This window comes from Plecotus auritus, assembly GCF_963455305.1.
Source record: "Plecotus auritus genome assembly, chromosome: 2".
Classification (NCBI taxonomy): domain Eukaryota; kingdom Metazoa; phylum Chordata; class Mammalia; order Chiroptera; family Vespertilionidae; genus Plecotus; species Plecotus auritus.
This window is the reverse complement of record NC_137771.1, coordinates 189,485,657-189,629,835: the sequence shown is the minus strand read 5'-3', so window position 1 is coordinate 189,629,835 and position 144,179 is coordinate 189,485,657. Positions and strand designations below refer to the sequence as shown.

At 39.5% G+C, this 144,179-nt stretch overlaps 2 protein-coding genes and 1 pseudogene across 3 annotated transcripts; 2 read left to right on the top strand and 1 right to left on the bottom strand.

Moving 5' to 3' along the window:
* The first annotated feature begins 31,331 nt into the window (after positions 1-31,331).
* LOC308241611 (cell division control protein 42 homolog) lies at positions 31,332-31,963 on the top strand (annotated as a pseudogene). The gene has a single exon. The product of its transcript is annotated as a cell division control protein 42 homolog (transcript).
* A 3,081-nt stretch (positions 31,964-35,044) lies between these two features.
* Positions 35,045-100,973, top strand: PIK3CA (phosphatidylinositol-4,5-bisphosphate 3-kinase catalytic subunit alpha). The gene is made up of 21 exons (XM_080658109.1): positions 35,045-35,183; positions 69,754-70,181; positions 70,716-70,925; positions 72,484-72,734; positions 74,246-74,491; positions 75,623-75,708; positions 80,428-80,533; positions 81,039-81,191; positions 81,283-81,420; positions 85,097-85,221; positions 86,189-86,270; positions 86,580-86,744; positions 86,966-87,069; positions 87,931-88,102; positions 91,119-91,225; positions 93,489-93,610; positions 94,419-94,497; positions 98,298-98,468; positions 99,277-99,394; positions 99,502-99,653; positions 100,413-100,973. Exons 2-21 carry the CDS (start codon positions 69,830-69,832, stop codon positions 100,681-100,683), a joined length of 3,210 nt encoding a protein of 1,069 aa, XP_080514235.1. The 5' UTR covers positions 35,045-35,183; positions 69,754-69,829; the 3' UTR covers positions 100,684-100,973.
* A 5,326-nt stretch (positions 100,974-106,299) lies between these two features.
* Positions 106,300-123,177, bottom strand: KCNMB3 (potassium calcium-activated channel subfamily M regulatory beta subunit 3; the record flags this gene model as incomplete). Its single annotated transcript, XM_080658110.1, has 4 exons — positions 106,300-106,496; positions 113,879-114,077; positions 119,362-119,553; positions 123,116-123,177. 4 exons carry the CDS (start codon positions 123,175-123,177, stop codon positions 106,428-106,430), a joined length of 522 nt encoding a protein of 173 aa, XP_080514236.1. The 3' UTR covers positions 106,300-106,427.
* Between the last annotated feature and the right edge of the window lie 21,002 nt (positions 123,178-144,179).

Here is a 144,179-nt window from a genome sequence, read left to right as displayed (position 1 = left end):
TGACCCTAATTAAAAATACAATTCTAGCCCTAGCCAGTTCAGTTCAGTGGATTGAGCATCGGCCAGCAGACTGAAGGGTTCCAGGTTCAATTCCAGTCAAGGGCACATGCCCAGGTTGTGTGCTCAACCCCTAATGTAGTTACTCCGAGTTCACCCTCACAAACCTGAAGTTTAAGCTAGTGTGCAGGAGGCAGCTAATCAATGATTCTTTCTCATTGATGTTTCTATCTCTCTCTTCCTCTCTGAAATCAATAAATTAAAAAAATACAATTCTAAATGTATAATATTACATTGTTTAGGAAAATAACGAGAGGCATTACAGTAATTTTTAAAGCAGGATTTCAGGTATATTTGTATCTATTGCAGGGGCACTCACTGCCATGGGACATAAAACTAAGAAAAATTTCATATTTTTAAAGAAAAATATTTAATTATGGGAAATTATGTTAGGAAGTTGAGCTGATTTGTGAGAAAATTATCCTATATAATAAAGAGCTAATATGCTAATTAGACTGAACAGCAGAACACCGTCCATATGACCATCCGGATGACGTTCCGGATGAAGCCAGGGCTGTGAGGGCCAAGCCCCTTGCACGAACTTCGTGCATCGGGCCTCTAGTTCTTTATAATCAAAGTAATAAATAAACAAACAAACAAACATACATTCAGGGGTTTGACAAGAAGCTACCTCATTCTTCAAAATACTAAATAGTGTGAGCATCCACAGGCTAAGAAATCACATGGTCCAGCTCTAAGCACTACTTTGGGGGCAGGGGAAAGGGTGAATAACAGGGAGGAAGGAAGTGGGCTCACAGCAATAATGCACCCAGTTGGGAGGGGAAAGGAGAAAATAAACTAAGTTTCCTCAATGACACAAAAGTCCAAATTTCCCATAATTCCTGGAATAAAAAAATATTAAAACATGCAAAAATGAAATGTAAAACATAAAATTAGTTTTAAAAAAGTAAAACAAGATGAATTGCTGGTTTTTCTTGTTGGTTTATGTGACAAAATATTTTAATAAAAGTACAACTTTCCTTCCAAATCTTCATGTAAGTGTAATGCTTCAGAAAATATGTATAAATCCATGTTAATCTCTTGTATTTAAGTTTACCCAGCACACTGCATGTATATCCCAGGAATAAAATTACGCCAATTTGAGGAGCATCACTCCACTTTCCCTAGAGGAGCATTATGCTAGTACATTTTGACTGATTGTATAGATTTCCAATGTCAGTGCTTTCACTTGGTGATATTTTGTTTTTATGCCATTAATTTACATCAAGGGGTATCTTAGTTTGGGTTGCTATAACAGAATATCTTAGGCTGGGTAGTATAAACAACAGAAACTTACTTCTTACAGTTCTGGAGGCTGGGAAATCCAAAATTGAGGTGCCAGCAGAGTCAGTGTCTGCTGGAGAGGGCTCTCTTCCTGGTTGGCACATGGTCATCTTCTTTCTGTGTCCTCACATGGGAGAGACAGAGAGAAAGAGCGAGAGCGAGAGCGAGTGAGCAAGAGAGAGGTCTCTTCTTATAAGGGCACAATTCACATCATGAGGACCTCACCCTCATGACCTCATCTAATTCCTTCCCAAAAGCCCCACATCCTAATATCATCACATTGGGGCGTAGGACTTCAACATATGAATTCTGGGAGAACACAGCCATTACTTTCAGAATGAAGGGTAACATAAAACACATTAATATATAACTCATACTAGAGCTCTTTTAAGCACATTGTTGAGAGCATTTTATATAATTTTATGTAATACTAGTAGCCCTGCCGAAACCGGTTTGGCTCAGTGGATAGAGCGTCAGCCTGCGGACTGAAGGGTCCCGGGTTCGATTCCGGTCAAGGGCATGTACCTTGGTTGCGGGCACATCTCTAGTGGGAGGTGTGCAGGAGGCAGCTGATCGATGTTTCTCTCTCATCAATGTTTCTAGCTCTCTATCCCTCTCTCCCTTCCTCTCTCTGTAAAATATCAATAAAATATATTTAAAAAAAAAAAAATACTAGTAGCTCTGCGCATGAATCCATGTGCCAGTAGCTCTCTGTAGGGCCTGGCCACTCTGCACCCACTGCCCAGAGGCTCTGTGCAGCCCAGAGGCCCATCTGCACCCCGGCCTGGCCAGAGGCCCATCCGCGGCTGGGCACGGAACGCTTGCCTCATTGCCAGGGCAACGACGCAAGTGTCTCTCCCTTCGCGCCCCCCCACCCTGCCCCGGGCCGCTTGTGCCCGCTGCCCAGAGGCCCTCTGCAGCTGGGGTGGAACGCTTGCCTCATCGCCATGGCGATAAAACAAGCATTCCACCAGGCTGCTCACGCTGCCCACTCTCAGCGCGTCCCTCCCCCCCCAGGACTGGGGGACTCCAGCGGGGCTGAGAGGACTGGGTGCCGCCATCTTGTGACTATGGGCGCTGCCATCTTTGTGATGGAGTGACAGTTAATTTGCATATTACCCTTTTATTAGATAGGATCACCTTTATGTAGTTTCATGAAATAAATTTCTCTCGTGTCTCAGCCTACAGAAAATAAACCTTTCTTTTCCCCCATGAAACAGCTTTGTTTTTAAAGTTAATAATATTTAATATTTTACTTTGATTATTGCAGAGCCATCCATCCCACAAGATGGTCCTCAATGATCCCCATCTCCTGATATTCACATTCTTGTGTAGTTGCATCCCACAGTGCAATAAGGTTGGTGTCTGTGACCAACAGAATACTATAGAAGTATGATATGTCATTTTCAAGACTACATCATAAAAGGCAATACGGCTTCCTTTCTTGCCTTCTTTCTTAAATCACTCAGCCTGGGAAATCCAGCTGCTATACGGACACTCAGGCAGCTCTGTGGAGAGGCATGGTGAAGAATTAATGCCTTCTGCCAACAGCCAGTGAGAAACCAAGGCTATCAGCCCCAGCCAACAGCCATGTGATGAACTATCTTGGAAGTGAATCCTGCAGCCCCAGTCAAGCCCTCAGATGACTGCAGCACCAGCTAACATCTTAACTTCTGCTTTGTGAAAGACTCTGAGCCAAAACCATCCAGCTACACTATGCCTGGATTCCTGACCTTCAGAGATAATAAACGTCTGTTATTTTAAGCAGCTATGTTTTGGTGTATTGTTATGCCATATTAGATGATTTATCAAGCTGCTTCCCTCTTTCTTTTGGCTGCTAGAAATCCTAGATTCAAATTCAAATATGAGACTCAGATCTAAAATTTATATAAGACTCTCAGCATGTATTTTTGTGTTCTAATGTTATTTCCTCATTTTAATTTTTATCTTATTTCAATTCCCCCTTCTGTTTATTGAATTTTATTACAATATATGCTATGAACCATCTCAAATAGTTTTTTTGGGAATGAGGCTAAGTATTTTTTATGACCAAATTAAGAAATATAATCCAAGGAAGCTAGCGGGATATAAGCAAATAAATAAACATGGCATGTTAGACCTAAGTTTGAAACTGTGTTCAGCATGGAAAAAACAGAATTGTCTGAGGCTTTCCTGATGGAACATAAGTTATAGGTAGGAAAAAATAAAAATGTTCCACTAAATTATGTTATTTGAAACAAAGATTATACTGCTATCTTAAGTAGTGATTCAAATTGACCAGTTCATACGGATATTTTCATTAGTCTTCTAGGAAATAAAAAAATAAGGACAATGCAATCAATTTTCCATTAAATTAATTTGCCTTAAATTTGACTCTTTATGTTGAGATTATATTCTTTTTAATCTCAGTGCATCTTCTTTTAGAAGATGAAAATGATATTGTTTCTTAATGTTTCTCATTGCACAATGTCCCCATTTACCCTAGCATTTACATGTTTTTATTTAGTTTTGTCTTATTAAATGTTCCTGGTGCATGAAACCACTAAGTGCAGGAACCACTGTTTCTAGAGAATTATTGAGAGACTAGAGGCCCAGTGCATAAAATTCATGCATGGGGGAGGAGGGTCCCTCAGCCCGGCCTGTGCCCTCTCGCAATACAGGACCGCTGGCTCCTAATTGCTCGCCTGCCTGCCTTATTGCCCCTAACCACTCTGCCTGCATGCCTGATTGCCCCTAACTGTTCACCTGCCTGCCTGATCACCCCCTAACTGCTTCTGCCTCGGCCCCCACTGCTGCGACTTCATCAGGAAGGACGTCCAGAATGACGTCCAGAAGGTTGTTCGGCTGTCCAGTCTAATTAGCATATTATGCTTTTATTATTATAGATGGTAAAGGAGGTGGCAGGGCAATGCACAAATCTCAAGGCAGGGGAATGTTTGAGAAGGAAAAACATACATGTTTTCTATATACCCTTTGTCTTCATGACACTCATTACAGAAGGGAAAGCTCAAACAACTTGTATTTCAGGGCCTTTGCTCCTCAAACTGATTGAGTTAATTGTTCCAGAGAAGTAGACAGGTTCCTTCCTTTGGCCCTTAGGCCCTAGGGGGTTAATGCAAGAGATCATCCAATCCTTTTGCTCACTTAACATCTATAGTTTGAAGAAGGTCTCCAGATAATATATGCAGTGCATTTAAAATGTATAAGACTACCAGGCACAGTTAATCAAATTCCATTAAGAGTGGTCTAAATTCATGTCAGGTTTTTATATATTATATCATCTCCTAATCGCTAGATACAAAAACATAATTGCTATGAGATGGGCATCATACATATTTTTTATGTGTTGGTGTGTTTTCTGTGCAGACACAGAGACTCTACTCAGGACTGTGTTTTTCTTATCTTCTCCAGACTGATAGTAATTGCTAATGTGCAATCAGGAGTTTAGTTATTTTCACACCTTCCTATTAAGAAGCAGAAAATTCATAAATATTTACCAGATTGTTGCATGTGACATGTAATTTCTTCTCTCCCCATAAATTACAAAATGTTTGGCCTCGTCTAATTATTTTGTCTCCATCTCCCTTATTGCAGTGGTCGGCAAACTGCGGCTCGTGAGCCACATGTGGCTCTTTGGCCCCTTGAGTGTGGCTCTTCCACAAAATACCACGGCCTGGGCGAGTCTATTTTGAAGAAGTGGCATTAGAAGAAGTTTAAAAAATTTGGCTCTGAAAAGAAATTTCAATCGTTGTACTGTTGATATTTGGCTCTGTTGACTAATGAGTTTGCCGACCACTGCCTTATTGCACTTGTCAGGGAATTTCCCGAGCAGCTTACTATTCTGCCTCAAGGACTTCAGTATTGGAAGGGAAACTAGAAAATGTGATTTCACGTCCAGTTTACAAGCTTATGTTAAGGAACAGTCTTTCATCACTTGAACCTTTTTAGTTGTGACAACTCCAAGTTAGGAAGTTACCTGGATCAGTCAGCATCATCTTGGAATGTGGATATTTTATGTAACTTACTGACTTTCAGACCTGGAGAATCGCTTTCTCTCTCTGTAGTGGGGTTTTGTGGGGGGGCGGGGGGAGAATCAGAGAGGCCACCAAAGCAGGGCCAGCCATTTCAACTGCTATTTTGTTCATTGTCTTCCCACACTTGTTTCCCACCTTCTGATGTATTGTTTATGTTTTTTAAAGGGGCCTTTGAAATAGTAGGGAATAAATAAATGTTTTAGGATAGATCAGAGTGGACAGAAAGAAGAAAATAGAAAATGAATGAATGATGTGCTTGAATCTTCTTTCACATAATACCAGCTCCTGGGGAACATCTTAACAGGGCTAGGCTCCCAATCTGACACATAATTCTTTTTATTTTCCTTATAAGGTTAAGTGGTCCCTTGCTGCTTCTCCAAATAAAGTAAAATTGCCTCACTTTTAACAGCGAAAGTCTTCTGTTTTTCAGACTACCCAGAGAATGTGTTCACTAAGTCTAATTTCCCATTTATGAGCCAGTAAGGCCAATTTTCATAAATCACACTAGAAAATCAGTATTTGCTTCATAAAAAGAGCTCCAGTTTCCACAAGTCATGTAAGTAGAGGTCACAGCTGGCAACTCGTCAGTGAAAGTGGAGATCTCCCGCATCTCCTGTGGGGTTTGAATATTTAACTTTGCCTCCAGTACTTGCCTGTACCTTCCCCTCATTTTATCTCACCCGAGCTTTAGGTTCCCTTTTGATAAACTGCATGTGGTGAACTTACATCTTTCCCAGTACTGGATATTGGGAAACACATTTCAGACTTCATAGAGCCAGCTTTGTTTTTTTAATTGTGAAAGGATGAGGGATAGGTCTGAAACTATTCTGCTACCTTTAAGCAGATGGATGGACCTAAAAGAAGAATGGCAACCACTTAACCTTCCATATTTCTTCAACAACTCTTCCAATATTATTTATTTCCCTACCTCTTCAGGAATTGTTTTCTAATGAAGGGAATACAGAAAATAAATAAAGCTCAGCAAAGTGAATAGCAAGAAAAATAACTGCATCTTACCAATAGAAAGAACAACAACAAAAATCTAAACGCAGCCGAAACCGGTTTGGCTCAGTGGATAGAGCATCGGCCTGCGGACTGAAGGGTCCCGGGTTCGATTCCGGTCAAGGGCATGTACCTTGGTTGCGGGCACATCCCCAGTGGGGTGTGCAGGAGGCAGCTGATTGATGTTTCTCTCTCATCGATGTTTCTGACTCTCTATCCCTCTCCCTTCCTCTCTGTAAAATATCAATAAAATATATATATATAAAAAATCTAAACGCAATGCTTGACTGTGTGAAAAAGGAAAGTGAGCCCAGAGTAGTCTATGTGTCTTCACTAATGTCATACCACCACTTCCTGGACAGGAACCAGAATTAAAATTCTGGTCTTCTGGCACCAGCTTAGAATTTCTTCCATGTAGAATTCACGGTGTTAGTGGCACACCTGGAGGGAGAAATGGGGGAAAGGATGAAGATGGAATATTCTAATAAAGCATTCCATTCTAATTTGGTACCTCTCAGAGGAAACTCTGAGGGGCCCTAAGCCTGGAAGGGCAGGAAGTCCTCTTTCCGGAGTCTCTTCCATCACAGCAAGTGCTGGCTTCAAAAACAACTTACTGTTACATTTGTCTTGAAAGTCTAGTAATGATGTCATGGCAGACCTTCCCAGCCAACATTTACTTCAGGGCCACAAGTTTTCTAAAAGTGAAATAATAACTAAAACAGTATTTTCCTTACACAGAATGCAGAAAGGAAAGGGGAGGGTGAAGGGAGAAAGAGGGAATGATACTAGGATAGGTATATGACAATTACAGCCAGTGAACAAATTAAATGGTATTTTATGATTCAATTCACTTAGGGTATTTTTAATTGTCTGAGAAATGAACTACGTCATTTTTAAACATTAAAAATCATCACCAAGTACACAGTAATGAACTTTGAGCAGAGGAAGTACAGGAGCCCAGAAGCCAGCACCATAGGACAGAGGGTGTTCCAAATTATATCATTTCATTGCACCACCTTAGAGTGTTTTTAATGTTTTAACTTATATTAGTTATCTTTTCTGTATGCACCATCCTTGAATTTTATATCAGTTGATTTCACTGACTTAACTTTAACACATAGACTACAATCTGGAAAATCATTACATAACACTAAATAGCACCATTATTATGATACTTTCTCACTTTTTACTCAAATTTTAGTTATGACTTACATTTTCAAATGAATTATGAAGGGCCATACTCATCAAAAATCAACAGAGTATAATGTTAATTAAAAGCAACATTACAAAGAAGATACATCAAAGGCCAACAGGTGCATGAAAAGATGCTCAACATCACTAGTGATTAGGGAAATACAAATTAAAACCACAATGACATGTCACCTCCCCCCTGGTAGAATGGCTATTCTCAAAAGAGAAGAGATAGAGGCTAATGTAGATGTGGAGAAAAGGGAACCTTTATGCACTATTGGTAGGGTTGTAAATTGGTACAGCCACTATAGAAAATAGTATGGAGAACCCTAAAAAGTTAAAAATAGAACCTATGATGCAACAATATGATCCTTCCACTTCTAGGAAGATATCTGCACTTCTTTGTCCCCAGCAGCATTATCACCAATAGCTAAGACTTAAGACAACCTAAGTGTCCACTGATGGATGAAGAGATTTAAAAGTTAAAGATAAATATACCAATATTATTCAGCCATAAAGAATAGGAAATCCTATCATTTGCGACAACATAGATAGACCTTGAAGACATTACACTAAATGAAATGTTATGTAGGAAAAGACAAATACTATATGATCTCACTTATATGTGGAATCTAAAAATAAAGCAAAGCAAACAAATAAACTAGAAAGAGATCAGACTTGTGGTTACTAGAGGCAGAGGGTAGGGGAGAGGGGGAAACAGAGAAAGTGGTCAAAAGATTAAAACTTTCAGTTATAATATAAATAAGCACTGGAGGTATAATGCACAACATGATGGCTATAGCTAACACTGCTGGACAATATATAAGAAAGTTGTTAAAAGAATAAATCCTAAGAATTCTCATCATAAGAAAAGTATTTTCCTTTTTCTTCTTTCTTTTCTTTTACTAGAGGCCTGGTGCACAGATTCATGCACTGGTGGGGTTCCTTGGCCTGGCCTGTGGGCATCAGGTGAAACCGGTTCTCTGACATCCCCCAAGGGATCCCAGATTGCGAGAGGGTGCAGGCCAGGCCAAGGGATCCCTCTGGTGCATGATTGGGGCTGGGGAGGGACTGCAGGAGGGTTCCAGGGTATGTCCAGCCCATCTCGTTCAGTCCCGATCAGCAGGATCCCAGCAGCAAGCTAACCTACCGATCAAAGCGCCTTCCCCCTGGTGGTCAGTGAGCATCATAGCAACTGGTCAAATGGTGGACTGGTCAGACACTTAGCATATTAGGCTTTTATTATATAGGATTATATCTGTATGAGAAAATGGACATTAGTTGAACCTATTGTGGTAATCATTTCACAACAAATGTAAATCAAATGATCATGCTGTATGCCTTAAGTTTATATAATTATGTATGTCAATTATTTTTCAGTAAAACTGGGATAAAAACCAACATTGCAACATCAACTTTATTACACTAGATGGCAGCAAATAATTAGAAGGGCTAAATAAAATATTTGCGTAAATAAATATTGCAGCACTAGAGTGAGTGGAGAAAGAATGCTAATACTTAAGAAATAAAACTTCCACCTGGCTGACTCCTGGACATTCTTTAAGATGTATCTTTTATTTATTTCTTCATCCAGCAAATATTAACAAATACTTAGACCAGTACAAAGTGCTATGGGAGTACTTCCTCTATACAGACATAATTCTCAGGTGCCATACAAGGACTTAATTTGCTGCTCTTATATAGGAATGAACTATGTTTCAGTCTTGGAAGACTCCATGTTTATTACATAACTTTGATACACAGTAGGTCCTCAGATTTTATATTCAGTTACTTGCTAGTTTCCAATCATAACATGCACTCGTATACCTCTATAGTTTTGCACGTGTTGTTCACTATATCTGGAATTATGTCCAATGCCCCAACACACACACACACACACACACACACACACACACACACACACACACACACGCAACCCCTTTTAAGTGCTTTGTCTTTGCCAAGGCTTCAGTGACTGTCATAAGCATATCAGACTCCTCCTATGCCTCAGCATTCTGAGAATGGCTATGATAGTGGGGGGTTCTGTGTTATATTTGTCTCCTTCTCTAGACTATAAGCAGTGTGTCATATTTTTATATAGCCACTACCTAGCACAGTTTCTCTCACAGAGCAGGCCTTCTGAAAAATGTGTTGAATGATTTAGGTGTGTTACAGAACATCAAGCTTCTCCATTAGAGGTCTGATCATAACAAATGTAGGTGTCAATATCATAATTTGGTATGGTAACATATGGATAAGACTTGTGAAAGTGGCCAATAAGCCAGAAGTTCCTCCACAATAGATTCAAGGTTCATGAGAATACATTTTTATATAATGCTAATAAGGAGAAATATGAGGTGAAGGAAGAGAAGCAGAAAAAGAAAAGAATAAGGAGAAGAGAAAGTAAAAAGAGAAGAGGAGGAAAAGGACAGAGAACACTGTGCCAGGCACTATTCTAAGCACCTTATCTCATTAAATCATTATAACAACACTAGGGTAGATGCTATTAAAATTTTCATTTTACAAAATAGGTTTTTAAAATTTGAGAAACTTACTCAAAGTCATAGACAGTAAGTGATGGGGTCTACAATGATTCCATTGACTTTTAGCTTTGTCAGAAAACTACTATCAGACTAATCAACACTCAATCTACTTATTATACAAACAATATGTAGGTTTTCTTAATGTAGCCTTATAACTTCTAGTTTACCTATCACGTAGCTTTAGGAAAAGGAAAATTCAAGTAAAACACTGTAGAATCACCACTGAGTACATCTAACTTATACTATACTAAAGGACCAGTGCATGTGGGGTACCATGGCCTGGCCTGGGGGGATCGGGCCAAAACCAGCTCTCCAACATCCCTCAAGGGGTTTCAGATTGCGAGAGGGCGGTTCTTGGGTAATGCACCTCAGAATCCAGCTCCCTCCTCTCTGGTTCTGGGTGTGTCACCCAAGAACCATAGCTGCCAAGTCACCGCAGCTCGGCAGCTCCTGCATTGAGTGTCTGCACCCTGGTGGTCATTGTGCATCATAGCTACCAGTTGGGCAGTTGAATGGTCGACAGTCACTTAGGCTTTTATATATATATATATATATATATACTAGAGGCCCAGTGCACGAAAGTTCGTGCACTTGGTGGGAAGAAGGTTCCCTCAGCCCAGCCTGTGCCCTCTTGCAGTCCGGGACCCCTCGGGGGATGTCCACCTGCCAGGTTAGGCCTGTTCCCCAGGGGATCAGGCCTAAGCTGGCAGTCAGACATCCCTCTGGCAGCTCTGGAGCCCTCGCAGCTGTCAGCCCGGCATGTGGCTGAGCAGAACTCGCCCTGTGAAGCATTGAGCATCTGCCCCATGGTGGTTAGTGCACATCATAGTGACCAGTCATTCCACCATTAGGGTCAATTTGCATATTACCCTTTTATTATATAGGATTAGAAATCTTTGCCAAAGATGGTGTGGATTCAGGAATTTGAGTGCTGATGATAGTTGATGTAATAGTGAGCAAAGAAAACCTCTAGAATACATTCATAGATCTCCTTCTCTTATGAGATATTTAATCTTTTTCTCCTACTTCATGTTCCTTGATTCCTATAGCAAACATTAGCCATTTGTTTGCCTCCTCTCCCACCACCTCACTTCGAGAATCTGTATCCCCTTCCATCTTTTTGGCTTTTTGTCAACTACCCTGAATCCAAAAGAAAAGAAAAGGAAAAGGAAACTAGAGGAATTAGAGACAATGCAGTGAGGAAAATGAACAAATAAAGATTATTAATGTCCTGTGAAATTACAGAAGGTAGGGCATCTATGAAGCAAGAACAGGATGTTATAAAAAGGGACATTCAGCTCGAGATGTTAGTTATCTATTGCTGCATGACAAACTACCCCAAAACTTAGCAACTTACAACACATATTTCCTGTATCACAGCCGCTGTGGGTCAAAAATCTGGGCGTAACTTAGCCAGATGGTTCTGGCTCGAGGTCTCTCATGAGATTTCTGTCAAGCTGTCAGCTGGGATGCAGTTTTCTGAAGACTCAACCAGGACTGAAGGATCCTCTTTAAGATGGCTCCCTACATGGCTGTTGACAGGAGACCTCTGTTTCTCGCCACATGAAACTCTTCATAACAACATTGTATGTTCTTACAACATGGCAACTGGCTTCCCCCAGAGCAAATAATCCAGAAGAAGAGAAATAAGACACCCACAGTGTCCTTTATGACCTAGTATCCAAAATTTACAGAGTATCACTTGCAGCCCATACTCAAAGAAAGGGTTATTTAGACTATAAGTTTTGATGAGAGCATCAAAGAATTTATAGACATACTTTAAACCACCACATAAGAAGAAAAATAGCTGTAGGAAATGATATATATGATCAAAGCATGACCATCAAAATAAAAATTCAATAGAAGCATTAAAAGGTAAAGTTGAGAAAAGTTAACAAGAAGAGATGGTTACTATCAGAAGAGTAGTAAGAAAAATAAAGTTGTAATCCAAAAGCTCAAATTCCCAGCTATTTGTAATTCCAGGAAAAGAAAATAGAAGGGGGGAAATAATTAAAGAAAAAGATCTCCCAGAATCAAAGGACATAAATCTCCAACTTTGTAAAAGAGCCCCTGTACTGCCTAGTGAAACATGTGGAAAAATGACCCAAACCAGAACATAATAACACTAGAAATAAAGAGGAGATCCTAGAAGCTTTCGGAGTGGAAAATTATTTCTTTAATTATAAACTTCCAAGAGCCACCCATCTGGTATTCAAATTTAATACATTTGGGTGGGGAGGGGGGAGGCTAAATTTTTTTATATCTATTAACTTCCTCAGGTGTTTTTAAAGATTAGTCAAGTTTAGAAACCTTTGGTATAAAGTGATTTGAGAGGAAAGTGAGATAAACATCTTTAAGTTTAAGGATCACCTTTCTTTAATGTCTCATTGGACATATATTTTAAATATTCTGCTATAAATAAATCCACTTTTATTTTTCGTGGGTAGCAGAGTTATTTTTATTTTATAGAATCATTGTGGAGAGAGGCGAAAAGAATTTCTGAAGCACATGTAAAATTTCTCTCAGATTTATACACAAGGAATGGTAACCTGTTCTCTAGCAGCACCAAAGAATAAAAGGAAATGACTTAAACCACAGCAAAATAGCCTTAGGGTAAAGAAGTTTCCTGACATTGAGATTTGTTCAACACTAACATGGATTTCTAGAGATGCTAGGAAATAGTCATCTTGGGAAGTTTTTAGAAAAATGTTTCATCTCTGAGTTTAGAGGACAAGCTGAAGGAAAGAAGATGGGGTTGGGAAGACTGAACATGTTTTCATTTAGTAAGTTCTTGTTGAGCTAGTGCTAGGTGCGGGGCACTGTGGTAGGTGTTGGGTATTTTAAGATAGCATTTTTAAGTTTATTTGATCATGGAATACTTTGCACATGAAAGTGTGTGAATAGATCTCCATCAAGAAGAACTGCTAAAACAGCATGGATGGAACTGGAGAGCATTATGCTAAGTGAAATAAGCCAGTCAGAGAAAGATAAATATCACATGATCTCACTCATTTGTGGAATATAATGAACAATATAAACTGATGAACAAAACCAGAACCAGAGTTACAGAAGCATCGAATAGATTGTCCAACCTATGAGGGAAGGCTGGAGGTGTGGGGGTAAGAGATCAACCAAAGGACTTGTATGCATCCATGTGAGCATAACCAATGGTCACAGACGGGGGAGAGGGGTGCGGGCGTGTGCTGGGGGTTGGGGGTGGCCAGGGAGAGGTCAATGGGGGAAAAAGGAGACTTATGTAATACATTAAACAATAAAGAACTTAAATTTTAAAAAAGAAAGAATATAGCCCTAACCAGTTTGGCTCAGTGGATAGAGCGTCGGCCTGCAGACTCAAGAGTCCCAGGTTCAATTCCAGTCAAGGGCATGTACCTTGGTTGCAGGCACATACCCAGTGAGGGGTGTGCAGGAGGCAGCTGATCGATGTTTCTCTCATCAATGTTTCTAGCTCTCTATCCCTCTCCCTTCCTTCCTGTAAAAAATCAATAAAATATATTTTTAAAAAAAGAAAGAATATAGGAACAAAAACAACAACATAAAAAGAGGAACTGCTAACATATAATGCTTATTTGCATAAAAACAAAATAGAAAAAAAGCCACATGTTAAATGCTTCAAGATAATAACAAATAATATTTATTAACAAAATGTATTAAATTGAGTAAAACAGCTCTCATCTCATTTGTTATAAAATAATAGAGGCCCAATGCACGAAATTTGTGCCAGGGGCTTGGCGTTTGCAGCTGTGGCAGCTTGCCTTAGCCTTCTCAGCCCTGGCTTCATCCAGAAGGTTGTCTGAAAGGATGTCCAGAAGGTTGTTTGGCTGTCCGGTTTAATTAGCATATTATGCTTTTATTATTATAGATTTTCTATAATCAATTAGAAAATGTAACGAAGAATCTATTCCCTAGACCAGTGGTCGGCAAACTCATTAGTCAACAGAGCCAAATATCAACAGTACAACGATTGAAATTTCTTTTGAGAGCCAAAATTTTTAAACTTCTTCTAATGCCACTTCTTCAAAATAGACTTGCCCAGGCCGTGGTATTTTGTGCAAGAGCCACACTCAAGGGGCCAAAGAGCTGCATGTGGCTCGCGAGCCACAGTTTGCTGACTACAGCCCTAGACCAATAAAAAAGATGAAATATCCTATCTAATAAAAGAGTAATATGCAAATTAACCATCACTCCACTACACTCACAAGCCACACCCACCAGACAATCAGAAGCAAGTATGCAAATTAACCCAACCAAGATGGCTGCGGCCACGAAGGAGAGAGCAGGAGGCTTGAGTTGCTCCTGGTGATGGAGGAAGCCAAGCTTTCCACACACCCTGGCCAGCCTAGGCTTCCACTCAAAGTTTCAATTATAGAAGATAAATAAATCCCATATACCAGGGCCTTCACTTGGGTCACCGGGGGATGTGGCCAGCCTTCAAACCACCACAGGCCCCTTGCCCAGGCCACCCCATGCCCCAAGGGAACCCCCACCCTGATCCGGGACACCCTTCAGGGCAAACCAGCTGACCCCCACCCGTGCACCAGGCCTCTATCCTATCTAATAAAAGAGTAATATGCAAATTGGCCATCACTCCAACACACAAGATTGCTGCCCCCATGTGGTCAAAGATGGCTGCCTCCATGTGGACACAAAATGGCCAGCAGGAGAGGGCAGTTGGGAGAGACCAGGCCTGCAAGGGAGGGCAGTTGGGGGTGATCAAGCCTGCAGAGGAGGGCAGTTAGGGGTGACCAGGCCAGCAGAGGAGGGAAGTTGGGGGCGACCGGGCCTGCAGGGAAGGGCAGTTGGGGGGACCCAGGCCTGCAGGGGAGAGCAGTTGGGGGGGACCAGGCCTGCAGGGGAGGGCAGTTAGGGGTGACCAGGCCTGCAGGGGAGAGCAGTTGGGGGTGACCAGGCCTGCAGGGGAGAGCAGTTGGGGGTGACCAGGCCTGCAGGGGAGGGCAGTTAGGGGCAAACAAGCTGGCAGGGGAGCGGTTAGGCATCAATCAGGCTGGCAAGGGAGTGGTTAGGGGTGATCAGGCTGGCAGGCAGAAGTGGTTAGGGGCAATCAGGAAGGCAGGCAGGTGAGCAGTTGGGAGCCAGCAGTCCTGGATTGTGAGAGGGATGTCCGACTGCTCATTTAGGCCCAATCCCAGTAGGATCAGGCCTAAACGGGCAGTCGGACATCCCTCGAGGGGTCCCAAATTGGAGAGGGTGCAGGTTGGGCTGAGGGACACACACCCCCATGCACGAATTTCGTGCACCGGGCCTCTAGTCTATCAATAAGATTACAGAAAACATACAAGCTCTTTATGAAGAACCTGATAGTAATTTCCTGGTCTATATCAAAGAACACTTGAATAAATTAAGAATTTCAGGAATGGAAGACTCAGTATTATAAAGATACCAGTTCCTCAAAAATTAACCTACAGATTTAATGCAATTTTAAATAAATTATATGGGTAGGTGAGTTAGGATAACCTGGATAACTGATTATATGTTCATCAAGAGGAATAAATACATTAAAATAAAGAGAAACATGTCACATTTACCATAGGAATTCAATTCCTCTCCATCCAACATCACACGTAAAAGAAGCATTGAATGCACTATTGAAAAAGATAAATAAATTCACAAGAAAACAGAGACCACAGAGAACACCAGCTGGCAAATGATACCAACAAATTCTTGGAAGATGGAAAACAGAGATAGAATAACAGAAAAGAAGAGGATGCTACAAGATGCCTACTGAAAAGAAACATGTTGGTTCACCTCAGTGAACCCCTGAGAGGCTCAACATATGGACAACTAGGTGCCCTAGTTGAGAGGACAAGAGGCAGAGATAAAAACAGAGAAATTGGTCAAAAATCTGCATACAAAATGACTGAAACAACAGGTTCTCTTCTCAATCCAGCACAGCCAAACCACTATCCTCTCTGAAGAAAATGAAATTAGAAAGTTTCTATGTTTAGCAACAGGTACAGCATGGAGTAGGAGAGATGTACATTGCAAAAGCCTACATCCTGAGTAGTAAGAAGTCAGGATCTTCCCTTTAGTCTAGGAATTTTGTGGATCAGATACATGTCTCACAAGCAGAAGGCTAGAGGGTCCTGAAAAACAACAACAACAACAAACAAGCAAGCAAGAAAACAACTTGAATGGCCCTGGAGCAATTACTAATATCTAATACTAACAAATGAATCACCCTGCAGTGATGCCAACTACTCAGCTTTTTTAGCACCTCATCCCAAAATATAAATGGGTAGTTTGAGTCATCAAACATTTGAGGAAAGTCTCTAACATACAATACTGAAACAAAGAAACAAAAGAGGAGTGGGGTGCATGAAAGGGGAAGGAACCCCAACCCAGATGCAAGAAAATGAACCAAAAAAAGCATCCAAACATTTGTTATGCCCCTTGGTGGACAAAGGGAACACATCACATATATGATATATGATAGGAGAACAGAACTTTATTTTTTAAGGTAACAATTATGATAGGAAATAGCTCTAAAAAAGTTAAAATTCAAACATAAAAATTAAAAATTCAATAGATCAGATTGATAAGTTCCAGATGGTATAGCAAAGACAAGATTAAAGAGACAGATAATAGTGCAGATAATATCATCAATAACAATAAAAATAATGGTACAGGAGGTATAATACCTCACTAACAAGATTCCCAAAAAGATAACATAAAATAATAAAAAATAATTTTTCCAAAGTAAAAGAATTTCCAGATTAAAAGAATCTACTGAGTACCCAGAAATATGAACAAAGAAAAACTACACCAGTATCGTTAAATTCTAGTATCAAAATCATGCAATTATGGTGCACTTAGAATAGTCTCTAGAAGCTTCCAGAGAGAAAAACAGTAAATTAAACAATTAACTCAGGTCATTAAAAAATAATGACAATCGAGTCAGGCAAGAATCATCACAGGTTCCAAAAACTAGTAGGTAAAAGTAATTTAAGAACAATTACATAGTCAAAAATTTTCCAGGAAAAATAGTACCTTATAATGGAGTAATTTGTCAGATACCATTTTAACCAAGTGATCAAGGTTAATATCATAAACAATGGAGCAAACTGACATCATGTAGTTCCTGATGGGATGTATTGGAAAGAACAGGCCCTGGCCAGTAGCTCAGCTGGTTAGAGTGTTGTCCTGACACACCAAGGTTGTGGATTCAATCCCTGGTCAGAGCACATACTAGTATAAGAATCAACCAATAAATGCATAAATAAATGGAATAACAAGTCTCTCTCTCTCTCTCTCTCTCTCTCTCTCTCTCTCTCTCTTTCTCTCTCTCTCTCTCTCTCTCTCTCTCTCTGTCTGTCTCTCTGTCTCTCTCTCTCTCCCTTCTTCCCCTCTCTCTAAAAATCAATAAATGATAAGAACATCCATTTACAGAGTATTCTTGCCAAAAATATATAACCTGAATCTAACTAAAGATGAGCAGACAACCCAAAATTGAGGGAACTTCTACAAAATAACTGGCCTGTTGTATTAAAAAATATAAATGTCACAAAAGACAAAGTCTGAGGAGCTCTTCGATATTGAAGAGACATAACAACTAGAAACTAAATGCAATGCATGACCCTAAATTGGGGCATTTTTTAATGTTACAAAGGACATTATTAGGGTAATTGGTGAAATTTTAATAAAGTTTGTAGATGCAAGTACTATAACAATGTTAAATTTTTAGATTTTCGTAATTGTACTGTTGTAATTTAAGTGAATTCTTTATTCTTATGAAATACTAGAGGCCTGGTGCACGAAATTCGTGCACGGGTAGGGTCCCTAGTCCTGGCTGGTGATCAGGGCTGATTGGGGCCTTCCGACTGCCGGCCAGGACCTCCCTTCCTGCCGGCTGCCAGCCGGGGCCTTCGTTCATTCCGCGCCGCCCCCTGGTGGTCAGCACACGTCATAGTGAGTGATCGAACTCCCAGTCTCCTGGTCAAACTCACGAGGGGACAATTTGCATATTAGGCTTTTATATATATAGATGCACTTTAATATTTAAAGGTAAAGGTATGTATTCTGTGAAATTTACAAATGGCTCCAAAATAATGGGGATTAGAATGTCTAATTCCAATATAGCAACATAGGATACTAGCAGCCAGTGGAGCAATGCCTCCAAAATTTATAGGGAAAATGATTTAACCCTAACCCCAGAATTCTATGCACAGTTTTCTATTGCTACAGAGCAAACTACTGTAATTTCAGTTACCCACTTATTATCTCACTAGAGGCCTGGTGCACAAAATTCGTGCATGGGAGGGGGAGGGTCTCTCAGCCTGGCCTGCACCCTCTCGCAATCCAGGATCCCTCTCACAATCCAGAACTGCTGGCTCCTAACTGCTCACCTGCCTGCCTGCCTGATGCCCCTAACCACTTGCTTGCCTGATCACCCCTAACCACTCTGCTTGCCTGCTTGATGCCCCTAATTGCTCACCTGCCTTCCTGATTGCCCTTAACCACTCTGCTTGCCTGCTTGATCACCCCAACCACTCTCCTGCCTGCCTGATTTCCCCTAAGCACTCTGCTTGCCTGCCTAATGCCCCTAACTGCCTCTGCCTGCCTGCCTGATCACCCCTAATTGCTTGCCTGCCTGCCTGATTGCCCCTAACTGCCTGCCTGATTGGCCTTAACCACTCTGCCTGCCTGCTGGATCACCCCTAACAACTCTGCCTGCCTGATCGCCCCTAACTGCCTCTACCTGCCTGCCTGATTGCCCTTAACCACTCTGCCTGCCTGTCTGATCACCCCTAACTGCCTCTGCCTTGGCCCCTGCTGCCACGGCTTCATCCAGAAGGATGTCCATAAGGTCGTTTGGTTGTCCGGTCTAATTAGCATATTATTCTTTTATTATTATAGACTAGAGGCCCGGTGCAGAAATTCGTGCACCAGTGGGGTCCCTCGTCTGGCCTGCGGGATTGGGCTGAAACTGGCTCTCTGACATCCCCCGAGGGGTCCCGTATTGCAAGAGGGCACAGGCCAGGCTGAGGGACCCCACCAGTGCACGATTGGGGCCAGGGAGGGGCATGAGAGGTTGGCCAGCTGGGGAGGGGCAGCGGGAGGGCTCCAGGGTGTGTCTGGCCTGTTTTGCTCAGTCCTGATCGGCTGGACCCCAGCAGCAAGCTAACATACAAGTTGGAGTGTCTGCCCCTTGGTGGTCAGTGCATGTCATAGCAAGCAGTGGAGTGGCCTTAGCATATCATTAGCATATTACTCTTTGATAGGTTGAATGGATGACCGGACACTTAGCATATTAGGATTTTATTATATAGGATAGTTTCTGTAGGTTAGAAGCCTGGGCACATAGCTAGGTTCCTTGCCCAGGGTCTTACAAGGCTGCAAACAAGGTATCGGATGATCCAAAGTCCTCCTCCAATCTCATGTGAGTTGTTGGCAGAAGTCAGTTCCTTGAGATTGTATGACAGAAGTCATTGTTTCTTGCTACCTGTCAGCCTGGAACTGCTCTGATTTCCTAGTGGCTTCCCCTTGACCCTTGCTTCCCCTCCCGAAACACAGCAGTTTGCTGCATCTTCAAGACCAGCAGGAGAACATCTCTCAGATGCTTTACCTTCCCCTGAAGGACTCACCTAGTTAAGCAAGACTTAACCAGGGTAATCTCTCTAACTCAAAGTCAACTGATTAGTAATTTATTCATGGGAATAATACTCCATCATATGTACTAGTACCACCCACACTCAAAAGAAGAGGACTATGCAAGTTGTGTACATCATGGAGAGGAATCTTGAGGGCCATCATAGAATTCAGCTTACCACATACAGCCAAACCTTCATTTCAAGTTCTCAACCTTGTATCATATTAGAATCTCCTGAGGGACTATTAAATCTTATTATTCAAGTTATTATTTAGTGGTTCTGAGGCAGGGCCTGAGGTGTTTTTATTTTGCTTTTTTATATTTAATCCTCACCCAAGGATATGTTTATTGATCATAGAGAGAGAGAGAGAGACATCGACCAGTTGCCTCCTGTACTCTCCCCCACCAGGGATCGAACCCACAACATAGGTATGTGCCCTGAGTGGGAATCAAACCTGCAACCTTTTGGTGTACGGGATGATGCTCAAACCAACTGAGCCACCCAGCCAGGGCTTGTTTTTGTTTTACTGGTTTTGCTTTTATGGCTCTCTCGTGTAATTCCAATGTGCAAGCAGGGAAAACCACTGGAATAGAACAAAAACGTTTTTGGATTTTAAGATCTCAGAGAAGTTACTTCCTGGCACCCCTTCTCAGGAAGTGACTAGAGAAGTACTCCTCTGAAATGAGGAAGTAATCAAGGAAGAGGAAAGCACAGGATCTAGGAAACAAAGACTCTAAAATAGCAAATGCAGAGGGTAATGGGCAATAGGAGCCCAGAATGTAACCAGACCAGACTGGAGCAGGAGGATGAAGGGCTCTGAGATAAGGTTTCAGATAATTAAAAAAAAAAAAAAAAAAAAGTAGAATTAATGGATTATATGATTATCTAATCAGACATGTTGAGGGAAGAGAACAAGTACTACACATATGACAACTGATATGCAATTGGAAAAAAGTAAGAATAGTTACATATAAAAATTAGATATGTGAAAAATGATGCAATTATTTTCTTCAAGGAAAAGTAAAGCTTTTCAAGACAGAAAAGCATGCACTACTTAGCTATGCAGTTAACAATATTAACACAGTAATAATGTAAATACTGATCTTTAACTGCAAATCATAATTATTCTGAGAATATAGGATGAGGGGAAATGTGCCTACATAAAAGAATTAAATCAAGAACTTGCAAAATAGTGCTATAATACTAAGTCTTGAAATAACAGGAGAGTTTGTGTTTGCCTCTGAAAGTAAGATACAAGGAGTGAAAAACTACCCTTTTTAATACAATATTTTTATTATATTCTAAGTCTACCCATATATTACTGTGTTAAAAGTTAAAAATGAGAGTGCTTGCTTTGGCAGCATGCATACTAAAATTAGAATGATATAGAGATTAGCATGGCTCCTGCACAAGGATGACATGCAAACTCATGAAACATTCCATATTTTTTTTTTTGTTAATCCTCACCCAAGGATATTTTTCCATTGATAAGCAGCATGGCTTATAATATGGAAAAACTTTAAATAATCTAATTGTCCATTGACTGGCATATCCTAAATTCATTGGTTTATTAAACAAACTAGAGGCCGGTGCACAGATTCATGCACATTGAAAGTAAATTAATTACAAGGTGGCCAGCGGGGCGAGACTGGGTGAGAAAGGCTAGACATGCCCTGGAGCCAACCTGCTGCCAACCTGGGGCTCAAAGAGCATCTCCAGAGTGAGCGGGGTCCCTCCAGCAGGTGGGGTCCCTCAGCCTGGCCTGTGGAGATCAGGCCAAAACCGACTCTCTGACATCCCCTGAGGGGTCCTAGAGTGCAAGAGGGCACTCTGCACAGTTGCTGTTGCTCTGCAGCTCCTGCATTGAGCGTCTGCCCCCTGGTTGTCAGTGTGCGTCATACCTAGCGGCCGGTCAGCAGGTCACTTAGGCTTTTATATATAGAGATATTTATTGAATGGTTACTATGTGCCAAGCACTGTTCTGAAAACTGGAGAAATAGCAGTTACTAATAGACAAAAATCCTTGTTTTCATGTAGCTTACATTCTTATAGAAGGAAACATACAATAAAGAAGTACTTACTATGTTAGATAGTAGTAAGAGCTATGGAGAAAAACAAAGGTGAAAAGGGAAAACAGGAGCCCTATGAGAGAGTGTGTATGTAATTTTTAAAAGGATGGTCAGAAACATCCATACTGACACTTAAAGACTTGAAAGAAGTGGGCAAGCCAAGTAAGAATAGGAGTTGGAGGTGGGGAGAAAAGTGTGCCAGACCTTTAAAATAAATAAACTAGATCAACATAGATTTCAAAAAAGTTAACATTGAGCCCAGCTGGCGTGGCTCAGTGGCTGAGCATCCACCTACGAACCAGGAGGTCATGGTTGGATTCCAGTCAGGGCACATGCCTGAGTTGCAGGCTCAGTCCCCAGTAGGGGCGTGCAGGAGGCAGCTAATCAATGATACACGCTCCTCATTGATGTTTCTATCTCTCTTTTCTTCCTTCCTCTCTGAAATCAATAAAAATATATTTTTTGAAAAGATAATGTTGAGTAAAAATGGCTATAAAGGAAAATGTAGCACATGACACTATTTTAAAAAGTAATTTTAGCCCTAGCCTGTTTGGCTCAGTGGATAGAGCATTGGCCTCAGACTGAGGAGTCCCGGGTTTGATTCCGGTCAAGGGCACATGCCCGGGGTTGTGGGTTGGATCCGTTGCAGGCCCAGTCCCCAGTAGGGGGTGTGCAGAAGGCAGGCAATCAATGATTCTCTCTCATCATTGATGTTTTTCTCTCTCTCCCTCTTCCTTCCTCTCTGAAATCAATAAAAATATATTTTTTTAAGAAGTAATTTTAGACGTAGGTAGGTAAAAGTATGAAAAATGCAGGTAAAACTAAGAATACAAACACCAAATTAAAAATAGTGGCTGGTTCTGGGAAAGAGGGAATTGGAATGGGGGCTGGGTAGAGGGTCAAATGATATTTCAGTTTTATTGCAATGTTTTATTTATTATATAAAACAATAGGTTTCATTCAAGCATAATAAACTGTTAAATATAATATGGGGGAGCATTCAAGATCTTGGTCCCTGGCATATATTGTCAGTTTGGCTCAAATAAACTCTCATAAAATTTTTCTATAGGTTTGGGTGTTTATGTCGAAGAAACTCATCCAGAACCACCCTGTGAACCTGGACCAGGACTAAGATACAAGTAAGGACCCATTATGCCCCACCAACTCCCTACTTCCTATCAGGTGAACTGGGGTGAGTTTCTCTGGGAATTTGGGGGCCCCTTACTTTTAGTAGCAGGCCATGACTTTATTTGAGCTGTTTTTAGAAAATCTTTGGGGTGCATAAGGGTTGAGATAACCCCAGGGAAAGCAAAAAAGGAGGAGAAGGAGGAGGAGGAGTAGGGGGAGGAGGAGCGGGAGAAGAAGGGGGAATGGGTTGCTGCTCTTAATTTTGGCTTTTTGAGAAGATTGCTTACTAAGAGTCTGAATAATACTTTTGCTGGTTAAATGAGAGACTGAGCTTTTTTTAGCTCTGAAAGAGAAAGGATATTTGCCTCCCCAACCCGAATAGGCAATGGGGTGACAGCAGTGGTTCAGATCCTTGAATCGACAGATGGACTCCAGGAGTCAACAGTGCAGCAGTGCAGCTGATCCCCGAGAAACCGGTGGGGGCAGCCCCAGGGAGAAGAGCACAACACCCTAAAACAGGTTCACCTTCAGAGAGGGACCTGAGAAAGGGTTCCGTTCCCTGGAAAGCGTCCCGGTTTGGTGGCGTCCAATAAGCTCTCACTGTCTCTTGCTCAAGAATTCTTAGGTAACTAAAAGTCTTTGTGGAGCTGCCTCAGAAATACATCCTTTAGGGTGTAAAGCAGCCCTAGAAGGATACTCACCGAATTGGCTCATCTGGAGATATGGACATAAGGGCTGGTTATCCCTACAAGTTTTTTCAATCTCTGCAGATCTCATAAATAATATAAATTGTGCCTCTGAGGCCAATAAGCCTCATGACAGTCAGCCTTCCATTAGTACTATGATGGCCGAATAAGGATCCTTTGATACTTCTAAATTAATCTTATGGTGCAGCCAGTATGGCTCTGAGGTTGAGCGTCGACCCATGTACCAAGAGGTTGCTGGTTCAATTCCTGGTCAGGGCACTTGACCAGATTGGGGGCTCGATCCCCAGTAGGGGGTATGCAGGAGGTAGCCTGTCAATGTTTCTCTCTCATTTATATTTTTATCTCTCTCTCCCTTGTCCCTCTTCCTTCCTCTTTCTCTAAAAATCAATAACATTTTTAAAAATTAATTTTTTGCATGCATAGTTACAAAAGCTGTCTATAAATTAGGCAGAAAGAATGGAAAGCTTATTAATTGGTCTCTCAAAGCTTTAAAAAGTGGATTAATATAAATGAATCAACCTATGGTGTACTTTAGGTGTCATCCCAATTCTTCAGGTTATTAATAATGGCTGTCCTTATTTTTACTTGACTTATCAAGGATATATACAGGTTGCAAATGCCTCCAAAACAAAATTTGGATCCAACTGTTCTGTTTGTGTATCTCTATGTATGTACGTATGATGTAAATGTTGGATAATTTTATGCCACTGGATGCTATTATTAAAATCAATTTAAAGGCAAGTGCTTTTAAGGATTGAAAAATATAAACTAACTCATGCTTTTCAAGTTTACATGATCTAAAGTTAATCCTTAGCAAATAAAATCTAGCTTAAGTTTGCTGGTTTAAGTAAAAGACATGTCTTTATTTTACCTGGGTTTTATAAAAATAACTTTTATGTCTATGAAATATGTTTCTAGAGGTTGTAAATGTCTTCACAGCTCAGCTGGTGTGGCTCAGTGGTTGAGTGTTGACTCAGGAACCAAGAGGTCACTGGTTCGATTCTTGGATGAGACACATGCCTGGGTTGCTGGCTTGATCCCAGTAGGGGGAGTGCAGGAGGCAGTCTATCAATGTTTCTCATTGATGTATCTATCTTCCTATCCTCCCTTCCTCTCTTTCTAAAAATCAATAAAAATATATTTAAAAAATAACTAAAATGTCTCATAAAATTTCTAAACTAAAGAATGCAAATTGGAGAAACCAAGATGGCAGCATAGGTAAGCACCTTAACTGCTGCCTCGCACAACAATTTCAAAACTACAACTAAAAGACAGAACGGACACCATCCAGAACCACAGGAAAGCTGGCTGAGTGAAAATTCTACAACTAGAAGGAAAGAGAAAAGCTCACAGAGAATTGGAGGTACGGCAAAGGGTCTTTGTGTGCGCAGAGAGAAAGGGCGGCTGAGAGCCTGGCTGACTTTCTCTGGCGGAAGGGGGAAGGAAGCCCCCGACCGCACTGAACCCCAGTTCTGACTGCACTGAACCCCAGTTCCGGGCGAGCCCCTGGGGACCCACACCCTTACAGGGGGAATCTGGACTCTCGGGCAGAGACTCGGGAGCCGGGAAGGCAGAGGTCAGAAGGCGCGCGCGTGCCAGTGCGCACAAAGGCTGCGGAGGTTGCCACAGGCTTTCCCTAGTGGAAGGGAGTCAGAAGCTCCTGACTGCACTGAGCCCCAGTTCTGACTGCACTGAACCCCAGTTCCAGGCGAGCCCCTGGGGACCGACACTCTTGTGGGGGGAATCTGGACTCTCAGGCGGAGACTCGGGAGCCGAGGAAGGCAGAGGTCTGAGGCGCGCGCGTGCGCGCAAGGGCAAGGCTGACAGGAAGCCAAGACTGTCTGCTCCGCCCTGAGACTCCACCCCATTCAAGCTGAGCACAGAGGCTATTGCAATGTGGCAAGTCTAATCCTATAAGGCTGTCTCCAGCACCGAACTTCTCCCAGCGTAGACACAGCTGATCCTTACAGCCAACTGGCCTGGAGGTCAATTCCTCCCAGTGATACCAACAACAATCAAGACTTAATTACAACAAGGCTGTACACACAGTCCACAAAGGGGTGCACCAAGAGTGTCCACCTCAGGTTAACTGGGGAGGCTGACCCACTGGGCCATATAGGAAACCTAGCACACAAATCTACCCTACCAACTCAGGGAAGCAGTGAAAATGCGGCGTCAAAGAAACAGATCACAAACGAAAGAAATGGAGGAAAACAAACGACTGGATATAGAATTCAAAACCACGGTTATAAGGCTTTTTAAGAATACCCTAGAAAAGGCCGATAAATATAACGAGACCCTCGAAAATATGAAAAAGGACCAACTAGAAATTAAACATACACTGACTGAAATAAAAAATATTATACAGAGACCCAAAAACAGACTAGAGGAACACAAAAATCAAGTCAAAGAATTGAAATACAAAGAAGCAAAAAACACTCAACCGAAAAAGCAAAAAGAAAAAAAAAATCCAAAAAGTTGAAGATAGTGTAAGAAGACTCTGGGACAACTTCAAGCATACCAACATCAGAATTATGGGGGTGCCAGAAGAAGAGAGAGAGCAAGATACTGAAAACCTATTTGAAGAAATAATGACAGAAAACTTCCCCCACCTGGTGAAAGAAATAGACTTACAAGTCCAGGAAGCGCACAGAACCCCAAACAAAAGGAACCCAAAGAGGACCACACCAAGACACATCATAATTAAAATGCCAAGAGCAAAAGACAAAGAGAGAATATTAAAAGCAGCAAGAGAAAAACAGTTAATTACCTACAAGGGAGCACCCATACGACTGTCAGCTGATTTCTCAACAGAAACTATGCAGGCCAGACGGGAGTGGCAAGAAATATTCAAAGTGATGAATAGCAAGAACTTACAACCAAGATTACTCTACCCAGCAAAGCTATCATTCAGAATTGAAGGGCAGATAAAGAGCTTCACAGATAAGAAAAAGCTGAAGGAGTTCATCACCACCAAACCAGTATTATATGAAATGCTAAAAGGTATTCTTAAAGAAGGGGAAGAAGAAAAAAGTAAAGATAAAAATTATGAACTACAAATACATATCTATCAACAAGTGAACCTAAAAATCAAGTGAATTAAAAACATGAGGAACAGAATATTCTGGTGAATATAATAGAATCAGGGGCATAGAAAGGGAGTGGACTGATAATTCTAAGGGGGAAAGGGGTATGGGGGGTTCAGGAAGAGACTAGACAAAAATCATACACCTATGGATGAGGACAGTGGGGGGGAGGTAAGGGCAGAAGGTGGGGTGGGAACTGGGTGGAGGGGAGCTATGGGGGGAAAAAGGAGAAACAATTGTAATAACCTGAATAAAGATTTATTAAAATAAATAAATAAATAAATAAATAAATAAATAAATAAATAAATGAATGCAAATTGCTTACTTCTCAGTTTTCACTAGAAATTGAGGTTTTAAGAGTTAAACATCTCAATATGTTTAACTCTTAAACATATTGAGGTACTTTGAGGTACTTCAGAAGGGTGTTTTAAGGGTTAAAAACCTCTCTATATGTAGAGGCCCTGGAACACCTCAAAAGATTTGAAATTGCATAGGAAACATTGTAAAATAAGTTATAAGCCCTGGCAGGTGGCTCAATTGGTTGGAGTGTCGTTCCATGCATCAAAAGATTGCAGGTTCAATCCCCAGTCAGGGCACATATTTGGGTTTGGGCTCCCATGCCCATTTGGGGTGAGACCAGGAGACACCAATTGATATTTCTCTCTCACATCGATGTCTCTCTCTCCCTAAAAATCAATGAACTTATCCTCAGGTGAGGATAAAATAAATAAGTGATAAAAATTAAATTAAACGAGTAAGTCTGGGTTATGGAAAACCCAAGATGGCCTCTTGGTTCTTCCTGGCTCCCTGGCATCATCGCAGTGCATTTAAACTGGACTTATATGAAGGAGCTTATTAGCTGACATTATTGAAAAGAGGCATCTAACACTACTACTAAGGTTTCATAGAGTCACTTCAAGAAAATGCCAAGTTGGTAACCACTTCCTTTCAGAGAGCTCCCAGGACAAAGACTTTAAAGATCATTTATGCTGCCCCCAAAGGGGACAGTGACACCATCTCTTCCCTGCCTACCTCTGTGAGGCTGTCTCAAGTAATTAGTATGGAGGGCTCAAACCTTAAACCTCCAGCACAAAAGACACACACACACACACACACACACACACACACGGGGTGTGGGAGGAGAGAGAGAGAGAGAGAGAGAGAGAGAGAGAGAGAGAGAGAGAGAGAGAGAGAGAGAGAGAGAGAGAGAGAAACAGGCATAGGAGATCCTGGGAGGGAAAGGGAAGAGAAAAAAAAGATCATTTTACTGCCACCTGGAGATTTTATTTATTGGAAAGGATGTCAAAAAGAAGACACTCTCCAACCTCATTGGAGGGACCTTGTAAGACTCATAACCTCAAATGGACATCTACCACTGTCTATGAACATCAAAGACTCCTTGAGGACAAGAAGCCTCAGATACCAGAGGTAGATAACTATCCTATGACATCAACAAGGCCTGGGTACCGATGGATTGATACTGAACTCAGAATCCATTTTGTTTGTCTTTAAAGATATTAGTTGTAATAATAACTATACATACTCTTTGGATTTTTCTATGATTACTGAACATGTATAACTATTAATATTCTTTTCATGGCTTATGTAAATGTTATACTAGATGCGAAATAGAGACAAATGAGACAGAAGGCTAAACTTGGATCATGATATTTCACAGGATAGAAATGATTCAATGTTTTTTGCAATGAAGGCCATAAGACTGGACTGCCTTTCATTTGCCTGCCTTTCCTTTTGGGAAAAAGTCAGCCTTAACTCAGATTCCATGGTTATAGTATTGCCCCATCCCCAGTAGTCAACAACAGGATATCCATACTGACCCATCCTAGCTCTTTGAGAACACACTATCAGACCAAAATGTTGGTTCACCAAAGCATCCTTCAGATTGATTTAGGATCAAAATGGGTAAATGTGGGTGAAAATAATGGGTTCTATGGAAAGCAACCTCACAGAGTGATCTGATCATAAATTCCTAATAGGGAAAGTCATAGTAGGTAGTCATAACTCAGGCCCATAAGTTCTTTAGTGAAAGGTTTTAAGCCAGCTCTGTCTCTTGTTCTTGTGCATCTAGGTTAATACACCTTTGAAATACCAGAAGTAATACCTCTCAAAGGGGATATTAACTCTCAAGAAAGCACATAATGTTGTTAATTATTCTGTAATCCAATCCCCAGCTCCAGGTACATTTCCTCCTTATTTTCAAAAGCATAAAAGAAGATGCAAAACTGTTATTCTCTGGAGCATTTGAGATCTTACTCCCTGGCATGTCATCAGTTTGGCTCAAATAAACTCTTATAAAAGTTTTTAAAATAAATAAATATAATACATATACCAACTACAACATAACGGTTAGTTAGTGGAGCAAGGGTGAGAGGGAAATTGAGGAACCTATATGGTAGTAAGGTGTCTCTCTACATTTACTTGAAGTGATGTAATATTAACACTCAGTACACTGTAAAAGTTTAGTTATGTATATTGTAAGCCATAGAACAAATATAATAAAAAAAGAGAGCTAGCTATATCCAAAGGACATAGATTAAAATGTAATATTAAGAAATATTTAAACAATTCAAAAGAAGGCAGAAGAGTAAGAATAGAAAAAAAGTAAGGGAAATCAGAAAACAAATAATAAATAATAGGCCTAAATCCAACCATATCAATAATTACATTAAATGTAAATCATCTAAACACTGCAATTAAAAGAGATGATCAGATTGGATTTTTTTTAAAGCCCTATGTGTTGCCCAGAAGTAAACCATTTTATTTTATTTTTTTTTAAATATAGTTTACTGATTTTTTTACAGAAAGAAAGGGAGAGGGCTAGAGAGCTAGAAACATTGGTGAGAGAGAAGCATCAATCAGCTGCCTCCTGCACACTCCCCACTGGGTATGTGCCCGCAACCAAGGTACATGCCCTTGACCAGAATCAAACCCGGAACCCTTGAGTCCGCAGGCCGACGCTTTATCCACTGAGCCAAACCCATTAGGGCAGAAGTAAACCATTTTAAATACAACATAAAAAGATGAATAAAAAGGTAGAAAAAGATATATCACAGAAAAACTAATCAAGAGAAAGCTGGAATGTCTATATTAATGTGAGACAAAATAGATTTCAGAACAAAGACACCATAAGGGACAAGGAGAGATAGCACATAATGATAAAAGTTCATTTCATCAAAAATATCATTCTAAATGTGTTAGCAACAGAGCTTGAAAACATATAAAGTGAAGATACACAGACGTGAAAGACGAGGCAAATCCACAATTATAATTGGAGCCTTCAATGCTCCTCTCCCAGAAACTGTAGAATTAGTAGAGAAAATCAGTAAGAATATACAAGACCTAACGATGTCATTAACCAACTTTACATAATTGACCAACAATGCACAATGAAATGTTTTTTGTTTTTTGTTTAAATAAGTGTACATAGGACATTCTGGGGCAAAACAAACCTTAACAAATTGAAAAGAACTGAAACTTTAAAAGTACGTTTTCTGACCATAACTGAATTAAAATGTGCTATACAGGAGCTCACTCTGTTACCTTTTGGTATAATTTCATTCTTTAACTTGGCAACTTCATTCAGCCAGAGTATATTGCTACATAACCAAGCTGACTTTGTTTCCAAATTACTTCAGAGATTAGTAGTGACTTAAGTGCTATTAGAGAATGTTTTGGTGCACAAAACACATTTGAGTATCAGTCATCATTTTCAATGGAAATAAATTCAAAAGGCAGGAAACTGTAAACATATCTGAAATGTGTTAGAATGGAACAATAGTTTCATCTTGGACATTTAGAAAACTTAGGCAGCAATTCTTTAATTCTGAAGCATTTCATTTTTTTTTTTTTTGCTTGATGGAAGATCTGAGAATTGCTATTTCAACTTTTCCTGTAAAACATTCTTCTTGTAGTCTTAGGACCTTGAGCAATGAGTTTTTTCATAATAGTGCAAACACCTTTGAAAGCAAGATAAAGCACGTAATAAAGCAATGGTCATCAAATAAACCAAATGCATCAACTGTGAATTGGGCAGTAAATGCTACTCCTGCACCAGTGACTAATCATATATTCAAGTAACAAGTATGGCATTTTCTGCTGACAAATGTTTTCTTTTTTAATATATATTTTTATTGATTTCAGAGCGGAAGGGAGGAGAGATAGAAACATCAATGATGAGGGACAATCATTGATCAGCTGCCTCCTACGTGCCTCCTACTGGGGATGGAGACACGACCCAACCCAGGCATACACCCAATAGGAAGTGAACTGGACCTCCCAATTCAAAGGTCCGATGTTCAACCATTGAGCCACACTGGCGGGGCTGACAAGTGATTTCTTAAAGGCAGACTATCGTGTCCTAACATATGGTGACAGGAGAAGATTTGACTCTGGGTGGTGGGCACACAGTGGAATATACAGATCTTGTAACATAGAAACCCACACCTGAAGCTTGTATGTTCATGTTAACCAATGTCACCCCAATAAATTTAATAAAAACAATATTTAACAAAAAAGGCAGGTTATCACATAAAAATCATAATATAATTAGCATCTTCTTATTAAAAATTATATTTTAGGGAGAGGCTGAGGTCATCATTGGATTTGAAATATTTAAAGTGGATATAAAACTGCTTCTGCAATGCAGACAAGTAAGTGCGTCGTTGTGGGTGATGGTGCTGTTGGTAAAACATGTCTTCTGATATCCCACACAACAAACAAATTTACATCTGAGTATGTACCGACTGTTTTTGACAACTATGCATTCACAGTTATGATTGGTGGAGAGCCATATACTCCTGGACTTTTTGATACTGCAGGGCAAGAGGATTAGGACAGATTACGACCGCTGAGTTATCCACAAACAGATGTATTTCTAGTCTGTTTTTCAGTAGTCTCTCCATCCTCATTTGAAAATGTAAAGAAAAGTGGGTGCCTGAGATAACTCACCACTGTCCAAAGACTCCTTTCTTGCTTGTTGGGACCCAAATCCATCTCAGAGATGACCCTTCTACGACTGAGAAACTTGCCAAGAACAAACAGAAACCTATCACTCCAGAGACTGCTGAAAAGCTGGCCCGTGACCTGAAGGCTGTCAAGTATGTGGAGTGTTCTGCACTCAACACAGAAAGGCCTAAAGAATGTATTTGACGACGCGATATTGGCTGCCTTGGAGCCTCCAGAACCGAAGAAGAGCCGCAGGTGTGTGCTGCTATGAACATCTCTCCAGAGCCCTTTCTGCACAGCTGGTTTCGGCATCATACTAAAAGCAATGTATACGTCAAACTAAAGATTAAAAATTAAAATTCGTTTTTGCTATAATGATAAATGCCCTGCACCTACCCATATGCACTCGTGTGAAACAAGGCGCATAGATATGGTCTCTTTCCCCCTCTCAATACTAGTTAATTTTGAGTAATTGTGTATTGTCAGAAAGGTGATCAGTACTAGTTTTTTTGTTTTTTATTTTGTTTAAAAGCAAGGCATGCTTGAGATGACTCTGTAACAGATTAATTCGGGTCGTTGAAGCTGCTCCCGGGTTCCACTCTGGAGAGTGACCTGAGACATCTAGTTTGTGTGTGTGTGTGTGTGTGTTGGGAGGGGAGGGGTGTGTATGTGGAGTCTTTTATTTAGTCATTTTTTAAAATTTCGTTAACCATTGGACAGCCCTTTAGGTGAGGAGGATGGAGTGATTCCACATTCTACTTCCTAGAGCTAGTTTAGAAAACATGTTCCCCACTCGTGCTCTTAGGCAGGAGTATAATAAATGCCTCATTTAATAACATACTCCTTTTTGAAAGTTGCCTTTTCTCTCCACCCTTGAGTAGGTTCAGTATTTGATGAAAGTGGGTGGAACCTGTCTTGCCCCTCCTCTTTTCTAGGATGCACTATATACGTGACTGACTTGCAAGGGAATTTGTTAGCCGTTTGCTGATTTTTTTTAAGTTAATCTCTAACTTCTTTCACTGATAAATGAAGAAAAGTATTGCACCTTTTGAAATATACCAAATGGATTAGGTACATAATTAAAAAAACATTTTTCCTTGTTAGTCATTGTCTTATATGCTTAGCATAGATGTGCAGCTTAATAGTGTATGATATGGTATTCCTAGAACACAGCTGTAGACCTGGTATATATGAGGGGTGCTAGAAGACAGATGTCTGTGGAGTGATTCACATCCTCTTCAAGTTATGAGGATGGAGACCTGCTTCATTAAGAAACTAGGGGTGGGGGCAATGGGGTGATATGGACACATGTAATACCTTAATAACAAAAAATAAAAATAAATTTTAAAAAAATAAAACCTTATTGCAATAAAAAAGAAACTAGGGGTGGGGAGAACATTTAACAACATGGGGACCAGTCAGGGGAATCCCCTTATTTCTGTTTTGTATGAGGAACCCTAGAGCAGCCAGTTGAGGCTAATTTAATAAAAATCACGGAGTCTTATGAAGACTCTTCATAAGTGTTAATAGGGATTTTAACAGCTTATTTTGGTTGCAGTTTCAAACATTTTAAAAAAATGTTTAGGTAATATTCTCCACCTTCCCCAAATCCTAATTCTTGTAGTTTCATTAGTGTTGAACCAATGCTTTCTCATGTCTCAATTCTTTGTATATGCATTCTTTTCAGATGTATTAACAAACAAACAAAAAAACCCTTCAAAAATTATATTTTAGAAGGAAAAATAGACCTAGAAGAATTTTTCCCCACCAAGGAGTACCTAGTAATCTCTCATGAAACTCTGCTTGGAAATACAATTTGGGAATGCTGCCTTAAGGTTTACTTTGACGAGTAATTCCATGTTATATACATGAATGCTCTGGAGTAACATAGTGTTCTGAAACTGAGGAAAACACTGGTTCGAGAAAAATATTTAGAAATATAGACCACTGGAATGTGAGATGAAAACCAGAGCTTAAGAAAACACAAGAAATACAGAAACACAGTCGAATGAAACCAGGACCACATAGAGGAATGGATCTCATTTACAACTGGGTTTGAATGTGTGGTGTCAGGGTTTAGCTCTGCTTGACAAGTTGGACTGTAACATTTCTGTGGTGGATCCCTTCCAAGTCTCCTTCTTAAAAATTCAAGGGAGAGCCAACGTTTGAGGACTTGTAGCACTGCTCCTATGCCTTTTCAATATAATAAAAGACCAGTAGGGGGAGAAACTCGGAGAAAAAATGGGCCCTAAGCAGTAGTGATCTCAAAAGGCAACAGATCCCATTGCAGGTCTCTCGAGCAAAAAGAGGCTTGTGTGGTACGCAGCACCAAAGCACCACCTGGAATCTCTGATCTATAGCAAAGATGGCTTTCCTGATGTGTCCGTGGGCACGACGCGAAAGAACCGCACTCCTTCTGAATAGTCACAATTACATCCTACAAGCTGATTCAAATTTGGAAAAAAAAAGGGGGGGGGGGGGCGGGAGGGATTGCAAATAAAGGTCTCCCCTGAGTCAAAGTCTTGCAGAGGGCTGTGGCAGTGCATTCCTTTCGGGATGGGCTACAACTTAACCTTTCGTTGGCAGAAGGCAGGATGTGCAGCAACGGTTGACGAAAGGCTTTCTTTCTAAGATCGAGAGCCACTTCTGGTTAGCCACCGACAAGCGGCGGTTAGCCACCGCGCCCCCTTCTCTCGCCCCCGAAAGAGAGGAAACCTCATTTCCTCTACGGGCATAAAGTGAATGAACTCACTGGCTCCCGGTATCCGCCTTTCTCTCTAGCCCAGCCCGCCTGATGCTCGAGGAAAGCGATGTACGGCATGCATGCTGTCCGAGGATGACACACCACCTCACCCCTACAAAAGGCGTAGCACCGAACACGCGCGCGCCAGCAAAACAACCCAACACCGCCCCAACTCCCGGCGGAAAAGCGCGGCGCAGCCCGAAGTGCCCACTTCCCCCTCCCGGCCTCAGCACTTTCACTTCCTCCCTCCTGCGCATCTGCTTCCGGGGCACGGAGGCCCCGCCCCTCCTCGGCTCCAACCCTCCTCTGCCCGAGGAGGGGGGAGGCAAGGGGGTGGGGATGAGCTCGTTGTTTGTTTACACGATGTGAGCGGAAAAGGAGACCAATAAAGTTTATTCTGGAAACAAAAGGGGGAAAAAAAACAGGGGTGACAGAGAAAGGAGACGGGGGCGGGGGCGTGCGGCGGGGGTTCGCCCGGAGAGGGAACGAGAAGGAGAAAGCGGCAGTTCCGGTGCCGCCGCCGCGGCCGCTGAGGTCTCGGGCTGCTGCCGCCGCGGCCGCTGGGGCTGGGGCCGCCGGCGAGGCAGGGCTCGGGCCCGGCCGGGCAGCTCCGGAGCGGCGGGGGAGAGGGGCCCGGAGGCGGGGGCCGCGCCGCCGGCTCTCCTCTCCCTCGGCGCCGCCGCCGCCGCCGCCCGCGGGGCTGGGACCCGATGCGGCTGGAGCCGCGGAGGCTGGAGCAGCTCCGAGCGTGAGTAGAGCGCGGACCCGCCGAGCGCGGGCGCGGTGGGGATGGGGACCGGGTGGGAGCCGGGGACTCTCGGGCGCGCCCGCCGTGCTGGGCGGGGGCTACCCCTGTTTGTCGGCCGCAGCGAGTTCGCCTGCGATCGCCGCTCCCCCTGCCTGGCCTGCCACTGGCCTCACCCAGATGCAGACACCAGGACTCCCTCTTTTCTCCCCGCAGCCGCTGCCTCGCTCCTTGTTTCCTTCCTCTCCCATTTTTGGTGATGGGGCGGCTAGGAACTGAGGAAGTGCGCCCAGGGCCGCCGCCCCGGCCATGGGAGCTCGGTCCCCCTCGCCCTTGCACGCCCACCCGGCCCGCGGGTGGCGAGGCTGCGGCGAGTACCTGGGCGGGAGGGACCCCGGCGCGGAGCCGCGAGCTGGTCCGAAGGGGCTGTCAAACCTACGGACTACGGCCTCGCCAGCCTGCGACCCTGCGTTTGCCTCGAACAGGTTTAAATCGCCCGGCTGGGGCACGAAGGAAAACCGCACCCCCACCCCGCAGTTCCCCTCCCACCCTTCCTCCCGAGGTTGTTTTTTTCCCCTTTTGACCGTGACAATCAAGCGTGTGGATCTTTTCATTCATAGACCTGAGTGAGACATTGTCTCGTGGTTGGTGTCTTTACTAAGTCTCTTCTGTGATGCTGGTTTCATAACTGCTAAGTGGTTCGGGAAGACAGGGTAGCTCCGATGACCGCGGCCCCGGTGGTTTATTTTAGGATGCTAAAGGAACAGTGGTGATGGTGGCTGGTTCCTAGACTTGGGAATCGAAAGCTACTTTCTTAGATGTCAATAACTGGAGAGCTGTTTACATAGCTCCCTGTAGGGAAAGGGAGCGCAATAAGGGGAAGCTTTTGGAAAAAAAAAGCCCGCACATGCTTTAATGAAATAGAACTGTGATTTCGTGGGGGTTTTTTTGGGCGGGGGGGGGGGTGTGAAGCTTCCTCATTTTAGCGCTGCGCCTTTGTGCACATGCAGAACATGGGCTGGTGTAATGTTTTGAATCGTAGTTTGAGAAGCCTGGGAGAACCCCTAGAAAACTTGGGTAGGTAAATTCCTGGTAACTCAAGTCGGGTGTTTTCTACGGCTGCATTTGAACCACTGCGGGCAGTATTGGTCGCATGTTTCCCTGCTTAGAAAGTAGATTCTCTGGTTATCTGCTTACATATTTGCACTGTAGCAAAATTTATGTGCTGGATTGCCTGTTAAGAAAAGACTTGGAAATACTTAGGATACCATGTTGCCAACTTAATTTGGATGAATTAAAACACAAGCAACTACAGCATAAGAATTTGTTAATATGTCAGTGTGTTCAAGTTTTAAGATTTTTTTTTTTTAACTAAACTATTGAATTCTGGTTGACAGCCTAGCTCTCTAAACATCACATGTTCTGGAAAATTTTTAATATGTTCTGCAGTGTCATTTTTATGTGAGGATGATCCAGTGATGTGTGTGTATGTGTGTTGGGTTTTTTGTTTGTTTGCTTGCTTTTTAGTTTTCTCAGTTTTTGTTTTGAGATAAAATTAAATAAAATTTCATCAATAAGTTTTTTCAGAAGTATATCATTGACTGAGTATACAGTTTGAAAGGCATTGCTATCAGTTTTGGTTGAAGAATTAAAAATGAACCACATATACATGCAGAACAGTGTTTTTATATCAGTTTTTTAAAATTGTAAGTACATTGGATATAGCATTAAAGAGATGTCGCTAAATGTAAATACTGTACTTAAACTGAAAAGTTACATGGAAGTGTATATTTTCGTGGGGCTGGGTATACATAAAGAGGAGACTGTGAAAGAGCAGTGGCTTTGCCTGGTTCTGTGTGTTGCACAGTCCTTCTGGAGGCAGCGCTTCCTTCCTGTCAGGATAAGATCCTCTCCATCCCAAATAAATATTCCCTCAAAAAAAATACCTAAATTTATAAATAAAATACTTATGTAATAATGTAGATCATAATAACTTTTTTCCTAAAACAGTTTACTTTGTGTGTGACTTTCCTTGTTAGTACCCTTTATTGAATAAAGATTTTTAAACATTCACTAGTACCATTTAAAAAAGACATTTCCTTTGTTGATCTGTTTATTTGAAGAGCTAACTTAATCCCCATTTGATCCCTTTAGCAACTAGAGTAGCCTAAAAGAATCAGTTCTTTATCTTATTTAGCATATTGAATGCCAATGTAGGGTTGCTTCTTTAAATGAAGCATCATAAATGACTTCATCTCTGGTGAAAATATTTATGATCTTAAAAATTGTGCAACTTTAGCAGCCTAAATCTTGTAATATTATGGTTTATATTTTATAAGCACAGTTATCAAGCTGTTTTCTTAAGTATTATTTATCCTGAACTATACAACAATCCCATAAGTAAGGCAGTATTACTATCTCTGGGAAATGATATTTTAATCTAAGGCCAGACAGGTGTCCATTGACAGACTCGTTGATAAAAACCAATGTTTTCTGATTTCTTTTACTATATCATACCATTTCTAACCTGCTTTTTAATAGATAAAGAAACAACGGACCCACAGAAGTTTAGTTAAGATAATCTCTTTTTTTACAATATATTTCTAATTCCCTGTATAGCTTAAACAGTGGTTTTTAATCCTAGCTGGTTATTAGAATCATCTGGTTACCTTTTGAAAAATACCAGTGTCAGAGTCTCATTCCCAGAAATTCTGATTTAATTGGTTTAAGATGGAGCCCAGACATCTGTTTTGTTTGTTTGCTTTTAAAGTTCCCCAGATAATTCTAGTAGACAAGATTGTAAAGTCCTTGCTCTCAAGGACCTGTATGATTTGGTCCTTCTCTCTCTAGGTACATTTCTCCTCCCTTCTACAGCTCCTCCTAAAGTATATGTACACTCCATACCCCATCCTTAACTAGCTGACTCCTACTCATCTTTCATTATCACCTCCTTTAACAAGTCCAGTCTGGGTTAGGTGTTCCTGCTTCCTAGCATCTTGTACTCTCACCATCATAGCATTGACTCACTGGATTATAATTGCCTATTTGTCTGTACCCTCCACCAGGATGCAAATTCCATGAAGATAGGGAGCCCTTTTATCTCACATACAGTTGTATTCTTACTGCCATGCACAGTAGCCAGTATAAAATAGGCACTTTATTAACTGAATAAACAAACATATTGACAGCTAACTTTACAATATGTAATAATTTATAAACACTTAAGTTTTTATTCTTGCCAAATACATTTAATAATTTTGGTCACTAAAAATGTACATCCCTGAACTTGTCACACATATGAATTTCATTTGGAGATGCGATGCTATAAATTACATGCAAATTATATCAAGAATGACACTCACCCTAGCTGGTTTGACAGTGGATGAATAGAGCGTCAGCCTGCGGACTGACGGGTCCCCGGTTCAATTCTGGTCTAGGGCACTCGGGCTCGATCCCCCCTAAGCGGTCCCGTGCAGGAGGCAGCCGATCAATGATTTTCTCTCATCATTGATGTTTTTATCTCTCTCTCCCTCTCCCGTCCTCTCCGAAATCAATAAAAAAATATACATATGTATATATTTTTTGGGGGGTGGATGGAAGAATGACACTCAAACACACACACGCACACACACACACACACACACACGCGCAGAAATAAAGAGCATTATTATCCACTAACTGCACTGGAAATCAGGAGACTTGAATTCAAATCCCAGTTTCACCATAAGTGTTGTGTACTTAGGCAAGTCTCATTCTCTTTGGACCTCAGTTTTCTCATCTGTAACACAAAGGAATTGTACTGATGCTTTATGTGGACTAGTGTTTTACCCTTAAAATCCTATGAGTAGTAAAAATATTGGCTTTGGAATCTGAAGCTTCTTGATTGAAAGTCTGGCTCTTACAGTTAGTGGCATGATCACTTTGGACAGATGTCCTGTCTGCTTAATGGGAGTAATTGCTACTTGATAGAGCTGTTGTTTTTTGAGTTAAATGAGATATATAGATCCAAGAGAGTTTTTATCCTGGGTCAGGTGTTTAATAAAGGTTCATTTCCATTCCCCTTCAGAGGTATTAGAGCTAATGAATGAACTTAGCTGAGAAAACATACTCGGTTTGTGTAATAAATCCTATTTTCCACTTTGCTGGCTGCTAGTGTTACAGGTGTGACTAGGGAGAGATCAAAAACCTCTCTGGCTTTTAGTTTTCATTTTACTAGAATCCCATTCCATTGTCAAACACCAAGGTGTGAGTCAACCTGCATGGAAAATAATTATGCCTAGAAGTAACCTTGCACACAATGTAATAATACCTCTGCTGAAGTTTCTTGATATCTTGATAATTTTTGTATAAATTAAATTGACTTGGCTCAGTTCTTATGTTTATGTTTATAGGACATCTTTTTAACAATCCTTTTGGGGAAAAATACTATAATAAAAATTAAAAACTGTGGGTAAGAGAAACTGAAGTATGGAGGGTATAAATAAGAAATGTGAGGCAAAACTGAAGTCTAAGGATTCAACTTGAAGGCTTGAGAGTTCCATCATTCTAAAGATGACTCAAATTGAGATAAACTGATATGTATCTTATTCACATTTAATCCTTTATTATATGAATCAGCTGATCCTGATTGAGGAAGTTTTAGGTGTTCTTTCTCCTCTCCCTAACTATACAGCTTGGGGAATTTAAGGTTAAAATGCTTCCATGGCCAGGTAGCTCACTTGGTTAGAGAATCATCCCCATACGCTAAAGGTTGCAGGTTCAATCCTGGCCAGGACATACACAAGAAACAACCAATAAATGCGTAAATAAGTGGAACAACAAATCGATGTTTCTCTCCACTTTTCTCTCTAAAATCAATCCATTAAGAAATTAAAGTTAAGATGCTTCAATAAAGAGTTTGTAAGTTTGTAATAAAAGTAGTAGCTTAGAACTTTTCCTTCAAGTTTAATTTTTTTAAAAATGAAGCTGTATAGAACTCTGATCTGGATGGCTGAGAAACTAAATTCCAATACCAAACTGCTACTTTGTATTTGTGTATGGGGGAGAAGAGGAAGATTGTATCACATCTTAGCCTCTTTTTTCGGCATTGATACAATAGGAATTGTAATATGTTGCTTGTCAAGTAACTCATATAATTAATTAATGAGACAATTTAAATGATCCCAAAGTGCATAAAATTATTTAAGAAGTAATGTATATATGATCATCATTATTTTAAATTTATATCTAATACAAGAATAACATTTTTTGTATTTGGCCTGAAAATTAAATATTCATTTCTTCTGTATCATTTTAGTAGTTAGCTTGATAATTTATCTAAATTACACTCTTTTATAAGAGGTTATGTTTTAGTAACTTTTAGCATATAATTGCAATTGTTAACTAAGGAATCTTTGTATCAGGAGCAGCATTGCCATTTGAAATAAACATGGGATTTAAAAAAGAGTAAGAATTCTTACAAACCAGGCTTACGTGGTACACTTACGAGTTTAAATATTTGTGTAGTGGAAACCAAAGAAGTCAGTGTTGCAATGTGAAAAAAAGCTGCATTAGGACAGAATCATTCTGCTCCGATCACTTCTCCTTTGCCTAACTCACCAGGAGTTAATGAGACTCAGTGGGGAGATATATCTTACACTATAAGGTACTATAAAAATCTAAGGCAATATTATGAAGATAATTTTAAACATAAATTTTTTAATAGGAGGAGGCCATGTTTGTGTTCAATATTTTTAAATGTGTTTTTATTGATTTTAGAGGGAGTAGAAGGGAGAGGGAGGGAGGGACAGAAACATAAATCTGCTGCCTTCTGCATGCCCCTGCTGGGGATCAAGCCAAAAAACCAGGCATGTGCCCTGTCTAAGAATCAAACTAGCAACCTTTGGTGCATGGGACAACACTCAACCAACTGAGCCACACCAGCAGAGCTGTATTCATTCTTATTTCCTCAGCACCTAGCATGATGCCCAAATGTAGGTAATCAGTAAGCATTGATGTTTTTGGAGTACAATCATAATTGAGAATCAGAATACTTTTCTATTATTTACTAGCTATGTTCCTTTTTAAAAAAATATATATTTTATAGATTTTTTACAGGGAGGAAGGGAGAGGGATAGAGAGTTAGAAATATCGATGAGAGAGAAACATGGGTCAGCTGCCTCCTGCACACCTCCTACTGGGGATGTGCCCACAACCAAGGTACATGACCTGGACCAGAATCGAACCTGGGACCCTTCAGTCCACAGGCCAACGCTCTACCCACCAAGCCAAACCGGTTAGGGCAAGCTATATTCTTTAAACTATCTGAAAAGCAGGTAAATTGCTATGTGCCAGTCTTAGTTAATCATTTATTAAGTATAGATTTGAAGCATATAAGAAATACTTTTCTGAAAGTTGTTAACTAGCTATATATTTTTATTGATATTTGGAGATATTTTTTACAAAGATTGATAGGTTAAGGGGAGGCATATGCTAGGGTGAAAAGAACACTGGATCAGAAATCTGAAAATCTGGGTTCTGTATTGAACTATTAACTAGCTGTTTGGTCTTAGATCTTAACCTTTCAGCACTTGTTTCTTCACCTGCAAAATTTCTAAGGTTATTTACAACTCCCAAACTCTATGAGATTACTAGTAGTATAAACTCTATTTCTAGCCCTGGTTGGGTAGCTCAGTTGGTAGAGCATCGTCCGGATACACCAAGGTTGCAGGTTCAATCCCCAGTCAGGGCACATACAAGAAGCAACCAATGAATGCATAAATAAATAGAACAACAAGTCTCTTTCTCTTTTCTCTTCTCTCTCCCTCTCATCAATAAAAAATAAAATAAAAACAAAGTCTAGCCCTAGCTGGTTTGGCTCAGTGGATAAAGCGTCGGCCTGCGGACTGAAGGGTCCCGGGTTTGATTCCGGTCAAGGGCATGTACCTTGGTTGCGGGCACATCCCCAGTGGGGGGTGTTCAGGAGGCAGCTGATCGATGTTTCTCTCTCATCGATGTTTCTAACTCTATCCCTCTACCTTCCTCTCTGTAAAAAATCAATTAAATATATTAAAAAAACACAAAGTCTATTTCTGATTTCATAGAAGATGAAAGCAAGCCACTTCTTGGAGGATAGTTTATCTCAGTTTGTGGTATTTTCAGAAGCTAAAATAGTTTTATCTGCCTGTTTATAAGTTTGTATGCATTTAAAAATGTTTTTATTGATTTTAGAGAGAGAGGAAGGGAGAGGGAGAGAAAGAAAGAAACATTAGTGATGAGAGAGAATCATCAATTGGCTTTCTCCTGCACATCCTCCACTGGGGATCCAGCCCACAACCCAGGTACACAACCCAGGCATGTGCCCTGACTGGAAATTGAACCGTGACCTCCTGGTTCATGGGTCGACGCGCCACCGCTGATACACACCAGCTGGGCTAAATTTGCACATGTTTTAAAGGTCCTTATGTGAAATTCTGTAGTCAAGACAAGCTGCCATCAGAAAAAAATGGACTGGCTATTTTTTTTCTGAAACCACCAGTGATTGGAGACTCAGACTTACTGCAGGCATGACCATTTACTTACTAGCACTGAGAGCAATTTAGTAACTGACAGGCTTGGAGTGTAGGTCATCCATTGCACACCACTTGCCAGGGTTGTAAAGGCCAGCAAACCTGTCACAGCACTCTTAATAGCCACTGGCCACTGTCCTTGTTAAAGACTTCTAGGAAAGTATGTTCCATATTTTCCCTAGGTAACTCATCCCACTAGATGGTTATTAGAAAAAGTGTAATGTTAGAAACAATTCCAGAGGCATAGTAAGCCTTTTTTTCTAGATGTATCTTCTGTTGTGCAAATATGTTCATGGTTGACAAAAATCATTGTCCTTGATCGGAAACTAATGGTGTTTGCTATTGATTTGTTGTTTCTATAAATGTTCAAATTACTCACCTTCAACTTTTGAATAATTTTTAACCAGCAAACTGTTGGAGTATATACTTACTTTCAACAAGCTAAGCATATTTCTGTAGCTTATTTTTCTTTCAGAGATTGTACTTTTCCAAGTAATTTTCTGATGGACTTACTGCAGGGGTAGAGCTGAAAGTAGTATTCCATCTTGAAACAATTTACTGCCTTTACCTAAAAGCAAGTGTATTATGTTTGTTTTTCCTTAAGAAGTTAATGTCTTGCAAGTGCAAAATCATTGGAGTCCTTTTTGCTAAATAAGTAACTATTCTGTGAATGTAGACTATGGAGTGCATTATCAAATGTAAAGTAGCATTAATGGGAAATATTGTAGGGAAAACTATGGAAATTAGGTACTGCTCTCAAGCTCAATCTGAAATCAAACCATACATGACAGCAGAGGAAGAAAAATTTATGTTTTCAAACTGTCATTTTTATAGTTATAAATAGTAGTAGTAAAAATAATTTTTTTATTTAAATCATTTTTTATTTTTCAATTACAATTGACATACATTATTATGTTAGTTTCAGGTGTACACCCTAGTGATCAGACATTATTTAACTTACTAAGTGATAACCTCAATAAATCTCATACCCATTCAACACCATACATAGTTATTAGAATATTATTGACTCTATTCCCTATGCTGTACTTTACATCGCCATGATTTTCTGTAATAACCAATTTGTACTTCCCCATCCCTTCACCTTTTTCACCCATTCCCCAACAACCCTCCCATCTGGCAACCATCAAAATGTTCTCTGTATCTATGAGTCTGTTTTTATTCTGCTTGTTTATTTTGTTTTTTAGATTCGATTATTGATAGATATGTATTTATTTCTATTTTAATGTTTATACTTTTGATCTTTTTTCTTCTTCATTTTAAAGAAGATCCTTTAACATTTCTTGTAATATGGTTTGGTGGTGATGAACTCCTTTAGCTTTTTTTTTTCTGGGAGGCTCTTTATATGTTTTATTGTTGTTGTTTCTAAGTGATAGCTTTGCTGAGAAGAGTAATATTGGTTGTAGGTCCTTGCTTCTCATCACTTTGGATATTTCTTGCCACTCCTTTCTGATCTGCAAAGTTTCTGTTGAGAAATCAGCTGGAGTTCCCTTTTATGTAACTAACTGCTTTTCTCTTGCTGCTTTTAAGATTCTTTCTTTGTCTTTAACCTTTTTGTATTTTAATTATAATGCATCTTTCTGTGGGCCTCTTTGGGTTCATCTTGTTTGGGATTCTCTGTGTTTCCTAGACTTGTATGTCTATTTCCTTCACCAGGTCAGGAAAGTTTTCTGTCATTTTTGCAAATAGGTTTTCAATTTCTTGCTCACTCTCTTCTTCTTCCACCACCCCCATGATATGAATGTTGGTATGCTTGAAGTTGTCCCAGAGGCTCCTTACACTATCCTCATTTTTTGGATTGTTTTCTCTTTTTGCTGTTCTGATTGGGTGTTTTTTGCTTCCTTATATTAGTATTTAAAATCGCTGCTTGTTCTTGGCTTCATCTACTCTACTGTTGGTTCCCTATAAATTATTCTTCATTTCAGTTACTGTATCCTTCATCTCTGACTGGTTCTTTTTTATGGTTTCCATGTCCTTTTCTATGCTATTGAAGTTCCTTGAGCATCCTTATTGCCATTGATTTGAACTCTGCGCCTAGTAGATTACTTGTCTCCATTTTTTTTTAGTTTTTTCTCTGGAGTTTTGTTCTTTCTTTCATTTGATCTATGTTTCCTTGTCTTTTCATTTTGGCAGCCTCCCTGTGTTTGTTTCTGTGTGTTAGGTAGGGCTACTATGCCTCCCAGGCTTGGTACAGTGGCCTAATGTAGTAGGTGTTCTATAGGTTCCAAGCTGGGCACTCCAAGTGTGCCTCCTCCTTACCCAACATGTGAGCTGTTACATCCTTCTGTTGTAGTTGAGCCTTGATTGCTGTTGGCACGTCAGTGGGAGGGATTTACCCCCAGGCTGATCAGCTGCAACCACTGACCACTGTGGAGGAGGATCAGCTGTGCAAGGGCCCACCACAGAGTAGGACTTACTTAAGCAGGGCTCTGGTGCCTGTTGAGTCTGCCCCTTGAGTGTGTCACTTGTGGAGGCAGTTAGGTGGTGCTTGGACATGGTCTGAAGCTGTCCACTGGGTGCACTGGCACTGGGGCCTCCTGGGAAGTGTAGGCCAAGAGAAGCCACTGCCTGTGCTCTGCTCAGGGCCACCTGGCATGGGCTACAAATGGCTGCTGCTTGTGCTGTGCTTGGAAGTGCCAGGTGGAGGCCAAGGTGGGAACCAAGGCTGGCTGCTGCTAGTGCCAGGCCTTGGGCCACTTACTGAGAGGAACAAGGTACACTGAGGCCAGATGCTGTTTATTTGAGAGATTTTAGGAACGTCTGAAACGTGAGTGGAGACAGACTATTCATATGGAAAAACCACTGGAATCAACTTGGGTGGGTCTCAGGGAATCACCAGGGTGGGCAAACAGTGTGAGCCATGTAAATGAAGACTCAGTTATGGCTCCCACCTGCCAGCTCTGTAGGAAAGTGGGGGAAGGGGTCTCAGAAAGCACTTTTGTATGGCAGAAAGTTGTGTGCATGCCCCCGCACCACCCCCTTCCCCCCTCCCCCCACACACAGCTCTTGCCCTCCTGCCAGACAGTTCATTTCCTCATCATATGTCCCCCTGGTGCCTTTCAAACTGCTGTCCCACCTGGAGCTCAGGGGAAGTGAGTTCCCGTAAGTCTGTACACAAACCTTTTAAGAGGAGCTGCCTGGGACTCCAACAGATTCTGTCTTAGCCACAATCTCTGTTGGTATTTACAGCAGAGCTGGAACCCTGAGCTGGGGAGTCTGTTGTCCAGCTTGGACCCCTCCCTCAGCCCAGTGGAATCTCCCCAACTTTATAGATAGATAATCACAGAAGTGAAACTTTTAAATGCAATGACAAAGTTTTACTTTTTTTAGTTAGCAATAAGTTTTTTTCTGATGGTGGTGCTGCTGGTGAAGGTGCGCTTGCTCAGTTATTTCTGTTGGCAGTCTAAATTGATTTAATCCTTTTAGAAAGCAAGTCAGCAATTTTTGTGCCTTTAAAATTAACATATTTTAATCTCATATGTCCATTTGCAGCATTATATAGAACTAGAGGCCCGGTGCACGATATTCGTGCACTGGTAGGGTCCCTAGGCCTGGTCAGTGATCAGGGCTGATCAGGGCCTTCCTTTCCCTGGCTGCCAGCTGCTGGCCAGGGCCTTCCTTCATTCTGCCCCGCCCCCCGGTGGTCAGCGTATGTCATAGTGAGCGGTTGAACTCACGGTCGGTTGAACTCCCGAGGGGACAATTTGCATATTAGCCTTTTATTATATAGGATAGTGGAAATTTTAAAACAGTTTAAATATTCAACAAGTAAGCTGCTGGTATCTCCCATAGCAATAGGTAGTCATAGAAGGCTATTGTTTATGAAGAGTTTACAGTAATTAGAGGATATATTTTTGAAGTGAAAAGAGCAAAATAGAAAGTTATTATACTATTTGAGCACAACTTAGAAGCCAATATGTATAGAAAAAAAAAAGCTGTAAAAGAATACATTAAAAAATGGTAATAATGGTTGCTTCAGGCGTGTTTTTCACTAATTTGTTTTCCTCATTCTTCTGTGCACCACTGTGTTTCGAGTAGGTACAGAGCACAGTCCTAGATATTAACAGACACTTCAGTCAGTATTTAAGTGAATGAATTTCTGTAAGCATGAATTACTTTTACATTGAAAGAAATCTGAATACAATCTACATCTAAATTAAGAAAAGAAGTGTGGGAAGCACTCTAGAAAGAAACCTTATTAATATCTTACTCTTAGATTTCCAGAATTCAAAATGTTTTCACAGTTCTATTTTGTATGATCCTTTCCTGTTAATAACATTACTTGCCTAAGTTAGAAATTTCTGTTGACCTTGACTCTGACCTATCAACTCCAACTGATCATCAAGTTTTGGGTTTTTCTTCTTAGAAATGTCTCCTGATGCCACCTCCATCCTTTCATAGTCACTGCCTTAGTTTCCTCCTTTCCATATCGCTGCAGATCCCAATCAATCCACTTTTCTCTTTTACTTTCCACACTGCTGCCAAAATTAGCAGACATGTAAGTAACTAGAAGGATTTTGTGAATGTGCTATAATAAATAGGTTCTGTAGAAGAGAGAGATTGACACTGCTTTTACGCAGCTGCCAAAGTATCACCCAAAAAATAAAAAATTAAAGCTCAGTAATTCCTTATCGCCTGTGTTGCTGCTTCTCAAGCCTTGGGTATATAAGAATCACCTGGGGGAACCTGTCAAAATGTGAGTTACCCAGCCTGGCCGGTGTTGCTCAGTGGTTGAGTGGTTGACTCATGTACCAGAAGGTCACCATTGGATTCCGGGTCAGAGCACATGCTGGGGTCGCGGGCTTGATCCCCAGCAGGGTACGTGCAGGAGGCAGCCGATCAATGATTCTCTCTCATCGTTGATGTTTTTATCCCTCTCTCCCTCTCTCTGAAGTCAATAAGAACATGTTTAATAAAAAGCAATGAAATTGGGGGGAAAAAAGTGAGTTACTCAGCCCTACAAAATCTGATTCAGTTGATCCATGGGCCTGGGAATATGCATTTTAACAAGCCTTCCCATTCTTGGTCCTCATGCATGTGATCCCAGGACAAGGATTTGAGGAACACTGACCTTGGAATAAAGTGCAAGCTCATCAGTTTACTGTAGTTCTCCTCATAGTTTGGTACCAGGCCATATTTCTGTATGCGATGTGTTTTTTATATTTTTTCCTCACTGAACACCTTACAACCCAGCCATTATGAACTGCCTCAGACTTACCTAGGCCTTTCTAGACTCCTGTGCTTGTTGTGCCCATGTTGTTCCTGGTGCTCAGAGCCCCTTTTATTATGACTGCTTCTACCCAGTAACTGTGGACCTGGCACACTATCTTCAGCTTCTAATAATCTGTATCCAGTATTTTTGGACTCGTTCTCCTAGGTGGAGTGGGTCTCTCCCTCCTCTGTGTTTCCCTAGGTTCTATTTATTACAACAAACACTAAGTGTTGCTTACTTACATATGTGTCTTCTTCAATAGACTACGAGCCTCTTGAGGTCAAGGATTTATCTTGTCCCTCTGTCATAATCCTGGCACGGAATAATTGCGTAATAAATGTTTGTCATGTGATTTAACAATCCAATAAAGAATGCAAGGAAGGAGTGATTAATCTCATTTTTCAGTGAGAAAATAGGTCTCTTATTATTAAGCATTTGCCTATAATTACTCAGCTTGTAAGTATAGACTTGAGATTTATACCCAAGAAATCTGGCTTCCCTTCTGATTTTGAACTTTACAGGAAAGGTACAATATCACAGTAAAATTACACACACACATTCCTTTTTAAGCTTCACTCTCCCCTTCGTCCCCCGCTCACATATTAGTTGCTCTTTTATCATTTTGGGGAGAAACGATATTTTAATAAACTTTTTCATCAGTCCTATTTTATAAAATAATACCTATTCACCTAAAGCAGGAACTAATTACTGGGTATTATATTGTCTTTCAGTTTCATAACCACCTCCTGTACTCTGCTTTGTGATACTTATTTGTATCTCTTGCAGAAATTTGGAACCTAATGGGATAGCCACAAATACTTTTTAAAAGTTAAACTCAACTGATATTTATGTAGGTAACATCCAATTCTGTAACAATTAAGACAAAAGGGTATATATGTATAAGTATTCAGTGGGTTTCCATCATATTTTTTAAAGCTTGATTTCCAAAGTTTAGACTTCAGTCTTTAGGTGTTGATGGAAATCAACCACCAGCTGCAAAGTTCAGATTCACTATGCCATAGAATACATGTAGCTATGGCTTAAGCCAAATGTTAGCAATGAAATATTTAGTAGCAACTGTTCTTTTAAAAGAAACATTTTAGATAATTAAAATCATCTTGTAATATCCTTATACCCAGCTGTCAGCTTTTTACTTTTCCTGCCAATATTTCTAGAACTGAAATCAAGAAAATGGAAATCAGGGTAGCATACTTCGAAATACACTACACACTTGAAAAACTTTTATATCTTATAAAGATTTCCAAATAGAGTTCCTCAGTCAGTGTCTCAAAAAATTATAAAAAGCAAATAGCTAAAATAACCCTCTCAAATATTAAGTTGAAATCTATACATTAGTAAGCAATAAGAGCATTTGAGGAATTGAAGAATGGCTCTCTGATAGCCACTGGACTTGAAGATTATCAAAGTAAACTTGAGCATTTTAATTTCACTTTTGAAATTTCCTGCTACTGTTTCACTTTGCTACCATGTTTTATCAGCTTCTCACTGTATCCTTCTGTCCTCCCTTTCTTTAAAAATATTTATTGTTGTAAGTATTACATATGTTCCCTTTCCCCCCCTTCGACCACCTCCAGCCCACCCCGCCCCCCGTTCCCCAGGCCTCACCACCTCACTGTCTGCATCCCTGGGTTAGGCATATATGCATACAAGGTCTTTGGTCGATTACCTCCCACCCACCCACCCACCCTTTTCCTTCTTCCCTCCAAGATGCCTCACTCTGTTCCATGCTTTCATGTCTCTGGATCCACTCCATTCATCAGTTTATTTTGTTAATTAGATTCCCTATATGTGTGAGATCATGTGATACTTGTCTTTCTCTGAGTGACTTATTTCATTTAGCATGATACTCTCCAGTTTCCGCCATGCTGTCTCGAAGGGTAAGAGATTCTTCTTTTTTACTGCTGCCTAGTATTCCATGGTATAAATGTACCACAGCTTTTTTATCTACTCATCTACTGATGGGCACTTGGGCTGTTTCCAGATCTTAGCTATTGTAAATTGTGCTGCTGTGAACATAGGGGTACATACATTCTTTCTGACTGGTGTTTCAGGTTTCTTAGGATATATTTCTAGAAGTGGGATCACTGAGTCAAATGGCAGTTCCATATTTAATTTTTTGAGGAAACTCCATACTGTTTTCCATAATGGCTGCACCAGTCTGCATTCCCACCAGCAGTATACTAGGGTTCACTTTTCTTCACATCCTCGCCAGCCCTTGTCATTTGTTGATAGTAGCTATTCTGACAGGTGTGAGGTGATACCTCATTGTCATATTAATTTGCATCTCACTGATGATCAGTGACTTTGAGCGTTTTTTCATGTCTCTTGGCCATCTGGAGCAGTGTCTATTTAGGTCCTTTGCCCATTTTTAATTGGATTGTCTTCCTTTGGTTAAGTTGTATGAGTTCCTTATATATTTTAAATATTAACCCTTTATCAGATGTACCTTTGCCAAATATGTTCTCTCATACAGTGGGCTCCCTTTTCATTTTGTTGATAGTCTCTTTTGCTGTGCAGAAGCTTTCTATTTTGACTTAGTCCCATTTGTTTATTTTCTCCTTAGCTTACTTTGTCCTAGGAAATGTATCCATAAACATATTTCTACGAGAGATGTCTGAGATTTTGCTGCCTATGGTTTCTTCTAGGATTTTTATGGTTTCCCAACTTACATTTAAGTCTTTTATCCATTTTGAGTTTATTCTTATGTATGGTGTAAGTTGGTGGTCTAGTTTCAATTTTTTTGCATATATCTGTCCAATTTTCCCAACACCATTTGTTGAAGAGACTGTCTTGACTCCATTTGTCAAATATTAATTGAGCATAATGGCTTGGGTCGATTTCTATGTTCTCTGTTCTGTTCCATTGATCTTTTATGACTGTTCTTGTGCCAGTACCAGGCTGGTTTGATTATGGTGGCTTTGTAGTATACCTTGATATCTAGTATTGTGATTCCTCCAACTTTGTTCTTCTTTTTCAAAATTGCTTCAGGGTCTTTTTTGGTTTCATATAAATTTTTGGAGTATTTGTTCTAGGTCTGTGAAATATGCTGTTGGTATTTTAATAGGGATTGCATTAAATCTGTAGATTGCCTTGGGTAGTATGGACATTTTAATGACATTGATTCTACCAATCCATGAACACAGAATATTCTTCCACTGAGGAACATTGAGAAATAGACTTAGATAAGTGAAAATACATACTTGAATAGAAAGACTATCTTGTGAAAATGTCAGTTCTCCCTAAATTAGTATAAATCAAAGGTTCTCAATCAAAATGTCACCAAGTTTTGCTTTGATCTTTTTTTGAACTTAACAAAATTATTCTGAAGTTAATCTGGTATTATAAACCAAGTTTTAATGAGAAAGGAAGGCATTTGAGCTAAATTTAAAGGATAGGTATGGTGGCAATAGCAACAAATGGAAATAGGTGTAGAAGAAAATCATAGACCCTATTTACAAATGCAAAAAAGAAGATTGATCCAATAAGGTTAGAGCTTGGAGGGGGCTGGGGTGTGGGGAGAGAGGAAGAGGAGAGCATAGTTGTGGTGAGGCTCTGAGTTTCAGCCATACGTAATCTGTAGATACTAAAGTCACCATATCATTTTAATTGGGTAGCAGTGTGATTAGGTATGCAGTGACACTGTGGATAATGAATTGGGGAGTGGGAATCCTCTAATGACACTGGTTAATGAATTGGGGAAGGGAGAAAGTGAATAATGTGTGCTTCCAGGTCTTTTTGTCTTAGTGCATACTGCCCTCTTTATCATTCTGCCCTTCTCCTCATTCTGTACCTGTCAGAAATCCTTTTCATTTATTAAGTGTGACTCCCTTAAACACACACGCGCGCGCGCGCGCACACACACACACACACACACTTTCTCCTGTAATTACTACATTCTGCCTTATAGGTTGGGTAATAAAGTTTGGAACTCTGTCCTTTTCACATTTATTTATGTACTGTACACGTATGAATGGTATTTTCCCCTCTCGTTTTCATTACATATGCCTTCACTTTAATTGTCAGTGTCTTATAGATAGCAATTGCTTAATGAATGCTTGTAGGATTAGAGACAGATCAGTATTACACATGAGAACTATTTAGGGTTTATACATGATAGAGAAGATGGCTAAAAAGAAAAAAAGTGATGAATTTGAGGGCGATTTAATGGGTGGAAATGACATCATGCACGAAGAATGATAACTCCAAAGATTCTAACCTTGGAGATTGAGAGAGCAGTGATGTCATGAAAAATGCCCACATTTGAGTAATTAACAGATTAAGAGATACCAACAAAAGAATAAAGGAGGCCAGAAAAATTATCATAGAAAGATTATTTTGACTTCTATTGGGGAGTTTCGGGGGGGGGGGGTTATTACATCATTTATAGCATCAATAGGTCCTTACCTTTGTAACTTTGACCTTTTAATAAGGAAAACGTTCTTTTATTTTTTAAAATATATTTTTGTTGATTTTAGAGAGGGATAGAAACAATAATGATGAGAGAGAATCATTGATTGGCTGCCTCCTGTATGCCCCTTACTGGGGATCAAGCCCACAACCTAAGCATGTGCCCTGACTGGGAATCAAACCATGACCTCCTGGTCCATGCATTTGCATTGACACTCAACCACTGAGCCACACTGGCCGGGCATTAAGGAAAATATTTTAAGATGCGATATAAAATATGCACCAGAAAACTTTCCAACATTTAATAATTTGGAAATATCCACTTTTAGAATATTTTCTATGTTTATTGCAATGACTTTGTAATAGATGCTGAGTCAAATAGTAAAGGGGAAGTGAGAGAGAGAGAGAGAGAGAGTGTGTGTGTGTGTGTGTGTGTGTGTGTGTGTGTGTGTGTGTGTTGGGGGGGGGGGGCATATATTTTATCCTGGGAAAATGACAAGCTGACAGGACAGAAAAACTAAGGACCAGGACTGAAAATGGCTAGACTCAAGGTTTTTTTCTGTCACCACACACCAGATATATAGAGTAGTAAAAGCAGACAGATGGACAGTTATGCTAGTTTTGGAGTGTTCACATAGAGAAAAGAAACATTCTGTTCCTTTTATTCAGAAAAGGAATTTCTAGTCTAAATTACTGGTTTCAGTAACATTTCATATTCTGATCAAAGAAACATTATTTTTTTAACCCTGGAGATAATGACTCATGCTTTTCTCAGAATTTTGCTTTTGTGGAAACTAAAGTGCAGTCATAAATACAGCACTGTTATTTGTATCTTAGTGCTAGTGATACTGTTGTGAGTAGACTACTGATTGGTAAGAACACTAGTATTGTAAAACCCATTTTAACAAAGGAACCAATTACAGGTTTTAATTAGTCAATTTCTAGAGATGTGAAAGTAGGTTTTTTAAACTAATAAGCAAATTATAGTGATTTTTGTCAATTATGCTATAAAAATAGAACCTATACTTTCGTCTTAAAAAAACACACAACTTTATCATTTTGAGGGTCTTTGACAGAAGGTAAATTTCTGACTTCTAATAATGACAGTGAAAATATTATAAATAAATTTTCCTGTCTCTTCCTCTTGCCCCTCACAATTGGTATGAGAGTATCAAATTATAATCACATTAGACCATAAATAATTATCAAATAGAGATTATTAGTATTAACTAGATGAAGTTAAAAGCTTATGTTCCAGTTTTAACCTAATCTTTCAATTTAAGAACTAAGCTTTGGGTGTGCTCTTTATGTACCATAATAGATGTTCTCACTCTGAGTTTTCATCACATCAAAATTCCCCATTATGTGTCCATCGCTGCAATAGCCATTATGGGGCGACACACACAAAAGTGTCTGTTGATGACCCCTACAGCTCTCCAACCTTGGGACTTTCCCTTATCTCTTTACTTCAACCTTTGCAGTCATGCCCCTTCCTGGGGTACTACTCATGAATCATAATGTGTGAGGCAGTTGTTGAAATAATAGTTGGGATAATGATATGTTAACTAATTTAAAAGTTTTTATCAGTTGATACATTTTTAAGGAAGCACTTTAACTTACTGCATTATTATTATAAGGTAATTTATTTAACTGTATGCTTTAGGTGGTCAACTGATGACATATTGAGCATCAACGAATGAACACGTTAATATTGTACTTACTGATCATTTATGTTGCTGTTTTTACACAGTTACACCCATTTCGGTTTGTTATTCTCATTGCTCTCATTTTAAGCTATAATAACTATAATTTCCCAGGTACTTGGTACATTGTATTACATCAAGTATAAGTGAACAATAAATATTTGAAAGGGCAAAGACCATCTCGTAATCTTCTCTCCCATTGTTAAGTACATTCTGAAATACCTTGCTTATATTGTAATAGCTAAAAAAAAGTTGTATTTTTTAAAATATCTGTGACTTGCCTAGCCGGTGTGGCTCAGTTGGTTGAGCATTGTCCCATGCACCAAGAGGTCGCAGGTTCAATTCCCAGTCAAGGCATGTGGCCAGATTGCCAGCTCAGTTCCCAGCAGAGGGCATGCAGAAGGCAGCTGATCGATATTTGTTTCTTATCAATGTTTCTATCATTCCCTCTCCCTTCCTCTCTCTCTAAAATCAATAAAAAATATATCTGTGGCTCCACATTGTTGTCATTCATAGAACTAGTTCTCACATCTTGGGTGGATGACAGTTGTACTGAAATTAAGCTACCCTCTATCTGATTGCTGCATTACTTCAAATTTTGCTTTAGTGAAGTAGCCCTTTTATCAGAGATCCAATACTCAAGGATGATAAATCACTATTGAGGTTGGTCAGTAATTGCTCACACTAGGGTTTTCCACTATTATTAGTGTAATATTAAAATACTAGAGGCCCAGTGCACGAAATTCATGCACTTGGGGGGCGGTCCCTCACCCTGGCCTGTTGCCCTCTCGCAGTTCGGGAGCCCTGAGGGGATGTCCAACTGATGGCTTAGTGGGCCTAAGCCATCAGTCAGACATCCTTAGCATTGCCATGGAAGCGGGAGAGGCTCCCACCACCGCCGCTGTGCTCGCCAGCCATGAGCCTGGCTTCTGGCTGAGCGGTGCTCCCCCTGTGGGAGCACACTGACCACCAGGGGGCAGCTCCTGCATTGAGTGTCTGCCCCCTGGTGGTCAGCGTGCATCATAGTGACCGCTCATTCCACCATTCAGTCATTTGCATATTAGCCTTTTATTATGTGGGATTCTGTTATTTCCAGAAATGGAGCAAATGGCAAACAATTGCATCAAAATATAATGTTATTGTTTGGTCTTTTTTCATTAAAAAAGCAAAGTTTTAAAATCAAGTTTCTACTATATTTCATGTCTTTCATCCAATGTTGTAGAATCCCTCTGGAAATGTATTGTTACCTATGGATATACTTGGGTAGTGTTCACTGAACAAATAACATAATTTAATCTAAAGAAATGGAACATTTGCAAGTAGTTCTTTATGTGTTTATCTGCTTAAGTAAAACTGGGGAATACTTGCTTTAACCAATAAATTTGGCATGTGAAATGGGCAGATTAAGAATAGACATTAAGCCTGGCTGGTGTGGCTCAGTGGATGAGCGTCAACCTATGAAGCAGGAAGTCACAGTTCAATTCCCAGTCAGAGCACATGCCGGGGTTGCAGGCTCAATTCCCAATGGGGGGGTGTGCAGGAGGCGGCAGACCAGTGATTCTCTCTCATCATTGATGTTTCTATTTCCCTCTCCCTTCCTCTCTGAAGTCAATAAAAATATATATTTTTAAAAAGAATAAACATTGTGACCAGTTTGAGTGAAATTTCATGAAATAAAATTTTAATGCACTATACATTCTTTTTTTGTGTGTCTATTTGTAAGAATGCCAATACTTTATCTATAGGTATGGTATAATAGAAACACTACTTGAAGAGATTACACTAATGACCTCTAAGAAAAGAAATGAGGTCAAACACAAAGGTTGAGATTGTGATTTGGGGTCAAAAGGGATAATAGCATGGGTTGATAAATAACTTAGACAAAAATGTCAGGGACCTAAGTATTGGTATGATAGATAACCAAGGATACTCGGTGCATTTCAAGATAGATTTTTGCAGTCTAAATACCTTATAAACTAAAATATGTTTCCATGACACTTGTAGTCCACTTATGCATAATTATGTAACGTAGCCATTTGGGATTATGCCTTGGTATGAATGAAACTAAAAGCAAGGTCCTTCTAGTGTTTTTGGTTAAGTTCATTGGATAGTACCTATTTCCACAGAATATACTACTAAAATTGGAATGACAACAGAAGACTAGCATGGCCCTGTGTAAGGTTGATACACACATTCAAGAAATACTCCATATTTTTAAACTAATGTTTTTTATTTGGTTCACTTAGTAGCAGACTGTTTTCCTGATTCAAAGCAAATTGATGGAGTCCATTTACATTTCCTCCTCTGCCTGCCAGTATTGGCAGAATCCCCACTGTAATCACTGCAGCACAGTCCAGAGCTTGTCATTTCATTTTGAAAATGTTACCCTTGCCACAGCCAGTTACAGCAATGATATGTGAATATCTTCTTTGTTCATTGTTTGTGCCTGGTAGTATGTAGTCATAGGCACAGACACCATAGCTGCAGTTTTATGACACGTGGCCTCGGGAAATAGGAAAATCTATTGAATACCAGAGACTGTGATGGAGCTTTATGATTGGTCTTTGATTCTCTCTCCCAAATCAATTTGGCCTTCTGGCAGATAGCACAGATATGTTCAGTCTGGGATGTTGAGTTGGTCAAAAGTGAAAATAATACTCCAAAGCAAAGAGACCTATGAAATATATCTGGATGCAATTAAGTGAATGTATGCAATTAAGTGAATGCATTGTTTCTACTAGTAGCCCCAAAGTTGCTAGCTCCATCTTTATTGGACTAGACTGAAAACTTACTGTTTTGGCATTTTGGATTTTGTTTGTTTGTTTCTCTGTGGACACAAATTGCCTGTTCTGTGCAAGGAAATAGAGTGACAGTTTCTACTGAGGAACCTGTAGCTGACCCAAGTTGTACTTTGCTTATAATGGTGGCATAGGGTTGGTATGCAAGACTTATCCTTTTGCCATTGTCAAGAAAGACTATATAACCTTTATCTGTGGCGGGGGGGGGGGGGGGAGGGGGCAGACAAGTTTTAATGTATCTGGACCCTGGAGGGGTACCACCAGAAGGACTAGAATTGGACGAGAAGTCTCAATAATGACTAAATTGTTTTCATCCCATGACATAAGGAAATAAGGTAGCTATTCATTTTTGATGAAGAGAGAAAAAGGCAAAGGGAACAATGTGAAGCAGCTGTTTTCCAAAAGTTCATGCACCCTCACCCATAGTAGCAGGAAGACTTGAAAGAAGGTTATTGAAGTATTCAAAACCAGGGAAAGGCTTGTGAAGGCATTATTCTATACCAGAAAGAAGCAAAAGAGGAAACGCCACTTAATAAACTTCAGGAGAGAAGTTCTCATTCCTGATAGCTTATGGAAACATCTTGCCTTCAGTTTGCTTATTACAGGTCTTTAAAAGAATCAAGTCAAGTAAGCTGGAAGATATGTTGCTGGTATTACCTTTTTGTAGATGTTCTTAATTTAATTGAAATGTTGAATTTCTATATTCTTAAACTCTTCATGAATTTATCTAGCCAGACCCTACATGTTGTACTCTTTTGTCTCTTCTTTCTCTTTAGATAACCAGCATCTGGGAAATAACTATTTTACAAATAAGCCAAGTCCAGGATGGTGTTAGCTTCATTAGGGCAAGAAAGAGTGAAGTTATTTTGGCGAAGCCTCCAGACTTTTGAAAGAAAAAGGGAGGCGAGTTGGTTTTAATACTGACTTTAAGCTGAAAAGTAGAGCCCTTTTATACTTTTTTCTTAAGTGAATCCATCAATCAAGAAAGGAACAACGTGTGGATGGCATCATTTGTGTAATTCCAAGTAATAAATGGATTTTATTCCTGAAGTATGTGGGACATGGGTCTCATTTGTAAAGGGGAATCACATAGGACTGTGTGCCCCAATTTTTGGTTATCATCAATAATAAGTTTGGTTCTAAACTTGTAAAGGGTTGAGCTTTCATTTCTCTTTATCTTCCTTTGGAGTTAAAATTTTTGCTTAGCAGGAAATTGGAGTAGTATTTCCAGAACCTCTTCATATTTTCTATTTTATTTGTAGTAGGCTGTCTTGCTTACTGGGCTGGTATTTTCATTGATCTCACTGGTTAAATTTTCATGGAGGCAATCAGGTGCATAAATAGGCTTCTGTTTTCATTGTCTTGTTTCTCTGTTTATATAAAAGATACTACTTTGTAATTATTTTATAAGGAAAGTGTCTTTTTTCTCATTAAAATTCATTGTGTATCTAATAGCTGATATTACTTATTAATCTGCACCTTATTACTGGCTCTAATGTTTGTTTACCACTTTTGATTCTGCTACTCATACTGGATTCTGTTAACCCACCTTAATAAAGTCCTATTCACATTTATTGATAGTTAAAAGTCTGCATTGGTATGGACATTACTGGCTTAGACCTTGTTTGTCATTATTTTTAAAAATCCATTAGCACAGACTCTTTCTAAACCCATCCATGGACTTGATATTAGGGGACCCTTGTCTTAAATAATTCATTAAATCTCTGAAATGTATTTTCGTAACACCTTTCATTGCACTATGAACTTAATAGTGAGAATGAATTGCATCTCCTACTAAAGGATTTGAATTTTCTACATATTGGTCATGAAAATGATTTTCTACCCTGAGGTTTTTAAGGTCTCTCTTACTTGCTAAAAAGAATGAGTAAAAGCTGTTTTCTCATGGTTAGCTTGTAAAGGTCAGTGAAGGACAGCACTTTGAAAGAAATGGATAATACTCATCCTTCAGAGCTAGTGTATATTACAGCTGTCCCTTTAAACTCACTCCAACAACAACTCAGTGACCCTTAGAGGAAGAAAATTTTTAGAGGCTCTAACTGGGGCTCAGGAAAATTATAATGAAAGACATTTGCTTCCCATGCATATCTACTGTAGTGAAAAAAATCATGCTTCTTATCCCTCAGATGCAATTATTCTCTCAATGCTTTTGATTATCTTTTACAAGGTATTTTCATCCACTCTTTCTTGCTATTACTATTGCTACTTTGTTTAGACCAGGGGTGGGCAAACTTTTTGACTCGAGGGCCACAATGGGTTCTTAAACTGGACCAGAGGGCCGGAACAAAAGCATGGATGGAGTGTTTGTGTGAACTAATATAAATTCAAAGTAAAGGAGCGGAGGGGAGAGCAAGAGAACCGGATAGAACAGCCGGATCTGGCCCGCAGGCCGTAGTTTGCCCACGGCTGGTTTAGACCCTTGCTACCTTTTCCTGAGATAATTTCAACAATTTAGTTTTCCTCCTTATTCCTCTATACTCCAGAACTATGTTGACTGACCCAGAACAAGACCTGTCTTGGAAAAGTTCACAGTCTAGCAGGAAGTCAAACATGGATGTAGATAATTTTAATAAGAATGTATTAAGATATAATCATAAAAATACATGTAAGAGGCTGGGTAACATTTTTTAAAGGGAGTACTTAACTCTGAAAATATTTAAAGTAATTTTAAGGAAAGTAGTCAGACCATAGAATTATCAATCCAGATTTTAATCATGTTATTTCTGTAGCAAGTGTGGAGGCAAGTTTTGTTTTCTTGTTCTAAATCCAACTAAACTAAAGTTTTATTTGATAATTAAAAAACAAACAAACAAGAAATCTTATTTTCTAGTTAATGAACAAATAAAGAGATACAACTGAGTTAGCCACAAAACCACATGTTAATGTTTTCCTGTTGACCTGTCTGAGAATGAGGGTGGAAATATCTTGTCAACATATATCTAAATATACATATTTATAAATGTATCTGTTAAATCAGATGTAAGTATTTGTAAAACCTTTGGTCATTCAATAAACATTTATGCAGCTTCTATATTTATAGAACATAGATATCTAGAAAATACAAGCTGCTTATTTTAGCAAATTGTGGCTGTTTGAGATGATTAAGCTGCCAATGGAGTCAGTATAGATATCCCCTAAATTTGCAAGTGTACACTTCAGTATAGCTTTCTTATATTTAGTGATTTTTATGATGCACATATAATATTGATATTTAAATACAAATAACTATTTGAAACATACTACACTTCTGAAATTAAAACCAGAATTTAAAATATCTGAAATATACTTTATGTATATTTTTATTACATTTTTGGGGGCAACATTAATTAATAAGATTATCTAAGTTTCAAGTGTGCAATTCTATATATTGTACATATATTCTATATATTATGTATATACTAGAGGCCATGCACCGGTGGGGTCCCTTGGCCTGGCCTACACCCTCTCACAATCCAGGACCCTTCAGAGGATGTCGGATAGCCGGTTTCGGCTTGATTCCCACAGGCCAGGCCGAGGGACCCCACCGGTACACAAATCTGTGCACTGGGCCTCTAGTATGCATATAAGATCTTTGGTTATTCTCTTCCTGCCCTCCCTCTTTCCCTCTTGAGATTCATCAGTCTGTTCCATGTTTCCATGCCTGTGGTTTCCACTCCTGAGTTGAGTGTCTGCCCCCTGGTGGTCAGTGCGCATCATAGCTACTGGTTGGATGGTCACTTAGGCTTTTATATATATATAGATTGCATTGTGTGCTCACCACCCAAAGTCTAGTCTCCTGTGTCACCATATATTTGACCACCTTTACCCTCTTCAATCACTTTATGTGTATTTTAAAGTAATTGCATCAGCCAGGCCAGTGTGGCTCAGTGATTGAGCATTGGCCCATGAACCAGAAGGTCGTAGTTCAATTCCTGGTCAGGGTTCATGCCCAGGTTTCAGACTCAATCCCCAGAAAGGGGCATGCAGGAGACAGCTGATCAATGATTTCTTCTCATCATTGATATTTCTATCTCTCTTTCCCTCTCCCTTCCTCTCTGAAAAAGTCAGGAAAATCTCTGCAGTGTAAGGCTGCATTTATAGACACACTAGTGGCCCGGTGCACGGATTCGTGCACATTGAAAGGAAATTAATTAGAAGAAATCCTATGTAATAAAGGTGTAATATGCAAATGGTCGTTACACTGTGAAGCGTAACGACTGACTGCATAACGATTGGATCACGGATCAGCAGGAGGGGGGGGCAGCAAGCTACAAGTGGGCAGCGGAGAGCTACAGGAGGGGGCAGGGCAGCATGCTATGAAGGGGAGCAGGGGGCAGAGGGAGCTACAGGAGGGCAATAGGCAGAGAGCTACAGGAGGGCGGCAGCGTGCTACTGGCAAGCTACTGGCGCACAGATTTGTGTGCAGGGCTACTAGTATTTTAATATCGCTATTCGCCCTTTCTCTATAATAGAAGTGTCAACCAAATTCATGATCAATAATGACAGATGGAAACACACGTGTGCAATTGGCGCCAGCGAGAGCTTTATATGTATCGCGCATGCGCAAGTCAACTTAGCCTTTTATTCTATATAATAAAGGCCTAATATGCTAAGTATCCGACTGTTCGTTTGACCAGTCTCTATGATGCGCACTGACCACCAGGGGACAAATGCTCGACCGGTAGGTTAGCTTGCTGCTGGGGTCTGGCAAGACAGGTCGGACATGCCCTGGAGCCCTCCCGTGGTCCCTCCCCGTCCCCAATCGGGACTGAGCGAGATGGGCCAGACACGCCCTGGAGCCCTCCCATGGTCCCTCCTCAGCCAGCCAACATCCCGTGTTCCCTCCCCAGCTGGCCAGCCCCAATTGGGACTGGGCAAGATGGCCCTGATGGGCCCCGATCAGGACTGGGCAAGACAGGCCGGACACACCCTGGAGCCCTCCCGCGGTCCCTCCCGGCCCTGATAGTGCACTGGTGGGGTCCCTTGGCCTGGCCTGCGCCCTCTCGCAATCCAGGACCCCTCAGGAGATGTCGGAGAGCCAGTTTCGGCCTGATCCCCACAGGCCAGGCGGAAGGACCCCACTGGTGCACGAATCCGTGCACTGGGCCTCTAGTATATATAGAATAAACTTGCTTAATTAGACCTGCTTTCTGATGTAGCTAAATTTTTTCCAGCCCAGTGAAGCACCCCAACTACTCTTTCAGGTAATTGTCAGCAACACAGCAGTAAATATCAACACAAAGCAGATTATTATTGTAGATCACGCAGGGAGAACAAAGGGTAAAATATTTAACTGCAGCAGTGTTTGACTGTAATCTACGCAGTGAGAAAACCTGAAGTCATTTTCAAGGCCCGCCATTTCTTCTTTTCAGTAGGGTCAAGTTTCTAAACTTTCTAAATCTCCTTTTCTGGCTAATGAAAAGAAAATAGGATTCCACTGAATTTCCTATCTACCTACTCCAGGACTTCTGTGAGGATCAAATGAGATGAGGCACGGGAAAACGCTTCACAGACATTTGGTTAAAGTGTGAAATGTTTGCACCTGGCTATAAAGCAAGTCGTGTTCCTGGGCTGAAGAAACTGCAAGGAGGCTAGTCGCTAGGGAGAGGAAGCCGGGAGTTGCTAAGTGACATCATTACCCAGTGCCCACAGCAACCATTTCTAGGCTGGGCTGGGCTGTGGGCCGCATTTTGCACCATGGGGTCTCAGCCGTGTTGGCTGCTCTTTGGTGGGCTGTCGCTCCAGGGTGGTGGCAGGGCCTGTGTCCATTTGGGGGAAGCTGAGTGTTGCTTTGTGGGCACCGGGTCCAAGGTGCCAGTGTGTGTCATGGCAGCTCCTGCTTTAGCATCTGCCCCTGGTGGTCAATGCGTGTCATAGCAACTGGTAGGATGGTCAGACACTTAGCATATTAGCCTTTTATATCTATACTAATAAAAGAGTAATATGCTAATTAGACCAGACATCTTACAGGCAACCTTCCGGACAAAGCCATGGTGCCGGGGCGAGGCAGAGGCAGTTAGGGGTGATCAGGCAGGCAGAGGAGAGCAGTTAGGAGGATCAGGCCAGCAGGGGAGAGCAGTTAGTGCAATCAGGTTGCCAGGTGAGAGCAGTTAGGGGGATCAGGCCGGCAGGGGAGAGCAGTTAGGGTCATCTGGCAGGCAGGCAGGTGAGCCGTTGGGAGCCAGCAGTTCAGGATTGTGAGAGGGATGGCTGAATGCCAGTTTAGGCCCGATCCCACAGGCATCAGGCCTACACTGGCAGTCAGACATCCCCTGAGGGGTCCCGGATTGGAGAGGGTGCAGGCCAGGCTGAGGGACAACCCCCACCCCCGTGCCTGAATTTTGTGCACCGGGCCTCTAGTATATAGATAATCTACAGTCAAGTAATAGTTTTCTATACTCTCTGCCTTGGTGATATTGACTCTAGAGCAGTGGTTCTCAACCTTTCTAATGCTGCAACCCTTTAATACAGTTCCTCATGTTGTGGTGACCCCCAACCATAAAATTATTTTCGTTGCTACTTCATAACTGTAATTTTGCTACTGTTATGAATCGTAATGTAAATATCTGTGTTTTCCAATGGTCTTAGGCAACCCTGCTAGCAGTTCTCAACCTGTGGGTCTGCGGCCTTTTGTTTATATACTGTTACAAAATGGTGGTCAAGTATTGATGCTGTCTAAATATGAATAATAGAAAAGGAGGCTACATCACCAGGCCAGCTAGCCACAGCTGAGGATGACCATGGGACGACCATTAGCTGCTATAAAATAAAGGATAGAAGCAATTTAAAAAATATCATCTCCAACCTGGGTTTGTTGGTTTTAGGGCCAAAATACCCTCAGACCTTTAGATAATACTGAAGAACTTTGTTATATTGTGTTTTAGTATAGCACAGTAATTAGTTTTATAATGAGGACTCCTCAAGAAAAGGGTAAATGATGACTTATATATACTCTTTTAAGAAAATAGGATTAGTCCTGGCCAGTTTTGCTCAGTGGTTATAGCATCAGACCAAAGGGTTGCAGGTTCAATCCCTGCCCCGGTCAGGACGTGTGTGGGAGGCAACCAATTCTCTTTCCCTTCCACTCAAAAAAAGTCTCTCTCTCTCTCTCTCTCTCTCTCTCTCTCTCTCTCTCTCTCTCTCTCTCTCTCTCTTCCCCCCCCCCCCCCTTTCTCTTTCCCTTCCACTCTAAAAAAAATCAATGGAACAGATATCCTCAGGTAGGGATATAAAAAAAGAAAATAGGATTGCCCCACTGAAATAACTTATCAGTAGATGTATAAAAATTTAGGATAAGCAAAACCAATTTATTTTCTAAGATTTCTGAATAGTTGTGATTTGTCAGCATATGAACATTTAGCCCTGGCATTCTGAACTCAAAAGCCCCATAGAGTGTTCCTTGACTCTTAAAGTGTCTTATTTTTAGCAGATACATTTTTGTGACCTCAAACCTCCAAAATGCAAATTTGTATATTAAATTTAATTTTCAAATAAGTTACTTTTCTTTGTAAATAGATTATGCGCTTGGGTTTGGATAACCCAACTTTTTCTATTAACATATAATTTTCTATAATGTAAAGGCCCTTTTACTTAAAATATGTGCTCTGACTTATTAACTTTAAGGTTTTTGCTCCAAATTCAGAGAATTGAGAAGATATTTTCATAACTTGGCTTAATTTATTTGATTATATCCTATAGTTGAAAAGCAAAGTTTTAAAGAAATCTGAATTTTAAAATCATGAAAGTTTCATGTCATATTTTTGTTCAGAATACTTTTCAGGGACTCACTTTTACTTAAGGGTGAACTATGTAATATTCAAACTTCTTAAGGTGGACTCTTGTGTCCCCTGCCTACCTCTCACCCCACCTTCCTTGTCACACACCTTCCTTATTACCATACACTCAGATTCAAGCAATAAAAAACAGCTTGTATTGCTGGTAACCGGCTACGTTCTTTCATGATCTGTGACTTTGCACACATACTCATGTGGCAATCTAAAACACTCTCTAGATCTCCCATGCTCCAGCCACCCCTTCTCTGCAAACTCTCTACTAATCTACAATATTCTTCTTAAATTTTACCTCCGATGCCTTTCCTAACCTCCTCAGGCAATTGGAGATTTCTTGTGACTTTTTCCAAATTCATGTTCTGTCTTATAACACTTTCCCATTGTTAAAGTTGTTCTGTGTTTTGTCTTCCCCAATAAACTGTGAGTCCCTCAACAACCGAAGGGAAAGCATCTTATCTACCATTGTTTTCATAGCGTATTTATCCAGGAGCCTAGCACAAGCAGATATTTCTCCAAAAACATGGGGTTGGCGGGGATGGAAAGCAAGGGATTCCACACACCTAAGCTGTAGATAACTGTACCATTTCAATAGAAATATTAGGAGTCTGGGGAACTAGAAGCAGCTGCAAAGTACCAGCATATGAGCCACTCACTACTATCCCAAACTTGTCTGTGAGCCTTGCATTGCCAGTGCTCCCTTCAAGTTTCAGCTTTTGAAGTTGGCACAACTTTGTGAAATGAAGCTCCTTACTTATTTGCCTCCCTCAGTAAAAGAACCCAGACCCCTTTTCTCCATCCCTATCTAGTACCAGACCTGGATAATTCATAATAGCTTGAAAAAATAGTATAGGAATGCTTTACAGGTTTATTAATAGTTAACACATTTATGGGGTGCTTACTGGGCAGATATCTTTGCTCACATGTTTTTCATACACCACCTTGTGTAATACAACAATCCGATGAAGTATACACCGTATTTTTCCATGTATAAGATGCCCTCATGTAAAAGATGCCCCTCACTTTTCCAACCCAAAATTAAGAAATCAATATTTTAAACATAAAACAGAACACATTCTTATTTAGTCATTACCACAGGTAATGTTTACATACCAGTTCTGTGATATTATGCATCATGTCACTTTATTCAGCCTCTGTTGCATCACTGATCTCTTCTTCATCACTATTAGTTCCAGACATACCAATTTCTTCAACTTCTATTGTATCACTGCTGTCTTCTGAGTCACTATTTATGTATGTGAGATCATCCTCATAAACTGGTGGCATTTTCTGAGGTAACTTTATTCGTGTTCTCATGGCCAACCCTTCCCTTCTCATGATATTGAAGCACCATTTTGCCTTTCCTGTAAAGTCAACAATGTTCATTTGAATAAACTTGGTTGACACACATAAGCCACTTTGGCGCTGCTCCATATTCCAAGTCTTAAGCCTCTGCTCCAACTTTGCCCTTTTTGCTGGTTTTCCTCTTAAGGCCTTTTTTAGCAGCTTAAGAAGTGGTAGTTCCTGTTTTCTCCACGGTCTGATCATACACTCAGTGGGAGGAGGTCCATATTGTTTCTCTGCAGCTCTGTTTCCATGCTCTTCTGCATAGCTGATTACATTTAGTTTGAATTTTGTAGAGTTAGACAATCACTTACCGGTATTTATCTTTTTATTTTTTGACATCTTTATGGGCTCAGAATGCTCTGGTCCCTGTTGCATCTGCCCACTCTCCACCTTCACCTCCAATTACGGCATCAGCTGACGTCAATAACAGTAAGGCTCGTGATTGGAGGAAGCCTTTTTGACAAAGTATGAGCAGTTATGCACCTTCACGGCTCCCTTCTCAGCTGACTTCTGTGTATAAGATGCCCCTCAATTTTCAGTCTAACAATTTTAGAAAAAAATAGCGTCTTACACACAGAAAAATACGGTACCATCATCCCAATTTAACAAATGGGGGGGAGGGCACAGAATGAAGTTCAGCGAGATGAATTAAACTTTCTCAAGGCCACACAACTAATTAAGGCAGCCAGAATTTGAAGCCAGTGTAACTTTAGAGCCCATTTTCGTATTCACCACCAATGAGTATTACCTGGCCATAACTGAAGCCCAAATAACAGCAAGTACTTTGAAATCACCTAGACATAAGTTCAAAATCCATATCTGGTTGTGAATAACTTCACTTCTCTGATCTTCGGTTTCCCTATAATGTAAAAATGGCAATACCTATCTTATAAAGGTTATTGCCTTCCTAAGTGCATTGTATTTCTACACTTCTGTTCATGTGAGCTCTGAGGTAATGGTTTGTGCAGAATAAGGCCTGGCATAAGAAGACAGATAAGCATCTTCTCTCTTCTGTGTAGTATGACCATAATATCAACCAGTGCCTGCCCTCCAGGATCTCCAAGTGTTTTATGGCTCTGATCGCATTTATTCTCTTATGAGAAGAGTGTATTTTGAGTATTTCATAGTTGTTAATTGCCCATAAAAATGCTATAGTATAATAAAGATTAGAATCAATGATCTGTCTGCTATACTAGACTGCTCTTTTGCTAATTCTTAAGTAACATATGAAACTCTTGGGGTTGTTATTTATTCTATAAAATAATTGCCCCCAAGATTTCATAACATAGACTTGTTAGTGCCATTCAACAAAGAAAACTATAAACACAGCTGCTGTTTTGGTGTCGTTTGTGGTTTGGTTTTGTTTTTATTTGAACTTTTTGTGCAGGCAGGTCATCATTTAAAAGTAGTCATTTGGCATTATCCCTTGCATTCATTAAATTTCTTGTATGTTTTAAAAAGCTTAGCCTAAGTCACTTCTAAAATTATACGCACAGATCCATCTGGTTTTTTTTTTAATAGTCAATGAATTTTCTTTGAAAAATATAAGAAATAGGAGATCTGTGTTTTAAATCCTATAACTAGTGGGTCTCCTGTAAATTTGAAGAAAAATATTTTTAACTATTAAAAAACAATTGTATATTCTTGATTGTCTTCCAATTTTTGTATTTCCAGAGGCAGGGTAAGGCTTGAAATTTCTTCTATTTCTACTCCTCACCTCTTTCATATGTTAAAACTCTGAAGCATACCATAAACACTTGTTTGCAACTGATAACTGATATAACAGAAATGGCTGCCCAAAATAGGCCTGTTGCTCTCTCTAGCCACACTGAGGTGAAAGATGCATTGTGGGGAGCAAACGTAGATGCAGGGAAACCACTTAGGCCTTTGCAGTGGTCCAGACAAGAAATAGTAGTGGCCTGACCCAAGGTACTGAAAGTGATAGTGAAGGAGTGTAGACAGATCAGGAGATAGAATTAACGGAATTTGTTGATGGCTTAGATGTTGATAGGTATGACATAGAGGAGTCAGAGATAGATATCTGGATTAGATGCAACATGCTCCTCACCTCTTACTGTGTTTGCTCAGTATTTGCGTATCCTTAAAAAAATCAGTTTATATGTTACCTCCTGTGAAAGCCTCCCTACCCCAACTTCCATTGAGTCAAGTGATAACTGTGAGCTTTTATAGCATCTGGTATTCTCCATGAGAGCATGTTTTTCTTTTTCATATCTGTGAATTCAATTACCCCAAAACCCAACATACACATAATCTTCCCACTCTTAACTTTGTCTTGAGGGGAAGGGACATGTGTCTTGCTCATCGTCACATTCCCAGCATCTAACATGGTTCTGGGGACAGCACCAGTACATTTTTAGTGACTAAACTAAGTGTCATTTATAGCTATTGTCCCCAGTGCCTGTAGTAATCGAATATAGTAAGTTATCTGGACCTTTGATTCATTTCTCCAGCTTTTATTTCTTTTTTATTTTCCTAATGTCTCTCACTTTGCCTTTTTTTTAATAACTTCACAGTTTAGCTCACTGAATAAAATTGAAAAATAAACACAAACAAGAAATAAACTTGTGCTTTCTGGTTTTGACAGTATCTTCCAAAAGATCCCTCAAGATTGTTGACATCTAAAAAATTAGGGCTTCAAATCATATTGATAATTAATATTTTTTAAAATGTTACAAATGCTTGCCCTAGCTGGTTTGGCTCTGTGGATAGAGCATCAGCCTGCAGACTGAAGGGTCCTGGGTTCGATTCCGGTCAAGGGCACATGCCTGGATTGTGGGCTTGACCCCCAGTGGGGGGTGTGAAGGAGGCAGCCAATCAGTCAGTGATTCTCTCTCATCATTGATGTTTCTATCTCTCTTTCCCTTTCCCTTCCTCTCTGAAATCAATAAAAATAAATAAATAAATAAAATATTACAAGTGCTTAACAAGATTGGAACATTGTACTGACAAAGAAAGTCAGTGGATCTCCTTTATGTGTAGATCATTTCAATCAGAGGTATTAGGACTAGGTTATTTGATAAAGTGGATGGATCATTGTCAGTTGGTCACATCTCAAGGAAAATGCATTGATGGCACTTTATATTAGAGTGACCATATACCTAACATACTTTAAAAACAGAGTGGTCTAAGATATCACTTAGAAAATAATCAGTACACAAAGGAAATTACAAAGATTGATTTAAGAAAGAAGAAAAGATTAAGCTATATAATTTCTCATTACCACAGGGTGGAGGTTGGGGAGAAAAAGTAAAAGATTTTACTTCTCTAAGCCTTTGCTTTACTCATATTTAGAATGAGAGCAGTTGGCCCATGATAAAGGATCCTTTTTAGCCCAGATTCTGCTCAGTAAAATAAAAGAGAGTGGTAGAGGTGATGGGTGATGGAAATTTTGGTTTCAACTTAATTCATAGTCTCATTTCTGTCTTGATAAGACCTGAGTGTTAAAAATTCATTCATATAAAATGTTTTTTATTAAATGACTTTACTAAATATAATGAAATACAAGTGATTTTTTTTTCTAATTTCTGCTTTGCAATCGATTCTATCAGCCTAATTTGGAGCAACAGTCTCCATCGAAATATTTAAGATGAATTTTTTATTACTTATCCTGATTAATTCAAACTATGGAAAATGAGTTTTTACACTTAATAATGCCATAAATCTGTTCTTCTATAGTTGTTTCTCTTTTAACATCTATTTTCCTTCTTTGGTTTAGATTTCTGCTTTGGGACAGCCACACATGTAATTCCTTAATGTAGTTTTATATGTAAAACTTGTAAAGGATCAGAACAATGCCTCCAAGACCATCATCAGGTGAACTGTGGGGCATCCACTTGATGCCCCCAAGAATCCTAGTAGAATGTTTACTACCAAATGGAATGATAGTGACTTTAGAATGCCTCCGTGAGGCTACGTTAGTAACTATAAAGCATGAACTATTTAAAGAAGCAAGAAAGTACCCTCTCCATCAACTTCTTCAAGATGAATCTTCTTACATTTTCGTAAGTGTTACCCAAGAAGCAGAAAGGGAAGAATTTTTTGATGAAACAAGACGGCTTTGTGACCTTCGGCTCTTTCAACCCTTTTTAAAAGTAATTGAGCCAGTAGGCAACCGTGAAGAAAAGATCCTCAATCGAGAAATTGGTATGAGAAAGTTTTTGACTAAATGTCATTGTCATCCTATTCTAAATGCAAATAACTGTGCAACTTCATTTTCTCCTCACTGAAATATTTCTGTTTGAACCAGTTAATTACTTTTGTAATCTTAAATAGATTTTTAAATAAGAATCATTGCAAATCTAAAGTATTTTTTGACTATTGGACTAAGAAACTATTTTTAATACCTTGGTATTTTTTATAAAGTTTTCTTTAAGAAGTATAATTTGTATAGTTGACTTAGATTTGTTATAGCCCAGTTTTGTTTTATTATTCTCTAAAAAATAATTGATATGGATAATGTTTGCTGCCTTTGCTCCAAGTTGCTAAATATAATGTTTATTAAAAGTATTTGAGTCCTTGTCAACTCTTACTGTATGTGTTCATCAAAAATTTTTTAAACCCAGAGAAATGTCTTTATTCTATTGTGATCTTCCAAATCTACCAAGTTTTCTATTTATAAAAAACATGTTTATACTGTATATTTAATAGAATATTATTTTCTTTCTATAAATTTTTAAGGCTTTGCTATCGGCATGCCAGTGTGTGAATTTGACATGGTTAAAGATCCAGAAGTACAGGACTTCCGAAGAAATATTCTGAATGTTTGTAAAGAAGCTGTGGATCTTAGGGATCTTAATTCACCTCACAGTAGAGCAATGTATGTTTATCCTCCAAATGTAGAATCTTCACCAGAATTGCCAAAACACATATATAATAAATTAGATAAAGGTAAGAAAATTTGCAGTCTACCATAATTGGTTACTGTATTGAAAACTTCTATAATGTCTATATTTTTAAAGTATTTTTTATCTCAGATGATAAGCTTCTTGAAGTCAGGTACTGCTTATACTGACAAGATATAGTTGAGTGCCAAGTACACAACTTCTGTACAAATAAATACTTACTAATTGAACGAATTGTGTGCATATGGTGCTGAGCCCTTGGTGAATTGTTTAGTCAGAATAAAACTAAAGAAGTTTGAGTTTGACATTCCTTGCTGTAGAATTATAGCTAATTATCATTTTATATGTAAAAACAAGTATTAATAGACACACATTTTATGAAATTTTAGGAAAACTTTACATCATCTTAATATATATCATATATTCAAAAAAATAAATTTCTTAATCTTAATGTTAGATATAGTAAATCTGATCATAATGAGGTTGACTTTTGACTTTTGATTTTAATATATTGATTTCTAGATTTAAATAAGCATGAAAAAATACAAAATATATTGTGTTTTTTAAATGAAAATATATCAGGTACATTTCTGTATTTTTCAAGATAACAAAGTGAAGTTTGTTTGTTTATTTTTAATCCTCACCTGCGAACATTCTTACTGATTTTAGAGAGAGGAGAAGGGGTTGCAGGGGGAGAGAGAAACATCTGTCAGCTGCCTTCTGGTACACGCCCTGACCAGGAATTGAACCCCAACCTTTTGGTGTATGGGACAGTGCTCCAACCAACTGAGCCACACTGGCCAGGGCCAAAGTGAAGTTTTTAATTCGAAGTTAATAGAATAGGTTAACTCGCACACACTAATAAATATAAAGTTCTGTTGGTAAAATAAGTTAACATCTTATTACTATTTCACCCATATTATTCAAAGTAGTTTAATGCAATATTTAAACTACTTTTCTACTCTAGCATACTTTTAAAAATGGAACAAGCACTCTTTTATTTTTACCCAATCTTTATGAAAAATTTCCAACATGTAAGATAGTTGGAAGAATTGTACTATGAATACCCAGGCCATTCTGACAGTTTTCATCTTTCTAGTTTATCATCTTTTTTTTTTTTTTTTTTAATCTTCCGGCTTAATTGATCTTAAAAGAAAAAAAAAAAAAAGAAGAAAATTCATCTTATTTTCCCTCCTCCCCCATCTTTTCTCTCATTCTGATTTATCATCTTTCTTTAAGTCTCCATGATTCTTTCCCATAGTTACCAAAAACCCTTCCACTTCTGAACCTTTTGTATACCATCATGAGTCACTCTTCACAGAGGTTGTATCCATGAAGTATACCATGCAGTTTCGAATGGAATTATATTGGTCTCAGGTACTTATGACCCACCAGTCAGTTTTGCATGCTTGCCATAAAACATGAGATTTGGACATAGCCTGGCAGCCCTATTAGATTTGAAGATTTACCTGTATTTAATTAGTTAGATTATAAGTCATTTATGATTATGGTTAGAAAAATGGTAGTGCACGCTTTTTGAAATTTGTCTCTTGAAAAATGAAATATATATGATGATTACATCTAATAATGTTTTCCTCTTATAGGGCAAATAATAGTGGTGATTTGGGTAATAGTTTCTCCAAATAATGACAAACAGAAGTATACTCTGAAAATCAATCATGATTGTGTGCCAGAACAAGTAATTGCTGAAGCAATCAGGAAAAAAACTCGAAGTATGTTGCTATCATCTGAACAACTAAAACTTTGTGTTCTAGAATATCAGGGCAAATATATTTTAAAAGTGTGTGGATGTGATGAATACTTCCTAGAAAAATATCCTCTGAGTCAATATAAGGTGAGTAACAAGTTTCAAAAATACTAATTTTAAATTTAAAAAGTAATCACATTGGGGACTAGAGTCTGCATTTTTAGAACATACTTTTTGAGAAATAAATAATATTATTAAGTAATATTCACAAGTTTATTTTTATACAATAATTATTTAATTTGAGAGATTGATGATGAATTAATTCGAAATAACAGATGCTATTCTTCAAATTTTATGTAATAATATTTGGGGATCTGATTATATATGTGGATAAGCTGATTAACGGTTTTGCAATTGTAGCAATAGTTGTATCATTATTGAGATACAAACATTTGATTTGGTGACTGTTTAATTGTGCTATAAGGTAAGTATAATGTTTCAGGTATTCTGCATGCAAAAAATGCATCATATGCTTTTCTAGACAACTCCAGTTCTATAGTGGAAATACTTCTATTAGCCAGTAAGAATTTAAAATAACATGAAGCTTGCACAGAAGGCTTTTCATGTGCCTTCTTTTTTCTTTTTAAAGGGGTTTATTGTATTCATTTGAATAAGCAAGAAAGCAATAATATAAATGTCCCCTTGTCAAAAAAAAAAAAAAAGACAAACAAACATAAAAACATTGGCAGTTACACTAACCCTAAAATATGGGGTATTTTATCTCCTTCCAAGCAATGGCACTAGCAGTAATTAAACATTTCAAAAAAAATCTATGACTTACTAGTTCTGTTAAGATATACTATTAACATTACCCTACTCTCTATTCTGTTTATTTAATAAATACATATAAGAAGTGACTATACTTGCACCAAGTGTATGCTAAGTACTGATTTACAATACCAAGCAAGACATGGTTCTGGCCTTCAGGTTGCTTATAGTCTAGTGGATTTACGGGTAAGAAAATAGGCTATTATAATATGTACACAGTAGCATTTCTATTTGAAATTTCTATCCTAATTACCACTTCATGGATCAAACAATGTGTTTTAATATATTTTTAAATACATCCTATATTTTTATCAGTCTCCTCTTCGTTTTGTTTTGTACTTTTTAGCAAAACAAATGTTTCTCAAGAAATGTTGTAACAAAAGAGCAAGGGGCAGCAACCCTTGGATTGGACATCGATATGACTTAATAGATAGAATGATAGAAGCTTATTAAATGATGTTGCTTTTCCTTTAACAAGTGCAGTGTTTTCATAATGAGTATCCTCTGATCCTTGTTTGTAATTTTTTTCTTACAGTTAAGGGTAGAACTAAAGTGTCAAAAACTGACCTCTTTTTTTTTTTTAATACAATTTATATTCCAATAGGTGCTTCGTTGATCTTGTGCTATAACATAACTCCCAGATATGTATTTCAAATGTAAATGTAAACAACTGCTAAGAAATGTGGTCTATAATATTTGATTTCCTTATCATCTTATCACCTTTGCAGATTAGTATGTAAATTCTCTCATAATACTCTTACATGTTGCTGTTAAAATAAAAAACCTTATTTTAAAAATGGCTTCTCCCCATCTCCTTTAATCTTTTACAGTATATAAGAAGCTGTATAATGCTTGGGAGGATGCCCAATTTGATGCTGATGGCTAAGGAAAGCCTTTACTCGCAACTGCCAATGGACTGTTTTACAATGCCATCTTATTCCAGACGCATCTCCACAGCTACACCATATATGAATGGAGAAACTTCTACAAAATCCCTTTGGGGTATAAATAGTGCACTAAGAATAAAAATTCTTTGTGCAACCTATGTAAATGTAAATATTCGAGACATTGACAAGGTAAAGTCATGTTGATGCTTATTATTTTATATAAATTACTAGAGGCCGGATGCACGAAGATTCGTGCAAGAATGGACCTTCCTTCCCTTGGCTGCCAGCACTGCCTTCGCTCTGGCCAGAGCTGCCTTTTTGCCTTTGCTCTGGCCCAGAGCTCCCTTTCTGCCTTCCCACGCTGCCCAGAGGCCCGGAGCTGCTGGGGCGGTGCGGAACGCCTGACAATGCAAGCATCCCGCCCTGCCCCCGGCCACTCAGCACATGCATATGCAAATTAACCCACCATCTTTGTTGGGTTAATTTGCATACTCACTCCTGATTGGCTGGTAGGTGTCATGAAGGTATGCTCAATTTGCATCTTTCTCTTTTATTAATGTAGATTTTATATAAACTTTTTTATTGAACTAAATAATGATCTATTGAGCTGCAATATGTTTTCAGATGGCTAGAAAACCACCCACCTACCTCTGATATTACACTGCTTATGGTCCTTTGTCATTCTAATATCCTAATGGTTCTAATGTTCACAATGCTAAGCTCTTAAAGCCAAAAGTTTTACAGAATTTATTTGGCAGCAAAACCTGGCCCAACTTGAAGCAAGGTTTTTTTGTATCTTTATTTATCCCACTACTATAAATATTCATGTGTTTTGTTGCAGAAGTATTAATATATTTATGGGTGTTCTAACTTCAAATAGTATTGAATAATGTTTAGTATATGTACCAATTTATCTTTCCAAAACATGAAAAACTATGAATTCCATACCTGTCCTAAAGGTGGGCCTATATTGATTTTTATTAGTCTGATGTTCCCCTGAAAACAGCAACAAATTTTGGTGAAGAGCCTACATCAGTATTAACTTATTATATATGTGAGTAAAGGAGAACTGAAAAACTACATCTAAACAGAAACTTCTAATGGAACCTGCAACCTTCATATATCGAGGCAACACTCTGCTAACTGAGCTACCTGGCCAGGGGGAAACAGTTATTCTTGTGTTATTATTTATTAATTATTGTAGTATTTTCCATACAAACAGCTGTAAGCCTACTTTTGTCTCCGTACGTGTACATGTGTGTTTGTATTATATATGTATGTTTGTATATATTTGTATACACATACTTTTTTTTTTTTTAGATCTATGTTCGAACAGGTATCTACCATGGAGGAGAACCCTTATGTGATAATGTGAACACTCAAAGAGTACCTTGTTCCAATCCTAGGTAAGGAAGTATATGGATTTCTATCTTCATAAGTCATATTAGTGTTTAGCAATGTAATTAATAAAAGTAATACAATTTCCATCATTGGCTTTATACAAGTCAAGGAAATTGCCAGACATTTACATATACAACATAAGGACTTTCTGTCAAATCACAGGATCACTTTATTGAGTCTCTATAAAATTTTACCTGTAGGGTTTTTCTGATTCTTTCCATTGTATCAAGGAGAGAACAAAATATGGTTACAGTTTGGTACTGATGATTTATAAACCTAGCATTTTATTCTTTTCTTATCTCCATTATCATTTACACTGATAGTTGAACTGAGAGTTGGCAAACAGCTCCAGAGCCAGACTACTAAGAGGCAGTTTTCTGCACATTACCCCCAAGAATAGATAAATATGACATTCAAATAAATCAGTTTCTTAGGAGGAGGAGTTCTTGGAAACATTTTAAATTATTACTACCTAGATATAATGATAGAATAAAAGGTAGTGTAATCCAACAGCTTGTCATCCTGCCATTTCTTTTCCTCTCTCTATAGAATCATTTGGGATAAGAGTCTACCCTGAATATAATAGTAATATTTTAAGAGAACTCAAATTGGTGTTAGAAATGGATTTTGTGGAATAGCAATCAAGCTAACTAGTGAATCATTCACAAGTAAATTTCTTTTTTTTTTATTTATTTTTATTGTTGAAAGTGTTACAGATTTCCACAAGTAAATTTCATAATGAATTTAGACTGAATTCTAGGAGAATCAAGAAAAAATTTTGATCTTGTAATTAAGTTGCTAGAGGTGACCACCATTCTAGTTTGGATCAAGTTCAAAGAGATGGTAGTTTTTTCTGCCTGGAGAAAGGGAAATAGTTCGTCACCCTACCGGAACCATTAGGTCAGAAAGTACGTCATTCATGTTAGAACTTATGCTGTGACAACAAACAACCCCAAGATCTTTTACAATTTTTATTAGAACAACAAAATTTATTTCCCAGTCATACTGCATGACTCTCACAGGTTGAGTGATTTGGTTGTGAAAGGAACAACAAAACAATATTTGAGTAAAGAATGGCCAAAAATTTTCCAAATTTGATAAAAACTGTAAAACCAACAATCTAAGGAGTTCAACAAGCCACAAGCAAAAATCCCAAAATAATATTGGGTACATTTATTCTAGTTGTTTCAAAACCAAAAAATAAACTAGCTTTATAAAAGTAAAAGGTAAATGTATTTAACAATCTAAGGTTATAATGTCAAAATTTTAGTGAAGTAAAGAAGCTATTTAAAAACAACTTATATTTGATTATCTTTTCTTTAAGAATTCTTTAGTCTAAAAGATAAAATCCCTATGGTAGCAGTATGAATATTTTAGTAAATTTGTAAACTTTTCTGTATTTACAAAAAAAAATTAGAGGTAAAAGAAAATGAAGTTATTAGAATGAAAAGGAGATATTAAAAAATTCTTCTGAGATTAAGTGATTGTTCCAAATACTGTACTTCCCGTATACTAGATAAATTACCATATGATTTCTTCATAAATGTTACGTTCTCTCCCAAAATCAGAATCAATTTGAACTATATATATAAAACCATTGCCTAATAATAAAGAACTTAATTGTTCTCTGTGTGTGGACCTGAGAAGAAACATGCTTTATTTGCATAGTATTATAAACAGCAACATTCATAGGATATAGCTCTCTTAGTATATAGAATATTTCCCATTAACTCTGAGCAAGTCTAGAGATTTAGAAGTAATAAATAAAAAAACCCTGAGTACATTTACTGTGAACTTATCAAATCCCAGAACTTTTCTTCTCTCCGTATGCATTGTTTCTTTATCCTTTAGAATTCCTTCTTGCTAAGTTCCCTCATTTTAAACATACTGTCTCTGTATAAGTGGGTCATATTTTTTAATCTTCATCCATAATCAAACAAAGAATACACAGAACTTATTTTACTAATAAAGTTTTATAACCTTAGTTTGGCTAATTAAAAATTTTATACCATTTTGTTGTTAATTAAGTCTTGTTTTATTTGTGACCAAAAACAGAATAGAATTTTGAAGAAGCCATTTAAAAAGTTTTCAAAATCATTATCTAGCACTTGAGCTTTTACCTTGGACCAATTACACTTCTAATTTATTTACTTTTGTTATCTCATTTAATCTTCACAACAACTTTATGAGAGTAGATACTATTATTAGTCACATTTCCAAAACGAGAAAACAGACCAAGTGAGGGATGCACATGTAATAAAAAAAACAAGATTCTACTCTAGGTAGTGTGACTTCTGAGTTCATACTCTTAACCATTACTATAATCTTTTTTAAAGGAATAACAACTATGTATTTTGCTTGGCTCTTTACAGATATGTCCACCAAATAAAATATAGACATTATTTCACATGTAACATCCAATAAATTGAAGGAAATTTATTATTAAAATTTGAGAAAAAAACTATCACTTTTTATAATTTTTTATTCTTATTATGAATGTCAGGTTTTACTTGCAAAATAGTTCTAAAACTCAAATACTTTCTGTTAACATATCCTTCATTTTATTTAATACTGACTTATTTAAATGAATAAAACTGCATCATGTATAAAAGTAATTAAATATCATTGTAATCATAATAATTTCATTTTATTTAGTTTTCCTTTTCTATTTGCCTCTTTATAAGCTAATTTAGGGGGGGGTGAAAGTATATAGCATAAATGGACAAAAGTACACATTGCAGAGTTTAGTGAGTTATCACAAAGTGAATATCTATATAAGCACTACACTGGTCAAGAAATAGAACATTTAACAGTATTCTAAAAGTCCCTCCCTCCTCATTCCTTCTCCCAGACCATTAGTTTTCTCTCCTCTCTAAAAGTAGCTATTATCCTAATATTACCTTTAGTTTGGGCTTTTTGAATTTTATGTAAATGGACTCACAGTGTAGATATTCTTTTGTGTCTTTTTCACTTAATATTATGTTTGTAAGATTTCATCTATGTTTTAAATAGCTGGTGTTCATTTCCATTACTGTGTACTTCATTATATGAATACTAGAGGCCCGGTGCACGAAATTCATGCACGGGGGCGTGTGTCCCTCAGCCCAGCCTGCACCCTTTCCAATCTGGGACCCCTCGAGGGATGTCCGACTGCCCGTTTAGGCCTGATCCCGGTAGGATCGGGCCTAAACGGGCAGTCAGACATCCCTCTCACAATCCAGGACTGCTGGCTCCCAACTGCTCGCCTGCCTGCCTTCCTAATTGCCCCTAACCGCTTCTGCCTGCCAGCCTGATTGATGCCTAACTGCTCCCCTGCCAGCCTGTTTGCCCCTAACTGCCCTCCCCTGCAGGCCTGGTCCCCCACAACTGCTCTCCCCTGTAGGCCTGGGACCCCCAAACTGCCCTTCCCTGCAGGCCTGGTCGCCCCCAACTTCCCTCCTCTGCCGGCCTGGTCACCCCTAACTGCCCTCCCCTGCAGGCTTGATCGCTCCCAACTGCCCTCTCTCAGGCCTGGTCCCTCCCAGTTGCCCTCCCCTGCTGGCCATCTTGTGGTGGCCATCTTGTGTCCACATGGGGGCAGCCATCTTGTGTGTTGGAGTGATGGTCAATCTGCATATTACTCTTTTATTAGATAGGATAGAGGCCTGGTGCACGGGTGGGGGCCAGCTGGTTTGCCCTGAAGGGTGTCCCAGATCAGGGTGGGGTTCCCTTGGGGCATGGGGCGGCCTGGGCACTGGCCATGCCCCCCGGTGACCCAAGCGGAGGCCCTGGTATCTGGGATTTATTTATATTCTATAATTGAAACTCTGTAGCCCTGAGCGGAGCTAAGCCTCCTGCTTGCTCCGTGGCCACAGCCATTTTTGTTGGGATTTATTTATCTTCTATAATTGAAACTTTGTAGCGGAGGCCAAGGCAGGCCAGGGCTGCGGGAGCTTGGCTTTCTCCATTGCCAGGGGCATCCCAAGCCTCCTGCTCTCTCCAGCTCTGTGGCTGCTGCCATTTTTGTTGGGATTTATTTATCTTCTATAATTGAAACTTGGTGGCCTTGAGTGGAGGCCTGGGCCCGCCAGGGTGTGCGGAAAGCTTGGCTTCCTCCATTGCCAGGGAAACCCAAGCCTCCCTCCTGCTCTCTGTGGCCGTAGCCATCTTGGTTGGGTTTATTTGCATATTCACTCCTGATTGGCTGGTGGGCATGGTTTGTGGATGTAGCGGAGTGATTGTTAATTTGCATACTACTCTTTTATTAGATAGGATAAGGCAGTTTATCTAGTCTACTATTAGACATTATTCTGTTAACATTCTAGGCACAAATGCACGCATTTCTTTGATTTTATATCTTGAGCTGTCATAGGTCAGTTTTAGTACATTATGCTTTCCAAATTGGTTGTATAAATTACACCTCCACTAGCAGTATATGAGATTTCCTGTTACTACACATTCTATAACCATTCCTTGGTATCATCAATCCTTATAGTTTTAGCTAATCTCTTATATAATGATAGTTCCATGACATTTTATTTTGCATTTTTTGGATGACAAATAATATGGACCACTTTTTCATGCTTATTGGCCATTTGGATAAATGTCTGTTCCATTCGATCTCTGGCTTGTTTTTCGCTTTATTTATTTTTTTCTTTATGATTTGTAGGAGTCATTCATATGCTCTGGATAAATGCTTTTTGGGGGGGATAAATTCTTTTTTTTTTTTTTTTAATTTTACATAGGTGGAATGAATGGCTGAATTATGATATATACATTCCTGATCTTCCTCGTGCTGCTCGGCTTTGCCTTTCCATTTGTTCTGTTAAAGGTCGAAAAGGTGCTAAAGAGGTAAATTATATTCACCTTTAGAAACTCCAAATTATACTGCTTATTGAATTTTTATCAAGAAATAGATATTATTTTTCTTTATCTAAAATAAATAATTTAAAATTTTTATTTAATGAATGTATCATAGAAGAATATCTTGTGAGAGCTTTTAGAATTTATTTATAAATAGTGAGTTTGTCCTTGAGGTCATACTGATACTGTTTTGGAATATGCCAAGTGACTACACACAAATATCTGTTAAGTGACTACATGCAAATATCTGTCTTGCTTGCTTTGGTTCATATTTCCTAATAATAATAATTAGAGAAAATACATGTCATTTAAAATGGGAAAAAGGAAAGCGAGATATTTATACTTTGTAAAAATTAATATGGTTTGTTGTAGACATTGTTATGGACATAGTTGTTGAATTCTCCTTTCTGGGGAAGAAAAGTATTTTGAAACAGGTTTAATAATTTAACCCAATAAGTAGTGAATATTTTTCGGTTTGTTTGTGTGTTTTAAGGAACACTGTCCATTGGCATGGGGAAATATAAACTTGTTTGATTACACAGATACTCTAGTATCTGGAAAAATGGCTTTGAATCTTTGGCCAGTACCTCATGGATTAGAAGATTTGCTGAATCCTATTGGTGTTACTGGGTCAAATCCAAATAAAGTAAGCTTTTTCTTATTATAAGTTAGAATTTTTTCTTTTTTTATGACAGTAAACACAATATATATGTAATAACTTTTATTTTATCTCTTAGGAAACCCCATGTTTAGAGATGGAGTTTGACTGGTTCAGCAGCTGTGTGGTAAAGTTTCCAGATATGTCAGTGATTGAAGAGCATGCCAACTGGTCTGTGTCCCGAGAAGCAGGATTTAGTTATTCCCATGCAGGAGTGGTAAGACAAATCACTAAGTTTTCTTAAGTATCAGCCATAATCAGTGGATTTGGGTACATACTCTTTATACAGAAGGGGTTTCGTATGTTTTAGTTACACTGGCATAGCTACTATAGGTGCTTGGACAGTGTTGTAATATAATAAAATTCTCTATATGCTAATATTTTTACTGCAGCCCTGCCTCTCCTTACTTTACTCTAGCCTGTCTTCATTTAACAAATACTTATTGAATGCCATTAATGTATGACATGTACCAGGCAATAACATTGTAACCTAAAGAGACCTCCACTGAGTATGTAGTCTGATGGTGAAAATAGATATTAAGCAGGTAAAAGCAAAAATATAAGATTATAGATCATGATAAGTGCCAAGAAGGAAAAAACAATAAGTGTGCAGGAATGACTAACAGAGGGATGGGAGAAAAAGGCTAATATTGGGTTCAGAGAAGACCTTTCTGAAATAGTAACTTTGAAATTGAGCCAAAGTATAAATATATTGTTAGGTGAGCATGGAAGCAGAGGACATTGCTTCACCACCATAGCTCAATCCCCTAGAAAAGTATATATATAAAATAGGATTTAAATATTGATCTAGTTGTCTGATCTTGACCATAAATTTGGAACTACAAAATAATGATGTAGGAACCATTAACTCTAACTCTTCCTTATTTCTCAAGAACAAAGGTGTCAGTGCTAAGAGAAGAAGATGTTTTTGTTCTTTGTTAACTTTTTTTTCTAATTTTCAAATTTATCACTTGCGTTTTGACCTAGTTATAGATCATAGATAGACCAACCAATTGAATATGGGCCAAGAGGTCCTGAAATATGCCTATCATATTTTACATATTCCTGGTGCAATAACAGCAGCACCCAGGGGCAGCCAGCAATGCCACATTTAGGAACTTTCAATAGGGAGTTTACCAATCCCTTTTGTAAACTGAATAATAATAATAATAATAATAATCTTTACCCTTCCTGCCTTTGCACTTTCAAAGATATAGAAAGGCTATTTTAAGTACAAATAAATTTAAAGTCATTACTGAATTTTGTCAGATACTAAAAGTACAATTAAAATTAACTTTTTTTACATTAAAAAGAGATTCTTTCTTGAAATATGTAGCCACTATTCTATAAGTTTAATTACTTTATGATAATTGCCCTGACCAGGTAAGTCAGTTAGTTAAAGCATCGCCCTGACAAGCCAAATTTTCACGTTCGATTCCCAGTCAGGGCACCTGCAAGAAGCAACCAATGAATGCATAAATAAGTGGAACAACAAATCGCTGTTTCTTTCTCTTTCTCTCGCTCTCTCTCCCCCACCCCATCTCTCTTCCTTCCTCTCATTAAATCAATAAATTAGAAAAATAAAAATAATTCCTTGATGATAATTACTAATATTTATCGAGTGTTTACTGTGTACCAAATGCCATACCAATCACTTTTCACATATTATCTCATTTCATCTTAAAAGCAATCTCTGTGAAGTAGGTACTATTATAATCCTTATTTCACCAGTAAAGAAACAGGCATAAGAAGTCTAAGTAATGTATCTAATGATCTCCCCAATCAGGGCGGGCCGGCCAGACCCCATCTGTGCACAAATTCCTGCACCGGACCTCTAGTTCCGTTATAAATGAGCAGGAATTCCTTAAATTTTAAGTTAGGGTTGAAATACTGATAAGCATGCTCATGACATGCCCACATCCCTATCCAATTAGTTGTACCTGTAACTGGAAAGAAAAAGGTGATGTAGAAATTTAAAAATTCCTTGGATCCATTTTTCTGATTGGTATCTGTAAGTATAAAAATAGAATGTTTTACAAATATGAAGCAAAGAAGATGACCATTCTAACAAAATTATGAGGCATCAAGGTTTTCAAAAATACTGCATTTTGACATGTGAATACGAAAAGAACCAGAAGTAATGATAAGCTAGAACTTATTAGATATGTATTTAAAATCTGGACTTAGTATTTACAAGATGAATATGTTCCAGGCTCAAGCATAACAGTTGATAAGCAAGCAGTTAGTTGCATTCAAAGGATGTTGCTTATTTTGGATAATAACCTTGGTTTTACTATATTTAAATTATTATCCAGTTGTCATATAATTGTTTTTCACTATCACTTTATTCTTCTCTAAGTTATTCTATATTAAAAATATAAACAAATAAAAATAAGTAAATAATGCAAAAGAATTAAAAGTCCATGGACCCAGATGGTAAATGGTAATGACTACTTTTCCTGGTGAAAGGAGGGTTAAGCATTTTTTATCTCTTACCTGAACTATTATTCCAGTAGCCTCCTGACTGGTCTCCCTCCCCCTGCAGAGGACTCAGAATGATCTTTGTTAAACATAAATCAAATCATGACATTCATTGTTTAACTAATTTTCACTGAAAATAAAATCCAAACCTTTTACCCTGACCTGAAAATTTCTTATGCTGTGAACATGACCTCCTATCACTCCTCTCCCTCACCTACTGGGCTTCAGGTTCACTGGCCTTCTTCCTGTGCCTCCTTCACACCAAGCTCATTCTTTCCCTAAGGCACTTTCCTTGTTCCTCCATCTGCAATAGTCTTTTCCTATCTTAGTGTGGATGGTTCTTGTCACTTGGATTACAATTAAATATTACCTTTTCATGCCTTCTCAGAGGCCATTTCTGAGCACCCAGTCTAAAGTAGTCACTCAGTCATTCTCTGTTACATCACCCAGAGTATTTAAATCAACTTGTCAATATTTTTCTTATTTGTTCATTTAATTTTCCACTGTAATGGAGGCCCCGTTAATACAGGTTCTTTTATAATTTTATGACCCCTAACAGTAAGAACAAGACAAGGCACACAGTCCATGCTTTAATAAATATTTGTTGAGTAAATATGTGCTAATAATATTTCTTGATGCTGTTAGATAAATTAACAATGTTTAAATGTATAAAAACCTAGTAGCATGGATGTTTGCTTTCATTTTTAGCCATTAGGAATATCTGTAACCCTTTCTAAAGGATATATAATTGTTTTTTAATAATACATTAATATGAATTAATAATTATTATATAGTTAATATATCTACATTTAAAGAAAAAAATACATTACTTGGAATTTGTACCAAAAGTTGTGGTGTTTTGGTTTCCAAACACACAATGTACATGGTTTTAATGGGGATATTGCTTCTACTTTTTTCCCTTATTTATTTTTACTTTTTAAATTTGAAAGCCTAAAAGTGACTATTAGGATGTATCTAGGCAACCATTATGAAATAATTTACATTTTAATTTACTATATTACTATTTCATATTCTGTTATTCCAGAAACATTAGCAGATTACTAAGGAGGGTCCTCATCAGCGCGAGAAGTAACTTATTCACTACTAACCCCTGGTATCCAATTTCTTATCCCTGACTAACTTTGGCAGTTACTATTCTGTGGTTGATGGTAATGTTAACCAAATAAGTTACTGGAAGAAAAAAAAGTTACTGGATTTATTCCACAAATACTGTCTTGAGCTGATTCTTCCCTATTCCTAAAAATAAAGTCTTATCATGGGAATAGTAAACTGTTTCACAGCAGTTAATAAGCAATATAAAGTGAACTAACAGTTTTCTTTCTTTTTTTATGTGGATCACTCATGAAAAATATAGCAGAGAAAATCATATAAGATATTACTTTATTTTACAGAGTAACAGACTAGCTAGAGACAACGAATTAAGGGAAAATGATAAAGAACAGCTCCGAGCAATTTGTACCCGAGATCCTCTCTCTGAAATCACTGAGCAAGAGAAAGATTTTCTCTGGAGCCACAGGTAAGTGTTAAAATGAAGAGTCTCGTTTCTTATCATACAGAAGAAAAGAAAGAATTGGCTTTGGCTGACCTTGCCTTTTTTTCTACCATACCTATTAAAGTAAATAAAGCATAATACACATGACTTTTTTATAAACATATCCTTTTTAAAGTTGTAGTTATAGATCAATATTTCTAGAAAAAAATCATGCTGCATTGGTATTAACTTTGCATATTGAATGCTTTTTAAAAAATTCTAAGTTGATAACACCTTTTTTAGGATTTGGTTTTTATTTTTGCTTTTTAATAAAATTCAAGATCCAAAAAAATATCCTGTTGTTTTAGATCAGTGGCCGGCAAACTCATTAGTCAACAGAGCGGCAAACCACGGCTCCGAACCGCATGTGGCTCGCGAGCCGGTTTGCCGACCACTATTTTAGATCAATTTAGTTGGTCTAGATATTTCTATTTTTAGGAGTTCCCTTCATTTTCCTTACACTTCCTCAAAGTAATAGTGTAATGCCTTATTTTTACTTATGAAGAAATTTTCGTACTACTTGGTGACACTTTTATTTAAATAAAGCAATTGCAGTGCATTTCTGCAGAAGTTCCTTAAAACATAAATTCTTTCCGGTGACCACAGTAGAAGTGGTGACTCTTCTCATGGTCCAAGTTGCTTACTGGGTGAATAAAAGGAGTTATATAAAGAGTGTTATAAAATAAATTCACAATTTTTCCTAAGTACCTGCCTTCCATTTGGATTTTTCTTTTGCCTCCCTTGCCATTATAACTGTATCTAGGTATCTGTGTACATAAATATGCAACAAAATGTTAAAACACTGATTTTTTTTTTTTTAATGAAGGCTAGTAATGATAAAACCTAAGTGTTTGGAACTTCTTAAAGATTGCATAGTTGGAAATTTAGACATCTAGGCCTTATAAATAACATGCAAGAATGTTTTTTATTTTGTTTTATCTTTTCCACACAGGCACTATTGTGTAACTATCCCTGAAATTCTACCCAAATTGCTTCTGTCTGTTAAATGGAATTCTAGAGATGAAGTAGCTCAGGTAAATGCATGTTTGAGATTCCTGAGTAGCTGTTGCTTGGATTGTTTTCTCTCACAAAGTCTGCATAAATATGAGGTGAAACAGACTGTTTTAAGTTAATTAATAATGGTAATATAGTAGAGAAAAATACCATTCAGACTGCTTCCACTGATAAAATTAATTAGAACTGAACATTTTAAGCACTGAATTCGTAAGGGAGCTTTTATCTAAACTAATTTTAAAATGAAAAATTAAGACAATGTCTTAAAAGGGTTCATTCACAACTGTCTTTGCTTTACAAATATGATTTGTGGTCTTTCTCATGCACAGATGTACTGCTTGGTAAAAGACTGGCCTCCAATCAAACCCGAACAAGCTATGGAGCTTCTGGACTGCAACTACCCAGACCCTATGGTTCGAAGTTTTGCTGTTCGATGCTTAGAAAAATATTTAACAGATGACAAACTTTCTCAGTACCTAATTCAGCTAGTACAGGTAAAATAATGTAAAAAAGAAAAATTATGTTTTATTCTAAATCCATGCAACTTCCAAAACCTCTACTGTATTAACTGATTTTATGCTTTTTTAAAAATTAGTTTTGTCACCAGTAGTATCTTACTTACTTTCTAAAAAAATTACCTTTAACTCCAATCATGCAAAAATTGACCCTCGTTGATGTAAAGTTGTTTTATGTTTGTTTGTTTTTAAACACATAGGTCCTAAAATATGAACAGTATTTGGATAACCTACTTGTGAGATTTTTACTCAAAAAAGCATTGACTAATCAAAGGATTGGGCACTTTTTCTTTTGGCATTTAAAGTAAGTCAAATTATTTTCCCATTAAATTATCTACAGATATATTACTTTCTTAATGTATGCATAAATATGCATACTTATATACTATAGCTTTTGTTTGTCTGGAAGAGTTTTCCATACTGAAAATATGTAGTACCAATGATGAGTTTCCCCTCAACCTTTTCTCTTTAGAATTAAATAAACAGTGAAATTCAAAACTGAATTTTTTACAGGAATGAGAGCTGAAATATTTTTAAAGACTTTGATTCTACTTTAAGTGAAGTTAAATTTGCTAGGTTAATGTTGATTAATGGTATATTTGGTTTCACTGCGTGTGTGTATTAAAATATCCCAAAATAAAGAAAAAAATCTTACCTTGGAATTGGAATTCAGAAGAATAATAACAAAAATCTCAAATTTCTTATTAGAAAAGAAGCTAATTAAGAATAGAAAAAATTATGTGGAATCAGATATACCTAATACTCAAAGATAGGGGTCATAATCCAAACACTTTTTTCTAAATTTAGAAACAGATAGCAGTATTCGCTGAACTCTTAACTCCCTCCCTATTCATTTTCTTTTTGTTCCTACTTTCCCTTTGTTCATGTTTATATGTATATCTGAGAGATTAGTTAATAAAAACTAGTTGAAATAAACATAAAATCTAGTACATTAACATTTGAAGAACTATCTGAAACTCTCGATTATTTTGCTTCTAAATGATAGGTCTTAAATTATTTTATTGTTAGTATGATATAACACTTATTGAATTTAGAAAAAAAATTTTAAATATATATGTACTCATTTGAGACTATATGTATGTATATATGTGTGTGAGTGTGTGTGTATTGTCCTTTTTGTTTTAATCTTGCACTGTTCCTCTAGATCTGAGATGCACAATAAAACCGTTAGTCAGAGGTTTGGCCTGCTTTTGGAATCCTACTGCCGTGCATGTGGGATGTATTTGAAGCACCTGAACAGGCAAGTCGAGGCTATGGAAAAGCTCATCAACTTAACTGACATTCTCAAACAAGAGAAGAAGGATGAGACTCAAAAGGTATATGACTCTTTAGTTTGTTTTTGAAACTCTTTGTTGCAGTGTGTCAGGGTTATTTGAGAGCCCAGTATACAGGAGTGTGCAAAAGTAGGACTATAGTTGTGAATACACAAATAGTTAATATTTATTATTATATTATGTATTTGTATTTCCATATGAACAACTGTAAACCTACTTTTGCCCACCTCTGTATATGCAGATCATGGGTCTTAGAATCAAGCATATTAGGATTTGTATCCATTTCCACTGGCTCTTGGCTGTGCAGTGTTAGACACATTACTTAGTCTTTGAGATTCATCTTCCTTATCTGTGAAATAGGAATAATTCTTTCTTCATAGTGTTGTCGTGAGAATTAAATTATGTGAGATATGCAAAGCTCCTGTCACAGTCCCTAGAACATGGGAAGTGCCCAGTAATTGTTAGTTCTCTCTCTCTCTTCCTTTCTCTTTTATATAATCCTAACTTTTAAAAATAACTTTTCCAATACTTTCAACAATAAAGAATTATTAAAAATAAATTAAAATAATTTTCCCTATTCTGTGTCACTTACTCTTTTAGTAATTACCTTGAAAATGAGTGGAAGATTTGGGGGGGGGGGGTTCTGTAAGAGATCAATCGAAGGACTTGTACGCATGCATATAAGCATAACCAATGGAAGGACTTGTACGCATGCATATAAGCATAACCAATGGATAAAAGACACTGAGGTGGCGGCAGGTAAATGCATGTACTGAGGGGAAGGGGAGGCCAGGGGGAGGTCAATGGGGGAAAAAAAAAAAAGAGACATATGTACTACTATTTGTAATACTTCAAACAATTAAAAAAAAATAATAAAATAAATAAATAAATAAATAATAAAAATAAAAAGTTTGAAGACCCCTGCTCCTCTGGCAACCAAAAAAAAAAAAAAAAAAAAAAAATGAGTGGAAGAAAATTAGTGTTTACATTTCGGAGTTTAAAATGGACTTAGTTACTCAGTGAATATGTCATGCTTTAGTCAAGTGCAGTCAAGCTTAGAGTTACTGAGGAATATGAAATGTGAAGATTTTTCATGAGCTTTTCCTATTCTTTATCCTTTATCCCACCATATTTTATAGTTAAAACTGAAATCATACTTCATCTCCAGTGAAATGAAAAAAAAAATCCCACCTTATTAGTGAGTCCCCAAAGTACACAGAATGTAAATTAGCAGTACTGAATTAATTTTTCCAACATCTTCATTAATATTGCTTGAAAAAATACTTTCTGTAAAAAAAAAAGTTACTGTTTTAATCTATATGCCACAGAATTGATTTTATTAAAGTTGTGGTATATAAGTTTAAATATAGATTATTAGGAAATAATTGTACTGTTTCTGATGCTGGAATTGTGAGCAAGAGGGGACTAGACTGCTTTGAAAGAATAACGCTTATTACATTTATATTGTAACTGAGGTTAAGAAAAAAGAAATAGATATTAGTTAAATTAGTAAATATAGGCATTTCTTCTAAACTGGAATTTTATATAACAAATTGGCCGTGATACAGTGGATTAATTAGGAACATGAAATTCACTACTCAGATTACTATTGGCTTAAATGGAGTTGTGATAGGGAACTAAAAACAGTCATAGGATTTGTGGAATCTAAAAAAAACAACAAATGAACAAGCAGAACAGAAACAGACTAATAGATACAGAGGACTTTTTGATGGTTGCCAGATGGGAGGGGGGTTGGGGATTATTGAAAAAAGTGAAGGGATTAAAAAATACAAATTGGTCCTAGCCGGTTTGGTTCAGTGGATAGAGCGTCGGCCTGCGGACTAAAGGGTCCCTCCCAGGTACGATTCCGGCCAAGGGCATGTGCCCAGGTTGCGGGCTCGATCTCCCCCAGTAGGGGGTGTGCAGGAGGCAGCCAATCAATGATTCTCTCTCAATGATGTTTCTATCTATCTCTCTCTCTTCCTCTCTGAAATCAATAAAAAAATCATATTTTTTAAAAAATACAAATTGGTAGTTACTGAATGAATAGTCACAGGGATGTAAAGTACTGCCCCAGTCATAGGACTAAAGGCAGTTACTTTGTGTGGTTTGTATTTTATCATAACAATGATAAAGTGCAGGAAGCAGTGTGCTAATGTTAGGGCTGATAGTGACAGAGAAAGAAATGCCTTTACATGATCAAGAGCCCTAGTCAGTGATGACTAGATTTTCTAGCTATTCACTTATACATAGTAAGGAAAGGGGGGGGGGGGGACGACTTGTTACTAAAATCCAGCATGAATATAAATTTATTATGAATTACTAGGTCCTAAACTCTTTTCTTGTTCCCCACTCATATTTTACATTTTCAATAGATAGAGGTTTTCTAAAATAAAATGGCAATTATGGCATGATAGCTCAGCAGTCTGGGCTCTGGTTTGAACTAATTAAAAATGGATGTTCCTTTCTAACTCTATGCTAGAGCATGAGTATAGTGTGAGACTCAGTGTAACAAATGTTTTTACAAGTCCTTTTCCCAGCAGTTCCTTTTAGCCTCCCTTGACCTTTTCTACCCAACAGAGAGTGAACATGATGTCTCCATAGCTTTCCCTCTACAACACTGGGTCAGAAAACTTTTTCTTACAAGGTCAGATAATAAATGGATTTTCAGGCCATGTGGACACTATTGTAATTACTTAACTCTGCTGTTTGAGTGAGAAAACAGCCAAAGTCTAAATGAATGGGCATGGTTATATTCAATTCAATTTAATTTACAAAATCTGGCCGCTGACCTGCTGTAGTTGACCACGCCCTGTTCTAGAGCCAAAGCATTGCCTCTGTCATCAGGCTGAGTTCTGCTCACAGGGAGGTGCACAGTGCTGTCACTCTTGCCTCTGCCTGAGTTGTCTGCTCTGTGTTACAGAAACATGTCTAACTAGAATGCTGCCAATCCAAGATATCTATTCAAAGGCTGAGGTTCCAGTGTATAAAAGAAATTAGCAATTAGTTTTACCTTTTATAAGTTCATCCTCTAATCACAATTATACTAATTTATCAGGTACAGATGAAGTTTTTAGTTGAGCAGATGCGGCGACCAGATTTCATGGATGCTCTACAGGGCTTTCTATCTCCTCTAAATCCTGCTCATCAATTAGGAAATCTCAGGTAAGGTACCTTATTGGAAGTTTTATTTATATATTTAAATAGTATCCTCTTTGGAGAAAATCTTGAGAAAAGTCAAAATGTCCATTATAATTAGCCCTAGCTGGTTTGGTTCAATGGATAGATGTCGGCCTGTGGACTGGGGGGATCCCAGGTTCGATTCTGGTTAAGGGCACATGCCCAGGTTGCGGGCTTGATCCCCTGTTTGGGGCGTGCAGGAGGCAGCCGATCAATGATTCTCTCTCATCATCGATATTTCTATCTCCCCCTTTTCCTTCCTTTCTGAAATCAATAAAAATATATATATTTTTTTAAAAGTCGATTATAATTAGAATATTCCATTACAGAGGGTGAGGCAAAAGTAGGTTTACAGTTGTGAGTACATGAAGCACAGTTTATTCGTGTATTATTTATTAATTATTGTATTATTTTCTATACAAGCAACTATAAACCTACTTTTGCCTCCCCTTGTACATGTTTCCTTTTCCCATTCTCCTACCCTACAAAATAAGAGTTGTAAAGTTTTCTTAAGTTCGGGATGAGTTTTACTACTTTAATAATGGAGTTTAAAACACTCTCTAGAGCCAGAATTTCTTATACCATAGGATAAGAAATGGAATGTAATATCTGTAAAACTAATGATGTGGCCCTGGCGGACGTTGTTCAGTGGTTAGAGTATTGGCCTGCGCACCAAAGGGTCACGGGTTCAATTCCAGTCAAGGGCACATACCTGGGTTGCAGGTTCAATCCCCAGCCCAGGTTGGGGCACGTATGAGAGACATCCAATTGATGTTTCTCTCACATTGATGTTTCTCTCTTTTTTTCTTCCTCCCCCTTCTCCTTTCCACTTTCTCTGAAAATCAATGGAAAAAATATCCTTGGGTGAGGATTGAAAAAAGAATGTGAATAGGAAAAAAAACAAAAAACAACTAATAATGTGTCCCTATGTTTGTTGAAAATTAATAAGCTATTATGTGATTAATTTTTAAGCTTAATATTTTTTGATTTTTTTTAATAAATCTTTATTGTTCAGATTATTACAGGTGTTCCTCTCTTTTTTCCCCCATAGCTCCCCTCCACCTGGTTCCCCACCCCACCCCATGCCCTTACCCCCCGCCACTGTCTTTATCCATAGGTGTAAGATTTTTGTCCAATCTCTTCCTGCACCCTTCACACCCTCTTCCCCCTGAGAATTGTCAGTCCACTCCCTTTCTAAATCCCTGATTCTATTATATTCATCAGTCCATTCTGTTCATCAGATTTTTTATTCACTTGATTTTTAGATTCACTTGTTGGTAGGTATGTATTTGTTGTTCATAATTTTTATCTTTACCTTTTTCTTCTTCTTCCTCTTCTTAAAGAATACCCTTCAGCATTTCATATAATCCTGGTTTGGTGGTGATGAACTCCTTTAGCTTTTTCTTGTCTGTGAAGCTCTTTATCTGACCTTCAATTCTGAATGATAGTTTTGCTGGGTAGAGTAATCTTGGTTGTAGGTTCTTGCTGTTCATCGCATTGAATATTTCTTGCCACTCCCTTCTGGCCTGCATAGTTTCTGTTGAGAAATCAGCTGACAGTCGTATGGGTACTCCCTTGTAGGTAACTAACTGTTTTTCTCTTGCTGCTTTCAAGATTCTCTCTTTGTCTTTTGCCTTGGCATTTTAATTATGATGTGTCTTGGTGTGGTCCTCTTTGGATTCCTCTTATTTGGGGTTCTCTGTGCTTCCTGGACTTGTAAGTCTATTTCTTTCACCAAGTAGGGAAAGTTTTCTGTCATTATTTCTTCTAATAGGTTTTCAATACCTTGCTCTCTCTCTTCTTCTGGCACCCCAATAATTCGGATCTTGGTATGCTTAAAGTTGTCCCAGAGGTTCCTTACACTATCTTCATATTTTTGGATTCTTTTTAAATTATTTATTGATTTGAGAGAGCGAGGAAGGGAGGGAGGGAAAGAGAGAGGGAGGGGGGCATTTATTTGCTGTTCCAATTAATCTACTCATTCATTGGTTGCTTATATATGCCCTGACCAGGAATTGAACCCTCAACCTTGGTGTATCAGGACAACCCTCTAACCAACTGAGCTACCCAGCCAGGGCAACATTTATTTTCTCTTTATAATCCCTTAGAAATGAATTCATTAATAAAATCAAGTAGAAACTTTTAAATTTTTATAACACTTTAGACAGTGATGCTATTTTAAAATTAATTTGAAGGTAAAAGAATAATAAAGCTAGAGTGCCTATTGAAGTTTTTAACTATTTTAAAGGCTTGAAGAGTGTCGAATTATGTCCTCTGCAAAAAGGCCACTGTGGTTGAATTGGGAGAACCCAGACATCATGTCAGAGTTACTCTTTCAGAACAATGAGATCATCTTTAAAAATGGGGATGGTAAGGATGAGTATTAATGAACCTATGATGCATGAATTTAGCTATCCTTTTATATACAGGATATTTATGAACCATGAAGACTATTGAAAGCTATTTAAGGAATATGCATATTGTGGTAAATGTGTAATATTAAGCAGATGTCTTGGCCTTTAGAATATGTATATATAATTATTGAAAAGAAGTACTGGTTTAGAATCAGAAAGCTTGAATCTGTTTCTAACATTTGTTTAGCTATGAGAGTGTCTATTTATTCCATAAACATTTGATGTACTAGACAGTGGGGTTGTAAGAATAAAACAGAATCCCTGCCCTCCTAAAGGTTACATTCTAGCAGGGAAGAGAGAGATGTAAGACAAATAATTATAAAAATAAAATTACAACCATGGTACAAGGGAAAAGTATAGTCTGCTAAGAAATCATATAAAAGGAGATCCTAATTTTCTTGGAGAATAGGCTGTGCGGGAGCAGAGGGAGGGTCACTGATGGGTTTCCATTGAGAAATGACATTTCAGCATTGAATTGGGTTAATCGAATGTTTAAATATAAACATGTTCAAATTTAACAGTTCAGAAAAATAAATGTTTTAATTTAAAATTTTTGGAAAATAGCTTATCCTACATTGTAATATAAATGAGTTTATGTAGATACTTTAGAAATGGGTTAAAGAGTCAAAATATTGCTTCCTAATAGATTATTTTAAAGAGTAAATATAGCTCTGTTTATTTATCATTTGAAAACAATGTGATGACATGATATCCAAATGTGTACTTATGGTATTAAGTGGTAGTACATGTTATTTGAATTTCAGATTTGCGGCAAGATATGCTAACACTTCAAATTATTCGCATTATGGAAAATATCTGGCAAAATCAAGGTCTTGATCTTCGGTAGGTAACCAATAAGGCATCATGTATGTTGAAAATTACCCTGAAAACGTAAGCTATGCGTAAATGTTAATTATAAAGCATGTAGAGGCATACATCTGTAAAAAGTATGGGGCAGTAATTAACACTAATTTCTTTCCTTTGTCCTCCTCTTTAGCTTACAATAGCTACTGAGATTCTGCTAAGTAAGAAGAGCTCTCTCTTATAAACTGGTAGATTGCAACTGCGAGTGTCTCTTTAAGAACAGGATATAGGAGGCAAAAGGCCCCTGTGTCTTTCAGAAGTTGAGTTTAGAAGGAAGTTTCTTTCATAATATAAATTTTGTAATTTTAAAACTTTCTAAATTCTCTAGTCTTGAATCAGTTTTGCAGAAAAATTTATGAAAGCAACTAATCTTAAAGCTTTTACCATTCTGTTGATTTCTGGCCAGCTTTCCACAATTACCAGTATTATCTCCAAGTTTTCTCTCATGCGTCTTCTTCTAGTGACCTTTGCTTTTAATGGTTTTTCCTTCTCTTACTTTGCAAATCTAGGTTCTTTCAGGCAAAGGCCACCCTCTCCAGAAGTATTTTGTCTGTAAGTGGGCATAAGAGACAGGAATCAACACTAGTTAGGGTTTATTTGTATGCTTCTTCTAGATTAAGAATAGCTAGTATATAAAAGTATATTGGTAACAAATAATAGAACCCTTTTATTGCAAAGAAGAGAAATGGACATCTCAAGTAACCTGCCAAATTACAAATTTTAGTTATCAACTTTAATTCTTAACTTCTTATTATTTGCCTAATCCCTGCTGCTTTCCAAAAACAATTCCTGTGATATGAATCAGGTTTCCTTTTTTGGTATAATTTCCTGTTGTGAGAGATCCACATGCCGCTGCTACCACCACTCCCAGGGGAGTGGAGTACAAAAGAGGATGAAGAACTAGACAGTAAAGGAAAGATTTAACTATAGTGTAACTCTGGTAATTAATGATATTTAATTGTAAATTAGTGACTGTGCAAAAAAAGCATGTAAAGTTAAGCTTGGTCATTATGAAAAGTAAATTGGATCTTTAGAAAGTTTTTAAGTCATAATATTTTCTAAATATTGTTCTTTCTATTTAATTAAATTAAGGTTAAAATTTTTGTTTAAAGTTTAATTTTAAATAAATTGATAACATTTTTATTTATTCTTGGCAAAACTTAGATTCAGGTTTATGGTGATTCTGTTTGGTGGTGTTTTGCTTTGTTTTCCTAACTAGCCTTATAGGGACTATGTGACTCTTTAAACTATGAGCATGTTCAGTAGCAATAAAATATAAATAAGAGAATGAGCAGGAATACAGCCTTAAGAAATTCCTGTATTTACCAGGGCAGATAGAAGAAAAGATTCCATAAGAAAAATGTTCAAAAGAGTAGGAGGACCAGAGTAAGTGATTCACAGAACCCCAAAGAGGGAGAGATTCACAAACAATTTAGTGTCATGTACTTCAGGGGATTTCTTAAGCCTTTGGATATGATCATGGTTAGCTTTAAGAAGAGCTGACTAAGTAAAGTGGTAGGCGGAGAAGTAAGGCTATGAGGAATTACATGAGAAGATGAAAATAAGTGTAGAAGATTACTCTTTAGAAAGGTGGTAAGAAAATAAGTGTAGATGATTACTTTTTAGAAAGGTGGTACGAATGTATTATCTATATATATAAAAGCCTAAGGAACCGTTATGACCGAATGACTGGAACGACCAGATGACCAGTCGCTATGATGTTCACTGACCACCAGGGGGCAGACACTCAATGCAGGAGCTGCCCCATTGTGGTCAGTGCGCTCCCACAGCCAACTGCCTGTGGTCCCTCCCCACAGCCAGCCAACCTCCCACAGTCCCTCCCCCAACAGCCAGCTGGCCCCCATCAGCCCCTGGTGTTAAACCATTTGTAGACGACCTGCTTCTGGGTCAGGGTTTCATACATAGCAGAGCAGTTCCCTCACTGCATCCTATTGAAAGTCGGCACTCGACACAAGGGTTTGTCTCACTCCCGTCCTCTCCCTTCCCCGGGGTCCACCCACCTGCTGTGGTGGCGGCATGGCAACAAGGGGGCGAGATGGAGAGCCATGCAATGTTGGGGCACCTACGATGGTGGCAGCAGTGTCCATTCCTTCCACACCCAGCCTGGTGACCATCACCTCCTCTCCCAACCCTGCCGGGGCCTTTGGGCCCTGGGCTGGGATGGGGAACTGGGGTGGGTGGCAGCGGACGCAGACCCTTTCCCAGGGGGGCTGAGGGCCAGCTCCCTCCTCAGGGCCAGCAGCCAGCCTTCCACGGCCCCTCCCCCTGGCCAGCAGGCCCTGATTGGCCTGGCCCCAATTGGCCCAGTCCCAGTCGGCCCTGATCACCGGCCAGGTCTAGGGACCCCAGGCGTGCATGAATTTGTGCACTGGGCCTCTAGTTAATACATAATAATATAAGAATAAACTGTTTCACATACTCAAAACTCTAAGCTTCCTTCCATTAAAATATTGCATTAGATTGAATACAGAAGCATATATGAGAATTCAGCTCATACTGTTAAGCTAGACCAGTGGTCGGCAAACTGCGGCTCATGAGCCACATGCAACCTAGACTGACCTAGACTCCACTGACCTAGACTCTCGATTCCAATAATTACAGACTGTTGTTGTTCCTTGTGATTAAGCCCCTATCCCAGTGGTCGGCAAACTCATTAGTGAACAGAGCAGCAAACTGCGGCTCACGAGCCGCATGTGGCTCGTGAGCCGCAGTTTGCCAACCACTAAGCTAGACAGTAAAGAAATTTGCAATAATGGAAAACAGTGTTACTCTTCTCACTAAGTTTCTTAATACAGTCTTTTATGTCATAATTGATGTTATTTATATTACCTTATAATTGTTGTTATTTTATAATTTTATGAATTCATTAATATTTTAATTTTTATTTTTTCCATTTTAATATCTAACATCAATAGATATAGCCCATATAAATAAAAACTCTTGGGAATCCACAGTAATTTTTAAGAGTATTAACAAGTCCTGAGACCAAAAATTTGAAACTACTGCCTTAAAGTGTTGTTTAGATGTCAGTGAAACATCTTTAAATTCATCCATATTTTTAAGCTACAAATGTTTATAAAATTTTAATTGCCATAATAATTTCCTTAATGCTTTTCTAATATACAAGTAAATATTTTCTCAGTTGAAGGTTATAATAAATTATGGCAGATCGTTTTGAGGATTTTTCTAGGAATGTCATCTATATATAAAAACCTAAGCAACTGAATGACCGAGCAACCAGTCGACCGGTAGCTATGACACCCACTGACCACCAGGGGGCAGGTGCTCAACACAGGAGCTGCTCCCTGGTGGTCAGTGCACTTCAACAGCTAGAGCACCGCTCAGCCAGAAGCCGGGCTCACTGCTGGCGAGCGCAGCTGTGGTGGCGCGAGCCTCTCCCACCTCTGCGGCAGTACTACCAGGCCTCTACCAGCAGGCACAGTGGGACCGGATGAGTGGGAGCAAGCAGTGTGGTGCCCAGCCCGGGCTCGGGCTCCTTCCTGGCCGCCTGCCACTCCACGCACTACTACATCACTTGGGGTCCCGGATTGTGAGAGGGCGCAGGCCAGGTTGAGAGACCCCACCGGTGCATGAATCCATGCACCAGGCCTCTAGTACTATAGTAAAAAAATAAAATTAGGTTAAGGGAGTAACATGACAAATTTGCAAATACTGGAATATTCATGTACTAGCTTGTTAAAATCTTTGCTATTTTAAAATTCTATCATTTAATTGCAAATGTCTCCCTCCTTTTTCAGAATGTTACCTTATGGTTGTCTGTCAATTGGGGACTGTGTGGGGCTTATTGAGGTGGTGAGAAACTCTCACACTATTATGCAGATTCAGTGCAAAGGGGGCCTGAAAGGGGCACTGCAGTTCAACAGCCACACGCTGCATCAGTGGCTCAAAGACAAGAACAAAGGAGAAATGTGAGTGTATTCTTCTTTGCTTCCTATTTAATCTAAATTGTTGTTAGACAAGTCTTTTAATGGTTGAATATGCTTCTGAGTTAGACCAGAGAAAACAAGTTACTTACTTCCGGGGGGGAAAAAAAATGTTCAACTTTTGACATATATGAGATTGTGTTTAAATGATCAGAATTGCTTATTACTTAGTGAAATCCTATACATTGAACATAGGTATCTAAAAGGTGTCTTTCTTATTGCTTATTCTTTTTTTAGAAAAATTAACATTGCAAATTAAAATTTTTACTTCTAGGTTATTGTTATAGCAATTAGAAAAATATTTTAATAACATAATAATATTTTTTCACTATAATAAGAATTGTGCTGCCCTAACCGGTTTGGCTCAGTGGATAGAGCATCGGCTTGTGGACTGAAGGGTCCCAGGTTCGATTCCGGTCAAGGGCACGTACCTTGGTTGCGGGCACATCGCCAGTAGGAGGTGTGCAGGAAGCAGCTGATCGATGTTTCTCTCTCATCGATGTTTCTAACTCTCTATCCCTCTCCCTTCCTCTCAGTAAAAAAACAATAAAATATATTTAAAAAAAAAAAAGAATTGTGCTTTGGTCTGAGAGTATCTGGAAATTCCTTAGAAACCTTTGAAAATTTCAGAATCTCAAAACTTCTCACTTCTTTGGACATAATTACTTCTTCCCCCTAATGTCAGTGATTGTTTTCATTGCTTTAATACAGACATTGACCATCTTTTCCCAGTTTGGACTGGATCACTCTGTATTTCCACAGAACTCATAAAAAGTTTATTTCTTCTTTGTAGATATGATGCAGCCATTGATCTGTTTACACGTTCATGTGCTGGATATTGTGTCGCTACCTTCATTTTGGGAATTGGAGATCGTCACAATAGCAACATCATGGTTAAAGATGATGGACAAGTAATAGCTTTCTCTTTTCAACCGTTTTGGTGTTCTTAAACTTACTAATTTGGCATGTTATATTTCTGCATTTATCAAACTATAACATAATTTTTTCTGTTCGAAAGCTGTTCCATATAGATTTTGGACACTTTTTGGATCACAAGAAGAAAAAATTTGGTTATAAACGAGAACGTGTGCCATTTGTTTTGACACAAGATTTCTTAATAGTGATTAGTAAAGGAGCCCAGGAATGCACCAAGACAAGAGAATTTGAGAGGTAAGCTCAAGAAATCAAAAGCACAAAATGAAGAATTCTTGCTGCACTATCAAACCAATTGATATTTTTCAATCAATATAAATAATAGATGTTATTTTAACATTGGAGCATAAACTGAAACTGAATATTTTAATGTATTGGTTTTATTTATTATATAATGCAGTGAAGAAAAAGAAAACAATTTATTTAGTCAAAGTCTAAAAGGAAAATGATCTTTAAACTTCTTAATACATTAAGCTTTTACTTACTGTTGTTAAAATACTTGGACTCCACCTTCTCTATATTGACAAATAATGTATAGTGCTTAAGACATTTTTCAGTCATGCAATTTGAGGAATTCAGTCAACTATAATTACCATGCTTATTCATAATTTTGTTATCACCTTATGATGTATATCAGTAGTCTATCTTAAACCTTAAAGTACTTTTAAAACCTTTTATAAAATTTTGTTTCATCTATAACTCAGTCCTGGCCCTAGAATAAGTCCTAAATGATTGATTCATACATTTAATAAATCCTTATTAAACTCCTAATGTGCCAGACATTCTTGTAGGTACTAAAGATAAAGCAGTAAACAAAGTCCTTTTGGACTCATGAAGTTTACGTTCTAGTGTAGGATAAAGGGATTGAGGAGAGGAATGCTATTTTTTATAGGTTTGTCCAAGGAAGCCTCTCTAATGATGTGACATTTGAGCAGAGACCCAAAGCTATTAATGCCATTTGCTTCATACTGACCAACTTGTTCTTATTACTTTTAGGTTTCAGGAGATGTGTTACAAAGCTTATCTAGCTATCCGGCAGCATGCCAATCTCTTCATAAATCTTTTCTCAATGATGCTTGGCTCTGGAATGCCAGAACTACAATCTTTTGATGATATTGCATACATTCGAAAGACCCTAGCTTTAGATAAAACTGAGCAAGAGGCTTTGGAATATTTCATGAAACAAATGAATGATGCACATCATGGTGGCTGGACAACAAAAATGGATTGGATCTTCCACACAATTAAGCAGCATGCTTTGAACTGAATGATAACTAAGAAATTGAAAGCTCAATATTGGATTCTAGTCTGCACTGTTAATAACTGTCAACAGGCAAAGACTGATTGCATAGGAATTGCACAATCCATGAACAGCATTAGAATTTACAGCAAGAACAGAAATAAAATACTATATAATTTAAATAATGCAAATGCAAACAGGGTTTGATAGCACTAAACTAGTTCATTTCAAAATTAAGCTTTAGAATAATGCGCAATTTAATGTTATGCCTTAAGTCCAAAAAAGGTAAACTTTGAAGATTGTTTGTATCTTTTTTTAAAAAACAAAACAAACAAACAAAAAAAACCCAAAATATATAGAAATGATGGAGAAGGAAAAAGAATGATGCTCTTTTTTGTCTTGCAAATGTTCTATGTTTTGAAATGTGGACATGCAAAGTCTATTATTGCATTAGGTCCAGGTAAACTGGAGTTTGATGTTAAATTACATTAAGATGGGAAATAATGAAATTTCTTTTTTTTTTTTTTTTTTTCATTGCTTTTCAACTTAGAGTTTGAAGTGGGTTTTTGACTCCTTGTTTAATGAAGAAAAATGCTTGGGGTGGAAGGGACTCTTGAGATTTTACCAGAGACTTTTCTTTTTTAATAAATCAAACCTTTTGACGATTTAGGGTCTTACTGCAAAGTTTTGGAAGCAGTCACAAATGAGACCTGTTATAAGGTGGCTTTTGGGTTTTTTTTCTGGACAGTATTTACAAGAATCTGATTCTTATTTCCCAGCGAAATTCTGGGGGCCCATAAAGTAAAATAATCATAGAGAAAGAATGAGCAGGAATAGTTCTTGCTTCAGAATTGTACAGTATTCACCTTAAGTTTGATTTTTTTTCCTCCTTTTGCAATTGATGAATTGAATACATTTTTCATGCATGTTTTCCAGAAAAATAGAAGTGAGTATTAATGTTATTAAAAAGATTATTTTTTTTATTAAAAGCTATTTATATTATAGAAACTATCATTAATATATATTCTTTATTTCATGATCTGTCCCATAGTCATGCATTGTTTTGCACCCCAAATTTTTTTATTGTTCATATCCGCAATGGTCAGCTCTTCTCTTGGTCTTTGGAGAAGGCTCAGGCACTATCCCATTTATACCAATACTAGTGAATAACTACTTAAAGAAAACAGAATAAAGTTTATCCTTTTTTTTTTTCTTTCTCTTTTTACATGAATCGCCCATCTTGCATCCCCTTTTATAGTTTAGAATGCCTCAATCATATGAAATTAGTTATCAAAATTAATACAATTTAGAGTATCTTGATTGCTTAAACCCTCTACAGAGGTATGCTCATGAATAATACTTTATAATATGGGGAAATAGAAATGAACTTTTTACTATTTTAGGCTGTTTATCCAATATCTCAATAATAAAAGCAGGATTATGTCCCATTTCCAAGTGGTCAGGGCTCACTCTCCAACTTCATTAAATTGCAGTTGAGCACAGGGTACATTCTTAAACATTTTGAAAAACATTAACCCAAAATGTAGGGGCTAAGGCTAGTCATCACTCCAGAATCTGATATTTTACTCAGTATTTGAAATGAATGATTAATTCCCTAGGAAATAGTTTTAGCAAATGTTCAGGTGCCACACCAGAAAAAGTGCAATAATTTACTGACAGTTTTCTAGATTAGGCATATTATTGGAATACAACTTTATAAAGAGCACACATTGTATACTCTAGTGAAAGAGCATCACTAAAAAATCTTCACTTATGAAATCAGTTACCTATAGTCTTGAATAGTGAACAAGGACTCTAATACAAATACTCTTAATATTTGGCTATTTTAGAACCCTTAAAGGGCATAATTATTGGAGATTTAGGTACTTCACTAAGGCATGTATATAATATTGCCAACAGGAAAAATAAATTTGAAGATTAGAGGAACTTATTTCTCTAAACTGTCTTGGAATCGTTCAGAAGAATTTAAACTCTATTAAGCAGGAAACCAATCTATTCTTTTGCAAAAGATTTCATAACTTATTAACACTTCATGATTCACATTTTGTGTCTTAGATCTGTTCAGTTATAATACATACTACCATCCCAGTCTTTTTTGTATTAGGAGTTGATTACAGGAAAACTCAGTGAAATGATACAAATCTGCGACTCTGATGTTGGAAAGTGAAGTTTTAACAGAGAACCAACCATGTTTTACCTGAGTGCCAAAAAAGCTTTAAGCTTCCTTGCACAGAATTTATACAATTTTTGCTCTTTCCACATCAATTCAGTTAGTCCACTTTCCCTGGGACCTCTCCACCATTAAAACACATGCCACATACCATATTTCATCATTGACATTTATTTTCAAGAGTTATTACAACCAAATTAAGTCTGTTTGAGAGGTGTAAACAAATTTTATAAAGAATATAGATTAAGTGATCTAGCTAAAAGCAAAATAAATATTAAACAAATCCAAGCAGAGTTTAAGGAAACAGCATTAAAAATAAGAAAAAAGGCACAGGTGGTTCTCAGAAGACAAGGAACCAAAAACTGAATTAAATGCTACATGGGAGACTAGGATATGTTTTAAATCATGACAACATAGTCGCTTCCAGGTACTTTAGTATCAGAGATCAATTCCAGTTGATCCCTTCCTGTGGCCAGCCATACGTCATTGAATGTGGTATAACTGACTATTGGCTCTACAGTTTCATTTGGTCACTTGAGCAATATTTCCTTCAATGACTATTTTGGAGGGGGGAGGAGCAGGTTTAAACAAAGTAAAACCATTTTAAACATATTCTAGCAAGAAATAATCAACTGTTTGAAAATCATGCTTTAACTTTTTGTTATGTTCTCAACTATACAAAGTTGTGTATTTTAAAAATTTTTACACTGCTGTTAATTTGAAATCTGTTAATCATATTGTGGAATTTGGTGTGTTTTTTTAAAAGATGTTTCTAATTGGATTTTTTAATCAAGAATGGAATTTGGTCTCTATTTTCTGATAGAACCTAAGCTTTTTGTGGTTCTTAGTGTCCTGTGTAAAACTTAGTGTCAAAGTAATCAACTTTGAGGTTTTCCCTTCTACTCTGCTTTATATTACAAGCCCTTTAGGAAATGGAACCTGGTGAATATACAATGAATTGTAAAATATTTTAATGTGTAACTTTTTCAACTGTGAAACTATGACTATTGGTTTTTTGATGAAAACAACTGCTGATAAAGTATTTTGTGTAAAGTGTAGTTCTTATTAATCAGGAAAATAATCAATGACTTGATTAGAATGTATATACCCTCTTGGATTTTATTTTAAGTGGATTGGTAATTTTCACATAGGTAAAACACAGTCCATCTGTATTCTTTTTTCCATCAAAAACTGCGTGATTTGGCATTCTTAAAAAATTATGAGTAGCCTATCTATTTTAAAGGCACCATGGAAATTTCACAGCATATAAACCTGGATTTGTTTCTTAATGTTTTTATAAATCCATTTAATTCATATCCTGGCTAATAGCCTATGCTTGCCAGCTCTTTGAAGAAATTTAATTTCTAGCATTAGTTTAAAGCCAGCAAGTTAACTTTTTGTGAATGTTAAAAAGTTCCTTTTGTTTCATTGCCTGCACCAACAGCAGACCTGGGCTGGACCCACACACTCAGAATCCACCTTAAAAAATTAATTTTGATGTCCAGGACATCACTATAGTATTTCAGTTGAAAGGCCATATGTGGTGTTAATGGATTGTGGTGCTTCTACTATTTAAAAATAACTTTCATACTTCAGATGTGTTTGAGAAGAGGGGGGTGGGGGGTGCTAAACAGGGAGGAGTTGTTTGAATGAATTACATTCTTCATATCCTGCTCAGATGTGGCATGAAAGAAGGCTGAAAGTTGTGAGAATATATTGTGCATACCACAAGGGAATTAACTCTTCATCAAGGATGGGATTGTGAAGGCTGAACTATAAGATTCGGCATTGACAGGATACTCAGATAATCATTCTTGGTGACAGAATAATACAGCTGGGCTGTTTTTTAAAATATAAACAAACCATTTTTATTTTTTAAGTATTGCATTAAAAATTGTAAATGAATCTTATGTGCCATGGCCTGGGAAGCCTTTTTTCTTTTCTATTAAATGTTATGTTCACTTTCTGAAAAGACTAGGGCTTAGCTCAAGATAACTGTGGTCCTGATAAAATTAGATTGGTAACTCTACCTCAGAAGGTTAATAAGGAAAAAAAATAGATAAGTCACAATTCAATACTTTAGCCTCTGATATTACCGAAATTTGCAGAGCACTGTATTTGAGATTTATAGTCAGAGTTGGCATGCCTTATTTTTAATGGCATTGGAGACATTAGGAAAAATAAAATTGGTTAAAAATTTGATCATTGCTCCAGCCATTTGGCAAAGGCTATAGTGCTAGGAGGTTCATGGTACTAGGTTCTTGAATTTGTTATTTAGAATTAGTTGTGTTCTCTTGATTATTAGTGAAGTTAGTGTGTGTATATGTGCACACATTTCTATTTGTATACACGCTGCTTGCTAGTTCTAGTCAAGAGGCATCTTTTATAAAAGATGTAAACATCCAGGTTCTAAAATTCAGAAGAGTTTAGAATTTATTAGGAGTTTCCCAAGTTGGGATGGTAGTTTTTAAATAAGCTTATTTCATTCAAGTATTCCACTTGATTAAAGTTTTGCACTTCCTTTTCATCAATGCAGCGCCATTCCTTTTGCTTAGATATGTTAATATTTTAGATATGTTAATATTACAGCCATGCTGGCTAGCATAAAGTGACAGTTATGAGCCATCAGGAAATTTTCTGACTTAATTTTTACACAATTACATATAAGTTTTAACAGGGAGGGGAAAAAAAAAAAAAAAAGCAGTCCCTTTTACCTTTAGTATAGTTGGGTAACTGATTTTCACTACCAACTGTAGACTCCATTCCTCAAGTTGGTAAGTATGGAAAGGGGCTTTTTAAACGTATTTTGTAAGCTATTTAAGTCTATGAATCTATCTGAAATCATATTTAATCTGTCACTACAATAATTTTGTGGTTATGCTAAGAGACATGTACATTTTTTAAGTGAAAAATTTTTGTTAATACTTCTAAGGAAGGAGGCAGAAAACCAACTTTGATATTTTCTCAAAATATCTTTAATAAGACTGAACTCCTTAATTCTAGTGTAAATTTCCAAATGTCATTATCTATTGATTTCATAAGAAAAGGCCCCTTTCCAGATTCAATTTATGTTCCTATGAGTGGTCAGAGAAGTTGGTCTTCATCTGATTTCTAGGAATGTTTTTGGTTATGGAACCTAAGTTTCAAATGCAACCAGTGGTTTAAATATGATTTCATCCTTGGACTTAATCAAGTTGAATAAAACATAAAAGAATGTGTCCTTTTGGAACATAACACTTTAACATCTTGGGGAATGTGGCACTACAAAAAGAAGACAACTAACACACAAAATGTTGACTTTGGGAATTTTAAAAAGTAGCTCCTACCACCCTTTTTAGCCCCACTTATTGTAGCAAAACGATCTCTATTTTGTCATTCAATGAATTGAAGTCCTGTGGTATACTGCATTCGTTAGGAGGAAAATGTTTTTAAATGTTCTTTTAATGATGGCCCAAAAAGTATTTGACACAGCAAAATGCATGTGTTATTGTACTGAGAATATAGAATAATAGTGTCACTAAATTTAAGACCTCTTCCCAGTCTTGCTGTTCCTAGCAAGAAGCTTGGCCTGTGACTGCACTTACTGTTTGTGCTTATCAGAAACTGTCAATGTCTGCTTTTCTTTAACTTCGTAGTCTGTAACATCACACTGTTTATTAAAAAAAGAAAATTACTTTGACTTGTGTCCACATAATCCTTAGTGTTCTATATATTTTATATTTTAAACAAAAAACGGTGATAAGTATATTTTGCCATCTTTTGAATACTTAAAAGCAAACCAGTATTGCTAATAATCAAATTTTAGCTGAATTTGAGTTCTTATCAATAATGACTGAGAAACATTGAATGAAAACCTAAAACTATTATGCCTTCAAAGTCAATTTTTCTGCCCCAGTAAAGTGATGAATATTAGAGAAATACCTGTTTAAATATTAACTTCCTTTAAGCATAAAGAATTATATGCTTGTATTTTAAGCAGAAATATATGTATACACATACATGAATGTATAAATGTGTTTGTATGTGTAAAAGGACTTTTTTTCAAGTCACTTGAAGAACAGAACCTAGAAAGTAGGTTAAAAGCAAACTGGTTTTGCTTTTAGTTAATATAAGCCTTGCAAAAGGTAAGTCTGAACTTTTCTTGGACCCATAATGCACATGGGCATTGACTCTTAGAACTTCTAAACAATTAACAGCAAATAATTGCTTACATTTTGTTTATTTGCAAGTAATTTGAGTGACTTTGAATTAATATTGTTCTAAGTTGACTTTGTTCTCCAAGCATAATGCCTCTTTCCTGAGATGGACCAAGTAACCACTATACAAATGGAAAACTGTAGGAATTCAAACACTTGAGGTTTCAACACTTTCACACTAAGTTTCAAATTAATGTTTTTGACTTTGTTAGGAGAAAAATCCCAAGAATTGCATATTATTGGATGGGTATCAAGCTTATTAAGAAATAGAATAGAACCCGGCCGGTGTGGCTTAGTGGTTGAGCATTGACCTATGAACCAGGAGGCCACGGTTTGATTCCCAGTCAGGGCAGAGCCCAGGTAATAGGCTTGATCCCCAGAGTGGGGGTGTGCAGGAGGCAGCCAGTTAATGATTCTCATCATTAATGTTTCTCTCACTCTCCCTTTCTCTCTGAAATCAATAAAAATATATTTTTTTAAAAAAATGGAATAGAGATGTGCCCTTAATTTAAGAAAACTACAGAAACTCAACTTGAAGATATATATATATATATATATTTTTTTTTTTTTCATTACAGGGAAGTCTTTGGTATACAAAAGCTTTTTAAACAGCACATTCTGGACCTTACATGCATATCATATTTAGCTAAGGGATGGTGGGGAGGATCCTCTCCTATAGCTTCCTACCCTCACCCCTATACCAGCTGTCCAATGAAAGTTACAGAGGCTGATTGAATTCATTTTATTTTTAACTAGAGGCCTGGTGCATGAAATTTGTACATGGGAGGTGGGGGTCCGTCAGCCCAGCCTGCACCCTCTCCAATCTGGGACCCCTCGGGACTGCTGGCTCCTAACCGCACACCCCTGCTGTCCTGATTCCCCTAACTGCTCTCCCCTGCTGGCCTGATCCCCCTAACTGCTCTCCCCTGCCTGCCTGATTGCCTCTAACCACCTCTGCCTCAGCCCCACCACCATGGCTTTTTCTGGAAGGACGTCCGGAAGGTCGTCTGGAAGATGTTCAGTCTAATTAGCATATTACCCTTTTATTGTATAGATGCCACCTTGTCCTAAAAATGCAGATTGTTAACAGGTTTTCCTATCATGGAAGGGGAGCCCACAGTAGCATCCTGGGTTCTGACTAGGGCTTATGCACTCGTGCTTTATCTCAGCAGATGCGATTCCTAGAAGAAGACTCTTGGATGTACCTTGACCATTTCTATTGAATTTGCCAAATCATCCTCCAAATGTTGAACCACTTTAAACTCCCACCAGCAACCATGCGTGTGCCCTCCATCCTACTTTGATACCAATATCATTGTTTTCCCCCTAGAAGCTTCCCTCCCCTCAGCCGGGACTGCTTGGTGCTTGAGCCAACCTCACTGTTCAGCCCAGAACTTGATTTCCTGAGAGAATTATGGAGGAGGAAAAATAGTTTTCCTCTACCCTCTGAGTTCTTAGTGGAGGCCCTTGTAATGAAAGACAGATTACCAAGAGAAAAACAAAAGTTCATTAACATGTGTACCTCATGTATACGTGGGAGATCCCAGGGAAAAAATGAATAACTCCCCAAGGTGGCTTAGAATCCAGATTTAAATACCTTCTTCCTAGGGAAAGGGGACGGGAGATGTAGGCCTCTTAGAGAAGAGTAAATGATTTTTAGGAAAGATGAATGAGGGTGGGGGAGGATAGTGTGTAACAAAGTTTGGGTGTGATGTCAACTTCTAGTCTGTCCTGTGACAGGAGTCAGTCTTTGCTGGCTGATGACACTTTTCCCATTGAGGGGACCTATGACATTTAAGCTCCTTTTGGGGGGTCCGATTTTAGGCAGATCAGGAGACTTCAGTGAAAGCCTCTTCTTGCACTTGCTGTTTTTCAAGCATCTGCAGCTCAAGATCATCAGTATAACAACACAGCGTATGTTGGGGTGGCATGTTCTCTGACCTTCAGAACAAACCCAACAAAAGCTTGTTTCCTCTCTTAGATGATTTGCCACAGCAGCGTTATTCCCTGGACACAGTATTCTGACCAGACCTTCCTGGGAGTGGTCATAACATACCCTGTGCTTGTAGAAAGGTGTGGGCCATATCACTAAATAAACCAGGGTCAGTTTTCTCATCTTATGGAAAGGGAGATAAAGTTAAGATAGTTTATCTCCCTTTCCACAGGTTTCCTGCGGGTTTGTGTCTCTGCTGCGGCCCCAGCGGCCCCAGCGCCACCTCGGCCACGGGGCTTGGGGCTGCTGGGTGCCAGGCCCCCCTGCAGGCTTGTGTCTCTGTTCCTCTGGCCCCCACGGCAGCGGCAGTGAAGCAGACCCAGCTGCCATCTTTGTTGCAGAGTGACAGTCAATTTGCATATTCCCTATTTATTAGATAGGATAAGAATTGTATACATTTAAGGTCTACAAAATAATGATTTGATATACAGAGTGAAATGATTACTACAGTCAAACTAATTAATGGATCACCTCACAGTTTGTGTGTGATGAGAGCGCCTGAAATCTCCTCAACAAATTTCCAGTACTCAATACACTATTAACTATAGCCATTGTGTGTATACTAAATCTCTAGGTTTATTGTTCATCTTATAACTGAAAATGTGTACCCTTTAACCAACATCTCCCCATTTCCCCCACCTCCCTACTAATAACCATCATATTACTCTCTGTTTTTATGTATTTGACTTTAGAGTCCACACAAATGCAGTGAGACGCAGTTTTTTCCTTTCTGTGCCTGGCTTATTTTACTTAATATAATGCCTGCCAGGTTCATCTGTGTTGTTGCAAATAGCAGGATCTCCTTTTTTTTCTTAAAATCCTCACCCGAGGATATGTTTATTGATTTTTTAGAGAGAGAGAGAACATCAGTAGGTTGCCTCCCATACACGCCCAACTGGGGACCAAACCTGCAACCTTTTGATGCACGAGACGACACTCCAACCACCGGAGCCACTGGCTGGGCAAGATCTCCTCTTTGAAGGCTGAATAATATCCCATTGTATGTGCTTCTACACACACTGTATATCATCACAATGTCTTTTGTCTGTTGGTGGGCACATAGGCTGTCTCCATAGCTTGATTCTTGTGAACAACGCCTCAGTGAACATAGGAGTGCAGGTATCTCCTGGAGGTGCTGATGTTACTTCCTGTGGTATGTAGCCAGAAGAGGGATAAGGCTGGCTGAATATTGAAACTTAGCAAAAGATTGTTATCTCCTAAGATTTTTAAGCACCTCTACTAGGTGCCAGAAACTAAGCTAGGTGTTTCATATACTCTATACCTTGTGTATTCCCTACAATAGCCCCATGAAAGAAGAGATGATCCCCATTCTAAAGATGGAAAGAGAGAGGCTCTAACAATTCAGCTAAATTGCCCAAAAATACATATTTGAAAAGTTGTAATTATGGCCTACAACTCAAATAAATCACACACTGAGACACATTCTCTCCACTATTCCACATTAGAAAGAGGAGAAAATGCCAAAATTGTGCAAGTCAATGTTGCTCAATTTTATTCAGTTTATTTAGCAATTTATGACAAAATTAATTTCTAAAAGGCATTAAATTGGCTTGGATCAAAGTTTCTTGTTTGATTGCATCTACATTAAAAAGATTGCTTCAAAAAGATTGCTTCTCATTCTTCCTATTGTCCACCAAGTAAGATTTTTTAGTAAAATTTTAAAGATATTTTAAGGCACACTGGTTTTCAGAACAAACTGTTTTCAACTCATATTCAGCTTGATCTGGAAAGCACCAGTTGGGAGGGTTTTGTGACATTCATTATTTTATAACCATGGTTGACTCATCATTTAATATAAGGACCATTGTTGAGTATCCACGTGGGACTTTTCTGTGATGGGGATTATCTGAGATGAATGCTAAATTCCATCCAGTACAACCTATCCCTACTTCACGACAAATTTCTAGTCATCTCTTTCTCACCAGAATGTACACAAAGAATAAAATGAGCTTATGGAAAGCATAATTAACTAAAAACTGTACCTGAAAGAAAAGTTAACATGGTACATGGCAAAGTTAAATATAAATAACTCTAAACTTAGTGGATTTTCTAGGCAGTGGCTTCCCTCCTTTATCACGAATGGTGAAGTGAAATGGTAGGGCCACACTTTTGGGGATTACCGGATTACTATCTTCCTATAGTGAATGAACTGTTCTTCACCAAGAATTTTTTTGAGAAATGTTTTAATGTGAATTGTATGGCATAGAACAAGGCTGGTTGTCCAGTGCTCAATAGGTTAAATAGCCTCATTATTTATTCCCACGTTGACAAGTTCTAGGTAGAGCTGAAATTAAGGACAGCTACCTTGAGCGCATTTTGCCATGTGGGAACAAAAAGTGCTTCATTGGCTCATGTGGAAAGAGATTTGGAATAGAAAAGATGGTGAATTTGTATGTATTTACAGAATAAATAGAATATATGTGAGACTCTTAAAAGTTTTTCTTGCCTGGCTGTCATGGCTCAGTGGTTGAGCGTTGACCTATGAACCAGGAGGTCACAGTTTGATTCTGGGTCAGGGCACATGCCCCAGTTACGGGCTCGATCCCCAGTAGGGGGTGTGCAGGAGGCAGCTGATCAGTGATTCTCATCATTGATGTTTCTATCTCTCTCCCTCTCCCTCTCTCTCTGATATCAATAAAAATATATATTTTTAAAAAGTTTTTCCTTTCCCATAGCATACTTTACTGCCTCTTCATGGTTAATTTGTAACCAGGCATAATCAAGTCTTCACGTGCAGAAACTGCAGGTATCTGAAGGCCAGGACTTCAGTTTGGCCACCATCCTAAGATTGCTCGGCTCCTTCGATGCTGTTTTATATAAGGTACTTTGTCACCTGCCTCATCTCTGAATGCAGTGCTGTACTTCTCACATAGGAGGGACAGGTACTGCGTTAACCGCACCATACCAACAATCAGGGCGCCACCCAGCAGAGTCAGTGAAGGCCAAAGTAAACAGTGGAAGATAACCATTTGGTCATACTTTTTTATGAGAATGACATCTTCAGATTGGCTGTCTGGACTGTAGAAACATGAAAAGGGAGTCCCGTTTATGTGATCGAAGAATTCCTTTATGTCCAGAGCCTTGATGAGCAAGTCATTCCTGTCTTGGTGGCACTTAGGTGTGTAAAAGCACTAGGAATGTGGAGGAGGAAGAAAGATGAGGACACTCTTACCAATATCAAGCACTTCACAGTTTTAATTCTGAAATAGCTTGAAGCTATTTGGGAGTTTCCATCTCAAGGTGATGAAACCCACTACATAGCTCAGGGGGAAGGGTTGGCAGAGGGGCACCAAATGAAATGGCCATTTCCAGGCAGTAAGCAGGGGCGTGGGGAAGTATTCTTAGAGTCAAGACACTGCAGAAGAGACCATGGCCAACTTCATAAGGACCACGCACCCGACATGCAGGTCCTCAGCCTCTTCCTGGACAGTAACTCAATCCATTTGTCCATTCAACAAATATTTACTGAGCTCTGTGTGCTTTCAACACCTATCGGTCCCTCTATTGTCTTTGTCTTGATGTCCTGTAGTAAAATCTCTCCATAAAGGGTTAGCATATTGAGGCTTTTATCCTGGGCCCACACAGCAGGGCCCCACCTGGGCTCTGTTTCCTGGGAGGCAGAGCCAGTGGATAAGGGACCTCTCTATCAGCTGATTTAAAAAAAAAAAAAAAAAAAAAAAAAAAAAAAAAAAACAAGCTTGAGGTTTATTACCACACCCACTGGGCACTCCAAGCACTGTGCCAATGGCCTTTAAAAATGTTTGAGACCTTAAAAATTATTACATCCAAAATAGAAAACAAATCATCAGATTAAAATTAGTGATTAAGTGAAGACAACAAAATGTAAGGTGTCAACTAATATAATACAACTCAACTTTGATTGTTAGGTGTAAAGGTACACTTTAAATCATATGAACCAATTGAGCAACTTATTAAAATCAAAATTGCCCTGGCCGGTATTTCTCATTGGTTAGAGCATCAATCAGCCCATGCACCAAAGCGTCGAAGGTTTGATTTCCAATCAAGGGCACATGCCTGGGTTGCAATTTTGATCCCCAGCTCTAATCAAGGCATGTGCTGGAGGCAACCAATCCATGTGTCTCTCATCATTGTTTTTCTCCCTCTCTCTTTCTCTTCACCCCTCCCTTCCCTGCTCTAAAAAGCAATGGAAAAAAAAAGTATCTTTAGGTGAGGATTAACAAAAATAAATAAAATCAACATTATAATAATCCTTTAAATTTCTCTGATAAGAAAAAGTACTTGCATCTAGCCAGTGTGGCTCAGTGTTTGAGTGTTGACCCATGAACCAGGAGGTCACAGTTTGATTCCCGGTCAGGTCACATGCCTGGGTTGCAGGTTCGATCCCCAGTGGGGGGTGTGCAGGAGGCAGCCGATTGATGTTTCTATCTCTATCTCCCTCTTCCTTCCTCTCTCTTAAATTAATAAAAACATATTTTTTTCAAAGAAAAATTACTTGCTTGATTTAAGGTAGACTGTGAGTACCTTTTACCACTTTGATTTGATGGGGAGTGGGACCTCCAAAAGTAAATCTGCCCAGAAATGACTCTGGTCATTGGCTCAGCCTATAAATTCCAGACACCAATTTATGAAATTGAAATTTCTCCCCTTTCTATTTAGCCCATTTTTCCTCCAAGAATGCTTTTTGCTTCATTTATCCTGATTTGACCACTATCAAAACATTCACTGGATGTTTTTCCCTAGAGATTTATCCCTAGAGGTGGCCCAGGGTACTGCACCCTGCTGGGGACAGTCTGGCATGGAAGGGTTGCTGTAATTAGAACTTTTTCATTAGAGCATCACCTTGGAATTTATCTGGACAGCCTCTTCATTGTAATGTAGGAGAGCTTTCTGGCCCGAATGGGTGAGGTTCACCAACACCTGAAGACAGGGATACTTGCCCTGACCTTGGCAGGCCACACCACAGGTGAAAGTGCAGTCCATCCCGTCATCCGTGATACGTGTGAGGATAATAGTGCAGTTTGCTTCTTCTCTCTGAGTGCTCCAATTTGAAAAAAAATAAAATCATGATCTTCACTCTCTAGAAAACTTAGTTTTATATTTCTAATGTGCTAACCTGAGACATTTGTCTATTTCGAGGTAATGTAGGACCATCATAGAAGGCACACAATGAGGACACAGAGACAGGGGATAAATAGCAGCAAATTGCCAAGTCCCATCTCAATTAGGACCCTCCTGGCATATTTCTCACTACACCAACCCTTAGATCAATGGTTTTCAAACTTCAGAATCACCTGAGCGAATTTGTTAGCATGAAAAGCGTGTTAAAATGTGGACCAGCCTGGCCAGCGTCGCTCAATGGTTGAGTGTCAACCTATGAACCAGGATGTCACAGTTCGATTCCCTGTCAGGGCACATGTCTGGGTTGAGGGCTCAATCCCCAATGTGGGGTGTGCAGGAGGCAGCCAATCAATGATTCTCATCATTGATGTTTCTATCTTTCCCTCTCTCTTCCTCTCTGAAATAAAAGTATATATATATTTTTTAAAAATGTGGATTCTATGTTTCAGTCCCAGAGATTCAGGTTCAGTTGATCTGAGTTGAAGCCCAGGAATCTAACAATTTTAAGATACATGTATTTGGAGAACCATAATTTGATCAATATTACCCTAAGTACTGTAACCAACAAGATCCACATCAGAAATCGTATCATCTGCCATCTGCCCAACTGGTGTGGCTCAGTTGACCTATGAACTAGGAGGTCACGGTTCAATTCCTAGTCAGGGCATAAGTCCGGTTGCAGGCTCAATCCCTAGTGTGGGCCTGCAGGAGGTAGCTGATTAGTGATTCTCATCATTAATGTTTCTATCTCTCTCTCTGCCTCTCCCTTCCTCCCTGAAATCATAAAAATATATTCAAAGAAATTATATCATAACGCCTCATCATCTTAAAATGCACCCTTTGGAAGAAGTCCAACCATAGGGCTCTTAGTCAACGCAGCCTGCAAAAGTTCTGATAACAAAGTACAATTCCATTTACCTGCTCTACTTCCAAAGAAGCAAATGCAAATCATGCAAGCAATCTCTCATTAGAAGCTCACTGTGTTTTTGCTGTCAGTAATTCCTTGAGGTCAGGACCTACATGCTATTCCTCTTCATGTTTCTCTAAGCCTAAAGCACAATGCCTCTCGCATAGTAAAGGCTCAGTAAGTGTTGTGCTGAATTAAATTTTATTTGGAAAACATTCCTTGAGAATCTGGGTATGTGTAACAAACACAGAATGTCATAGGTGCAATGAGAAGTGGTAGATAAAATTCCCATGAAGACTGAGGTGAGGCTGAAGAGAATGGACATATATGTATGAACTAAGTAGAGAACAAGTGAGGGTAAGAGGATATGTTTTGAATGTATAGGAGCAGCTCCTCATCCTCACACTCACCTCCAGGTGGGTCCCTGTGTTTATTTCCTGGTGCCTTAATAACAAGAAGTTAGAGTAGCAAACCCTAAGTCAGACTATTTGAAAGGCATTGTTTAGCTAGCTGTATAGTGCACTACCATTATGATCTTTGACCATCAGTCATCATTTCACTTTATTAATATAACAAACTTGAGACACATGGTGCAATTTAACATGATCCTAAGGCCCAGGGAATTAAAAAAAAAAATTACTGAATGTGGCCTAGAACAGTAAAATATTGGGCAAGTGAAAATACAAAAATGGAAAGGTTCTCTCACAGGTTTAGCATTGGCCTGTTTTTATACAAAATTAATTTCTATACTTATTTAGACGAGGCGTCTTTAACTGTTTATAGTTATTTGCTTATCTGTGTTAGAACTTAAGCTCTCTAAATCCTCACTACATGACAGATAAAATATGATTTGAACCTGCCTTGAAGATTTCAGGAAGCTCCAATATAGAAAGCGGGATATTCTTTCCTATGCATGAGCCCAGGTGGAACCAGGGGTGTATTTAGGACTGAAAAAAAATTAGCCTGTTCTTTCAATAGCATTGTGTGTCTATTTGTCTACAAATAAATACAAGCCATCATTTGATTGGGGAATGTGAGTACAAGGGAGTGGGCATAGGTATAACTATGACCCTTTAGGGTGTGAAACTTATCTCTGGTGGCACAAGTTTTCAAGGCAATTGTTTAATTCCTGTAAACAATTTCCAAAAATGCTTAGAAAAGTAAATTTTAAATATGAGCAACAGCTTAGTGCCAATTTGCAGGCGGTATCCTCAAACCATCTCCCAAATATATCACATTTTTAAAAAATATTCTGACCTGCACACAAAAACACACACACGTGCACACACACATATTTATTCCATTTACATAGATATTCCATTTACATATGTACTGCAGATTAGATAGAAATTAGATACATAGATACATAGGTAGATATAAAGTGGAGTAACAGGAAAAGGAAAGTAGAAAGCTAGAATGAAGTCAAGAGTGAGGTGCAAACATGTGACCCGCATATCCTAAGATCCCTTATAATTATGGGAAATGGACAAATTTGACTTTCAGCTTCTTCGCAGCAAAAGCAACAAAGGAAACACAACCAGATATAGGATGCCTGGCATCCGTTGAGTTAAAAAAAAGTAGGTTGACCAAGAGCAGAACAGAGTCTCTGGTGCTCATACCAGGTAGAAAATCCCCCTGGAATCCGTCTAAGAGTGGCACTGTGCGCTCCGGTGGTTGGTCACCTCCACATTATTGCCCAAATAATGTGAACACCGGAATGGCAGGGAAGAATCTAAAAAATTCCTTTTCTGTGACCCCTTTTCACGGAACTTCTAGACCTGCCTTTTCCATTCCCTGTGGCCCTTGCATTCCCAGGGCTGCCCTCCCCCAAAGCACTTCATGTTATGTGAGCCATTCTCCACATTTAAACAGCTCCTGTCCTGCCCTAATCAAAACGCCTACCCCCCCCCCACTACCCCCTCGATGCAGCAAGCTTAAGTCTTAGGAGGTAAGAAGTCTTTATGTCAGAATGACAAGCAGATTCTTTCCTGGCTTTGTGGCCTTGGGCAAGTTACTTTGGCCTTTCTGAGCCTCAGCTTTTTCATTTATAAAATTAAAATAATGTTTCCTTCCATCATGGGTTTGCTCTAGCTTTAAATAGAATAAAAGAGTATATTTGTCATATCCTAATATATAAAAACCCAGGGTCCGTAACATCCAAAATGACTGAAGGCTCGACCGACCGGAAGTCAGTGCTGGGTTGCCATGGAGACCCAGCACTGACTGCCACCACTTCGGGTGCCCCGACCCAGCACTGACTACCGAGGGGGCTTCAGATCAGGCCTGAAGAGAGGCCTGAACAGAGAAGCAGGGTCTGATCCATAGCCTCCATGGCAGCTGTTGATCAGCACTTGCCTATCTCTTTTGCTCCGGGCCTGGCCAGCAGCCCCACCTCTCTTTTTCTTGGGCCTCTGCTGGGGCTGCTGATCAGCCCCGCCTCTCTGATGAGGTCTGATGATAGGCCCAGAGAAGCTGACTGGCATAGAAACTGACCAATTAGAACCAAATCTGGGTGACATGTGAGGAGCCAATGGCTGCCGAGGAGGTGGAGCTTTAGACGCTAACTAGCATAGAAACGAACCAATCAGAACCAAATCTGGGTGAAGTGTGAGGAGCCAATGGCTGCCTAGGAGGCAGAGCTTTTGATGCTGACTGGCATAGAAACCGACCAATGAGAACCAAATCTGGGTGAACTGCGAAAGCAGAACCTAAGGTGGGGGCTGAGGAGGGGTTTTAAGGGCAATAGCTGTTTGGTGTAAGGTGTAAGAAAGCGGTTCAATATTTTAATGACCGGTTTGGCAGTATAGTGCATATGGCTGGCTATCAGTCCAGACATAGGGATTATGTTTTTTTGTCTGCCAAAAATACATAATAGATAGATTATGTATTTTTCATCTCCTCCTGATGAAAAAGGCTTTCTTCTCCCCCACCCCACCCCCCATTTAAGCAATCCTATCCTATATAATCTATCTATACTACTGAAAGGGTAATATGCTAATTAGATCAGGTCAACCGGCCATCTTCTGGACATCCAACTTCCTTCCAGACAAAGCCATGGTGGTGGGGGCTGAGGCAGAGGCAGTTTGGGGCAAGATCAGGCCAGCAGAGGAGGGCAGTTGGGGGCGAGATCAGACCTGCCAGGAAGGGCAGTTGGGGGTGAGATCAGGCTGGTAGGGGAGGACAGTTAGGGGTGATCAGGCAGGCAGAGGCACTTAGGGGTGATCTGGCCAGCAGGGGAGGACCATTGGGGGTGAGATTAGGCCAGCAGGGGAGGGCAGTTGGGGGCAACCAGGCAGCAGGGGAGGGCAGTTGGGGGTGAGATCAGGCAGGCAGGGGAGGGCCATTGGGAGTGAGATCAGGCCAGCAGGGGAGGGCAGTTAGGGGCGATCAGGCAGGCAGGCAGAGGGATTAGGGGCAATCAGGCAGGCAGAGGCAATTAGGGGCAATCAGGCAGGCAGGCAGGTGAGCAGTTAGGAGCCAGCAGTCCCAGATTATGAGAGTGATATCCAGTTGGAGAGGGTGCAGACTGGGCTTAGGGATCCCCCCCACCATGCACAAATTTCATGCACCGGGCCACTAGTCTATATATAAAAGCCTAGTATGCAAATTGTCCCCTCGGGAGTTCAATCAGGAGACTGGGAGTTTGATTGCTCACTATGAAGTGTGCTGACCACCAGGGGGCAACAAAGAATGAAGGAAGTCCCTGGCTGGCAGCCAGAAGGCCCCCGATCGATCAGCCCAGATCACCAGCCAGGCCTAGGGACCCTAGCCATGCAAGAATTTCATTCGCCAGGCCACTAGTATTATATATTTAATAATGGTAACTATTGTTACACATATCTAATAAGGAAACTAATTAAAATAAAAGAAAGGGGACTCGTATTTATTGAGCAGCTACTATGTGCCAGGTAGACATTATCCAACTCAAAAAACTCAGACTCAAAAACTTCTATTGTGCTCATGTAGAAAGCTTAAATTAAGCCTTCCCTGGGATATCTGCACAGTAAAGGAAGGATTTATTACCTATATGATTATCTAATTTGTGGATTCGTTGTTGGAAGTATTTTTGAGGTTGAAATTGGGGAGCAGACAAGAAATGTCTTTCACTTTCTTACCACCTCTTGCTCCACACCCAGCTGCTTCCTAGCACAGAGAGAGGAGCAAGTGAGTCTGTGATCCCTGTCCTAGACCACTGTCGGAAGGGCTGCAGGAACCAAAGCCAGCCTCCCCTCTCCACCACTCTGCCTGCATCTGATCTGAAGTGGAAATTCTGGGTCTATCTTTCCCCGTTTCTTACCTGAGCATGAAAGGCTTTAGGATGGTCATTCCAAACAAGAAGAACATTAGAACCGAGAAGCCCATCATTGTGAACCCTAGCAGCATGGCTCGGTCCTCTCCAGCACTGGACGGCAGCTTCTTGTGCCCATCTGGTGGGTCTCCACCACTGTGGTCTGTATTTCTCCTCCTCCCTGAGGTAGAAATGGCTGTCCTTTGGAGAAAGTGGGGAAGCGATAGTTCTAAAGAAGTCAGAACATTTACCAACCCATGGGGAGTGGAGGGGTGATCCCATTTGCTCCTCCCTAAGGGTTGTGAGCAGGTTCCGTGCAATACAATGAGATCCTATGTTCAGAGCTTGGTTAAAAGTCTATCTAAACATGCTAAAATGGTGTGTTATACATTTTTTTCTTGAATGTAACAAACAAAACTAAGGAATATTAGTAGTCTTCGGAGACCTGATTAATCAATGGCTAGAAAAGAATTACCTGTAACAGTAGCTTTTGTTTTATGTAAGTAAATATTATGAACTTGCTTATCTTTTGGGATTATTGCACATTCCCCCTGAAAATATTTTTTGCATCACAAGGTCCATATTCCTGCCTATGAACAGCCAGCCACGAGCAGAGGCTGCCCCTGTGGACAGGAGAGTGTTCTCCCGTTTGCCTTAGTCCCACCACTTCCTGTGATCCGTTTCCTTGATTAGCTGTTCCCTCTCACAAGGCAGTTGAGTCCCAGAGGTAATTCCATTTTAAGAGGCTTAACAAAATATTAAGCTAAACAAACGAAGCTATAATGGCAGAGATTCAGGCTCCGTGGAATATATAGTCTTCTCAAACATATATGGAACATTTACGAGACCTAACCACCAACTGAGCCATAAAGAAAGCCTCAACAAATGTCAAAGAATTTGTGAAAGTAATGTACTTTTTATGTTTGTTTTATAAAATTTGAAAAAGTAGAAAATAAAAACCACCCACAATTCTACTACTTAGAGATAATAACTTAGTGGGCTAGTCCCCTCCTCTATATTATTTTAAACACTAGAAAAAAATTTTTAATCTTGTTTTTTTCACTTAACATAATAATATGTCAGCAGCAATGCTTTGTAACTCTTCTATTGGCTACATAATAATATTCCAAAATTGTCATAATTTTGTTGTTGTTGTTAATCCTCACCCAAGGATATTTTTTTCCATTGATTTTTAGATAGAGTGAAAGGAAGAGAGGGGGAGAGAGAAAGATGGATGTGAGAGAGACACATCAACTTGTGCCCTGACCATGGCCAGGGAGTGAACCCACAACCCAGGTATATGCCCTTGACCTGGAATCAAACCTGCAACCCTTTGGTTCTCAGGCCAACACTCTAACCACTTAGCAACACCAGCCAGGACCCCATACTTTCCTCAATCATTTCCTTATTGTTGAATAAGTTTTCTGAGATCATAAACAGCCATGTAATTAATGTTGTGGTATTTATAAGCACCTTTCATCCAAGGACCTTAAAGCACTTAAGAATGATCTAATTTTGCTCTCTAGCCAGAGATGAGTAAACAGAACTTTTACTCCTTTTTTGCCAGCAATACATATCCACTTGTAACCAGGGTGTTACCAGGAGAGGTTTTATTCAGTCAAGGCAGTGCCCACCCCCTCTCTGCTGTCTCCCCTGCAGACAGAACTGACTTTCACACTCCCCTACTACACATTGCTACAGGTGCCTTCTGACTTAGCCTGAAGCGAACTCAGTTTCAAAGCCCTTGAACATGCTCATTTGGCTGTAATCCCTGCAGATGCCAGCAGCCTCTCCTTCCAAAACATGTTCCTTAGAAAGAAGCTATGGCTCATCAAAGCTTGCTAATCCATCCGACACTAGTTTCACATGTGTATGGAATTTCTAAGCATTGTGTTATGTTAAAGTAATATTTCCCTGTAGTTTGTTTATGTTGCAGAAGAGATTTGGGTCATTGTTTTTACCCTTCTATTTTTGTAATTATTTAACAACTTCTTTTGAAACAGGAAATGAGGTTAAGTCAACGTGGTTCATCGAGTTTAGTAAGAGGAGAGAGCAATAATCCAATTGTGCATTTCAGAAATGAATATAGGATACTGTATTGCTTCAGGGAGAACACAACTGCTCTTCTATCCGGTTAATTATGCTAAGAACTTGTTCCATTGCAAGTTTGCCATTTGATCTTCTGCCATACAGTGATTCACTTTGTCTTTTCACAAAAGCATTCGTTCATTTCTAAGAGACAAGTGTTTTTGCCTCTATCTCTTTCCTCTTTGGTCTGTCTTCCTTCCTCCCCAACCTCCCACATCCGTCAAACCCCTATATCTCACTCTCCTGCATTCTGTCTCTCAAATACCCGTGAGTGTAATTAGAGGGTGACAGAGGTGGGTAATGTGATGCCCGTGGTGATCTTTACTGTTTCCACTTCCTCAGCTCCCAACTCCACCTCAACCACTGACGAATCACCCAGGTTTTTGGATAGAGTGAAATGGACCCCTCCCAGGGGTAGGCTGGAAAGCTTTTAATATATCATTCCTCAAACACTCTCAGGCATCGCTCTTCTCTAAACTTTGGTGCCCACTTCTGATTTCTCCCTGCCCCAAACCCAGGCACAGGCAGAGGGAGTGAAGCTTAAGACTCTCAGCCCCTCTGCTTTGCATTCCCCTGGGGAGAAAAGAGGTCCTCAGGATACCTTAAATATCTCACCTTCTCCCTTAAGAAGTGCCCTGCCTCTGGCCAGGTTTTCTCAGTGGTTAGAGCATCGACCCATGAACCGAAGGGTCTCTGATTGATCCCCGGGCACATACCTTGGTTGCAGGTTCCCAGCCCTGATGGGGGCACATTCGGGGAGCATGTTTCCCTCTCTCTTCCTCCTCCCTCCCTTCCACTCTCTCTAGAAATCAGTGGGAAAAAATACCCTTCGGGTGAGGGTTTAAAAAAAAAAGCAGAGTCCTGGCCAGTGTGGCTCAGTTGGTTGGGAATCTTCCTGCATACTGAAAGGCTGCTAGTTCAGTTCCTGGTCAGGGTACACATCCAGATTGCAGGCTTGATTTCCTGGTTGGAGGCATGCAGAAGGCAGCCAATCAATGTTTCACTCTCACATTGCTGTTTCTCTCTCTCTCTCACTCCCCCTCAGCCTTTCTCTCTCTCTAAATAAATCAATTTAAAAATCTTTAAAGAAGTAAGTTATCTCACTTCCCCCCTTAAGGTGGTTAATAACAATGGCTTAAAGTATAGACAGTATGCTGGCATCATGTAGAGAGCATGCTAAGGCATGCAGCGACTATTACTATCCCCTATTACTATTCCCATTTCACCGACAGGGGGATGAGGCAGAGAGAAATTAAGTGACTTGCCCGCAGACATCACAATCGTCTAGCTGGTTAAGTGGTGGAGCTGGTGGGATCTGGGATTTGAACTCAGGCCTGTGACTCCAAGGCGGAAGCATGCTTCAACCATGGGACCAAATGCCGGTAGTCATTTCCTCATTCCTTCACTCAGCTGAGCACCACCTCTGTGCTGGGCCATGATCTAGAGCTGGGGAGCCAGAGATGAGTTTATAAGGGCACTGGCCTCCAAGAACTTGCAACCTGAAGGAGGAAGCCAAGGAGCAAGGATGCAGCCCACACTCGTCAGCGCTGCCGGGAAAGCCTCCAGGGTCCCCTGGGAAGCACAACAAGTGGGCACCCTCCGAGGACGTAACCAGACTAGCCACTTGTTCAGCGAGGTCCCCATTCCAGTGTGGGAGATCCTGGTGGTGACTCACCTTCCCTGGCGCCGCTGGCCGCCCTGGAGTGTAATTTGAACCGGGATGCTGAAGGGCTGCATGAGACCGCAGGGCTGGGCAACGCGGGCTCCTTTCACCTGACTCATAGCCTCTGCGGGCGCAAGAGGGCGACACTTAAGCATCAGCGGAAGTGGGGTCCCAGAGGGAGGCCGCAGTCCCTGCTTGGACATCCATGGAAAGCACCCCGCCTCCAAAGCTGCCACCTGGTGGTGTGTGGCGCCCACTTTCCTGGACACGTGGGAAGTGAGGGCAGGCCTGCCGGGGGCTCTGCAGATTCCGGACAAGGCTGAGCAGTCAGTTCCAGAAGCTCAAGAAGACCCTGCATGGTTTCCTGCAGGCAGACCTTCTCCCGCGTCTCCCCGTGCCTGCCTCCGCCTTGTCACCTGTGTTCCGGTTCAGCGGCCAGGTGCATCACCATAGAGACCTAACCGCTTGCTGCAAAGTTCTGAGACCCTAGGGACCCTATGTAATTGGTGAGGGACAAACTCAGTTCAAGGTTTATAAAAAGAGGAAATGTTTTGCCCCGGCCACGTTTCCTCTTTCACAAAGTGTCTGTTAGAATGCAATATTAGAGAACGGATTTTTCTGGTTAATGCATGTTCTGATTAAGAGAATGCTTCTATACCATATGTGATTTCCCAAATTTTCAAGACCCAAAGGACGATGAAATGACTCACCATTAAAACTATTTCACGCCCTAGCCGGTTTGGCTCAGTGGATAGAGCATCAGCCTGCAAACTGAAGGGTCCTGGATTTGATTCCAGTCAAGGGCGCTTGCCCCAGTTTCAGGCTTGATCATACTAGAGTATGAAAGAGTTCAGGTGCCAACATGCTTTTTTTTTTTTTCTCCCTTTCACTATCTGTAAAATGGGTTCCACTCGAGGCTCAATCAATTATATGAATGGGGAACGGCAGGCTCCTGGTGCTTTCTTCGGTAACAGTCATCTGACCACTGATCCAGTGGCCGAAAGACAACGCCCTCCCCCCCCCCTCCCGCCGTCCCCTCCTCCCCCAGGTGGGTTTCTGTGGCCTCGTCACTCAGGGACCCCGCTCCTGAGGACTTCTACATTCGTGGATATTTTTAGCCTCATTTACTTTAGCTGGTTCCAATGCCTTCACCACGTGGTTGGCAGCTGTGGGAAGCAGCTGCCGTGGTTTGATTTCCAGTCAGTAGCACTTGATATTTCTTGTCACGTAATTTCTAATGATTCTCTCTCATCATTGATGTTTCTATCTCTCTCTCTCTCTCCCTTCCTATCTGAAATCAATAAAAATATATTTAAAAAAATGATTTCAAAGGTTAAAATATCATTGTATCTTTCTTTGATTACCTAAAAGGCATTTGGGGATCTTTTAATAACCCCCAAATTATAAAAATCAATTATCATTATACTAGAGGCCCGGTGCATGAAAATTCATGCACTGGAGGGGGGTTCCTCAGCCCGGCCTGCCCCCTCTCACAGTCTGGGAGCCCTCAGGGGTGGGAGGTGACCCGGTGATCAGGGGAAGGTGATGCCTCATCACACTGCTGCTGCCACTGCCAGCAGCGCAAGCCTCAGCCGGCCCTGGTTACCTGAGCCTCAGGCAGCCCTGAGCAGCTGGGTCACCACCAACTGAGGCTTGCCTGCACCTCGGGCCAGCCCTGGGAGGCTGGGCTGCTGAGGGGACTGGGGGACTCTGGAGGCAGGTGCGCAGAGCAGCCGGGCCTGCCTGGGGGTGGGCCTGGCCTTGCCGAGCACCTGCCACCCTGGCAGGGCTGAGGGGACTGGGCGCCGCCATCTTGTGGTTGTGGGAGCCGCCATCTTTGAGGGTGGGGCAGTCAATTAGCATATTCCCTCCTTATTGGCTGTGGGCGCCGCCAGCTTTGTGATGGTGTGAGGGTCAATTAGCATATTCCCTCTTTATCAGATAGGATTGTAGCTTACTGAAATGTGGATGATAGAATGCTGGCTGGACTCCTTTTTTGTTTGTTTGCTTTTTGTTGTATGTTTTTTAATAAAGATATCCAAATTATGGGGGTGCCAGAGGAAGAGAGAGAGCAAGATACTGAAAACCTATTTGAAAAAATAATGACAGAAAACTTCCCCCACTTGGTGAAAGAAATAGACTTACCAGTCCAGGAAGCATACAGAACCCCAAACAAAAGGAATCCAAAGAGGACCACACCAAGACACATCATAATTAAAATGCCAAGAGCAAAAGACAAAGAGAGAATATTAAAAGCAGCAAGAGAAAAACAGTCAGTCACTTACAATGGAGCACCCATACGATTTGTCAGCTGATTTCTCAACAGAAACTATGCAGGCCAGACGGGAGTGGCAAGAAATATTCAAAGTTATGAATAGCAAGAACCTACAACCAAATTTACTCTACCCAGCAAAGCTATCATTCAGAATTGAAGGTTAGATAAGAGCTTCACAGATAAGAAAAAGCTAAAGGAGTTCATCACCGCCAAACCAGTATTATATGAAATGCTAAAAGGTATTCTTTAAGAAGAGGAAGAAGAAAAAAGTAAAGATAAAAATTATGAACAACAAATACATGTCTATCAACAAGTGAATCTAAAAATCAAGTGAATAAAAAATCTGATGAACAGAATAAACTGGTGAATATAATAGAATCAGGGGCATAGAAAGGGAGTGGACTGACAATTCTTGGGGGGAAAGGGGTGTGGGGGTGTGGGAAGAGACTGGACAAAAAGCGTACACCTATGGATGAGCACGGGGGTAAGGGAAGAGGGTGGGGTGGGAACCAGGTGGAGGGAAGCTATGGGGGGAAAAAAGAGGAACAATTGTAATAATCTGAACAATAAAGATTTATTTTTTAAAAAAAGAAAGTGAGTTACTTTAAATTACTTTTAGTCTCAATTCAAAAGTTCTGATAGGCCCAAATAGATTTATTTTGGGTCCTGGACAAGTCTGTCCCTGGATATATCTCGGGTGTAGCCATCCCAATGGGCCATCTAAAATTGATCTCAGACCTAGCCTGTGCTTTGTTTTTTCCTTCTTTTTAAAGAGGGCCAAGATGCCAAGTGCGAAAGAATAACATAACCTGTTGCCCTTTAGTTTTTTTCACTGATGCCCCTTCACTTGGTAACTGACTAGCCTCTCTGTCCACCAATACCAGACCACTCCCTTTGTGCCCCTAGAGCAATGTCCCATTCACACACAGGCTCCTCTCCAGCCTCCCTCTCAAGAAGAACCTAGAGTGGTTGGTATAAATTGCAATACCATGTGTCCATTCAGGAGTATGGCAAGCTAAGACAGTCGTGTGGTGGTAAAAGACACCAGGTACTTGTACCGTCATTGTATGTAAGGGTCTCTGGTTCCCGCTCTTGGTCCCCTAGACCCTCCCTGAACTCTTAGCTTATTCCTTCCTCTCAGAGTTGCTAGAGAACATTTCTTGCTCCACAGAACATCAGCCAGAAGTCAACTGTCAGCCACTATGTGGGTTTCCTCCCTCTCTGGGCTGGAGTCTTTGGGTGCTGGGTTCAAATCCCAGCTTTGTAACTTCAAGTAATTCTGTGAAGATTCTCTGCCCTAGTTTTCCTCAGTAAAAAGGGAATAAATAAAACTCAGTGTGAGTTTTGGTGAGTATGGTGAAACTTAATTAGTGCCCATAAACTGCTGTGAGATTTATAGATGAAAGAGGATATTATTGCAAGATGCTGGCATTATGAATTCCCAACTCCAGGGTCCAGAATATTTTTTTTTCAGATGCTTTACTTAAGAGAAAAAAAAGAACCATTTCTCCCTTTAATCATGATGGAGAAATTACTTTCTTTTTCATTCTCTCAAATTACATGCTCCTATTACAGCTAAGAATTCCATTGTAGCTAAAATTCTCCATGTTCATAAGAACTATATTTCTCTTTCCAAGTTCAGAGATGCACAACTCATTTACAACAACCAAAAAAGTCTATAACAGCCTATGTTCTTTGAGTGTCTATGTATTTGTGTCTTGGAGAATAAATAAACCCCTAACTGGACCATCATCTCAGCATGAGTAGTTTTTATTGATGTAAGCAAAAATTAAAACCGACAAAAGTGAAGTCATATCTGATCTTACATTCTCTTTGCAGGGGGAAGAACAGCAAGGGAGTATGATCTGTGCCACCCTCTTGTGGAGTCTTAGATGGGATCTTCCTTGTGTTTGTTTGTTTTTAATCTTAATAACTATCTCCAGCCACCTTTGCTAATCAAATCGACACTGGCATGTGTTAGAGAGCCCAGTATCACCTCCCTGCAGGTGTTCTTCCTGCTCTGATGAATAATAATACTAGTGACTAACACTTATTCAGCTCTTACTATGAGCCAGCCATGAGTCTAAGGCTTTACCTGTTTTTTCTCTGCATAGCAGTGATTTTCAACTGGTGTGCCGCAAAATTTTTTTTAACTTGCAAGACCTGATTATTGCGTGAGGGGCACTGACTTCTTTTCCCTTAGAGCAGCGGTTCTCAACCTTTCTAATGCCGCAACCCTTTAATACAGTTCCTCGTGTTGTGGTGACCCCCAACCATAAAATTATTTTCGTTGCTACTTCATAACTGTAATTTTGCTACTGTTAATGAATCGTAATGTAAATATCTGTGTTTTCCGATGGTCTTAGGCTCTACAGCAGCGGTTCTCAACCTGTGGGTCGCGACCATTGGAAAACACAGATATTTACATTATGATTCATTAACAGTAGCAAAATTACAGTTATGAAGTAGCAACGAAAATAATTTTATGGTTGGGGGTCACCACAACATGAGGAACTGTATTAAAGGGTCGCGGCATTAGGAAGGTTGAGAACCACTGCCTTAGATTGTCACATAAAAAAATGGCAACCACCAACACGACAATAACCATCAGCTGTGAATGAATGAAAATTATAAATTATACCTATGTTTTCTGTCAGATAGGCAAAATACATTTTTGGGGTGTCACAGATTTTTAGTAACTAGTTTATGTGTGCCATGAGATGAAAACGGTTGAAAATCTCTGGCATATAGTATTAAAGACAACACTTCCAAGCAACTGGGGTAGGCTTGAAAAATGGAAACATCTGGCTTTCCAGGGCTAGATCTTCCTTTTTATCCACAGCCTCTCCAAAGTGTGAAATAAAGTCCAAAATGATGTTTGTGAGGATCTGCAAGATTCTTACTCATTCTATTCAATGGGCATTTAGTGAGCTTCTCCTAACCTACACTTCAATTACAGTCACAGCCCACTGCAGTGGTTCTCAAAGGGGACAGTGCCACCCCCTGGTGGGCATTTTGGAAGTCTGTGAGGTTCTTCTTGGTTGTCACCAGGAGTGGAGTGGATGGCCAAATGTGGCAGGTGTCCTGCAGTGCACAGGAAGTCCCACACAACTAAGAATTTCCCTGAGTGCCATGGAACTTTCTATGTCCCACTGGACATTCATGGAGAGGAAAGACTGTTTATAATGATCGGAGCTAAAAACCTAACTCCATTTTCCACATAAACACAAAATATCTTATGTTTGAGAGTCTTTGCATTTTTCTCAATATACACTGAATTTTCAAAAAAAAATGCATCTACTGTGTAAGTGGAGAAAAATGTGTACTTGTTTTGTTCAGAATTTTATCAAAAGTCCTTCACATTTTGGAAAATCACCATCAGCAAAGCTGTTCATGGTATTTGAGTTGCCAATATAATAAAACAGACAAATGGGGTTTTCAGTTGTCAAATCCACGGTGACTATCCATGCAGATGTCAGCATCTGTGTACTTCATTGTACTACTGATGTATACATGCGAAAGTATTCACATGGAAATTACATATTTAATGATAACTTACTTAACTTTATCCTATATAAAGTGGTTGGAGCATTACATTATTTTTAATGTATGTAGATAGGTTATTTCATCTATGAATCTCATTTCAGGAGAGTAAAGTATTTGCTATGAAGGAGACAATTATAATGCAGAAATTTTTTTAAAGCTTGACTCAACATATTCCTTTTTTAAAAAATATATTTTTATTGATTCCAGAGAGGAAGGGAGAAGGAGAGAGTGATAGAAACATCGTGATGAGAGAGAATCATTGATTGGCTGCCTCCTGCATGACCTCTACTGGGGATCAAGCCCGCAACCTGGGCATGTGCCCTGGCTGAGAATTGAACCATGATCTCTGGGTTCATAGGTCAATGCTCAACCACTGAGCCATGTTGGCCAGGCTCAACATATCCTTTCCTAGACTTTCTGATAAAGTATGCCAGCATCTTTCTTAGTTCAAATGGAACATGTCTACTTAAATGAACTTACAGTCCTTTCTCAATCGGCTCATTTAGGGAATATTCCCATCACCCTCCAAGGCAACTAATATTATTCCTACATTACAGTGAGAAATCTGGGGAACAGACAAATGTTCCCAAGTCCCACAGTTAGTCAGTTCGTGAGTAGAGGTCATGGTTATGACAGCCCATCCTGCAGCTGCCCATCAGAGAACAGCTGACCGTGTTTGGCCTCTGCTCCTCACCCCCATTTTTCTGTCTCCTTAACCCCTCATGCTCTGACTTTCCTACCCCATCATTGGAAAGTTGCTTTCTTTAAGGTTAATAACCTTCGAATGATCATATCTATTCTAGCACATCTTACTTGTAATAAACATTTTAATTATTTGTTTCACATTATTTTGTTAATTCACTAATTAATTCTACCAGTAGTTCTCAATCCTGAATGCATCTGGATTTCCCCTAGAGAGCTTTATTTACACATTTGTTTTGTAATAGGTAATATGTAACCATGTCTCACAACTTGTCAGTAAGGGTCTTGCTCCTGTTCCTGTCTCCAGAGGCAACTAATGTGACCAGCTTCCTATGTATCCAGGAGCTTTGAAAAAATACAGACTGTTCTCAGATTTAATAGGTTGGTATTTTGTGTTTTTTTAAATATGCCTTTATTGATTTTTTTACAGAGAGAAGAAGGGAGAGGGAGAGAGAAACATCAATTATGAGAGAGAATCATTGATCAGCTGCCTCCTGCACGCCCCGTACTGGGGATTGAGCTCACTACCCAGACATGTGCCCTGACCAGAAATTGAACTGGTGACCACCTGGTTCATAGGTCAACACTTAACCACTGAGCAACACTGGCCAGGCAATAGGTCAGTATTTTAAAAAGTAAAGGTAATTTTTACTCACTGGCAAGGTTGAGTACACCTAAACTCTTTCTAAAGTTTCTGGTCTTCTTTGAGTCACTGGTATTACAAAGTTAAAGTTTTCTACCATTTGGAAAATGAAATCTGACTATATCTCTTCCCAAATGAGAATGCTTCACTGGCTCCCCATGCCAAAACTGCCATCGAATTAAATGGGTGTTCCATGGGGGGGGGGGGGGGGCGGGGGCAGTCCTGTAGTCAAATTGACTTGGAAAATGCCCTATTATCATGTCCAACACTAGGAAATGCAAAAATCACATTAGTATATTGCCCCAAATCAGCTTTGTTTAAATGTCAAAATGACTGTGAAGCCCTTAGCCCAATGTCCGGCTTGTGGCATGGGCTAAACAAATGTTAATTCTTGTTATTAACCACTCTATCCTATATCCTCTAACACAGTCACCTTTCTGGGACTTTTCTCACTTGTAAATACTTAACAAATCATTGTTAGCCATTTGTTTCATTCCTACTTTCCTCATTGGCCTGCAAGCCCCATAAGTATGGGGCCATATGTATTGTTTCCTGCTGCATAGCTTCCCCCTCCCCACACCTATCACAGGATGATACACAGTTTTTTTCAAATAAGTGTTCTTAACTGTTTTTTAAATCAGTGTTTCCCAATTTGGTTATCCATGAAACCCTTTTGCCATGTAAGAGTACTATCACACAGAAGTATGATTTAAAGTACATTTTGGACAACGCTGGTCTATAGGTTAACATTCAGGTACCTTACATGGCCCAGAGAGTCTTCTGATTTGCCTTGTGCTGCTCCCTGTCCATGCTTTCCTGTCTTATTCTTGCTTCCTCCCACCCTTTGTCTGACCAGCTTGCATTCATCCCCAAGATTCCACCAAATCAGACTGAAATCATTTATCCTCTTGTCTTGCATTACCATTAGGACTATCAGCTCCTCGGAGACAAAGTCTTGATCTTATTCAACTCCTTGCACAATGCCTGTGATATACTACACACTTTATAAATGGCTGGTGAATAAACAACTCATTTTTTTTACAATTAAAATTTCCTCTCAGAATGGCATTACCAAATGAATTATGTTTTTGGATCCCAATCTGTAATAGCACAATGGGTCAAGGGATGCACAGAATAACATCATTGATGAATTGAAAGTGAATAGAATGAGCCTGAGCTAACTCTCATGTTGTGCGTCATTAAATCTACACGTGGGCAGGATGAGGTAGGTGCCCCACCAGCACAGACTTTTATGACTAATGAGGCTGGCCTCATAAGACTCACGACTATAATTCAGGTTAGATGAAAATGGAGTTGTTCATGAGCTGAGAATGTCAGAATCATGACTCTGGAGTTGTCTCGAGTGTGGTCAGGACACATAACTCTCTGTACTTCTATCCTAGGCTTATGCATAAGAGCATGTGACTAGGAGGATGGCCTGGATAAACTTAACTTGACACAATGACGTGAGCTCTTCTGCAGATGAATGGCTAGAGTTTCAAAGGTTTCTTTCTTCAGTGTCATCATTTTTGGATAACTGGTTATTAAATCGGTTGGTTTTATTATTGCACCACTATGCCTGGCTTATCTCTTGCATAACAAATTCATACATCCAGTTTACTAATGCACTTGACAACTTGTATATTCCCACACAAATAATTGTGGAATTGAATTGTGACTATGCATTAGACTCCAGGGCCCCAAAACAAACTCCACAGAATTCCTGCTGGCAAAAAGCTCCCATTCTAACTTGGGGGAAAGATAGGTGAACAAACATACAAAGATTGGAAAGAAGTGCTACCAGAGCAAGGAAGAATGGGTGCTTACTACTGCTTTGAGGATCAGGGCAAGGGAAGGTTTTTGAAAGGACAAGCAGAATCCAGGACTCTGCTTGCCTGACCAGGTGGACAGCTCCAGCGGAAGGAGCTGGACAGCTCCAAGTGGACAACCATCCAATTCAGCCTGCACAAACCCATCACATCTTCTCCCCCTGGCATAAACCAGACATGATGTGGTCTCAGCAATCAAGAATCGTTCGTGTCATTCTATATATTATTTATTGAGCATCTACTGTGTAGCATGCGCTGTTCTAGGCCTTCCAATATAACAGTGCGCTTGAGAGAGGAGGTCTCTGCCTTCCAGGAGCTTTCATTCTAGTGAGAAAACAGATAAGAAACAAGAACCCAAATAAAAGAATTCCAAATATATTCATGTGATGAGGAAAGAAATATGAGGCGATGATACAGAAAGAGGTGGGAAGAGGGCAGCAACACAGAATAGGAACATGGCATTTAAGCTGGGACCTGAATGGTAAGAAAAAGCCAACCGGGCCAGGGTGCAGAGCATTGCAGACAGGGCTACAGCCAGTGCAAAGGTTTTAAGGTGGGAAAAGTTTGGTCAGCAAGGTGAACAAGAGTAGACCTGATGCCTATGTCAGGGACTCCAAGTGGGAGAAGCAGAAACTAAGTGTGTTGGAAAAGGCAAACCCAATGGCCCCCAGCCATTCAGATAGTCAAGCAGAGCAACGTGCTGGGTCATCCAAGCTGATCTTTAGAAGTCAGGGTGATAGCTCCTCACTGAAGTCAGTACCAGAATGTTAGGACTAAGGAGGGAAAACTGAGTCAGCTTTCTATGTGCTGAACTCAGGCCACTCAAAGCACCAGGACTCACTCCCAGGACCATCAAACCCTGAGTCCAAATTGGCAACAAAAGAACCCAAGTCCTAGAGGAAGTCAAAGAAAAGACACAAAGGTTAGACCACTAGCTAATCATGAGACCAGATCCATGAGTTATGAATTATGTTTTTGGATCCCAATCTGTAATAACACAATGGGCCAAGGGATGCACAGAATAAAATCATCAATGAGTTGAAGTGGATGGAATGAGCCTGAGCTAACCCCCATGTTGTGCATCATTAAATCTACACGTGGACAGGATGAGGTAGGACCACTGGATCCCAAGGCCAGAAGAAGGAACCTGACCAGATATCAGAAGGCAGAGGGAAAAGGGGGTGGTACTGCATGAGTCTCATCAGGAGTGGCTCAAGAACTGAAATGGGAAGAAGGGAAAATACCTGAGATGCTGCGAATTATCTCTGACTATGAGCTCGGTCTTAATGGCAGCAGCATCCACCCCATTCATCACCAGGCTGGAAGGCTGAATCATCTCCTCTGCTTCACCACCACCCCCACCTCCACCCACTGTCAGTGAGTCACTACAGGCTGTTGCTAAGCCGTCTGAACTATCTTCTGAATGTGCACCCTGCTCCTATTCACATTGCAGCTGCTTTTGTTGAGCCTCCTCTTTCACAGGGCAGAGTGGAAAACACAAGGACGGTAGAGTCAGACGGCCTGGCTTTGAGCGCTGGCTCCCCTGGTTACTAGCTGTGTTTTGGGGTTAGTCATTTAACTTCTCTGTAACCTTTGTTTTCTCACCTGTAGAATGAGAATAGTCATAAACTTCATGGGGCTGTTAGAAGGGTTGGTAGAAGAACTTTGTAAAATCAAAACTCTCTACAGACGTAGTATTTGTAACGAGGGGAAACTTACATATCGTGTCACATAAAAAAAAAAGAAAAAGAAAAAGAAAACAGCCCTAGCCGGTTTTGCTTGGTGGACAGAGTATCAGCCTGCAGGCTGAAGGGTCCCAGGTTTGGTTCTGGTCAAGGGCACATGCCCGGGTTGTGGGCTCTGCGGGCTCAATCCCCAATGTGGGGCATGCAGGAGGCAGCTGATTAATGATTCTCTTTCATCATTGATGTTTCTATCTCTCTCTCCCTCTCTGAAATAAATAAAAATATTTAAAAGAAAAAGAAAGAAAGAAGAAAACAAATCAAACCTCGAAAGTTTTAAACAAGAAATGCCAGTTTTGCTCTGGCCAGTGTGATTCTGTTGGTTGGGTGGTTCTGTTGGAAGGGCTGCTGGTTCCATTTCCAGTCAGGGCACATGCCAGGATTGTCAGTTCAACCCCCAGTAGGGGGTGTGCTGGAGGCAGCCAATTGATGATTTGATGATTTGCTTTCACATTGATGTTCTGCTCTCTCTCTCTCCCTCTCTCTCCTTCCTGTCTCTCTAAAAATCAATTAAAAAAAATAAATAATCTTTAAAAAAGAAATGCCAGCTTTTATGAAAATCTCTTAAATATTTTTTGTTTTAGATAGCCAGCTTCTACTCGCGCTTCTGCCAGTGCCCCAGTTTTCTGTCTCCCTGTCCCCAACCCCTCCCCAGTTCGGTCCAATGTCTCTGTCTCCAGAGGCATGACCAATCAGTTATTCACAATCCCTTGGTCAGGTGTGCGATTCAGGGGTGGGCATGTGACTGAATTAGTGCCAATTAGACATAAAGGAACTTCTTCGGGGGTTAGTGCCTGCCATTTCCACCACAGGGATCAGCACTTGGCCCAAACTGTCCAGTTCACATGTACTACCCCCTCTCTCCCCGCCCCCCTCCTCCCCACACACATATCCAGTCACAGGGACTAGTTCAAAGATGAACACACGGTCCAAGCAGACAATGCCGGAACAATGGAACAGGAGCCTTCTATGTTCACTCGGGGTTGCTAAGCTGGAGAATATGGGCCTAGGGCTATTCTCTCCCAAGTTATCTACCACATGAAGGGGACCTGCCTCTCCTTGAGGGAAGGTGCAAAGAGGAAAGTTGCCTGGGTGATAATGTTTGAACCCAAAGTTCCAGCTGTGCCTGAAGCTAATCCACTCCTATTGCACTTCCCTGTCATATGAGTCAATAAATTCACTTTTCTCTAAAGTTAGATGGAGTTGAGTTTTTGTCTTTTGTCTCTGAAAAAAGAGTTCATTTCTGAGCTGATGTAAAAATATTTCTCTTTTCCACATCCAGCGCGGCTAGAGAGCAGGTCCAGTTCCTGAGTAGAGGAGCTGGGGATTGAGAAATAAAAGAAAGAAAGAGGCAAGACACAAAATGGAAGGAAAAAGCTGGGAACCGGGTGGGACCACTGCCCTCTTCTGCTGGAGAGACAGTGACCCAAAGCCGATGCAGCGTGTTTATTTTATACCCCCAAATACCAGGAAGTTTCACCAAAAGTCAAGACAAAGGAAATTATTTGTATTCTTGAGTAGGCCTGAGCATTCCTGGTGCTTGACTGGATTTACATATCAAAACCCACTACCCGACACCTGGGCTGAAATGAAGGTCTGTCAAGCTGATAACACCCTTGCCTTTTTGGCAAAGCGTGTTCCCAGGGTGTGGCTTTGCCTGTCGCCTTGGGTTCAGCTGACAATTGAAAGAAATGCCCATGTGCCTTCCCAGGCGCTCTCTACACTGAGCCATTTAGGTAAAAGGAAGGAGTTTCACCTAAATATTAAAGTAAATATTTCTACTTTCTGCTTTCCTTTACAGAAAACTTGACCCAGTCACACACTTAAGAAAACTTGACCCAGTCATAAAGGTGATCAAGAGACCCAGGCGGTGTGGGTCAGCAGTTGAGCGTCACCCTATGAAGCCAGGAGGTCATGGTTCAATTCCAGGTCAGGGCTCATGCCCAGTTTGTAGGCTTGATCCCCAGTGTGGGGCGTGCAGGAGGCAGCCTATCAATGATTCTCTCTCATCATTGTTGTTTCTATCTCTCCCTCTTCCTTCCTCTCTGAAATCAATAATATATATATATTTTTAAAAGATGATGAAGAGAACAGAATCCATCTTTAAAGGCTTAGAGTTCTTTAAAATTAATACTCTAGAAAATCAAATTTGTTCTTTGTGTCAATTATTAATAATAAATTGAAACCAGTAACCATCTACTGATATCAGCAAATTTAAATTATGAGACTCAATTATTTTGGCAGCAAGGAAACAGGCCTTCCTTTAAGGACACGCCACACCAAGATTATTTCTGGAACACATAATTAGGTGCCTGGCTTTGCAGCCACCTGGGCAAAAATGATCAGCAACTTCATGGTTAACCCCATCTGGCTCATCCAAGCTGAACTATCTGAGCCATATTTTCCTCGCACTGAAAAGCAAACCCCACAAGTCATAGGATCCTGGGCTGGATCCTAAGCACTGGATCCTATTTACCCTTTTCCAAGTGGCATTTTATAGCATGGCCTGTCAATTCTTACTATCCTTTCATTAAAAAGCACAATTTATTCCCATCAACTCCTCAGGAGGAGAACTAGAGAAGCTTGATTTCACAAACCTGGTACGTGCCCTGCTTTGCTTCTGTTTTGGGTGCGGTAACTGGGGGGTTCAGTGTAAGACAACAGCACAAACTATTTGGGAAATTGAGGGGAAACCACACTCTCATGTCCTAACACATGGTGCTGGGTCTCTTTTCATTTTCTCCATGAAACGTTTTCTGTCCTCTGGGAAGCTGGGGACTTGTTGAGCCTCTTTGCCTGGACATGAATTCTGTTAGTACTGGCAGGAAACATTTTTAAAATATATTAATGGATTTTCCTCTTTGACATGATCTTCTCTCTAGTCAGACAGCTCTGCAGCACCTAGGCAGAGAAGGGGAAATGAGCTTTTACAACAGAAATGTCAAGAGGAAAAGACTCACTATTCAGTCTGACATCCAAATATGTGATTTGGGGTCTGCAGCAGCACAGTAGATTTTGAAAGTCAGATTTCATCAGGAAAAAAAAGATTTTCTAAAAATCTTTATGTTCCTTTTGAACAGTCACGAAGTAGATCAGGTGAAGTCAGGTCTGGGCAGCTCAACTTCTTCCAAACCATAGGAGGCTTTGGCTTCTTTTCCCTAGAACACGAGGCTTGCAGCATTAGGTGAAAGGATCTGGGGGAGAAGAAAATCCCCAAGGCCAGCCATGCCTGCCGCATAGTGAGTGCTCAATGGCTGTTTATCTACCTGGACAGGAAAACTCAGAGATGAAGCCAAACCAGGGAGCTTTTGCTCCCTGGTACCATTAGCATTCAGGGCTAAATTTTTCCTCATTCAAGTATGAATTGAAGAAATCCAGAAAAATCCAAGACAGATAATCCACCCACAATCCCACGCCTCCAAATTAGGAAAATGGTTGAAATTCATTCCTACTTTGTTTACATCCTGTGTATCTGTCTCTGGTTGATTTTGCTGCAGCTGTGATCCAAACTCAACGCTATGTTATGGAGATATAAACCGTTTCTCCTCCAGAGCCACATCTGTGACATTGAAAATGAGGCCAGAGGTCACTGACCTGTTTCTCAGCATCAAAAGTGGGTCAAACGTGGAACAACCCAGCCCTCTAGGCCCAGTCCCCCAAGCAGGAGAGACCCCAGCAGCACCAAGCAGCCTGAATGTGCCAGCTCCCCCCACATGTGAGCTCATTTCTGGAAATTTTTCTGGATACACAAGAAACATCAATAACAAAGATCCTTTAAAACTGAAGAACTCTTTTATTAATCAATGTAACCCCAATACATTCAATAATAAAAATAATTGGGAGGAAAACTGAAGCACTCACCTGGATGAAAGTGGGGAAGGGAGCATCATCATAGTAGGCTAATTGATTAGATGAAAAGATCCACAGATTGAGAAAATGGGTCAAATAAACTGACTAAATAGTAAGGCCAGTGTCATTCATTCAAAAAAACAGTTGTTGAGCACCTACCATGTACCAGGTGTCCCAATAAAAGATGTACAAAGCTATTCTGCTAACAACCCATTCCACCCCGGCCTCAGCAGAGCTGCTTGGCGTGTGGGTCGGGGAGTTGCTCAGGCTGTGCATGCACACCTCCAGGAGGCACCATCCACAACAGCTACCATGTGAAAGGTGCCCCTGGGAGTTTGCAATACTTTCAGAGGCATTCATATTCCTGCTGGTGACAGAGCTGCAAAGGAATGATTATATATGACAAGTACAATAATAAAGGTATATACAAGGGGTCATGGGAACCTGGGCAAATAACAAAATGGCTCTGTCCATCCTGCTTGCCATCCAGCTTCCCCCATGTTAAGGGAGCAGCAGGCGAGGTCAGATGCCTGTGGCATTCCTGCATGCTGTTTTCCTGTGCACCGGGTTAGCACTTTTGGAAAGCAATTAACGCCAGATCAAAGGAAGACATCTTAGCTTCCAGATCTGCTCCCCAAGCACAGCCCCTGGAGCAGTTGACTCAAGTATCCACAAGGGCTGATGATTCCATTTCTTTCTCTTCCTAGGAATCTGCAGCGGATTGGCTGGTGCTAAAGAGTAAAAACAACACGTGATTCAATGCTTTTAGAAAAAAATTCCTTTGGAGATTTCTCCCCATTTTCTAGAGCAGAAAGCTTAGTGCCAAGTTCATCGGAGAGCCTTTTGAGGAACTCTACTCTTGTTGAGGGGACTGAGGACATCAAATAACTTTGGTTGCCTTATTTAACTCTCACAGGACACGCAGAAAATTCCCCTTCAACCACCCATGGGGGCAACATCACTGAAACTAGTACCCTCTGAGATAAGGTCACATTTAGAGTTACAAGGCACAAGTAAGGATATTTTCTCTCCTGATTTCCTTTTTTGATCCTCATGGGCATTGAAAAAATACAATCAGGGAGATGAGATGTTCGGAGAGAATTTATTTCAGCAAATCACAGGCACTTTGTTTGGCACCTTACATGTCCTATTTCATTTAATCCTTACAGCTCTATGAGGTAGGTGTGTTTATCTCTATCCTAAAATGAGGAAATTGAGGCCCAGTGTGGTTAAGTAACTTGCCCAACATCACACAGCTAGCAAGCGGGCCTGTCACTGTCCAACAGAATACAATATGAGCTATATACATAATTCAGACTTTTCTAGTAGCCACATTTTAAAAGCAAAAAAGAGACAGTTGAAATTAATTTAAAAAATACATTTACTAACCCAATATGTAAAAAATATTATAATTTCAACATGTAACCAATGCAAAAACTACTAATGAGATAATCTACAGATTTTTTCATACTCTTTGAAATACAGTGTGCATTTTACATTTCTTTTTTATTTTATTTTTATTTTCTTATTTATTTCAGAGAGGAAAGGAAAGGGGGAAAGAGAGATGAGACATCAATAATGAGGGAATCATTGATCAGCTGCCTCCTGCATGCCCCACACTGGAGATTAAGCCCACAACCCAGACATATGCCCTAGCTGGGAATCGAATTGTGACCTTCTGGTTCATAGGTCGACGTTCAACCACTGAATCATGCTGGCCAGGCTGTATTTTACATTTCTAACACATCTCAGTAGGATGCTAAATTTTCAGTTAAAGTGAAATATAGTTCTACCAAAGTTATGAAGTTGTGTTTAAAGGAAAAATATTTTACAGTGCTTCAGTTTTCTTAATTTAAATTTAAATTCAATTAAAAAATTAGTTCTTCCTCAGTTACATTGGATAAATTTCCAGTGCTCAATAGCCACACGTGGCTGGTGGCTGCTGTACTAGACAGTGTGGGCCTAGCCCACACCCCCCAGACTTACAAAGAAACTGAAACCCAGAGAAGTTAAGTGACTTGCTCAGGGTTGTTGCCCGTTGGCAGCTGAGCCAGACCTAACGCAAGCTTCATAACACTGACCTTTGCACCACACCATCGCTACTGAGACACTGTTGAACTGATGGGCTACTGGGGCGCGTTTGCTGGCATTTGGGGGGTTATTCCCCAAACTAAGCACATTCCCATCCCAGGCTTGTCTCTCCTTGGACAAGTGCACCATGGTGATTCCTGCTTCCTCACTGGGATTCACTCTCTAAACCTCAGCCACTGAGTGCCCCAAACCAAATCCCTGCTTTTGTAGAGCTTACCAAAAGCTCTAACTCCATTTTTTGTTGCTAATCCTCACCAAGGATATTGTTTCTGTTTTTTTTTTTAGAGAGAGTGGAAGCCAGCGGGGAGAAACAGAGAGTGAGAAACATCGATGTGAGAGAGACACATAGATTGGTTGCGTCCCCCACATGGGGATCCAGCCTGCCACCGAGGTTCGTGCCCTTGACCAGAATCGAACCTGAGACCCTTCAGTCCTTAGGCCAATGCTCTAACCACTGAGCAAAACCACTTAGGGCTGTAACTCTATTTTTGTTTGAAAAATAACTCTTTGCAAAATTCTAACCAGGCTCAAACATTTTTAAAACAAAATAAAGCTCTTAAGATTCATCCTCAGGGTTGAAAAAAAAGTTCAAATGAAAAAACTGTCAGTCATTATGCTGCAGAATCAGCCCATCAGCATTTTTCAAACAATGTTTAAAGACATACAGAAGTGCTTATGTATTGGAGACTGCAATTAACTTTCTCCTACTTTCCTCTCTTTCCTCCACTTTATCTTTATTTAGAGGAAGGGAAGACGCATTTCTCCAGGGGATTGCTTCAGAAATTCCCCCTTCTCATTTGGCTCTCTTCCAAGTAAACATTGGCTTCTAGATGAACTAATGGGTCTAATGGGAATATAGCTGTCTTCAAGCACTGATTAAAGGGGACTCACCCGGTTAGGGGATTTTTGAGACCAAGTTCTGCTCTCTGCTTCTAGGTAACAATTGACTGGAGGTCTTCCCTTCACAGCGGGCCTTTGGTGTCCACCATTAAATGACTCCTGTGCCCTCCCTTGATGGCACTTACTCAAATCTTACCCAGGCTCTTGCCCAGCATCAAGGGCAGCAAACTTGTGAACTGCTGGAGGTAACATCTGAAAAGGAGAACGGACTGAACACACACACACACACACACACACACACACACACACACACACCATAACTTAAACTGCACCTGGTATTTTTTTGGAAAGATTGGATATGACCAAGAACTGCACTTTCTATCAACATCCACCTATCCTATTTAATAAAAGAGTAATATGCAAATTGACCATCACTCCAAGACACAAGATGGTCGCCCCATGTAATCAAAGATGGCTGCCCCTCATGTGGACATAAGATGGCCACCACAAGATGGCCTGCAGGGGAGGGCAGTTGTGGGCAGTTAGGGGTGACCAAGCCAGCAGAGGAGGGCAGTTGGGGGTGACCAGGCTGGTAGATGAGGGCAGTTGGGGGAGAGCAGGCCAGCAAGGGAGGGCAGTTGGGGGGGACCAGGCCTGCAGGGGAGGGCAGTTGTGGGTGATCAGGCAAGCAGAGAGGGCAGTTAGGGGTGACTGGGCCAGCAGAGGAGGGCAGTTGGGGGAGATCAGGACTGCAGGGGAGGGCACTTGGGGGGGACCCAGGCCTGCAGGTGAGGACAGTTAGGGGCGACCAGACTGGCAAGGGAGGGCATTTAGGGGTGATCAGGCCAGCAGGGGAGGGCAGTTAGGGGCAATCGGGCCAGCTGGGAAGCAGTTAGGCATCGATCAGGCTGGCAGGAGAGTGGTTAGGGGGTGATCAGGCTGGTAGGCAGAAGTGGTTAGGGGCAATCAGGCAGCGGCAGGTGAACGGTTGGGAGACAGCAGTCCTGGATTGTGAGAGGGATGTCCCAGATTGGAGAGGGTGCAGGCTGGGCTGAGGGACACCCCCCCTGCACGAATTTTGTGCACCAGGCCTCTAGTATTACTCATGAAAGGAAAACAGGCCAAATCAATTGAGAAAAAGGAGTACATTCCAATTTAAAAATGAGTAAGATGAGCAGATGCTTCACAAAGCAGGAAATCCAACTTGCCAATGAAAAGGTACTAAATCTCATTAGTCATCATGAAAATGCAAACAAAAAAATATGACTATCTTAAAAGGATAACAGATACCTCTGAGGAGAGGAGCGGAGTTAGGATCAGGAATAGATACGTGGATTGGGATAAAGGACTCACAATGTTTGATTTCTTAACCTTAGTACCAGTTACATGGGTGGTTGCTTTATTTGTCAAGCTATGCAAATAAGTTAATGCATGTTTCTGAACAAATGTGCAATATTTTACAATAAAAATATTTGTAAAGGGGTGCAGAGTGTGGCAAGCTAAAAACAGCATCACTCATCTCCCTCAGCCTTCCACCTGGATCATTCATTTATTTTGGTGTTTCTTATTTAGAATACCGTTTCCCGTGTGGAAAGGGCTTTCTTTGAAAAGAAATAAGAACTTTATATATATATATATATATATATATATATTTCCCTCACTCGAGGATACTTTTCCATTGATCTTTAGAGAGAGGGTGGAAGAGAGGGAATAGGGGAAGAGAGACAGAGAGAGAGAAACATCAACTGTTTGCCTTGTGAACAGGGCGAGGGATGGGACCTGCAACCAAGGTACGTGGAACCTGCAACCGGGAATCAAACCTATGACCCTTTAGTCCGCAGGCCAATGCTCTAACGACTGAGAAAACTGGCCAGGGCAGAAATAAGAACTTTAGAGCCAAATGAGAGGGGGGTTTTTATCTAATAGATTTCCTATACATGAAAGAAAAACAGAAGAAAAAGAGGGCTGAGAAGAATTTTTTAAAAAGAATTTATTCTGTTGCTATGAAGACTAAAGATTCTAATGCTAATTTCACTGCAAAGTCTCTGACAGATAAATCCCTGTGTCCTCTGAGTCTCCATCACTAGGTAGGAAAGTCATTGCCTTACTCTCCGAGGTGGGGAAGTACAGCATCCAGAGCATATCAAGCTTTATTCACATTTTATATAAAACGAGCAAAATGCCGAAACCGGTTTGGCTCAGTGGATAGAGCGTCGGCCTGGGGACTGAAGGGTCCCAGGTTCGATTCCGGTCAAGGGCATGTGCCTTGGTTGCGGGCACATCCCCAGCGGGGGGTGTGCAGGAGGCAGCTGATAGATGTTTCTCTCTCATCGATGTTTCTAGCTCTCTATCCCTCTACCTTCCTCTCTGTGAAATATCAATAAAATATATTTAAAAAAATAAATAAATAAAAAAAATAAAAAAATAAAACGAGCAAAATGATGTCAGAAAAAAGGAAACCACGTAGGAAAAAAGAAAAGGTGCAAAATAAAATCTTGCTGTTGAAAAATGTATTGTTCATTTATATCAAGGACTTCAATAAACCATCATTCATTCATTCATTCATTCATTCATTACTTGACAAACATTTGTTCAGCCCCTACTCCCATTAGGCATTGCGGGAACTAAGACATGGTTATATGGTTGCTGTCCCATAACTGAGTAAAGAAGAGGACATCTGTATAAACCTCTTTCATTTGCTCCCAATCGTTGAAACTTAACCAGTGCCAAACACTATATGCTAAATCATTAATCATTATTATCTCGTTTAATCCTCATAATCAATCCTTTAAGGAGGATTGCAAATGTAGAAACTGACTCAGAAAGATTAAGCAGTTTACCCAAAGGAAAAACACCCTGGCTAGAGTCTGGACTTGTTTATCCCACCGCATGCTCTCTACATATGCATGGTATATGTACTGCTTCTCTGTATATGTAGAGAACACAAGAGAGGATAAGCTAAATGCTCTAATACAAACCAGATAGTGAACGATGTTTGGTTCTTTAGCGATGGAATTTGTTACTACAGCATGTATTACTTAAGTAATTTTTAATTTTAAAAAAAATTGTAATGCTTTGGGACATTGGACAAACTTCAGTTTAGAATACCTTAACCTGAGACTGAAATAATGTCCCAAAATCTTAATTTAGAAACATTTAGAGTGGGAAGGTAAATTCAATCAAAAGAATTATTCTGTTCTCAAGTTTTCCCAAAAGACCTAATGTGGGACCTTAAAATTGCATACTTGTCATACTTCAATTATTCTTTCAGATGCCTGTGTAGGGTTTTGTATTCCTGTTTCCCCTCTTAGAATTCTAATTCCCAAATTACCACGTGATTAAGGACAAATAATTAGGTCCCTTTTAAACTTGATACCATCACCTGGAAAGTTCCCTTCAAGCTGAGTGAAGGAAGAGGAGGATACTCTAGGCAAAGCAACCTGAGGGGAAGTCCTTGGGTTCCTCTCTGCCTTCTCCCGGCAGGCGCACAGGGCCATGCATGAGGCCAGCAGCAGGTGGCGTGGGAGCACTCCCAGCTCAGCGTTGGTTTCTGCGTGCC

Excerpts from the sequence above, each read along its gene's own strand:
- PIK3CA (XM_080658109.1), top strand. The coding sequence starts at position 69,830 with ATGCCTCCAAGACCATCATCAGGTGAACTGTGGGGCATCCACTTGATG. Across the intron at positions 72,735-74,245 it reads ATCCTCTGAGTCAATATAAG|TATATAAGAAGCTGTATAAT; the intron begins GTGAGTAACAAG and ends AATCTTTTACAG. Across the intron at positions 75,709-80,427 it reads GTACCTTGTTCCAATCCTAG|GTGGAATGAATGGCTGAATT; the intron begins GTAAGGAAGTAT and ends AATTTTACATAG.